The 132,582-nt window shown below is 41.9% G+C and overlaps 2 protein-coding genes across 11 annotated transcripts; both read right to left on the bottom strand.

Moving 5' to 3' along the window:
- Window positions 1-36,120: 36,120 nt before the first annotated feature.
- si:ch211-272n13.3 (ankyrin repeat domain-containing protein 26) lies at window positions 36,121-119,836 on the bottom strand. 10 transcript variants are annotated; one of them, XM_065022757.1, is made up of 46 exons: window positions 119,763-119,836; window positions 118,144-118,457; window positions 115,722-115,836; window positions 112,655-112,828; window positions 111,967-112,073; window positions 109,675-109,812; window positions 106,388-106,539; window positions 106,147-106,173; window positions 105,673-105,709; window positions 105,429-105,501; window positions 105,280-105,340; window positions 104,998-105,197; window positions 101,628-101,820; window positions 99,846-99,907; window positions 99,662-99,749; window positions 91,940-91,983; window positions 91,772-91,850; window positions 91,607-91,651; window positions 91,485-91,505; window positions 85,834-86,136; window positions 85,572-85,676; window positions 85,387-85,463; window positions 83,764-83,790; window positions 80,487-80,731; window positions 79,667-79,867; window positions 79,323-79,353; window positions 78,333-78,474; window positions 77,744-77,957; window positions 77,332-77,515; window positions 74,055-74,201; window positions 71,832-72,615; window positions 69,663-69,847; window positions 68,720-68,872; window positions 67,919-68,094; window positions 65,989-66,082; window positions 65,548-65,574; window positions 64,945-65,022; window positions 64,549-64,683; window positions 63,807-63,919; window positions 61,491-61,635; window positions 60,769-60,924; window positions 60,450-60,584; window positions 59,733-59,968; window positions 51,332-51,575; window positions 48,300-48,345; window positions 36,121-40,609 (listed from the first exon to the last, which is right to left on the bottom strand). In XM_065022757.1, the coding sequence occupies exons 2-46, from the start codon at window positions 118,344-118,346 to the stop codon at window positions 40,452-40,454; spliced, it is 6,360 nt and encodes a 2,119-aa protein (XP_064878829.1). In that variant the 5' UTR covers window positions 118,347-118,457; window positions 119,763-119,836; the 3' UTR covers window positions 36,121-40,451. The 10 variants fall into 10 exon arrangements, 9 of the variants coding, with proteins under 9 accessions (XP_064878829.1, XP_064878830.1, XP_064878834.1 ...); XM_065022758.1 differs by lacking the exon at window positions 119,763-119,836 and adding an exon at window positions 118,904-119,748; XM_065022762.1 differs by lacking the exon at window positions 65,548-65,574.
- Window positions 82,609-83,757, bottom strand: LOC135573437 (uncharacterized; the record flags this gene model as incomplete). Its single annotated transcript, XM_065022765.1, has 1 exon — window positions 82,609-83,757. A coding segment is annotated over one exon (1,149 nt), but the record flags the coding sequence as incomplete, so codon positions are not given.
- Window positions 119,837-132,582: the final 12,746 nt, after the last annotated feature.

Genomic DNA, 132,582 nt, shown 5'->3' with positions numbered 1-132,582 from the left:
CAACTTGGCTGGGCTCCCTGCCTGTGCCATTAAACCCCTACAACTCATCCAGAACGCCGCAGCCCGTCTGGTGTTCAACCTTCCCAAGTTCTCTCACGTCACCCCGCTCCTCCGCTCCCTCCACTGGCTTCCAGTTGAAGCTCGCATCCGCTACAAGACCATGGTGCTTGCCTACGGAGCTGTGAGGGAACGGCACCTCAGTACCTCCAGGCTCTGATCAGGCCCTACACCCAAACAAGGGCACTTTCATCCACCTCTGGCCTGCTCGCCTCCCTACCACTGAGGAAGTACAGTTCCCGCTCAGCCCAGTCAAAACTGTTCGCTGCTCTGGCCCCCAATGGTGGAACAAACTCCCTCACGACGCCAGGACAGCGGAGTCAATCACCACCTTCCGGAGACACCTGAAACCCCACCTCTTTAAGGAATACCTAGGATAGTAAAGTAATCCCTCTCACCCCCTCCCCTGAAAAGATTTAGATGCACTACTGTTCCACTGGAGGTCATAAGGTGAATGCACCAATTTGTAAGTATGTCTGCTAAATGACTTAAATGTAATGTAAATGTTACGATCAGAGGAGTTGCTGTAAGGCTTTTTACGCGCAGCTGTATTTCAGAAAGTTGTAGTTTCAACGATTTCATTGAAGATATCATGGCGAATAAATCATGTAAAGCGGAGTCAAAGTCTAAAGTGAAAATGAGACAGATTTTTTGTTTGAGGAATCTTGGAGTGTTATGATTCAAACGAGCTGTTTCTGCAAGGACAGGACGTACTTCTGGACGGGTAAGTGCTAATGCCGTTTTATGAAATATAAATATATATATATATATATATATAAAAAATATAAATATTGAAATGTGTAGTTTGTGTGTGTGTTGGTTTGTTTGGGTATGTATGTATGTGTATATATATATGTGTATGTATACATACATACATACAACAATGGCCGGAGTTGAATGGAACACCTTAGTGACTGTTCCCTCTGCTCTATACAATCAATACATATCTGTTTATTTTATGTGATGATAAAAGGCTCATGCAATAAAAAAATGTTTAAATGTTTTCTTTCACAGTGATAGCGACTCCGACTGGGAGCCCCCGGTGCCCGCTCTACCTGTGCCCCCAGTGGTGTTATATGCCACAGTTCATTACTGCAGGCATGACTGTGCCTCAGGGCCAAAAGGGCACAGCATGGAGGCGTCGTTGTGTTCTGTGTCGCATGAAATGCACCACTTGTTCAGTTTGCCTCTGCTTTACATCAGAAAGAGACTGCTATGGGACATGGCAGCAAAATATTATGACGGGGACTTCCAAAGTGTGTACAGTTTTTTTTTTATATAAAAAAAAAGTGTGTGTGTGTGTGTTAATTGCTTTTTGATATGTTGTATATAGTTATTTGCACTGCTGTATATAGTTATAGGTCATTTCACCAATTCGGCCACTTGGGTACATTTGGGCAACTTGTGTGGGGCACCTGGGTGACTTCATGCTAAATGTCATGTAGCTCACCCAAGTTATCAGTCTGAAACTTTGCACACCTACAGTTGCCCATCAAAATTATCTCCAGCATCCTATCTGACTGTGTGGCTATTCTAGTACATGTGAAAGATGATACTACAACAATAAAAAACAGAAAACGTATGCTCTTTCTTTCTCTTTTCTTCCACCAGATCTACTGTGTTATATTCTCCTACATTCAATTAACATTTCCAGAAACTTCAGAATGTTTCCATTCAAATTATACCAAGAATATGCATATCCTTGCCTCTGGGGCTGAGCTACAGGCAGTTAGATGTTTTCAGGCGGAAATTGAGAACAAAGGGATGCAGCCATAACAGGTTGATTCTGATGTCTGAATTGGGAGAGACCTTGCCCTCAGCATAAAAAAATTTAAAGACTTACTTTTGATCATCTTTTGTTATTATTTAATCATAGTACTATCAATGTGTTTGAGGGGGGTGTATTCTTCAAACCTGTCAGGGAACTCCTGTTTTAAATGGGACACCATACAGGAAGGTATAATATTTGCACATTGTTGTATTAACAGAACACTGCTTCTACAATATTATGTGGCGTATGGTTTACATGAAACTGTTACACTTGAAAGTTATCAAAACACTTTTAAAAATATCTACATAACTTTAGCAATTGCACTCATGTTACTAGGTAGGCTACTGAATGATGCAAAGTTTCCTCTTGCTATCTTGCCATAACTGATTTGACAGAGAAATATCAGTTAGATAGGAAATAGCTGCAGCTGGCTATGTTTGCTAGCTGCTGCTAAACGCAAGGTCAGTCCAGGCTTTAGCCTACACATAGAACTGAATTAGCTGACCATCTTGATATGGTGAGTCAGGAGGGGAGAAGTCCAACTTCAAAACTGTGTTCTCTCCATAGCAAAGCTATCTTTGCTTACCTTGCTGTACTCACTACTGCTTGTTTGTTGTGATTTGAAAGGCAAACACACACCCAAGAAACACCCACTGTGCTGCCAACTCTCACCCAGTGGGTGTGAGACACGCATTTGACCCTATTCACATACAGAAACAAATTTAAACGTGATTGGTTTAGTAAGGGTCCGAGACCCAAGGCCCGTTTGTAAAGAAATGCCCCTCACAATTAGAGTGGAGCAGGCTGCCATGCAGACTGGACAGGCATGTTCATTTTCCGCTGAACGTTTATGAACTCAAAATGTTGTCAAAAGAGCAGCATGGCAACTTTTAGCGTTGTTTTGTACACATACTTGTCAACAAATTAATTTGCTGTCACTCCTGTTTCTGTCGCAGAATACTTCCTTATGTCAGCAGGTGATGATAGGCTATAGCCTAATACTAGTGATTTAATCCACCACTTGCATGAGCCCAGATACATAGGCTACATTATTTACCTTGTTTGGTCAATGTAAATTTAGCAATAGGTTCATTAGGCTGTAACATAAAAGGCAGCATTCAGCAGGAATTTTGGTAGGATGACCAGATTTGTAAAACTGTTATGAACGTTATTTTGCGCAAACAGATTGTGAACCCAAATGTGTTACTGTTTCTAGCGGGAGGACAATACATTAATTTGTGTTGGGTTTAGGGGCAGATTTGTCATCTTCAGGAGATTTTATGTATTTATTTTATTTGTTCTTTCACAATAGCTGATATAAGTCATTAGAACAATTCTCATCCCCTACTATGGGCAATAAGACTAATTTGTGTGCTTTTCTCAACAAGAACACTACTGTTATTCCACAGATGTATTATTTCACTTCTTACTAATATTGCTGGTGTAATTTGAAATCTGATATGCTAACTCGTGTCCATGCATTTTGTAAGAATTTATGAACAGTGTTGAGTACAGGCTAAGTCATAAAATGAGAATAGGTTATATTGAAATGCCCCTTGCTCCAATATACTGTTTGTCATGTTAGTGTTGTGCACAAGCCTGCTAGACAAAAATGGGAGTCAGAAATGCAGAAGATGTTGCCCATGTATGCAGTGTTTCCCAGCTCCACCCCTTGAGTACCCCCAAAAGCACATTTGTTTTATGTTGCCCCGGACAAGCACACCTGATTCAACTAATCATCAAGCCCTCAATCAGTTGAATCAGGTGAGTTTGTCTGGAGCTACAATGAAACTGTGTGCTGTTGGGGGTACTCAAGGATTGGAGTTGGGAAACATTGAGTAGAGTAAGATTAAAAGCTTTGCAAATCAGACTCAACCACCTGAAGATTTACATTATTTAGATTTTTCTTAAAATGTGGAGTAATTTGTAGAAATCAAATGTCACATGAACATAGATCAGAGGTAGCCAACCCTCTTGGAGAGCTACCACTAGGCAGGGATAGCCAATTTCACCCAAATGAATGACATATTTACATGTTTGTTTCTTATGGACAAGGAGAGACTGCATGTTTAGCCACTGCCACCAACCATTAATATTAGCATTTTCTAACCAAAAACCAATGTAATTATTATATATATTTTTTAACTAATCAAGTCAGTTAAGAACAAATTCTTATTTACAATGACATCCAAACCCTAACGACGCTGGGTCAAAACACTTCCGGCGCCGACAGAGATGGCCGCCTCGCTTCGCGTTCCTAGGAAACTATGCAGTTTTTTGTTTTTTTACGTGTTATTTCTTACATTAGTACCCCAGGTCATCTTAGGTTTCATTACATACAGTCGAGAAGAACTACTGAATATAAGATCAGCGTCAACTCACCATCAGTACGACCAAGAATATGTTTTCCGCGACGCGGATCCTGTGTTCTGCCTTACAAACAGGACAACGGAATGGATCGCATGCAGCGACCCAAGAAAACGACTCCGAAAAAGAGGGAAACGTAGCGGTCTTCTGGTCAGACTCCGGACAAGGGCACATCGCGCACCACTCCCCAGCATTCTTCTTGCCAATGTCCAGTCTCTTGACAACAAGGTTGATGAAATCCGAGCAAGGGTAGCATTCCAGAGGGACATCAGAGACTGCAATGTTCTCTGCTTCACGGAAACATGGCTTACTGGGAAGACGCTATCCGATGCGGTGCAGCCAACGGGCTTCTCCACGCATCGCGCCGACAGAAACAAACATCTTTCTGGTAAGAAGAGCGGCGGGGGCGTATGCCTCATGACTAACGAGACATGGTGTGATGAAGGAAACATACAGGAACTCAAATCCTTCTGTTCACCTGATTTAGAATTCCTCACAATCAAATGTAGACCGCATTATCTTCCAAGAGAATTCTCTTCGATTATAATCACAGCCGTATATATCCCCCCCCCCAAGCAGACACATCGATGGCTCTGAACGAACTTTATTTAACTCTTTGCAAACTGGAAACCATTTATCCGGAGGCTGCATTCATTGTAGCTGGGGATTTTAACAAAGCTAATCTGAAAACAAGACTCCCTAAATTTTATCAGCATATCGATTGCGCAACCAGGGGTGGTAAAACCTTGGATCATTGTTACTGTAACTTCCGCGATGCATATAAGGCCCTGCCCCGCCCCCCTTTCGGAAAAGCTGATCACGACTCCATTTTGTTGATCCCTGCCTACAGGCAGAAACTTAAACAAGAGGCTCCCACGCTGAGGTCTGTCCAACGCTGGTCAGACCAAGCTGACTCCACACTCCAAGACTGCTTCCATCACGTGGACTGGGACATGTTTCGTATTGCGTCAGATGAAAATATTGACGAATACGCTGATTCGGTGTGCGAGTTCATTAGAACGTGCGTCGAAGATGTCGTTCCCATAGCAACGATAAAAACATTCCCAAACCAGAAACCGTGGATTGATGGCAGCATTCGCGTGAAACTGAAAGCGCGAACCACTGCTTTTAATCAGGGCAAGGTGTCTGGTAACATGTCCGAATATAAACAATGCAGCTATTCCCTCCGCAAGGCTATTAAACAAGCTAAGCGTCAGTACAGAGACAAAGTGGAATCTCAATTCAATGGCTCAGACACAAGAGGCATGTGGCAGGGTCTACAGTCAATCACGGACTACAAGAAGAAACCCAGCCCAGTCACGGACCAGGATGTCTTGCTCCCAGGCAGACTAAATAACTTTTTGCCTGCTTTGAGGACAATACAGTGCCACTGACACGGCCTGCAACGAAAACATGCGGTCTCTCCTTCACTGCAGCCGAGGTGAGTAAGACATTTAAACGTGTTAACCCTCGCAAGGCTGCAGGCCCAGACGGCATCCCCAGCCGCGCCCTCAGAGCATGCGCAGACCAGCTGGCCGGTGTGTTTACGGACATATTCAATCAATCCCTATACCAGTCTGCTGTTCCCACATGCTTCAAGAGGGCCACCATTGTTCCTGTTCCCAAGAAAGCTAAGGTAACTGAGCTAAACAACTACCGCCCCGTAGCACTCACTTCCGTCATCATGAAGTGCTTTGAGAGACTAGTCAAGGACCATATCACCTCCACCCTACCTGACACCCTAGACCCACTCCAATTTGCTTACCGCCCAAATAGGTCCACAGACGATGCAATCTCAACCACACTGCACACTGCCCTAACCCACCTGGACAAGAGGAATACCTATGTGAGAATGCTGTTCATCGACTACAGCTCGGCATTCAACACCATAGTACCCTCCAAGCTCGTCATCAAGCTCGAGACCCTGGGTCTCGACCCCGCCCTGTGCAACTGGGTACTGGACTTCCTGACGGGCCGCCCCCAGGTGGTGAGGGTAGGCAACAACATCTCCTCCCGCTGATCCTCAACACGGGGCCCCACAAGGGTGCGTTCTGAGCCCTCTCCTGTACTCCCTGTTCACCCACGACTGCGTGGCCACGCACGCTCCAACTCAATCATCAAGTTTGCGGACGACACAACAGTGGTAGGCTTGATTACCAACAACGACGAGACGGCCTACAGGGAGGAGGTGAGGGCCCTCGGAGTGTGGTGTCAGGAAAATAACCTCACACTCAACGTCAACAAAACTAAGGAGATGATTGTGGACTTCAGGAAACAGCAGAGGGAACACCCCCTATCCACATCGATGGAACAGTAGTGGAGAGGGTAGCAAGTTTTAAGTTCCTCGGCATACACATCACAGACAAACTGAATTGGTCCACTCACACTGACAGCGTCGTGAAGAAGGCGCAGCAGCGCCTCTTCAACCTCAGGAGGCTGAAGAAATTCGGCTTGTCACCAAAAGCACTCACAAACTTCTACAGATGCACAATCGAGAGCATCCTGGCGGGCTGTATCACCGCCTGGTACGGCAACTGCTCCGCCCTCAACCGTAAGGCTCTCCAGAGGGTAGTGAGGTCTGCACAACGCATCACCGGGGCAAACTACCTGCCCTCCAGGACACCTACACCACCCGATGTTACAGGAAGGCCATAAAGATCATCAAGGACATCAACCACCCGAACCACTGCCTGTTCACCCCGCTATCATCCAGAAGGCGAGGTCAGTACAGGTGCATCAAAGCTGGGACTGAGAGACTGAAAAACAGCTTCTATCTCAAGGCTATCAGACTGTTAAACAGCCACCATTGAGTGGCTGCTGCCAACACACTGTCATTGACACTGACCCAACTCCAGCCACTTTAATAATGGGAATTGATGGGAAATGATGTAAATATATCACTAGCCACTTTAAACAATGCTACCTTATATAATGTTACTTACCCTACATTATTCATCTCATATGCATACGTATATACTGTACTCTACATCATCGACTGCATCCTTATGTAATACATGTATCACTAGCCACTTTAACTATGCCACTTTGTTTACTTTGTCTACATACTCATCTCATATGTATATACTGTACTCGATACCATCTACTGTATGCTGCTCTGTACCATCACTCACTCATATATCCTTATGTACATATTCTTTATCCCCTTACACTGTGTATAAGACAGTAGTTTTAGAATTGTTAGTTAGATTACTTGTTGGTTATCACTGCATTGTCGGAACTAGAAGCACAAGCATTTCGCTACACTCGCATTAACATCTGCTAACCATGTGTATGTGACAAATAAAATTTGATTTGATTTGATTTGATTGTGCGCCACCCTATTTAATGTCCCCCAGTTAGCATACTCTAAATGGCCAAATAATGGCCAAATAATCTCAAAGTAACTTCAAACAAAGTGGTCAAATTTTTAGTGTGTATTCAACTTTAAAAGAATGATTTGTAACATGTTTATTCCACCCTGGTCAAGGGCCTAAGCAATGTGAAAATATGTAGAATTGGAGGAAATTATAGTGACCGCACTATAACTTTCCCAGTTGGGACAATACATATATTGATTGATACACATCGTTTGGTTGGTTGGTTGATTGAGAAGAACTAAGTCATCATGATAATGTATGTTTGTTTTTTTTTATCGCAGGCCCCTCGTTGTCAAGGAAGAGGAGACACCACCAGTGATTAAGAATTTGGGGATAAAGAATGTCTGATGTAATTGCTGACAACAGCAAATCCCAGTCCAGAGATGCAGCATGACATGGAGCAAAGGAAGGGACATCAATCAGATCTGGAATAACAATGGGAACCTCAATGATTGAACATAGCTACAACTCAACATCCTGACTCTGACACCAACGCCTTCTAAATCTGAAGTTGTCCTAATATGGACACCGTAATCTGGAATGGACTCCACCCTACGGTCAGAAACCTTACTGACTGGCCTTTGTTACCCAACTCTATTTTATTGACATACATTCCATGACAGTGAGAACTCTCAACTTCCAGTGTGTTCAGTTTGCATTTGTTTCTCTAACTGGAAAAAAATATCCTTTATAATCACTTAATGGCTCACAGATTATGTTCATTTGTTTACAATATTATGAGACGTGCAAACTATTACATTGTAGTGATTTTTTTATTCATGATTGTCTTCTCCGTCAGTGTTTTTTGCAGAACTGTAAACATATTATTGTAACATGCACTCAAGAAGTACATCAAAACAATATATTGAATATGATTGCTTCTCTTGAAATCTTTAGCCCACAACACAAAAAACATGCAAACCAAACATAATAAAATCTGAATGAGCCGCAGTGGTTTGACCAGGACCGTGTTCTTTAGGCATACAACAGAAAACGTTTTAAAGCGTATTGCAATGGAAAGTGTAAATGAGACTTTCTTATTGGACATGTCCAGGTATTCTATCCCTGTTTCAGTCCATTTTCTTCCATTTGGTGCCTAATGAGCACAACCCAGATGCAACTATGTGATTCGCAGAGATACTTTAAGCTTGTTTAATGTTTAATCGTTGTTTTGTCTTTGACTTGCCTCTAAAAGTAAGAGATGTAAATGTGACAAGTATGTCCTATATCTACTTCTGTTTGGCTCATGCAATATAGTAGTTACACAAATGCAAAAACACAGTTTTTACGACACAATAAATTCATGTGAATTACAGTGTGTGAACAGTGGGGAACCATAATGGCCTATTTTTTTATTTTACCTATTTAAATAGGCAAGTCAGTTAGGAAAAATTCTTATTTTCAATGACTGCCTAGGATCAGAACGACAGCTCGGGTATTTGAACTTGCAACCTTTCGGTAACTAGTCCAACGCTCTAACCACTAGGCTACCATGCTGCCCCATCCCCCGAAAATGGTTGTTTTTATTTCATATTATATTATGATTTCTTCACTTCAGTTTGTGTTGGAAAAACACTGAAGAGAAAAAAAATATCCCATCAGGATTTTTCTTTGGTGCCCTTTGGGGAGAAAAATCAAGCTAGCTATGTCAGCCACTGGCTAGGTCCTCAGAAGGTAGACCAGGGATGAGCAACTGATGGTGGTGGGGCCCACAAAAAAATCTAAACTCATCATGAGGGGCCGTAGTTGCTCACGGTTTTGTGTACCCATATCCCCAAAATGTTACGATTTAGAGTTAAATTCGTGCAATCTAAACATTTTGCCAAGGGGTGTAAAGAAAAACTTGCCGTTTTAAAGCAATTTTGCTACTATTCTGACCTGTTTCGGGAAACTAGGCGTATGTCACTTCTTCACAGGAGAGCCATTTGAACTTTTTTTGGCAGAAATGCCTTCTCGAACATGAACTTTCATGTGCCTTAATAACAAACGTGTATGCCATCTGTAAATACAAATAAAATTGTTAAATTATGAGCCTAGTTGGTTTTGCCGCAGAAAAAGTCAGCAACCTTCCCGCTAGCCGTGATTGGCTGAGATAATGAGTGGGCTGGACATGCTGAGAGATGAGTTTGGACTGATCTGCCATATAGCACGCTTCTGTCTATTTCAGCTGCTTAGTATGTGTAGGTAATCCGGTCTAACGTGGCTTTTACATTTTTTGATCACGTAGTAAAACTGCATGAGTGTTGCTCTCCACTTTCTGGAGGCCCGAGTTTTGAAATCAGTGGAATTTGAGTATGATGGCTATAGAGATGGAGAAAACACCTGTCTCCAGATTACATCTTCAAACTAAGGCATCTGTGACAGGAGACGCTAACCCCATAGGATAACCCAGGCAGAACCGTTTTGGGTTCCATGTAAATCCCTTCCCACAGAGGGTTCTACATGGAACCCAGAAGGGTTTTTACCTGGAACCAAAAAGGGTTCTCCTATGGGGACAGCCAAATAACCCTTTTGGAGTGTATACACAACTGTAATCCCATCCCCTGACAGGAAAAGTGGACAAGTTGCACAATTATTGCATCGACACAATTACACTTAGCTCCTTGTTTGGTGGAATCCTAAAATCTACCTGAGAATAGATCTTTAGGAATCTCCAGGTGGTGACCACGGCCCCTACACAAATGTGTATTCAAATAGTCATCCAGTCAAACACAGATAGACATAGCCCCTACCAATTTACAATTCCTACTAATTCCTCATAGGGCATGGTTTAACCACTACACTCTGAAAATAATTATAGGACAGGAAAATGTTCTGCCAGGACTTGGTGTGGGTGAGTGGTCAGCAGGTGGTGGTTAAAAGTGTTGGGCCAATAACTTAAAGGTCACTGGTTTGAATCCCTGAGCCGACCTTGGTGAAAAAAAATCTGTTGATGTGCCCTTGAGCAAGGCACTTAACCATAGCCGCAGGATGATGTATGGAGGTGGGTGTGGAAGAATTTATTTTTCTGCATGTGCTACAGATCGCTATATCAGTCCGCTCCTGTAAATTGCTCTGGATAAGAGCATCGGCTAAATGACTAAAATGTCAAATGTACATGTAGAAGTCTGGCTGTAGAGTTTTGAACCATTTGGAGTTTATGGAGGGAGCTTGTGTTGATTTCAAAGAGTAGTGAGTTACAGAAGTCTAGTTGTGCAGAGATTAATATATGAATGAGGGTTTTAGCGCCAGGACAGGAGAAGGAGGACCTGACTCCAGAGATGTAGCAGTGGTGGAAGAATGAGGTTGACAGTCTGTCAGATGCTAGGGGGTGGGGCTGCTGCAATGCATTTTGCCCAAGCTACAGACGGACATATTAGACGGCTAATACAGGACTAGTAATACCTTTGTGAGAAATAAATAAATAAAAATGCAATTAAATATACATATATATTTGACCGACCAGTTCGATTCGGTCTTATATTGAAAAATGTGAAATTGTATTTTTTACATTGGATAAAAGTAGAGACTGAGCTACAAAATGGTATATCATCCACTACAGTTGAGGAACAATGGGAAAGTTATTCTGCTGTGAATGTTGATAAACTTGTAACCCCACTTTTGAGAAAATGGCACTTCAGTGTTTTGGTACACCTATAGTCACTTCGCCCTCACCTACATGTACAGATTACCTCAACTAGCCTGTACCCCTGCACACTGACTTGGTACCGATGCCCCCTGTACATAGCCTTGTTATTGTTGTTCTTATTGTGTTACTTTTTATTTTAGCCTACTTGGTAAATATTTCTTCTTCTTATATCTTCTTGAACTGCACTGTTGGTTAAGGGCTTGTAAGTAAACATTTCACAGTAAAGTCTACACTTGTATTTGGCGCAGGTGGCAAATAAAGTTTGATTTGATTTGTATAGCACACTATTACTTATACAGCTGATATAAGGACAGGACATGAGACAGGAGTAGAAACGAATGTGGGCATGTTTAATGCTTTCCACAGGACAAAAAAATCCAAGCATTGCAATGTACGTAAAAAAGGGGGGTGTTAGAGATCCATAAAGGGACCAACTAGAATATCAATACACAACATATTCCTCCCCCTTTACTTTTGATACCTTGTAAGGAAAACGTAAATATTCACTGTTTTTCATATTATTTTCTTTTCAACATAACTGTTCTCTTTATGTACATAAAGGAACTTTTCAGACTAACCTTTTCTGACCTAGGGAAAGAGGGAAGACTGCCTCAATTTCCCAGACTTAACCCTGGGGTCAACAGGAAGGTGTTTAGGCACCCATTGAGGGACCTGTTGCCTTGTGATGATTTTAAAGCTTGCTTCATCGTCTGACTAAATCTTTCAGCTAGGCCGTTCGTTGCAGGGTGATACGGCGATGAATTAATGACCACAACTCTTCAGACACCAGTTGGGGGCCGTTATCGCTAACGAGTTGCGTTGGCAATCCGAAGCGACTGAAGATTGACCGTAGTGCTTCGATGGTTTTCTCTGATGAGGAGCTCTTCATCATTGTGACCTCAGGCCATTTGCTGTGAGAGTCAACTATGACAAAGAACATACCAGTGGGCCTGCATAGTCTGTGGCCTCGCTGCCAAGGCTCCTCTGGGAAGTATCATGGGTGTAGTGGTGCTAGCTGAGGCATGTTAGCTAATAGCTAATAGGTCCATCGGCCAATTTCTCGTGCCACTATTTCTATTTTGCCAATCGGCCTGGGCCCCTTTTACCACACAAAGCCCTGCTTATCCATCACGACTGGACTACTGACGTAATCTAACTGAGGTTTTTCTTTCCCAACAGGCCCCTTCTTTGCGACGTCCCTTGAATGCCCATCTGCTAGCCGCTAGCTGTCTAGAGCATATTGGACTGTTAGCTGAATAGATCCATTTGCCAATTGGACTGGACCCCTCTGCTACACGGAACTCTACTAATCCATCACGACTGGTCTATTGACGGAACCGCACGAGGAGGCTAAAACAACAACGACGAGACGGCCTACAGGGAGGAGGTGAGGGCCCTCGGAGTGTGGTGTCAGGAAAATAACCTCACACTCAACGTCAACAAAACTAAGGAGATGATTGTGGACTTCAGGAAACAGCAGAGGGAACACCCCCTATCCACATCGATGGAACAGTAGTGGAGAGGGTAGCAAGTTTTAAGTTCCTCGGCATACACATCACAGACAAACTGAATTGGTCCACCCACACAGACAGCATCGTGAAGAAGGCGCAGCAGCGCCTCTTCAACTTCAGGAGGCTGAAGAAATTTGGCTTGTCACCAAAAGCACTCACAAACTTCTACAGATGCACAATCGAGAGCATCCTGTCGGGCTGTATCACCGCCTGGTACGGCAACTGCTCCACCCACAACCGTAAGGCTCTCCAGAGGGTAGTGAGGTCTGCACAACGCATCACCGGGGGCAAACTACCTGCCCTCCAGGACACCTACACCACCCGATGTCACAGGAAGGCCATAAAGATCATCAAGGACAACAACCACCCGAGCCACTGCCTGTTCACCCCGCTATCATCCAGAAGGCGAGGTCAGTACAGGTGCATCAAAGCTGGGACCGAGAGACTGAAAAACAGCTTCTATCTCAAGGCCATCAGACACCACTAACATTGAGTGGCTGCTGCCAACACACTGACACTGTCTCAACTCCAGCCACTTTAATAATGGGAATTGATGGGAAATTATGTAAATATATCACTAGCCACTTTAAACAATGCTACCTAATATAATGTTTACATACCCTACATTATTAATCTCATATGTATACGTATATACTGTACTCTATATCATCTACTGCATCCTTATGTAATACATGTATCACTAGCCACTTTAACTATGCCACTTTGTTTACATACTCATCTCATATGTATATACTGCACTCAATACCATCTACTGTATCTTGCCTATGCCGCTCTGTACCATCACTCATTCATATATCTTATGTACATATTCTTTATCCCCTTACACTTGTGTCTATAAGGTAGTAGTTTTGGAATTGTTAGCTAGATTACTTGTTGGTTATTACTGCATTGTCGGAACTAGAAGCACAAGCATTTCGCTACACTCGCATTAACATCTGCTAACCGTGTGTATTTGACAAATAAAATTGGATTTGATTTGATTTTAAAACAGACTTCTCTCCGTTGCGACGTCCCTGTAAGGCCCTTTCTGCTAGCTTGCTAGCCCTGGCCTGCTAGCTGTCTGAATCGCTGTGTCTCCAGCCAGCCCAACCATTCACTGGACCCTTATGATCACTCGGCTATGCATGCCTCTCCCTAATGTCAATATGCCTTGTCCATTACTGTTCTGGTTAGTGATTATTGTTTTATTTCACTGTAGTGCCTCTAGCCCTGCTCAATATGCCTTAACCAACCATTTTAGTTCCACCTCCCACATATGCAATGACATCACCTGGTTTAAATGTTTCTAGAGACAATATCTCTCTCATCATCACTCAATGCCTAGGTCTACCTCTAATGTACTCACATCTGACCATACCTTTGTCTGTACATTCATTATGCCTTGAATCTATTCTATCGCGCCCAGAAACCTGCTTCTTTTACTCTCTGTTCCAAACGTTCTAGATGACCAGTTCTTATAGCCTTTAGCCGTACCCTTATCCTAGTCCTCCTCTGGTGATGTAGAGTTTAATCCAGGACCTGCAGTGCCTATCTCCACTCCTATTCCCCAGGTTCTCTCATTTGTTGACTTTTGTAACCGTAAACACCCTCTGCCCCCAGCTGTGTCCTGGACACCATATGTGAATTGATTGCCCCCCATCTATCTTCAGAGCTCATGCTGCTAGTTGATCTAAACTGGGACATGCTTAACACCCCGGCCATCCTACAATCTAAGCTTGATGTCCTCATTCTCACACAAATGATCAATGAACCTACCAGGTACAACCCCGAATCTGTAAGCATGGGCACCCTCATAGATATCATCCTAACCAATCTGCCCTCCAAATACACCTCTGCTGTTTTAAACCAAGATCTCAGTGATCACTGCCTCCTTGCCTGCATCCGTAATGGGTCTGCGGTCAAACGACCACCCCTCATCACTCTCAAACGCTCCCTAAAACACTTCGGGGAGCAGGCCTTTCTAAATCGACCTGGCCAGGGTATCCTGGAATGATATTGACCTCATCACGTCAGTAGAGGATGCCTGGTTATTCTTCAAAAGTGCTTTCCTCACCATCTTAAATAAGCATGCTCCATTCAAAAAATTTAGAACCAGGAACAGATATAGCCCTTGGTTCACTCCAGACCTGACTGCCCTTGACAAGCACAAAAACATCCTGTGGGGTGCATTAGCATTAGCATCAAATAGCCCACTGTGATATGCAACTTTTCAGAGAAGTTAGGAACCAATATACACGGGCAGTTAGGAAAGCTAAGGCTAGCTTTTTCAAGCAGAAATGTGCATCCTGTAGCACAAACTCAAAAAAGTTCTTGGACACTGTAAAGTCCATGGAGAATAAGAGCACCTCCTCCCAGCTGCCCACTGCATTGAGGGTAAGAAACACAGTCACCACCGATAAATCCACTACTATTGAGAATTTCAATAAGCATTTTTCCACGGCTGGCCATGCCTTCCACCTGGCTACCGGTCAACTGCCCGGCACCCCCCACAGCAACTCGCCCAAGCCTCCCCCATTTCTCCTTCACCCAAATCCAGATAGCTGATGTTCTGAAATAACTGCAAAATCTGGACCCCTACAAATCAACCAGGCTAGACAATCTGGACCCTCTCTTTCTAAAATTATCTGCCTAAATTGTTGCAACCCCTATTACTAGCCTGTTCAACCTCTCCTCCGTATTGTCTGAGATCACCAAAGATTGGAAAGCTGCTGTGATCATCCCCCTCTTCAAAGGGGGAGACACACTAGACCCAAACTGCTAAAGACCAAAATATAACCTACCCTGCCTTTCTAAGGTTTTCGAAAAGCCAAGTTAAACAGATGACCGACCATTTAGAATCCCACCATACCCTCTCCACTATGCAATCTGGTTTCAGAGCTGGTCATGGGTGCAAGCTCGTAAACGATATCATAACCGCCATCGTGAAGAGACATTACTGTGACGCTGTATTCATTGACCTGGCCAAGGCTTTCGACTCTGTCAATCACCACATTCTTATCGGCAGACTAAACAGCCATGGTTTCTCAAATGACCGCCTCACCTGGTTCACCAACTACTTCTCTGATGGGGTTCAGTGTGTCAAATCGGAAGTCCTGTTGTCTGGACCTTTGGCAGTCTCTATGAGGGTGCCACAGGGTTCAATTCTCGGCCCGACTCTCTTCTCTGTTTACATCAATGATGTCGCTCTTGCTGCTGGTGATTCTCTGATCCACCTCTACACAGACGACACCATTCTGTAAACTTCTGGCCCTTCTTTGGACACTGTGGACATTTAGAAATCAACCTCCAGATGAGCTTCAATGCCATACAACCTCCAACTGCTCTTAAATGCAAGTAAAACTGCTGCCTGAACCTGCCCGCCCGTCCAGCATCACTACTCTGGACGGTTCTGACTTAGAATATGTGGACAAATTCAAATACCTAGGTGTCTGGTTAGGATGTAAACTCTCCTTCCAGACTCACATCAAGCATCTCCAATCCTAAATTAAATCTAGAACCAGCTTCCTATTTCACAACAAAGCATCCTTCCTTCATGCTGCCAAACGTAAAACTGACCATCCTATCAATCCTCGATGATGTCATTTACAAAATAGCCTTCAACACTCTACTCAACAAATTGAATGCATTCTATCACAGTGCCATCCGTTTTGTCACCAAAGCCCCATATACTACCCACCGCTGCGACCTGTACGCTCTCGTTGGCTGGCCCTCTCTTCATACTCATCGCCAAACCCACTGGCTCCAGGTCATCTACAAATCTCTGCTAGTTAAAGTCCCACCTTATCTCAGCTCACTGATCACCATTGCAGCACCCACCCGTAGCACGCACTCCAGCAGTTATGTCTCACTAGTCACCCCCAAAGCCAATTCCTCCTTTCCTTCCAGTTCTCTGCTGCCAATGACTGGAACAAACTGCAAAAATCACTGAAGCTGAAGACTCATATCTCCCTCACTAGCTTTAAGCACCAGCTATCAGAGCAGCTCACAGATCACTGCACCCGTACATAGCCCATCTGTAATATAGACCATCCAACTACCTCATCCCCATACTGTATTTATTTATTTATTTATCTTGCTCCTTTGCACCCCAGTATCTCTACTTGCACATTTATCTTATGCACATCAATCACTCCAGTGTTTAATTGGTATATTGTAATTACTTCGACACCCTGGCCTATTTATTGCCTTACCTTGCACACACGGTATATACATTTTTTTCTACTGTATGTTTGTTTATTCCATGTGTAACTGTGTTGGTGTATGTGTCGAACTGCTTTGCTTTTTTCTTGGCCAGATCGCAGTTGTAAATGAGAACTTGTTCTCAACTAGCCTACCTGGTTAAATAAAGGTGAAATAAATAAAAAATTTAAAAATGTTTTTCTTTTGACATGCGAAACTTGACTTGGCCTTGTCTTCGATAGCTGCGTCCAAACCTGGACACCAAAAGTAGCTGCGTGTAATCTCCTTCATTCGCACCATGCCACAGTGCCCTGAATGGAGTTCTTCAAGCTCCTGCCTTCTCAGTGGCGGCGGTATGATGACTCGAAAGCCCCATAGCAAGCATCCAGACTGAACTGTGAGCTAATTTCTCCTCACTTGGTAAGGTTTTAGACTAGTCAGAATTGGGGTAAAGATGAACGGAGCAAAACACAAAGGTCCTTAATGAAAACCTGCTCCAGAGCGCTCAGGACCTCAGACTGGGGCGAAGGTTCACCTTCCAACAGGACAATGACCCTAAGCACATAGCCAAGACAACGCAGGAGTGGCTTTGGGAAAAGTCTCTGAATGTCCTTGAGTGGCCCGGCTGGAGCCGAAACTTGAACCCGATCTAACATCTCTGGAGAGACCTGAAAATATCTGTGCTCCAAAGCTCCCCATCCAACTTGACAGAGTATGAGAGGATCTGCAGAGAAGAATGGGAGAAACTCCTCAAATACAAGTGTGCCAAGCTTGGGGAAAAAGTCTGAAAAAAACAACAAAAAACAATAGATCATATTCATAGAAATAATAACAGCACAATATTATAAACTCATGCTCATATTTAGAAAGTCCAAGCAAGCCTTTAGGCATGTCAGCCCAGCCTGCTCATTTCAGTGGATCCAATGAAGATAAAACAACCTATATACTGTATATCGCAAGACCAGTTCTTTATGTTGATTACATGCAAGACATATGTCATGTAGTCCTCATTATATCCTGTTTTATTCCGACAAAAAAAGGAAGGAGGGAAAAGGAACATGGATTCTAACGGCCACTAATGACTGACAGTAGAATGTGTCTTAGGCATCACACTACTTATAAAGGAATTACGTAAGTTTAACTTACAATCAACCCAGACACAGCCATGGCACAATAGCCAAGAATAGATGGAGTTATGACAATCCAAAGCGAATAAACATGTAAAAAAACAATCCTCTCTCCACCCACACACATTTTGTTTTTATTCCAGGGTTGTTGCTTTATCACCTCGGCTGTTTTACATCTAGGCCTATGTCATTAGGATCAAGAAAATAAAAAGTAGTTTAAACAGCTTATATAGAATAATAACCTGGGTGGTTCGAGCACTGAATGCTGATTGTCGGAGAGGTGTGGCACATCAGACCTTTTACCAGGGGTATGACAAAGCATCATATTTGTACTGCTCTAATTACATTGGTGACCAGTTTATAATAGCAATAAGGCACCTTAGGGGTTTTGGGTATTTTTCCAACACATCACGGCCCGTAACCAGGCACTTCGCGTTGTGTCACGTTTAAGAACAGCCCCTCGGGCCTCACTGTTTAAATATACCCGTCAAAAGTTTGGACACTCCTACTCATTCAAAGGTTTTTCTTTATTTTTACTATTTTCTACATTGTAGAATAATAGTGAAGACATCAAAACTATGAAATAACACATGGAATCGTGTAGGAAGCAAAAAAAGTGTTAAACAAATCAAACTATATTTTATATTTGAGATTCTTCAAAGTAGCCTTTGACTTGATGACAGCTTTGCACACCCTTGGAATTCTCTCAACCAGCTTCACAAGGAATGCTTTTCCAACCAGTCTTGAAGGAGCTCCCACATATGCTGAGCACTTGTTGGCTGCTTTTCCTTCACTCTGTGGTCCCACTCATCCCAAACCATCTCAATTGGGTTGAGGTCGGGTGATTGTGGAGGCCAGGTCATCTGATGCAGCACTCCATTACTCTCCTTCTTGGTCAAATAGACCTTACACAGCCTGGAGGTGTGTTGGGTCATTGTCCTGCTGAAAAACAAATGATAGTCCCACTAAGCGCAAACCAGATGGGATGGAGTATTGCTGCAGAATGCTGTGGGAGCCATGCTGGTTAAGTGTGCCTCGAATTCTAAATAAATCACTGACAATGTCACCAGCAAAGCAACCCCCACACCTCATCCTCCATGCTTCATGGTGGGAACCACACAGATCATCAGGTCACCTACTCTGCGTCTCGCAAAGACACGGTGGTTGGAACCAAAACTCTCAAATTTGGACTCACCAGACCAAAGGACAGATTTCCACTGGTCTACAATCCATTGCTCATGTTTCTTGGTCAAAACAAGTCTCTTCTTCATATTGGTGTCCTTTAGCAGTGGTTTCTTTGCTGCAATTTGAAGCAGGCCATGAAGGCCTGAATCACGCAGTCTCCTCTGAACAGTTGATCTTGAGATGTGTATGTTACTTGAACTCTGTGAAGCATTTATTTGGGCTGCAATTTAAAAATATATATTTGGGCTGGTAACTAATGAACTTATCCCCTGCTGCAGGGTTAACTCTGGGTCTTCCTTTCCTCTGGCCGTCCTCATGAGAGCCAGTTTCATTATAGCGCTTGATGTCTTGAAATTTTCCGGATTGACTGACCTTCATGTCTAAAGTAATGATGGACTGTAATTTCTCTTTGCTGAGTTGAGCTGTTCTTGCCATAATATGGGCATGGTCTTTTACCAAATAGTGCTATCTTCTGCATAATCACCCCTACCTTGTCACAACACAACTAATTGGCTGAAATGCATTAAGGAGGAAAGAAATTCCACATATGAACTTTTAACAAGGCACACTTGTCAATTGAAATGCAATATTTGGGCACCAGTAGAGTAGCGATCCAGCTATATAAACCATGATTTGTTTAACACTTTTTTGGCTACTACATGATTCCATATGTGTTATTTCATAGTTTTGATATATTCACTAAGCACACAGCCAATACAACGCAGGAGTGGCTTCGGGACAAGTTTCAATGTTGTTGAGTGTCCCAGCCAAAGGCCGGACTTGAACCCAATTGAACATCTCTGGAGAGACCTAAAATTAGCTGTCCAGTGATGCTGATACTTATGTCCAGTGATGAATACTTATGTAAATAAGATATTTCAGTTTTGTATTTTTTTTATAAAATTTGCAAACATTTCTAAAAACCTGTTTTTACTTAGTCATTCTGGGGTGTAAATTGATGAGGGGAAAAAACTATTTAATCATGTAACGTAACAAAATGTGGAAAAAGTCAAGGGTTCTGAATACTTCCCGAAGGCACTGTATTTTTGGTTATGTGTTGTATCTCTGCAAAACACCCTTTTATAATTGCCATGTATGTTTCAACTGTGCTGTGATGTTTCACATAAATTCTGAACCTTTCTAATCGCATTATATCTACAGATTGTAAGTTAAAGATAAATATTTGTACTAAAAGTGTTATTATTTTGTTGACTGAGTCTTTCCAAACCTCCCAACCTTGCTATTTGTAGGGTCATTTTAGATAAATGTTAATTTTTCAACCATTCCTGAACCTGTGACCAGAAAAAACTACATAGTGGCAATACCAAAATAAGTGATATAAGGATTCTGTCTCTTCGTAGAAAAATCTGCAGAGATGAAATGGTTCTTTGCTCCATACACATAATGATCTATGTGGCAGGAATTTTGTATAATAATTTAATTGTTTTTTGTGTCGGTTTATAAACCATGTGCTACAGAATTGGTACATCGAAAATCTCTTCCCAACTATTTTGCAACCTGTATGGCACCGCTGTCAACATTTTGGTCCAAGTAAAATTGGTATATTTTTTGTATTTATTGCATTTTTTTATGCCAATTTGTCTTCAATAAAGGGCAGACATACAAGTTCTCCACCTCCTCCCCGTTCCACTTGCCTGCTCCATTTTTGTTGTAATTTTGTATAGAGCTAATATTTCCATATATTTGTGTTAACTGCACGTGACATAACACCACTTTTCCTATTCATAATATCATTAACAAAGATAATTCCTTTTTTAATGTTTCCATAAAGAATGTTTTTTTTAATCAATTAGTCAATTCAATCAATCAATTCTCAAAATGTTGTGCACAAAATTGTTTACATCCCTGTTAGTGAGCATTTCTTCTTTGACAAGATAATCCATCCACCTGACAGGTGTGGCCAATCAAGTAGCTGATTAAACAGCATGATCATTACACAGGAGCACCTTGTGCTGGGGACAATAACAGGCCACTCTAAAATGTGCAGTTTTGTCGCACAACACAATGCCACAGATTTTGAGAGAGTGTGCAATTTGCATGCTGACTGCAGGAATGCCTCCAATGTCATTTTGAAGAATTTAGTAGTTCATCCAACCAGTCTCACAACTGCAGCCCATGTGTATAGAGTTGTGTTGGTGAGGGGTTTGCTGATGTCAACGTTGTGAACAGAGTACCCCATGGTGGCGGTGGGGTTATGGTATAGGCAGGCATAAGCTACGGATAACGAACACGTTTGCATTTTATCGATGGCAATTTGAATGTACAGCGATACAGTGACGAGATCCTGACGCCCATTGTCATGCCATTCATCTGCCACCATCACCTCATGTTTCAGCATGATAATGCACGGCCTCAAGTTGCAAGGATCTGTACAAAACTCCTGGAAGCTGAAAAAGTCCCAGTTCTTCCATGGCGTACATACTCACCAGACATGTCATTGAGCATGTTTGGGATGCTCTGGATCAATGTGAGGGGGACAACATTCCACAGGTTACAATCAACAGTCTGATCAACTTTATACGAAGATGTGCCGTGCTGCATTAGGCAAATGCATTTTTTTTTGTGTGACCAACGGATGCATATCTGTATTCCCAGTCATGTGAAATTCATAGATTAGGGCCTAATTTATTTATTTCAATTGACTGATTTCCTTCTATGAACTGTAACTCAGTAAAATCTTAGAAATGGTTGTATGTTGCTTTATATGTTTTTGTTCAGTATTTCGATTGGACTGAGGCATCCGACCACAGTGCCAGTAGGTACTTTGTTTCTAATGAAGACATTATCTTAATTCTGGAAAATTGAAGGTGTCATTGTCCATAATTACTCCAATAAAATGTTATTTGTCACATACACGTTTAGCAGATGTTATTGTGGGTGATGCGAAATGCTATATGCGTCTTCAACTACATCCAGAGGTGGTCAGGAAGCTCTATCACATCTTTTGATTGTCTATACCTGTCGAAAAATGTGGGCACAATCAGAATGTGGACAAGATCAGGACAGTAGACGTTTGTTAGAACCAGGTATAAATGGGGCTTTAATGACCAAAAGGGTTGTGTGCAAGTTGGGCATATGAGACCTATGCATTAGGCCAAATTGGACACAGGGCCATAAATCAAAATGTTGACCCGTGCCGTCTACTTTATTCTCTCTCATAAACCATTGGACCATGGGTGAGACAAATTGAAGGGGACAAGTGAAACAAACATGAGTGTTTATTTTCTTGTATATGGTCACCAAGCTCTAAATTAAATGGCATCACTGTTATTTGTCATTGGCAGAAAGCAGAATTAAGATGTGTTGTGTGTAAAAGGGATGCTTTGATTCAATATTTTTGCTCTAACGTGCCTTTAAATGAGCCTCTTTCAGCTAGCCTGGGACAGCTTGACAGTGTTGTCTTTTGGTTGGGCTTTGTTGTATTTTTGGCTATTTACACCTGCCTCTTGGCTGTCATCATTTGCAGAGCTTAAAGGAGCCGACATCGATCTTCAAGCTTTCGCATTTTCAAAAGACCCCTTGATGTTTAGGAATTTATCTCCCCAAAATCACACACAGGATAAATATTACATGTATTGCTGCTTCTTGTCAGCCTTTTGCGTTGACGCAAGGCGTCCTTTCATGTTTTAAGTGCTTTATCTGACACATGAAAAGGAATTAAAAACTGAGCTGACACGTTCGACATTGCTCCATCCCATAGCTGTTAAGGATTGTGAAGGTAGGAGTTAAAGCAGGTATCGTATATGGACAGAACCCAGACTGAACCACAGTGAAGGGAGCCCTTTCTTTCTACTGGGGTACATTGGGGTCAGAATCATTACAATATTTTAATTGCTAATTTGCCCCAACATTATTTAATCAGCATTACAAGATGCATATTTCTTGACGTTCAGTTGATCCCACAACAGTTAGAACATTCCAGTGGCTGATGTTCGTGGGAGGTAAATAACATTATTCACAATAACTTTCCACAAAGTCACACAGTATGTTTGATTGATAGTATTTATACTCCATTTTACCCATAGTGAATACAGATATTGACATATACACTACATGACCAAAAGTATGTGGACGCCTGCTCGTCGAATATCTCATTCACAAATCATGGGCATTAAAATGGAATTGGTCCCCCCTTTGCTGCTATAACAGCCTCCACTCTTCTGGGAAGGCTTTCCACTAGATGTTGGAACATCGCTCCGGGGACTTCCTTCCATTCAGACACGAGAATTAGTGAGGTCACTGATTGTTGGGCGATTAGGCCTGGCTCGCAGTTGGCATTCCAATTCATCCCAAAGGTGTTCGATGGGGTTGAGTTCAGGGCTCTGTGCAGGCCAAGTTTTTCCATACCGATATCGACAAACCATTTCTGTATGGACCTCACTTTGTGCACGGGGGCATTGTCAATTCGGGCAGGTCTCCTGGAAACCACCAAATCCAGATTTGTCCGTCGAACTGCCAGATGGTGAAGCGTGATTCATCACTCCAGAGAATGCGTTTCCACTGCTTGGCCATGAATAGCCATTTCATGAAGCTCCCGATGAACAGTTATTGTGCTGACGTTGCTTCCAGAGGCAGTTTGGAACTTGGTAGTGAGGGTTGCAACGGAGGACAGACGATTTTTACACGCTACTTACTCAGCGGTCCCGTTCTGTGAGCTTGTGTGGCCTACCACATTGCGGCTGAGCCATTGCCACTCCTAGACATTTCCACTTCACAATAACAGCACTTACAGATGACCGGGGCAGCTCTAGCAGGGCAGAAATGTGATAAACTGACTTGTTGCCACCTTGAAGGTCACTGAGCTCTGTAAGGCCATTGTACTGCCAATGTTTGTCTATGGCGATTGTATGGCTGTGTGCATGATTTTATACACCTGTCAGCAATGGGTATGGCTGAAATAGCCAAATCCACTAATTTGAAGGGGTGTTCACAAACTGTTGGTGATGTAGTGTATATCAAGTGACCTTAACAAATGACAGAGAACATTAATGAGAGGGAATTACCTTGTTGACATACATAAACTGACTCAAAAGTTGTAGATGTTGGGAAGCCCTGTCATGTACCCCACCAGTAGGTCTGTGTCACTGTAATAACCAATGTCTCTGTGATGTGGACATATAGACCATTTTCTAAGTAAATTTGTCCACTGACTCAATTACCTATAGCATTTACTCATAGTTCAATATATTGGCTGTACGTTCACTTTAGCTGTAGAGTTAAATCTCAGACCACTACCCACACGTTGACCAGTGCCACTAATAATAGATTCTGACCATTTAAGTTTTTGTTGATCTGACCTCTTGAAATTAAGTGAAGTCATAGTGAATTGGTTGAACTGGGTGTATGATTGTACGTAGCTAGCTAATAACTAGTTCCAAGTCTACATTATGTCACGTGAGAAAGCCGGAAATTAAGACTAACTAACTCTTGTGGCAGAGCTCACAACATTCCAGAAAGAACTCCAGACACCCGGTGGGCTCGCAGCAGGACTCGAACAGGATCTGGTGGCAGTGGGTGTGGCAGTGTAAGTCCTTACATGGGTGCTTCCTGGAGGGCAGCACAGCAGGAGGAACAGCAGCGGAAGCAGGAGGAGCAGAAGGTGTGGAGGCAGGAGGAGCAGGCCTCCAACAGGCCCAGGATCAGTGTGGAGCACTGGCAGGACAGACAGGCCAGTACCAGGGGCAGGCAGCAGCCTACAGGCAGGCAGCGAGGGAGAGAGAGAATGGGAGGGAGAAAGAAAAGGCTTTGATTTAGTGACATACAGTACATCCAGTGGGAGAGCCAAAGTAGATCAGGTCAGATTGTGTGCATGCATACAAATCTACAATATAATCTAAAGTAGAATCCAATGTAGAACAGGTCATATTCTGTGTTCATACAAAATTGCAATATAATCATACAAAACTACAATAGAATCATTTGAAATCCACCTGCATAAATGTCAGTACTGGGGTTAACAACTGCATAATTCCCAATTAATATGATATTGTATTAACAATATATATGCCATCCAGAACTTAAAAGAGATTTTACCGGAGTGTGATTGTGTTTACGTAAACTCAGTGCTTGATTACAGTCCACAGGGAGAATAAAAAAATAAAAGTGCACTGGTAATGAGCCACTGGTGCTGTCATGGAATAATTGCTACAAAATTTAAACTAAGTACATATGAAACCGCATATATTAACCTCTGTACTTATCATAATAGTGCGTCCGTTTTTGGCAAATCCACTGTATTGTTGGTGTATTGCTGTTTTATCCCTACAAGGAGCGGGGTTATGCAAATTAAGGCATTTTATACTGTTTACTCAAGTGAATAAATGAAATGATAATAGATCACCCCTGGGAGAGAGAGTTCAGCTCGTCACTGCTTTACACACACACACACACAGTTATGGTAATGATGCTTATGAACATGAAAAGGGCTCATGTATGAGGCTACAGTTTTGATTTAGTACAAAAGACTTGTTAGTACATAACTCTATAAAAACAACAACATGAACACCGTGGTAAAAAATACCTTGACTACAACAGACTTTTTCATAGTTATGTAAGAATTATTGTTTCAAATGATTAGTGTGTATCTGGCATCTTCATTGTGGCACAGGGGATGTGTGTGATAAGCAGGCAAGTCTGGCAGCAGGTGCAGAAGGTTTTAATAAAAAAATTAACCTGAAGTTGTTACAAAATAGGAGAAGCATACTGAATGAAATTAAAACCAATACTGCCTGATGATTGAGGAAACTGGGGGCTATATGAAGGGCGAGTAGGTTTTTTCTCCCTCCTTAAGATCAACATTTAAAATGTTTGCCAGAGCCAGATTAGTTCAAATCGAACGAGGAGTAGATAAACCCTCTAACTTTTTCAGTTTGTAGTTGGCCGTCAGATTTGCACTGATAAATGATGGGGATGAGTAGCATGACTGACTTGTGACCATTGCCCTTGCTAGTTTGATCGTAGTGACATTCCCAGCATTAGTTACATGTGTCTGCACGAATGGGTGGAGGCAGCAAACTATGTACCAAGCAAGCTGTGATTTATGACCTGATAGCAATATTTTTGTGACTACCAAGAAATGTATTGGTATTACTCATGCATTTTTATTTATTATTTATTTTACCTTTATTTAACTAGGCAAGTCAGTTAAGAACAAATTCTTATTTTCAATGACGGCCTAGAAACAGTGGGTTAACTGCCTATTCAGTGGCAGAACGACCTTGTCAGCTAGGGGGTTTGAACTTGCAACCTTCCGGTTACTAGACCAACGCTCTAACCACTAGGCTACCCTGCCGCCCCATTGAACTGCATCAATCTATTATGCCAACAATGCCTTACTTTATGTCATGAAAAGGAATCAAATATAACCTATTTTTAAAACCTCTTTTAAAGTTGGTTTTGTAGCATAAACTAGGAATTTTAGATTTTTGACATATATTATGATGGTCTGTTTGTTTCATATCTGCAAAGTAGTTAAAACGCTGTCAGTTACACAGCAAATAAGGGTGTTAATTGTCACCATGAAAGGTGAATGATGGGCATCTTTCAGGCAGAGTTATAATGCTTGTTCACCCATGCACTCTGCTCATGGCCAGGGAGAGGAGGGACATCCTGTGGTCCGTACCTCTCCGGGTCTCTGCCTCCGGGAGCTCCAGAGCGGAGGGTGCAGGCCCAGTGTGGAAGTCTGTATGGAGATCACTGTGGCTCCTGGTGGTAGCCCATCTCTCCTCCAGAGGACCCCAGAGTGGAGGTTACAGCCAGTAGAGCCAAGGCCTGAGGCTGGGCTGGAGAGATCTGTCACATTACAATAAGAAACATGCCTTTTTCATTTGTTTTTATGGCAGATTTAGTGGAGTAAGACAGGAAGGAGACATATGGTTCCCCAAGCTGCAGAGTTAAGTTAACCATCCATATGGTCAAAACAGCCTTTTCCTATGGGTCTTCCATTAGATCTGAATGGTATGAGTTGAGTCACTACTCAGTCTTGTTAATGACTAAATCTCTGAGCAGTTTTAGAATATGAATGAATTGGAAGCCTCCCTCACATTTTTCTCACTGATTGACTGAGCTGACACACTGATGATAATTACTTCCCTTTCAATCAACATCAGCCCAGGGTGAAAGGCCACTTTTAATATTAACCAGTCTAACATCGATATGATTTCTGAAACATCATTATTTTAACAGTTGATTAAGGCTAGTGCTAGACCTAGTCTAAAAGCATACAATGGAGATTTATTCATTGAAAGTGCAGTTGGTTTGTCTACATGCCTACTGCCAATATGTCCACTTACTTGTGATGAGGTTATTGTTGGTGGTGTTTTCCCTGGTCATGCGACCTTGTGCTGGAATTTTCCTCTGCAGTGGGATTGGAAGTGTGTTAACTTGAAGGAGAGCCAACAAAAAAAATGTTTAAAAATGTATGGACAGTACAATGAGTACACAATTATGGATATTTGATAAGTTCACTATCCATTGTCCGTGAACACATTTGTTTCCATTTTGCAAAATATCAACCTGGGTGCTGGACTGTTTCTGTATTACAACGCTATATTGCCATCTCACCAAGACAGCGACAAATCATTTTACTAAAGCAGAAATAAACTGTCACTTTGGCTAGTAAATGACTTCATAATACCATTCTAATTCATAGAGCTATGTTTTCCGTAAAAATATAATTACCATGTTACCATAACATCGTCGTATTGAATTTGACACTATTTGTTCATTTGTAAATGTACACATTTATAATATATTCTTACCGTGTTCCTGGTGTTCCTCCATTGAAGGTATTTCAACTGTCACGTCCACAGGACAATGGTCTTCTATCTATGGACATGTCTTCTCATGACTGGTAGCTCACAAACACACTTTCCAACAGGTTTAAAGGAGACAATATTCAAGATATTCAATGTCCCTGCAATGCTTCCCATTAAGTTCTCTATCAGTCACAGACAAGAAGTCAGCGCACCTCTTCACAACTCAATGCTTCCAGCCAACTAGTGTGAGTCATAACTGAACTGCCCCGCGTGCGTGTGTATGACTTCTGTACGTGTCTGTCACTTGCCTTTGGCTACTATTTAGTAAATGATCAGTATAACTGAAGACTGTATATTCTTTAGGTTAGGTTTTACTGTATGTGTTCGCTCCTGTGTGCTGGTAAGGGCACAGATGACTGACAGGTAGGATTCCTGTTGAGGTGGTTTAATAACGCTGACTATGCACAGAACAGCACCGCACAATGTAGTATGGATGGGCTAAGGCACTTAGTGGTCTGGCAAATATCAACAAGGACGCACACTGGCCTTGTCTAACACAATGAAAGTTACCTGGTGAGAAAACACTTTCTCTCACTTGACTTCTCTCGAGCTGATCTTCTCTGAGCTGGAGACCGCTCAGCATGCTGTGCTACACTTCACCAGTGGGCGGAGCTACAGCTCTGAAATTATTAATTAACATTACTGATATGATTACAAAAGGCTGTGAAGTATTTGTAGTTACAATCAGTGAACTTTTCATTAAAAAATTATGATATACTTATTTCTGTAATGTCAGTCTTCCTGTTGATAAACCACTGTCATTATCATAAGAAAGACTAGAGCTTTTCATGGGTTAGAAACAAAATGTGGATGATTTCATTATTAGAACCACGACAGGTCACAGCTTCACAAACAGTACTGCACAGGTTAAGTGGACTAAATGATGAATCTTTTAAGTTAGCTTATGATATTTATAGCTCACCGGACATCTTCAAACAGAAAAGGGCTGGCTGTTGGTGGGAAAACAAAACATTGAGGCCAGTCCTTTTTACCGCTACTAACAATGCTTGTCACAGCTACGGATGTTACACGGCCAGCAGAAGACAAAAGTAGGGCAAGGTGAGAATTTAGGAAAAAATCTTCCAAGACCCATGTTCAAAAGAGGATATCTACATAGCCTATATTTTGCACACTTCATAGCCGGTTGTATATTGGTTTGCTGCTTCAAATAACATGTACGCCCTGGTGGGCACAATTCTTGAAATGATTAATTTGTTTCCTCCTACAACCTGGAGTACATTTTAAGACACCGTCAGCCTCAACACCTACCCCTTCTTTGAGTCAATCATACTGTATTGATGATCTTTTTTGTATTCCTCAAAACAATAGAAAATGTGCCGTTTGAATAAATAACATAGTACAATAATTATATAAAATCCATGATTTGTCTAATCATAAATAATATTTGAGTACTCATAAACCACATACATGAATGTAAGAAGAAAGAAAAGTGCATTTTGAACATTTATTTTATCTAACCTTCATTTAAGAAGAGTCATGCTGAGACTAGTCTCTTCCGCAGATGAGCCCTGATGAATACATCAATAAATAACAATTACACTACAGTGCATTCGAAAGTATTCAGACCCTTTGACATTTTCCACATTTTGTTACGTTACAGCGGTATTGAAAAATAGATTAACCCCCCCCCCCCCTCAATCTACACACAATACCCCATAATGACAAAGCAAAAACGGTTTGCAAATGTATACAAAAAACTAATGAAATATTACATTTACATAAGTATTCAGAGCCTTTAATCAATACTTTCTTAAGCACCTTTGGCAGCGATTACAGTCTCATGTCTTAAGTATGACGCTACAAGCCTGTCACACCTGTATTTGGGGAGTATCTCCCATTCTTCTCTGCAGATCCTCTCAAGCTCTGTCAGGTTACATGGGGAGCGTCGCTGCACAGCTATTTTCAGGTCTCTCCAGAGATGTTTGATCGAGTTCAAGTCTGGGCTCTGGTTGGGCCACTCCTGTGTTGTCTTGGCTGTGTGCATAGGGTCCTTGTCCTGTTGGAAGGTGACCCTTCGTCCCAGTCTGAGGTCCTGAGCAGGATTTCATCAAGGATCTCACTGTACTTGCTCCTTTCAGCTTTACCTCGATCCTGACTAGTCTACCAGTCCCTGCCGCTGAAAAACATCCCCACAGCATGATGCTGCCACCACCATGCTTTACCGTAGGGATGGTGCCAGGTTTCCTACAGCTGTGACGCTTGGCATTCAGGACAAGGAGTTCAATCTTAGTTTCATCAGACCAGAGAATCGTGTATCTCATGGTCTGGGAGTCCTTTAGGTGCCTTTTGGCAAACTCCAAGCGGGCTGTCATGTGCCTTTTTACTGAGGAGTGGATTCCGTCTGGCCACTCTACCATAAAGGCCTGATTTGTGGAGTGCTGCAGAGATGGTTGTCCTTCCGGAAGGTCCTCCCATCTCCACAGAGGAACTCTTGAGCTCTGTCAGAGTGACCATCGGGTTCTTGGTCACCTCCATGACCAAGGCCCTTCTCCCCCGATTGCTTAGTTTGGCCAAGCAGCCAACTCTAGAAAGAGGCTTCATATTTCCAAACTTATTCCATTTAAGAATGATGGAGGCCACTGTCTTCTTGGGGACCTACAATGCTGCAGAAATGTTTTGGTACACTCCCCCAGATCTGTGCCTTGACTCAATCCTGCCTCGGAGCTCTACGGACAATTCTTTTGACCTCATGGCTTGGTTGTTGCTCTGACATGCACCATCAACTGTGGGACATTATATAGACAGGTGTGTGCCTTTCCAAATCATGACCAATCAACTGAATTTACCACAGGTGGACTCCAATCAAGTTGTAGAAACATTGATCACAAGGGTGATCAATGGAAACAGGATGAACCTGAGCTCAATTTCGAGTCTCATAGCAAAGGGTCTGAATACTTATGTAAATGATTTATTTCAATTTCTAATAACCTGTTTTTCACTTGGTCATTTTGGGGTAGGATGTAGATTAATAAGGAATATAAATGTGTTTTCAAATAAGGCTGTAATGTCACAAAATGTGGAAAAAGTCACTACATATGTGGCCAGACAGTTGAAGTCTGAAGTTAACATACCATTAGGTTGGAGTCATTAAAACTCATTTTTCAAAAACTCCACAAACTTCTTGTTAACAAACTAGTTTTGGCAAGTTGGTTAGGACATCTACCTTGTACAAGTCATTTTTCCAACAATTGTTTACAGTCAGAATATTTCCCTTATAATTCACTGTATCACAATTCCAGTTGGATCAGAAATGTACATACACTACGTTGACTGTGCCTTTTAAACAGCTGGGAAAATTCCAGAAGATGTCATGGCTTTAGAAGCTTCTGAGCTAATTGACATCATTTGAGTCAATTGGAGGTGTACCTGTGGATGTATTCAAAGTCAGTGCCTCTTTGCTTGACATCATGAGAAAATCAAAAGAAATCAGCCAAGACCTCAGAAAAAATTTGTATACCTCCACCAGTCTGGTTCATCCTTGGGAGCAATTTCCAAACGCCTGAAGGTACCACGTTCATCTGTACAAACAATAGTACGCAAGTATAAACACCATGGGACCACGCAGCCGTCATTCCGCTCAGGAAGGTGACACGTTCTGTCTCCTAGAGATGAACGTACTTTGGTGCGAAAAGTGCAAATCAATCCCAGAACAACAGCAAAGGACCATGCGAAGATGCTGCTCCATAAAAAAGCCAGACTACAGTTTGCAACTGCACATGGGGACAAAGATCGTACTTTTTGGAGAAATGTCCTCTGGTCTGATGAAACTGTTTGGCCATAATGACCATCTTTATGTTTGGGGGAAAAAAACAAAGAACACCATCGCAACCATGAAGAACTGGGGTGGCAGCATCATGTTGTGGGGGTGCTTCACTGCAGGAGGGACTGGTGCACTTCACAAAATAGATGACTTCATGAGAAAGGAAAACTACGTGGATATATTGAAGCAACATGTCAAGACATCAGTTAATGCTTGGCCGCAAATGGGTCTTCCAAATGGACAATGACCCCAACATACTTCCAATGTTGCGGCAAAATGGCTTAAGGGCAACAAAGTCAAGGTATTGGAGTGGCCATCACAAAGCCCTGACCGCAGTCCTATAGAAATTTTGTGGGCAGAACTGAAAAAGCATGTACGAGCAAGGAGGCCTACTAACCTGACACAGTTACACTAGCTCTGTCAGGAGGAATGGGCCAAAATTCACCCAACTTATTGTGGGAAGCTTGTGGAAGGCTACCTGAAATGTTTGACCCAAGTTAAACTATTTAAAGGCGATGCTACCAAATATTAATTGAGTAAATTCTGACCCACTGGAATGTGATGAAAGAAATAAAAGCTGAAATAAATCATTCTCTCTACTATTATTCTGACATTTCCCATTCTTAAAATAAAGTGGTGATCCTAACTGACCTAAGACAGGGAATTTTTACTAGGATTAAAAGTCAGGAATTTATTTTGCGACACTTGCGCACACGACGTGTCCGGTCTGGGCAGCATGTAAATGAGGCCTGACAGAAGAGCATAAGTGAGGCCGGGCACTAATTTTGGATGATTAGGCCTGGCTCGCAGTTGGCGTTCCAATTCATCCCAAACGTGTTCGATGGAGTTGAGGTCAGAGCTCTGTGCAGGCCAGTCAAGTTCTTTCACACCGATCTCAACAAACCATTTCTGTATGGACCTCGCTTTGTGCACGGGGGCACTGTCATGCTAAACAGGAAAGGCCCTTCCCCAAACTGTCCCCAAATGCACAGAACCGTCTAAAATGGAATTGTATGCTGTAGAGTTAAGATCTCCCTTCACTGAAACTAACGGGCCAACCATGAAAAACAGCCCCAGGATATTATACCTCCTCCACCAAACTTTACAGTTGGCACTTTGCTTTGGAGCAAAGTAGTGTTCTCCTGGGATCTGCCAAAACCAGATTCATCCCTCGGATTGCCAGATGGTGAAGCGTGATTCATCACTCCAGAGAAGGTGACATTACATTTCATAACACTTTTCACAACAGAGTAAAGACCCCCTTGTCTGGTTTTGAAGAGAAGGCTGTAGGGTATAGACTAAGTTTACACCCTACAGTGTTAAAGTACCATATTCTTCCGTTTTCTTTCTTTTGACATGGAAAACAAAATTCAAAAGGCACTTGCACATCTGAGCAATTTTTTTGCAGGTGCATGGCAACAGTTCAACAAGATGAAGGAAAAAGGAAACCGCACACTGCTCTTTATAGTATCACTGATAATAAAATTTGTGATTTTTTAAAATTAGCACCCTTATGTAGACCTCGCCCCACCCACATCCGTTCCACACATCGAAAGGGGTTGGAGGCAAAGGAAAAACAAATAAGTGTCCACAATGAGGACATAGCAAGTTTTAATTCATCATTGGGAACATCGTACGAAAAACAGAGTAATCTTAAACAGGGACATAATTCATGTTCAAATTCACAACATAACATACATAGGCATTTCGTCATTAAGTCCTTTAGGAAATAATGTCTGGATGGTGAAAATCCCAAAACATTAACTTTTACTAGGAGTATTATTAATATCACCTCCCCTGTCTGATATCTTAACTTTCTCTATGCCACAAAATCTAAAAAGTTAGAAATGTAATGCTTTAGGATATTAAAATGTACGGTGACTGGTTAATCCCTGTCGTTTCTCCTGATTGAACTTTTATGTTCACTTATTCTCTGTTTGAGAGAGCGGGAGGTTTTACCGACAAAGCAGAGCCCACATGGACATTTAATAATGTAAATAACATGGGTGGTGGGACACGTAATAATGTTATTTATTTGGAACCTTTTTCCTGTATGTGGGTGGCAGAATTCATCGTGTTGTTGCACTGCGCGCATCCTCTGCATTCATAGCTACCGTTTGGTAGGCGGCGTAAAATACCTGGTTGATTTTCTTTTGTGGATGGCAGTTGGCATGAACCAATTTATCGCATAAATTGCGACCTCTCATTTACACAATAAGTGGTGGATTTTTAAATTCAGCTGGCAAAACTGGGTCCGATGATAAAATATGCCAATGTTTCTTAACCACACCTTCCACTTTTCGCGAGTTCAAAGTATATCTAGTTGTGAACATCACGGAGTGTTATTTAGCTTTAGCGGGTGTTTTTGTAACAGTTCATCTCGTGTTTTCCCCAATGCCAAATTAAGAGCTTCATCCACACATTGTGACGAATAGTATCTTCTTAGAAACCTAATGCGCATCTCCGCTGCTTTTTTCTAGATAATCCTCTGTGGAGTGGCATATACGGCGCAGTCTGAAAAACTGGCTTCTTGGAAATCCTCTTTTTAATGGCTCAGGATGGAAGCTGTCCCCCTGTATAATAGAGTATTTCTGTCCGTTTCTTTTCTATACAGAGTTGTAACAGGGTTCCATTTGATTTCTCAATCCATATATCGAGATAATGAACACGTTGAGAGTCACGTTCAATAGTGAATTTGAGATTAGGGTCAATGTCATTGAGTAGTGCCATACAATCAATCTGACAGCTCTTTTTCAGTTCCTTCCCATATGCAAAAAAAATGCCGTCAATATATTCTCATTATTAACAAAACCTTCTTCAAAAAGATCCACATAAAGGTTAGCATAACTCGGAGCGAATGTAGAGCCCATCGATGTGCCATTCGTTTGGAGGTAGTATTAATCATCAAACCTAAAATAGCTGTACGTCAAAACATATTCAGCCAGCTCTAGAATTACGTTTTTTGGTTGATATTCATTAGTATCTCTGTCTCCCAAATAGTGTGCTAGTGCTGCCAGCCCCCCCACATGGGGAATGCTGGTATATAGACTCGACATCTAATGTGACCAAAATACAGTCTTCTTTTAAACCCGTTCCCGCTCTCTCAGAGAATTAGTGAAAATAAAAATTCAATCAGGAGAAACGACGGGGATTATCCAGTCGCAGTACATTTTAATGACCTAAAGCATGACATTTCTAACTTTAGATTTTGTGGCATAATACTAGTAAAATAGAATGTTTTGGGGATTTTCACCCTCCAGACATTATTTACTAAAGGACTTAATGATGAAATGCCTATGTATGTTATGTTGTGAATTTGAACATGAATTATGTGCCTATTTAAGATTACTCAGATTTTTTTCATACGATGTACCCAATGATTAATGAATTGTGGTTTTACAGACGTGTTTAATAAGTCTTATTGATACACTTTTGTAATATTTATGAAATGCATATTGTTATATTTGGCAGCACTTATTTGTTTGTCCTTTGCCTCCAACCCCTTTCGATGTGTGGAACGGATGTGGGTGGGGCTAGGTCTACATAAGGGTGCAATTTTATTTTTTTTAATCACAAAAGCTCTGAAGAAGGCCGTGAGGCCGATACGTAAGCTTATTAAAATATCAGTGATACTATCATGAGCTGTGTGCGGTTTCCTTTTTCTTTTGACATGGAAAATTGAGTATGGTACATTATTGTGACAGCACTACTATCAAACCCCCTGGAGCTGACTGCAATGCATTGCTTGTCTGTCATACAATATACAGGAAGAACCACTGATGTGGAGAAAAAAAAACAGATTACTGAGGAAGTAAATTATTTTCTGTCATGTTCAGTCCCAGTAAGCATTACATATTCTTGAACTGTGTAGGCAGTGCCGGCCATGTCTGAAGCTGTCTATAGCAGACACTATGAATTATGTACAGTAGCACTGCCACATTTTTTTATTTGTAAAATAGTGTTTAATTAGTCCAGGTTTGACTAATTTGAGGCCACATTATTAATTTACCAACAAGATAGGATAATGTCTATCAATGTTAAAAAATATATATATATTTGCACAGTATTGAGGTAGACCAGTTGAAGATAATCAAAACAAAAAAAACAAGTGTGACTTTTGCCTATCGACTTGCTAGCTCGTTATGGGGCCATTGGGTGGGAAATAGATATCTTTTAGTTTTCCCGAAGTCTATTATTGGTTTGACTGGCAAGCGGAGAGAACAGAGTGGCAATCAACAGAACGGCATTATAGAAACAGAATGACCCACTGTGGAAATGATTTGTTTTATGCATGCGTTTATTTTCAAACCAATCTCTCCAACATGTCTTAATCACATTCCGTCTCTATTTGTATGGCTCCCTGTTCTACAACTTGATAATAATGTTTGAAGTTGTGTCTATAAAAGAATGAAAAAAATCATTATAAAGCAGTCAGTCTGTCAGATGTCCCCATCGAACTGTAAAGGAAACAAGTAAATGTAACCAAATTTGAATATAGCAACATCAGAAGATGACAGAGGACTGATCAAAGGAGAGAGACACAAAGGATGGGGGCATCATAAACACACTACAGACCCTAATTTTAAGAAGTAGAGGGGAATGCGGTTTTAAAAGTGTATAACATCAAGTTTCAGACATTAATGATTTGTGGTGTGTGTGTTAGGAGTGGGGAGGGTGTAAAATATGTCAAATGAGCGAATGAAAGTTGGGATCACAAATGTGTGTACAATCTATACATGAAAAATTAACAAATGTTTGTAGACTTTTATTAATACATTTACAGATCTTCTGTAATGTACTGTACACGGGTTCAGATGGCTATTCTCTTTTTCCTTAAATCTTTTTTTTTATAGCAACTGTTGACCTTAAAAAAAATACTGAAATGTTAACGTTAACTAAGATCAAACAAAAACTAATGTAACGAGGTACTACAAAATATGGGTACCCTGTTTAACTACAGAATATCCTCGTTTGTCTCATTCAAGTATATGTTGTGCATTACAACAACAACAACAAAAAAACAGGACAAAACAGGAAAAAAACATATTGAACCATTACACGGAACATACCAAAAAAAGTGATATCTTGGTAATGTTACTCATGGTACATACTATAAATACTATAAAATATCCAATAAATCAATACCATAAAGTAAATGGCAAACAATTTAAGACAATCTGTACGCAGGAACCTATAGTGTATACACACTGTACTGAAAAGGACTGAACCATAGAAAAAAACAGATCATACAAGAGTAACAATACTTACGAACTTATATGTATGTATATATGTGCATGTATACATGTCTATATATACACACACGTCTGCTACTAGCCCATTGAAACGCATAGAATAACAGATTTGTATATGGAAAAAGGTTAAAAAAAAAATTGAAAGGAAGCTTGTTTTGAAGTGTCTGTCCTATATATGAGATAAGATTATTATATTTTTCAGCAAATATTTAACCCCTTTTTTTACGCACTAAACTACTTCCATATACTCACCGGACAGTTTATTAGGTACACCCATCTAGTACCGGGTCGGACCGCCCTTTGCCTCCAGAACAGACAGAATTCTTTAGGGTATTCTTCAAATGGATGTTGGTCCATGCTGACGCAACGGAATCACGTAGTAGCTGCAGATCGGACGGCGATACATTTAAACTGCCAACAGCCTGTTCCATCTCATCCGAAAGATGCTCTATTGGGTTGAGGTCTGGGGACTGAGCCAGGCCACTCAAGTAAACTCTACTCACTGTCATGTTCCATGCAATGTTTTTCCACTCCTCAATTGTCAAGTGGTGTAGAAGGCGTGTCCCCTGGTACTGCTTCTTCTTATTTTTAGCTGATAAGAGTGGAACTCAGTGTGGTCGAATGCTGCAATAGCCCATCCGTGACAAGAATCGACAAGTTGTGTGTTCTGAGATGCCATTCTGCACACCACTGTTGTACTGCAACGTTATTTGTCTGTTTGTGGCCCGCCTGTTAGCTTGCACGATTCTTGCCACTCTCCTTCGACCTCTTTCAATTAGCTGTTTCCGCCCACAGAGCCCTAGACATTGTAGTGCGTGAAAAGCCCAGGAGGGCAGCCGCTTCTGAGATATTGGATCCGGTGCGCATCGCACCGACGATCATACCACGCTCAAAGTCACTTAGGTCACTCATTATGCCAATTTTAGCATTCAATCGAGCAGTAACGGAATACCTCAATGCCTGTCTGCCTGCTTAAAATACCAAGCCCTGGCCACGTGACTCACTGTCTGTAGAAGTGATCCATTTTAGTGAACGGGGTAGTGTACCTAATAAACTGTCTGGTGAGTGTACACTTCGATTCATTTTTTAAACTGCTACCGGGTGAGTCTTCAGACGAGTCTTGTGAGGTATGTGGGCATCTCAGAACAAATCATGTATGTTTTCGTTAGAGTCTCATCTTTCCATAGAGGGGTCATAATAGGGATGTCTCATGGTTTGACAAACACAGCTGTAGCGCTGCCATCTTTCACCGTAGATGATGAAGGCTGACATCGGTGAATGTGTTGGATTGAGACGTAGCCCATGCAAAAAAACAGATATCTCTTGCTTAGAGATTTTTATGAAGATGTTTAGATTATATGTCCAAGGGGGCGCGGACATTGTCTCCAGGAGGTTAATAACAAATATGTAAAAAATAATATGGCTTTGAAAAAATAAATATGATAAAAAAAATATCATGCCATCTTTCTTGTGTATACAGTACATTCCGAATGTATTCAGACCACGTGACTAACATTTTGTTAGGTTATAGCCTTCTAAAATGGATTAAATAAAACATCTCAATCTACACACAATACCCCATAATGACAAAGCGAAAACAAGTCGAGAAATGTTTGCAAATGTATGAAAAATAAACTGAAATACCTTATTTACGTAAGTATTCAGACCCTTTGCTATGAGACTCGAAATTGAGCTCAGGTGCATCCTGTTTCCATTGACCATCCTTGAGATGATTCTACAACTTGGAGTCCACCTGTGGTAAATTAAATTGATTGGACATGATTTGTAAAGGCACACACCTGTCTATATAAGTCCCACAGTTGACAGTGCATGTCAGAGCAAAAAACAAGTCATGAGGTCGAATTGTCAGTTGAGCTCCGAGGCAGGATTGTGTCAAGGCACAGATCTGGGGAAGGTTACCAAAAAATGTCTGCAGCATTGACCAAGCCCAAGAACACAGTGACCCCCATCATTCTTAGATGGAAGAAGTTTGAAACCACCAAGGCTCTTCCTGGAGCTGGTCGTCCAGCCAAATTGAGGAATCAGGCGAGAAGGGCCTTGGTCAGGGAGGTGACCAAGAACCTGATGGTCACTCTGACAGTGTTCCTCTGTGGAGATAGGAAAATCTTCCAGAAGGACAACCATCTTTGCAGCGCTCCACCAATCCGTTTTTAATGGTAGAGTGGCCAAACGGAAGCCACTCCTCAGAAAAAGGCACATGACAGCCCGCTTGGAGTTTGCCGAAAGGCACTGAAAGGAAACAAGAATATCTAGTTTGATGAAACCAAGATTGAAATCTTTGGCCTGAATACCAAGTGTCATGTCTGGAAGAAACCTGGCAACATCCCTATGGTGAAGCATGGTGGTGGCAGCATCATGCAGTGGGGATGTTTTTCAGCTGCAGGGACTGGTAGACTAGTCAGGATCGAGGGAAAGACGAATGGAGCAAAGTGCAGCGAGATCCTTGATGAAAACCTGGTCCAGAGCGCCCAGGACCTCAGACTGGGGCGAAGGTTCACCTTCCAACAGTACAACGAAAACGCAGGACTGGCTTCGGGACAATTCTCTAGATATATCCTTTAGTGGCCCAGCCAGAGCCCGGACTTGAACCCGATCTAACATCTCTGGAGAAACCTGAAAATAGCTGTGCAGCGACACTCCCCATCCAATCTGACAGAGCTTCAGAGGTTCTGCAGAGAAGAATGGAAGAAACTCCCCAAATACAGGTATGCCAAGCTTGTAGCGTTTGAGGCCATAATCGCTGCCAAAGGTGCTTCAACAAAGTACTGACTAAAGGGTCTGAATACTTATGTAAATGTGATATTTCAGTTTTACATTTTTAATACATATGCAAACATATCTAAAAAAAACTGTTGTTGGTTTGTCATGATGGGGCATTGTGTGAGGGGGGGGGAATCGATGTAATCCATTTTAGAATAAGCCTGTAATTTAACAAAATGTAGAAAAAGTCAAGGGGTACTTTTCGAATGCACTGTAAGTGCAATGTGCATCACGTCTGTTTCCTTTCTTAAAAGACGTAGAATAAAGAGTAAACATTTTTGGGGCTGGAATGTGTTATAGTGGAGTGGCTTTACCCTTTAGTGTTTTTCTCAATGTGCATGTTCTTTTTATATAAGCATGCATTGATGAGGCCCAGGGTTATGTTCATTAGAGCACCAAACGGGAGAAAACAGAATGAAACGGAAGGAATACCTGGACTTAAAAACGTCATTTTTGCCTTCCATTGCAAAACATTTCCCACCGCGTGCCCTAATAAACACCACCCAGGTCATGGTAAAGTGGACAGTTGTGGCTCCCTTTGGGTAGCCCAGTGCTGCCTGGCCCTGCTATGGGTTGGTCAAATCATATAGTTTTTCTTGAGCACTTCCAGGTACTGCTGTGTGGCCCTGCTGACCGGGTCCTCCACCACACTGAGACCCCAACCCAGGCTAGTAGGGGAGCCCGAGGCAGAGCCCACCGGAGACATCCGGGCAGAGCACTCAAGCTCTGCTGTTGCTGAAGAGAGAGAAGGCAGTGTGGGGGGAGAGAGAGAGACAAGGAGAGAAAGAAATTATTAAAAGGTAATGAAATGTCAAAATCATGTTTTTCATGGAATTGGATGATATTTGGATGAAACCAGATCAAAGTATGAAAAAGGACTTTCTACATGACTAAAGTTTGATCATAAAGTTACTGGTCCCCTCCCCCATGTCAAACACTTGGATTCAGGAGTCGGGATTATTAAGGGGATAGAGTGGCATCACCCTAATGCTTGTTTAAATACACCAACGGTAACATCATATTCTATTACCTAATTTAAATAAAGATGTAACCAACATCGAAGGTGTGTTTTCAGAGGGGCGTGGTTTATAAAGCTAGATACAGTTGAAGTCGGAAGTTGACATACACTTAGGTTGGAGTCATTAAAACTCGTTTTCAACCACTCCACAAATTTCTTGTTAAACTATATTTTTGGCACGTCGGTTAGGACGTTGTCCATGACAAGTAATTTTTCCAACAATCGCTAACAGATTATTTCACATAAAATTCACTGTATCACAATTGCAGTGGGTCAGAAGTTTACATACACTATGTTGACTGTGCCTTTAAACAGCTTGGAAAATTGGCTTTAGAAGCTTCTGATAAAGGATGTCAATTAGCCTGAGTCAATTGGAGGTGTACCTGTGGATGTGTTTCAAGGCCTACCTTCAAATCAGCGCCTCTTTGCTTGACATCATGGGAAAATCAAAAGAAATCAGCCAAGACCTCATAAAAAAATGTAGACCTCCACAAGTCTGGGTCATCCTTGGGTGCAATTTCCAAACGCCCAAAGGTACCATGTTCATCTGTACAAACAATAGTAAGTATAAACACCATGGAACCACGCAGCCGCCATACCGCTCAGGAAGGAGACTTCTGTTTCCTTGAGATGTACTTCGGTGTGAAAAGTGCAAATCAATCCCAGAACAAAAGAAAATGTCCTTGTGAAGATGCTGGAGGAAACAGGTACAAAAGTATCTATATCGACATAACCTGAAAGGCCACTCAGCATGGAAGAAGCCACTGCTCCAAAACCGATATAAAAAAGCCAGACTACGGTTTGCAACTGCACATGGGGACAAAGACTGTACTTTTTGGAGAAATGTCCTCTGGGCTGATGAAACAAAAATATAACTGTTTGGCCATAATGACCATCGTTATGTTTGGAAGAAAAAGGGAGGCTTGCAAACCGAAGAACACCATCCCAACCATGAAACACGGGGGTGGCAGCATCATGTTGGTACGCAAGTATAAACACCATGGGACCACACAGCTGTCATACCGCTCAGGAAGGAGACGCGTTCTGTCTCTTGGAGATGAACGTTCTCTGGTGCGAAAAGTGCAAATCAATCCAAGAACAGCAACAGCATCATGTGGGGGTGCTTTGCTGCAGGAGGGACTGGTGCACTTCACAAAATAGATGACAACATGAGGGAGGAAAATTATGTGGATATATTGAAGCAACATCTCAAGACATAAGTCATGAAGTTAAAGCTTGGTCGCAAATGGGTCTTCCAAATGGACAATGACCCCAAGCATACTTCCAAAGTTGTGGCAAAATGGCTTAAGAACAACAAAGTCATGCCCTGACCTCAGTCCTATAGAACATTTGTGGGCAGAACTGAAAAGGCGTGCACGAGCAAGGCGGCCTACAAACCTGACTCAGGTACACCATCTCTGTCAGGAGGAATGGGACAAAATTCACCCAACTTATTGTGGGAAGCTTGTGGAAGGCTACCCGAAACATTTGATACAAGTTAAACAATTAAGGCAATGCTACCAAATACTAATTGAGTGTACGTAAACTTCTGACCCACTGTGAATGTGAAGAAAGAACAAAGCTGAAATAAATAATTCTCCACTATTCTTCTGACATTTCACATTCTTAAAATAAAGTGGTGATCCTAACTGACCTAAAACAGGGAATTTTACAAGGATTAAATGTCAGGAATTGTGAAAAACTGAGTTTAAATGTATTTGTGTATGTATGTATGTAAACTTCCGACTTTAGCTGTAGCTACTCTACTGGTGCCAAAATTTTACTGTAGGGAGTCAGCAAATATAATTAAACAGTACCAGTCAAAGGTTTGGACACACCTTCTCATTCAAGGGTTTTTCTTTATTTTACATTGTAGAATAATAATGAAGACATCAAAAAAATGAAATAACACACATGGAGTCATGTAGAAACCAAAAAAGTTTTAAACAAATCCAAATATATTTTATATTTGAGATTCTTTGAAGTTGCCACCCTTTGCCTTGATGACATGTTTGCACACTTGGCATTCTCTCAACCAGCTTCATAAGATAGTCATCTTGTGTTCCAAGATGGCATAGCAGTCGGACTGTTATTGTCGTCCCGTCCCGTGTATATATCGTTTTCTTCCAAAATATTTTGCATATATTTTTGATCTCAATTTCCATCTACGGACTGAACATACTCTCCGGCAACCCGCCTCACCCAATTTGGTATGGATCTACTAGCTAGTAGTCAGTTAGCCACTGCTAGCGGTCATCACCGTTAACTCGGACATCAGCCAGCCTCAGCCCGTCAATTCCTGCCAGTCTGCAAAGCGTGATATCAACCTAGAGCATATCGGACTGATTTTCTCTACCACATCTCCAGATTCATACTGCAAGCTCTGAACCTTAACACCGGGTCATCGCAGCTAGCAAGCTACTCCTGGCTAACGCCTCTGTCCTGAAGCATACACCAGTTAGCCTGGAGCTAGCCTCAAGCTAGACCCATCTCCCAGATAGCCGAAGAGATTCCATCAGACAATTCCTGGGCTACAATGCCTCTCTTGCCAATTGGCCTGGAACCTTTACTGCCGTCACGATCCATCATGACTCGTCTGCCGACGTAACCGTCCGAGAGGGTTTCTACAGGCTCTTCCGTTGCGACGTCCCCCGCAGGCCCATCTGCTAGCCCCAGCCTGTTAGCGGTCTGAATCGCTGTGTCTCCAGCTCGCCTAGCTACTCACTGGACCCTATGATCACTCTGCTACACACGCCTCTCCCTAATGTCAATATGCCTAGTCTACCTGGCATTCCTGACATTTCCATCCCTAACTATAACATTTTCCGTCAAGATAGAGCTGCCAATGGGAGCGGAATTGCAATCTACTGCAGAGATAGCCTGCAGAGTTCTGTCATATTATCCAGGTCTGTGCCCAAACAATTCAAGCTTCTACTTTTAAAAATATACCTTTCCAGAAACAAGTCGCTCACCGTTGCCGCTGGTTAAAACCTTTTCAGGGATGCAATCCCGTTAACGGGATGATATGACAACAGCCAGTGAAAGTCCAGGGCGCAAATTCAAAACAACAGAAATCTCATAATAAAAATTCCTCAAAAAGTCATGTATCTTATACCGATTTAAAAGGTAGTCTTGTTGTTAATCCCACCACAGTGTCCGATTTCAAATAGGCTTTACGGCGAAAGCAGCACAAACGATTATGTTCGGTCACCACCAAGCCACAGAAAAACACAGCCATTTTCCCAGCCAAAGAGAGGAGTCACAAAATGCACAAATAGAGATCAAATGAATCACTAACCTTTGATGATCTTCATCAGATGACACTCATAGGACTTCATGTTACACAATACATGTATGTTTTGTTTGATAAAGTTCATATTTATATAAAAAAATCTGAATTTACATTGGCGCGTTACATTCACTAGTTCCAAAAACATCCAGTGATTTTGCATAGCCACATTCAACAGAAATACTCATCATAAATGTAGATGATAATACAAGTTATACACATGGAATTCTAGATATATCTGACCTTAATGCAACCGGTCAGATTTTTAAAAAAAAACTTTACGGAAAAAGCAAACCATGCAATAATCTGAGACGGCGCTCAGAACAATCAAGTGAAAATAGTGCCATGTTGTAGTCAACATAAACCATGAATTACATGCTAAAATTCCCTTATCTTTGATGATCATCAGAATGCACTCCCAGGAATCCCAGGTCCACAATAAATGCTTGTTTTGTTCGATAATGTCCGTTATTTATGTCCAATTAGCTACTTTTGTTAGCGCATTTGGTATACATATCCAAACGCTTGTTCTGGTCAGCGTTACTTCGGACAAAAACTTCAAAAAGTTATATTACAGGTCGAAGAAACAATCATTAGAATGTTTTATCATTAATCTTCAATAAAGTTCCAACCAGAGTATTCATTTGTGTCTTGAGGAGCCATGGAACGCAGGTAGCTAATCATGTGAAATACACATGACCAGGAAATGGCTGACTGACAGACACCTGATTCATTCTGCTGTCATTCAGTCCCATAACACAATAGAAGCTTCATTCAAATTTCTATAGATGGTTGACATCTAGTGGAAGCCCTAGGAAGTGCAACTTCATTAATATCCCAAGGGGATTTCAATGGGAACTGTGTTGAATACATACCAACCTCAGATTTCTCACTTCCTGTTTTGATTTCTCAGGTTTTTGCCTGCCATATGATTTCGCTTATACTCACAGACATCATTCAAACAGTTTTAGAAACTTCAGAGTGTTTTCTATCCAATACTAATTATAATATGCATATATTAGCAACTGAGACTGAGGAGCAGGCCGTTTACTTTGGGCACCTTATTCATCCAAGCTACTCAATGCTGCCCCCCAGCCATAAGAAGTTTTAAAGACCCCTTCAACCCCCAGCTGTGCCCTGGACACCATATGTGAATTGATCACCCCCCATCTATTGTCAGAGTTCGTACTGTTAGGTGACCTAAACTGGGACATGCTTAACACCCCGGCCGTCCTACAATCTAAGCTAGATGCCCTTAATCTCACACAAACTATCAAGGAATCTACTAGGTACAACCCAGAATCCGTAACCATGGGCACACTCTTAGATATCATCCTGACCAACTTGCCCTCTAAATATTCCTCTGTCTTCAACCAGGATCTCAGCGATCACTGCCTTATTGCCTGCGTGCGTAATGAGTCCATGGTCAAACGACCACCCCTCATCACTGTCTAACGCTCCCTAAAACACTTCAGTGAGCAGGCCTTTCCAATCGACTTGGTCCGGGTATTCTGGGAGGATATTGACCTTCGTCAGTAGAAGATGCCTGGTTGCTCTTCCAAAGGGTTTTCCTCACCATCTTAAATAAGCATGCCCCATTCAAAAAATGTAGAACTAAGAACAGATAAAGCGCTTGGTTCACCCCAGACATGACTGCCCTTGACCAGCACAAAAACATCTTGTGGCGTTCTGCATTAGCATCGAATTGCCCCCGCGATATGCAACTTTTCAGGGAAGTCAGGAACCAATATACTTAGTCAGTTAGGAAAGCTAAGGCTAGCATTTTCAGACAGAAATTTGCATCCTGTAGCACTAATTCCAAAAAGTTTCCGAACACTAAAGTCCATGGAGAATAAAAGCATCTCCTCCCAGCTGCCCACTGCTCTGAGGACTTATAGATCCAGCAAACTGGATGTAGTCTATCACAGTGCCATCCGTTTTGTCACCAAAGCCTCATATACTACCCACCACTGTGACCTGTATGCTCTCGTTGGCTGGCCCTCACTACATAGTAGTCGCCAAACCCACCTGCTCCAGGTCATCTATAAGTCTTTGCTAGGTAAAGCCCCACCTTCTCAGCTCACAATAGCAACACCCACCCGTTGCACACGCTCCAGCAGGTATATTTCACTGATCATGCCCAAAGCCAACACTCACTTTGGCCGCCTTTCCTTCCAGTTCTCTGCTGCCAATGACTGGAATAAATTGCAAAAATCACTGAAGCTGGAGTCTTATATCTCCCTCTCTAACTTTAAGCATCAGCTGTCAAAGCAGCTTACTGATCACTGTACCTGGACACAGCCAATCTGAAAATAGCACACCCAACTAACTCATCCCCAAATGATTACTTACCCTCTTGCACCCCAGTATCTCTACTTGCACATCATCTGCACATCGATCACTCCAGTGTTAATGCTAAATTGTAATTAACTCTATGGCCTATTTATTGCCTTTACCTCCCTACTTTTCCACATTTGCACACACCGTACATAGATTTATTTATTGTGTTATTGACTGTACGTTTGTTTATGTGTAACTCTGTGTTGTTGTTTTTGTTGCACTGCCTTGCTTCATCTTGGCCAGGTTGCAGTTGTAAATGAGAACTTGTTCTCTACTGGCCTACCTGGTTAAATAAAAAAATAAAATAAAAATGTGGAATGCATTTCAATTGCTAAGTTATTTTTGTGGACTTGATCTCCTTCTTAATGAGCCAATCAGATGTGTTGTGACAAGGTAGGGGTGGTATACAGAAGATGGTATTTTACCAAATTGGGCTAAATCCATATTATGGCAAGAACAGCTCAACTAAGCAAAGAGAAACGACAGTCCATTACTTTAAGACATGAAGGTCAGTCAATCCTGAAGGACACCAATAAGAAGAAGAGACTTGTTTGGGCCAAGAAACACGAGCAATGGGACTGGTGGAAATCTGTCCTTCGGTCTGATGAGTCCAAATTTGAGATTATTATTTTTTGAACGGATGTTCTCTGCATGTGTGGTTCCCACCGTGAAGCATGGAGGAGGAGTTGTGATTGTGTGGGTGTGCTTTGCTGGGGACACGGTCAGTGATTGATTAAGACTTCAAGGCACACTTAACTAGCATGGCTACCACAGCATTCTGCAGCGATACGCCATCCCATCTGGTTTGCGCTTAGTGGGACAATCATTTGTTTTTCAACAGGACAATTACAACACACCTACAGGCTGTGTAAGGGCTATTTGACCAAGAAGGAGAGTGATGAGTGCTTCATCAGATGACCTGGCCTCCACAATCACCAGACCTCAACCCTATTGCGATTGTTTGGGATGAGTTGGACCATAGAGAGAAGGAAAAGTATTGTGTCGGTAAAACGTATAATGCAAGAAATGGAGGTGGAAATGCCGAATATGTGCAGACATTGATATAATAACCATCATATCGAAGTCAACTTAGAGTCACGCAATGACATGCTGTCTGTGATCCTTCCACTACGACTCGGGAATCCATGTCGTTTAAATTAGGCTACAGATCAAATAAAATATCATGAACTTCACAGGGTGGTGAAAGTGGCACCAAACGGAGCTTGTTTTAGGGTCTTATTCTGGTGACATGATCAATGCTTTACTGCCATTTTGACAAATAAAAACATTATTGCTCATTACCACAATCCACCCGCAGATCCTACACACACCGTATCTGCGAGCTGTTGTCCAGCGTAGGCACATTTTCTTTTAATGTGGATTTTTGCATGAAACTCTGTTGCCAATTGGATTGAAACCTAGCTATTGATGCAATATCAATGCTGTTTGAGTTGCTTAGTGTATCACCAAATTGGCTCCCCGCCCACTAAGCCAGTCTTTGCAAACTTCCTGGCATTTAGCCATGAGAGAATGTACTTGATATTTATAGGTGATGTTTTAGTCACTCAAAAGGCTATTTTACATGGGAATCAGAATGACTGTTCGGGAACTTTAAATTCTAAGCTAGTGTGTAAAATATATATTTTTTGCAATAATCTGGACTTGTTCTTCTAGTATTAGAATTTAAAAACAAATACATAATTTCCAGATCTGAAAATACAACCCTGTTATTTTGTGTTATGATATGAACTTAATTAAGTCCCTGCATAAACACTTACCATGGTCCAACTCCTTTGATATGTTTCTCTCCAATTCATTCTGCATCTAGAAAAGAAGAGGAAGCATATTCTGAGATATTGTGGTATAACCAAAATCTTTATCACTGCTGTGGGCTTATAAACAAGAAACAAGTTCACCATTTTTAAAATGTTTAAATAATGGATATCCTTATAAAATAAAAATAACTTGTACCATCTGAAAAGTAGAAGACCACTTTCCATAAAAAGAGGGAAATTGCCCGCTTTACTTGTTGGTATTAAATCCACTTAACATAAGCTAATGTTGGTAAATTGTGCTTGATGAAAAAAGGCATACAGAACTGCATGAGAAAAAGCACTGCAATTTAGCAACACAACAGAGCATGCAAGCAAAGCTCTGCTTCAGCCTAAATGGAAACCGAATGGTGTTTCTATAGTGATTGAATTACGCCAAATGAACAGTGTTCACTGTTAGATTCTATTACTGGGATGTCAGTGGCAGTCGGTGACTTTTAAGATGAGGGAAGATGATAATTGTTTTTATGAGCATGGCCTTATTTCTATTGCAACATATTGAATGTCTGTCACTCATATTCCATTCACCAAGCTCGATGTAACATCGATAGGTTTAGGCTATGAACATGATACTGATATTTTCAGTTTAAGAAAGGCTTTTCAACAGAATCGGAGGAATGAATACACCCCTGATTACACACAAACAGTTTTCATAGCAGCCACATACAAAGAGCATGATCATTTTGCCGTTGTGTAATTCCTTCTCGCATCTAAGCGCTCTCCTCCTTTTACCTTTTCCATTCGCTTTTGGACTTCAGTACACAACCCATCAGCTGTGACCAGGAAAAAAATACTTTCCAAGCCAAAACATATAGTCAACATAGCTACTAGAACTAACACGTTAGTAAACCCGCTACAATCACACAGCAGTGTACTGCAGTTTTGCAGTTGCAACAGCGGGCCCCGGTGGCAAGAAATTAATACAACCAAAACCTTAACTTGTAAGAGTTCCAGTGTTGGATAGCCATAGCCACCTAGCTAAGATAGCATCCCTCTCCATTTGATACAGGTGTTTGAATAAGCTAAACTAGCTAGCTGCATTTGCTAGCTAAGCGAGATGTTTTTTTATAACTAAATATAGCTAGCTCTCTCACGCTCTTGCTTCTACAATTTTAAAGAAATGTATTGCTGTGCTAACTAGCTGTAGCTTATGCTTTCAATACTAGATTTATTCTCCGATCCTTTGATTGGGTCGACAACATGTCAGTTCATGCTGCAAGAGCTCTGATTGGTTGGCAGACATCCTCCGGAAGTTGTCATAATTACTGTGTAAGTCTATGGAAGGGAGTTAGAACCATGAGCCTCATGGGTTTTGTAAAGAAGTCAATGTATCCAGATGACGGAGGCTTGGTGTCCTTCAGCTACACCATGGTGCTACCCTACAGAGTGCTGTTGAGGCTACTGTAGTCTTTAATTGTGCAACGGTGTGTTTTAATAAATTATTTGGTGACATGAATATATTTAGTATAGTTTTATATAAAAATGATAACTAATATTTCACTATTTTATAAAAAGTCTCTGAGGAGCCTCTCGTTAGATAATTTCAACAAGCACAACACCTCACTCAGCAAGACAATACAGTAGCTGCATTTGCTGCAGTTTTATTTAACAGATACAGAACACATTGTATTTCATTTAAATCTGGTAAAATGTTTCTGAAACATTTGTGTGCAAATGAATGATATCCCAAACCATCAAATCGTTACTAAAGAATAGTAGTTTTGACATCTGTGACAACTGGCCTGTGTTGAGTGGGACAACGCTGCGGGAGGTTCAGATTTAAAATATAGGCCTATAATGTAGAGCAGAGTCTCCAACCCTGTTCCCTGAGAGCTACCATCCTGTAGGTTTTAGCTCCTGATTCTAATAAATAAACTGAATCAGATTAGTTGCAACTGGGGTTGGAGCAAAACCTACAGGAGCATAGCTCTCCAGGAACAGGGTTGAGAGCCCTGATGTAAAGCAACCATGCCTCTCTGACATGTAGAATAAGGAATTACACCTGGTCTATACATGCCATTTCTGTGTAACGTTTGCCAAACTGAACGTGACCCTGTATTACTTGATTGGACCCTGGTGCAGCTGCAATGGGTAGCCCTAAAGCTAACTGATCTAGCACTGGGTGCATACACTGTCACCCACCCGGTGCCCCAGATTTTTGACCATTCTATTTCTCATAGAGAAATCTCCACCCACCTGGGACACTGGCCAAGCTAAAACAAATTCACCCGCTCTCACATGCTGTGAAACCACGGTTGTGTGTGGAGTGTTGCAAGCGTGGGCCAATGGGAAGGTGAGGGGAGAGGCCCAATGTGAGGGGGAGAGGGGAGGGTCAGAGGAAAGTGAAGCAGCAGCATGAGCTAACACACACCTACACACCTGGTTATGAGTCTGGCTGAAGAGAGGAGAGATGAGAGACAGACTTTTGAGCTAGAAGCTGAAGGATTGAGAAATAGAGAGGTTAGGCACAAAGTCCCACTATAAGAAAACTCTAAAAGAATAGGAAGGAAGGAAGGAAAGATGGCAAGAGAAGAATAGAGGTGATACAGGATGGACATTTAGTCATATATAGGTCTAGTGAGAAAAGGAAGAAAGACAGCATTTGGAGAGAAAAAAATGTAAGCAAAGCATTAGAACAGTTTTGTCATTCAGCTTCATTTAACGACAGACACTTATACCTTTTTTAAATTACAATGTAACTACACTGCATGTTACATAAAAACAACATAAAAAGTACACTGCTAACTCACAATTATGACAACATGGAGATGGGATATGTTACAAAAATTGTCAAAAGTAAACCAAGGCAACCTGAATGCATGGAAACCCAATGCAACATCCCCGCAAGTCAAAAAGGTTAGTTAAGTCAAGTCAAAAATATACTAAATCTCAAAAATCGTGAACTATCCCTTTAAGCAATGTGGAGCACAGTCCCTGTATATTTGCTATTGCCATTCAACATTCAGTCAGCCTGTTACCTTAGCCAGGTAAGCCTCCACCCTGCTGCTCTGACCCCCATCCCCCAGGGGGCTAAGGAGAGGCCCTCCCAGGCTCCTGTTGAGGGGCCCCAGCGTTGCCCCGTAGGCCCCCACCGACCCCAGGGAGCCCATGTCCAGAGGCCCGCCCAGGCTGCCGTTGACAATGCTGCTGGCTATCAGGGACTTGCTGCGGTGGCGCTCGCTCATCAGCTTGGTGTTGGCCTCCGCCAGCCGCTCATTGGACCTGGGAGGGATGACGCAGAGAAGCACCATGACTGGGGGTTCAGCTTTCAGATTTGGGGTTGCAAAATTCCGGAAATGTTCCCAAAATTCCCAGGTTTTTCAGAAATCCTGGTTGGAGGATTCCTGCGAATCAGGAGGGAAACCTTCAACCGGGATTTCCCCAAAAAACTGTAATTTGGGGAAAGTTTGTGGAATACAGTACAACCTCAGAGACAAAACTGTGGTTTCGCAGCGTGTCAGAGGGTGAGTGGGTGAGTAACGAACTGACAGGTCAACCAAATAGGCAGTTCAACCCGGGACATTAAGCCTATTCTGTGCAACAACAACAAAAAACTTCGGAAACACTTTACTGTAGGTGTCCTTATGCACGCATTTATAAAGCCTTTATAACATCTATATAACACATAAGAGGGGTGAGCAAACGTTTTGGCTTGAGGGCCACATTGGGATTTAGAAAATCAACGGAGGGCCGTACAGATACTTTTTTTTTACTGATCTCTTTGTCAAAAAAAGGGCATCTAGTTTTAGACGTTCATGAGTTTTAACCCATAATGATAATTTCAGTCTTTCGGACAAGTAGGAGAGATTTTTTACTTTTCCAAAATCTCACCTCACTTGTCCAAAAATACAAAATGTTTTGTAACAGCATTTTTACATCAATGTAGGATGCAAGGAACCACTTTACAAAATGAAATGCATTACTATCTTTTTTTTTTACCATAATCAGACAAAAATGTAGGCTACACCATGGCTATTAGATTAAGGCTCCCCTGGAGAACAATTGGCTACAATTGGTAGCCTACAAAAAATAGCAACATTTAAATTACAACCTCGAAATTAAGGGCGTCCCGCCATCGATCGGGCGATACAAAGTATGTCTACGGTTCAAAACAGACTCTGGGACAGTTCTGGAAGAACAGATCCAAAATTCATACAACCACTGCAAATTAAATTTTTTAAGAAAAGCAATAAGCTGATGAAACAGATCAGACCCTTTATCTTAAAATATTGAAGTTTTATTTATTCATATTATCAGCTCAATAAAGCACACATGGGTGTAGGCTAGGATTAAAGCCTTTGGCAGCAGTACAAAAAAAGAACGTTGATTTTGAAAACCAATAGATGAGAAAAATGCTTGTTTCAAAGGCATATTAAGTATTTCTAAAATAATTCCCTCAACATGCGGTGCATTCGGAAAGTATTCAGACCCCTTGACTTTTTACACATTTTGTTATGATACAGCCTTATTCTAAAATGGAATGGATATGAAGCAGACCAAACCATTATCAATTTCTAATGGTCCAATGAAGATTGATGCAGGGGTGTGGATAGGCTCACTTGAACAACCGGCCCTGCAGTTATTATGCAACTTGACTCTACACTGAACATCTCTAAAGGAAAGGTGACGTGGCAAATTGGACAACTGCAAGGATCTACACTTCAGAACCATCCTATTGGGACTACGAAGAACAATGAGTGTGGGACTTTGGATATGGAACCAGTGTGCTTGACAGGTGTTGCCCCACCTTGCACAAGACAATATCCTATTAGCAAGGAAACTATGGCCGCTACTAAGTTAGTGATTAAAGATCTATGGGACATGGGTATAGTTGAAAAGACACATTCTGCCGACATGCTGTTCATACTCTTGACAATGATTCGAGCTGCACAGGTCACAGCTGCTCATTGGAACAAATGGTCAACTGTGCTGGAGGCTCCTAACATCATCATACAACGTGGCACATCATGTAATCCAGCTACTCTGATGCTTCCTCCAGATACCACATTACTTGAACACTTGACTGTTGTGAGTCGGTTTTGGATCAGCTTTCTGATGGGTTTACTAAAAGTCATCCATTGGAAAACCCTGGTATTTGTCTTTTTTCTATAAAACATCAACTGAAAAGATATGAATTCAGACCCTTTGCTATGAGACTTGAAATTGAGATCAGGTGCATCCTGTTTCCATTACTCATCCTTGAGATGTGCCCTGCTTAAGCCAGTACATGTCCAGGCCCGTCTGAAGTTTGCTAGAGAGCATGATCCAGAAGAAGATTGGGAGAATGTCATATGGTCAGATGAAACCAAAATAGAACTTTTTGGTAAAAACTCAACTCGTCGTGTTTGGAGGACAAAGAATGCTGAGTTGCATCCAAAGAACACCATACCTACTGTGAATCATGGGGGTGGAAACATCATGCTTTGGGGCTGTTTTTCTGCATAGGGACCAGGACGACTGATCCGTGTAAAGGAAAGAATGAATGGGGCCATGTATTGTGAGATTTTGAGTGAAAACCTCCTTCCATCAGCAAGGTAAAATGCTGGGATCTCAAGCATTGAAGGAATCAAGGATCTCAAGCATTGAAGATGAAATGTGGCTGGGTCTTTCAGCATGACAATGATCTCAAACACACCGCCCGGGCAACGAAGGAGTGGCTTCGTAAGCATTTCAAGGTCCTGGAGTGGCCTAGCCAGTCTCCAGATCTCAACCCCATAGAAAATCTTCGGAGGGAGTTGAAAGTCCACGTTGCCCAGCAACAGCCCCAAAACGTCACTGCTCTAGAGGAGATCTGCCTGGAGGAATGGGCCAAAATACCAGCAACAGTGTGTGGAAACCTTGTGAAGACTTACAGAAAACGTTTGACCTCTGTCATTGCCAACAAAGGGTATATAACAAAGTATTGAGATAAGTATTTGGTCAAAAACAAAAATGTGCAAATAAATAATTTGCAAATAAATTCATTAAAAATCCTACAATGTAATTTTCTGGATTTTTTTTCTCATTTTGTCTGTCATAGTTGAAGTGTACGTATGTTGAAAATTACAGGCCTCTCATCTTTTTAAGTGGGAGAACTTGCACAATTGGTGGCTGACAATACTTTTTGCCCCACTGTACTTGCATACTATTGTTTGAACAGATGAATGTGGTACCTTCAGGCATTTGGAACTTGCTCCCAAGGATGAACCAGACTTGTGGAGGTCTACCATTTATTTTCTGAGGTCTTGGCTGATTTCTTTTGATTTTCCCATGATGTCAAGCAAAGAGGCACTGAGTTTGAAGGTAGGCCTTGAAATACATCCACAGGTGCACCTCAAATTACCTCAAATAATGTCAATTCGCCTACCAGAAGCTTCGAAAGCCATGACATCATTTTCTGGAATTTTCCTAGCTGTTTACCTTAGTGTATGTAAACTTCTGACCCACAGGAATTGTGATTAAGTGAAATAATCTGTCTGTAAACAATTCTTGGGAAAATTACTTGTGTCATGCACAAAGTAGATGTCCTAACCAACTTGCCAAAACTATAGTTGGTTAACAAGAAGTTTGTGAATTTGTAAAAGATAATAATACATATTAACAACCACAACAGTGATGAATGTCGTTGGGGTGGAGGGTGGTAATTCAGCAGCCTGACGGTAGAAAATATTGGGCAGTCTTAGTTTTTTTCCATGATACTCCTGTACTGCCTGCATCTGAGTCACTGAAGCAGGGAGAACAGGGCATGGGCTTGGGTGGCTGGTGTCCCTGATGACCTTCTTGGTCTTCCTGCGACACCTGGTGTTGTAGTTGTCCTGCAGAGCAGGCAGTGTGCACCCAACGGTGCACCCTCTAAAGAACCTTGCAGTCTGTGGCGGTGTCCGTTGCCATACCAGGCCGTGATGCAGCCCGACAGTATGCTCTCGATGGTGCTCCTGTAAAACACTGCGAGGGCCCTCTGGGACAGGCCAAATCTCTTCATTATCCTGAGGTTGAAGAGTCACTGTCGTGCCTTCTTCACGAGTGTCCGATTGGTTAGACCATTTCAGCTTCGCTGAGATGTGTATGCAGAGGAATTTTAAGTTATTGACCATCTCCATGGCAACGCCGTTGATGAGCATGGGGGAGTTTGCTTTGCTAACATTAAGGGACAGGTTGTTTACCGGGCACCAAGCCGTCAGAGTGGCTACCTCCTCCATGAAGGCTGTCTTATCGTTGTTGGTGATCAGGCCTACTACTGTCGTGTCGTCAGCGAATTTGATAGAGTTGGAACTGTGTGAGACCACGCTGTCATTGGTATACAGAGAAAACAGGAGGGGACTGAGGACACATCCTTGTGGGGTCCCCGTGTTGAGGATCAGTGTCGAGGAGGTAATGTTGCCTACCTTCACCACCTGGGGGCAACCTGTCAGGAAGTAAAGGACCCAGTTGCATAGGGAGGAGTTCAGACCCAGGGCTGTGCGCTTTGTAATGAGCTTATATGGTATTGAAGGACGAACTGTAGTAGATGAACAGAATCCTCAAACATTTATTTTGTCCAGGTGGGTAGAGGTAGTGTGCAGTGCAATGGCGATTGTGTCATCCATGGATCTGTAAGGTGGTAGGCAAATTGGAGGGGGTTGAGTGTGTCAAGGCGGGAGGTGATATGGTCTTTGACTAGCCTCTTGAAGCACTTCATGATGACGGAAATAAGTGCTACTGGTTGGTAGTCATTCAGTTACTTTCCCTTGGGCACAGGGATGATAGTGGACATCTTGAAGCAGGTGGAAATAGAGGCCTGAGCTAAGGAGAGATTTAAAATGTCTTGCGAGGGTTAACACGTTTGAATGACTTACACACATCCTCAGTGGAGACTGAGTGTGTAGCCATCGGGGGCTCTCCTCGGCAGCTTAGGGTCATTGTACTCAAATCTTGAGTAAAAAGGTGTTTAACTTCTTGGTGACAGGGGGCAGTATTTTCACGTCGGGATGAAATGCATGCCCAAATTCAACTGCCTTCAACTGACGGTGAGTACCCAGCAATTCGTATTCCAAAAGTTCTACCCGGGTGTGTGTAATAATGCACAAAACAAATCAGATTAAGAAAATTTGAGAAAAACACCAGAAAAAAATACAAAAAAGTAGAAACCTGCAATGTTATATCGGAGCTCGAGGCGAGGGGCCCTCTGTCGGTGTCAACTTAGCCAAATGATATGGTTATGATGCTCATCATTCCATTCAATGTAATAATGTGACACAGGAGGTTAGTAAATTACACCTTGTTATAGCATTGTAATGTAGTAGTGTTGTGCAGTTCATGAACGATTCACTCAACTCTGTTTACTGACTTGAGTGTCACGGTTCGTTTTTCTGAGTGACTTGTTCATTTCAGTCGTTCGTTTGACCTGCGGACCACAATGAATACTTCAGCAGGATTAATACATGCTCCACCGGCTCAGCAGCTCCGGGCACGTGCTCAGTCCAGCAACTGTCTTATTTAGTCTATCATGTGCACCAAAGGGGAATAGATCATGCTGTTGTCATGACGTGCCCTGGGGGGTATCATAGGTCTCTCTCGTTTTATGACTTAACGACAGGTGGTAAATTCCTGGAAAGGACCCTCTCACTATTTGGACATGCAGCATTGAGAGAGAGAGAGCAAAGGACTTCACTTGGCTAAATCCCCAAAATGGGAGAATTAAATAATATTTAGCACTTCTGGGACCTGTTGGATCGGACGGTGAGGGCTAGGGCCATTCCTCACAGAAATGTCTGGGAACTTGCAGGTGCCTTGGTGGAAGAGTGGGGTAACATCTCACAGCAATAACTGGCAAATGTGGTGCAGCCCATGAGGAGGAGATGCACTGCAGTACTTAATGCAGCTGGTGGCCACAACAGATACTGACTGTTACTTTTGATTTTGATCCACCCCCTTTGTTCTTTGTTCAGGCACAAATTATTCCATAATAATTAGTTAGTCACATGTCTGTGGAACTTGTTCAGTTTGTCTCAGTTGTTGAATCTTATGTTCATACAAACATGTTAAGTTTGCTGAAAATAAATGCAGTTGACAGTGAGGACATTTATTTTTTTGCTGAGTTTATATTGCAATTATTCTTGAATGAGTGGCAATTCATGTGCAAAGGATTAGCATTTCAATGAATATAATTCTAGACTATGTAGTGAATCCATTTGTCTATACCGCTCTCTGTCCCCACCACTCTCCTTTTGTCTACCAAGCTGTCATATAGGCATAGCCCACTAGCGACTTTTCTATCTCTGTTAGTAACCAATATCTACTGTTTGTGATGTATTTCTGTGATTATTTAGTTAGTTAGTAAATAAATAATTAAGCCAATGTTTATATTGCTGATTCATTATGGAAACTAGGGTTCGTGCAGATAACCAAGAATTTTACAACGTTCAGATGAGACTGATAGAGGGAAAGAAAAATTAATGACTGATTGATGACTGAAATGTAAGAGATTTTTAGATCTCTAAGAGTTCATTCGGAAGATGGAACTCCTTAAATAAACTTGTCTGTGGTGCCCCAGGTTATTAATGAGTTAATTGTTGCATGATTGAATTCAATCACGTAAATAATTAAACATTAGATAATCGATTTGATAAAATAGCATGCCATCACATTGATGATAGTCAGACTGTAAGCAGCAGAGAGGAGGAAAATACATGTTTAGAATTGATAGTTGATCGCATAGTAAAAGAATGAACGCAATTAATTGATTATTGAATATTACTCGATGGACACAGCTTTTATTAGAACCAAAACATACACAGCCTGCCTCTGCTCAACACTCGAACTAGAGAACGAATCGTTCCGGGGCAGCTGCAGTTCGCGACTGAAATTGTGCTGATCTGCCTCGCTGCAGTCAAGCAGTGTCATAGAGCCGTTCACAATCTAGTCCGGTTGCGGCCACAACTAGACCTCGTTTCAAAGGTATCAATACATAATCTTATTTGTATGCCTACCAATCACAAATGTACAATGCTTGAAGAACACTTTTATTAGTCTCAGTCACAAAGAACAGCTCCAATAACAAGCATTCTATGGCGATTGAGAGACTTGTAGAATCTAAGTTTTTAGTTCATTGTTCGCCGATAGGGGACCCTGCTTGCTCTGGGCGTTACCGAATCAAATGAACAAAATGAGTCGAAAGATTCATTGTTTTGACTGAACAAGTTGAAAAGATCTGAGAGAGTAAAAGGAGGCGAACTTGCCATCACTAGTACGCAGATTCTTAATTAGCATGTAGTTACATAAGTTGTCATGAAGACTTCATAACAGCAGTTGTTAGTAACAGTTGACAGAGCATATGAAAATAGGATGAACAGTAATTTTAACACCCATTACAACCGATTTTATAACGTCATGCCGTGACTCATAACTATTTAAAACTACTAATGACAGCTTTTGACAAAATGTTATGTTATATAGCTGTTATAAAGGCTTTATGAATGCCTGTATAAGGACACATACAGTACATTTTAGTCATATCCAGAGCGACTGGATCAAGCAAATAAGGTTAAGTTCCTTGCTCAAGGGCACATAGACATATTTGTCACCTAGCTCGGGGATTCAAAACAGCAGCCTTTCGGTTACTGGCCCAATGCTCTTCACCGCGAGAATACCTGCTACCCCAGTAAAGTGTTACCAAAACTTTTGTAGGCTGCAGACAGATAACAGTTGCGTTCATGTGCTTCAAATCATGTCAGACATTAACATTATCTGCAATTAAAATACAGACCATTTCAAAGTCACAATGACCTCCATTTGGTATCTCTGAGGTCCAACTGCACAGGTGACTCCATACATACTAACAGCACACAGCCATGATCTATCACATCTCTACGGTTACCAAAGAGATGACACACCCAAACTAAGCACACTGGAGTTAAAGGGAGAGTTCACCTAAATAACAAATGCACATATCCTTACCTTGAAAGTAGTCTACGGGGCAGGAGAGGAAGGGAAACGTAAGTAATTTTTTCATTCAGGCAATCTATCCTTTTAAGCTTGAAATGATAACATGTCCTATTTGTCTGGTTGCCACAGAGCTACACTATGGTTGTGTTCATTAGGTAAACAGTGAAAAAGTCCAGGTTGTCCCTCCCCTGTTCTGGTATAAATAAACACGACCTACATCACCTTGCTTTCCCTCTTAACCTAACATCTAGGCCGAATCCCAAATAAACCCCTAGTTACTACACACTTGTGGAAATCTGGGAGGATTTGACAGGTGTAAGCAATATGGTAATAGCGCCACTTGCTCACTGATGGGCTAGGAAATAGTCTCTCCATGATACTTACACCTGTCAGATTGCCACAAGTACATAGGGTGTAGCATCTAGGGGTCATTTTGGGATTAGGACCTAGATATATGCAGCCAGTACTTGGTCTCACCTCTCTAGTTTGACAGCCAGGGCCTTGCGGAGATGCAGCTCCTCAGTGTAGAGCTCCCGGTAGCGATCCAGCTCTGTGCGGGTGGAGTCTCGCAGGCTCATGCTGTCGTGCTGTGTGGAGTGCGCTCTGCCCAGCTCGCCCTCCAGCTCCCGGATGCGCTGTTCCAGCGTGGAGCGCAAGCTGGCCTCGTTTGCTGCCTTGATCTGCTCCAATGCCTCCTGGGACGCCGCCTGGGTCTGAAGGAGGGATGTGTTCAACAGTCAGCAACAGGAATGGGTAAAAACATGTGTATACACACTCTCACCAAGTGAGTGCCATTCATCTGTTAATTAACTGCCAGGCAGAAATGGAAAACCAGCAGGACTAGCAGCCCTCAAGGACAACTTCCTTCCTTGAGGAAATCACTGATCTAACACGGTAAGGCTGATGATAGTCACAGGCTAGAAACCATGTTGTTACCTATCCACGTCATTATTTCAAGGGAGGGAGGGAGGAAGGATACATTTTTTTATTTTTATTTTACTAGGCAAGTCAGTTAAGAACAAATTCTTATTTTCAATGACGGCCTAGGAACAGTGGGTTAACTGCCTGTTCAGGGGCAGAACGACAGATTTGTACTTTGTCAGCTCGGGGATTCGAACTTGCAACCTTTCGGTTACTAGTCCAACGCTCTAACCACTAGGCCAAGTTCTAGAATGTATCTTGTTTCCCCCCCACCTGTAGGAAGAGGTTGACCTCCTCCAGTTTCTGTCTGATCTCCTGGCGGGCCCTCTCCTCTGCGTCTCGTCGGTACTGATCCACCAGGGTCTGGTCCATCAACCCCGCCTCCACCTGCCGCCGCAGGCCCAACAACTACAATACAGAATAGTACTTTTACTAATAGATCTTGTAAATGCTTTACTTACTGAATATTTTACATATTAAAATGAAATACTTCCATTGCACAGCCCTTTTAGTTCTTTTTGTTGACCCCCCTGGGATATGAACTGCCGACCTTCCGGCTACTGGATCGTCTCTAACCTCTGGGGCTACCCACCTCCTCCTCCAGGTGCCTCTTGCTACGCTCGAGCCGCTCGTTGCTGCGGCCCAGGCTCTTCAAGGAGGTCAGTTTCTCCTTGAGCTCCCCGTTGACCCTCTCCAGCTGGCTGCAGCGAGACACCTCCTTCTCCAGCTGCACCGACAGGTCATCCACCTGGGGACAGAGGGTCATTGAGATGAGAGGATGTGTATGAAGTGGTGTAGGGTGAAGTTGTCCCTAAATGCTGATCTTGGACCAGTTTTGCATTTTTCAGATTGGGGGAGCAGAAGGTGATCCTAGATCTATACCTTGGGGAAACTTGAACCCAGAGCTGTATGAAGTACAGGGTTGTGTTCATTCGGAACCAAACAGAAGAAAATAACCTGAAACAGGGAGGACTACCTGGACTTCTCTAATAAGACACATTTCTGTTTTAAGTTGCAAAACATTTAAAAAGGTTTTCCGTAGCGTGCCCTAATAAACACGACCCAGGAAATGGTAGAACATGAGATAAGATAGATAAGATGTCAAATAAGAGGAAGATAAGGATCTGTGTGGGTCTAAACTTAACTTGATGAGTCGTCAATGCGTCCAAAATGGCACCCTAATCTCTATATAGTGCACTAGTACTTTACTTATTATGTCCAGCACCCTTGGAAGTGAAGTAGTAGCACACTTTATAAGGAATAGGGTGCCATTCGGTACACATCCTTGGTTTCAGGATCAATTGGGCTTAGTACCTTGTCCTTCATCCTGCTGATGTCAGCCTCAGTCTGTCTGTGGCCCATCTCCCCTCTCATGCTGCTCATGGGCGATCCAAACTCAGCCCCGGCACCGTCCTGCTCCCGCAGCTTCTTCTTAGCCGTCTTCACCAGTGTCCGCAGCCTGTACAACATTCCACACAGAGACAGATACACACATATAATCTTAATGACACATGGGTCGTTCCACCAATTTGGTTCCTTGAGTACTGTAACTTGGAGAAAAATATTTTTTCTTTGTTTCACTTTATTTTAACATTGTCATTAAGAACACAACGTAATAAAAAAATATATGTCATCCCATCTCAAGAGGTTAAATAAAAAAATGACTATACTATTAAGTGCCAAGTAAAGAAACAGGATTGACGATTTAATCTTAAAATCAGCCATAAATCCTCTTGTGATAGGGGAATAGAAGCTTGTTGTCTGCAACAGCATGGAGGGGCAATTGAATGAAAGCTTCACAATTGTTAAAAAAAAATGTATTGTTAAAACATTTATTGCCTGCAACAGTATTATGCTCGACCATGTTCCACCACAAAACACCAGAAAATGGTGAAAGAGTGTAGAACCAGCTCACCTGCTTTTACACTAGGGTTTGACTATTCTTTTGAAAAAGAATTAAGGAATAGTTTCATCGTATTAAAACAAGAGTTCAGTAAGAGGGTTAAACTTAAAATGAGGGACAGGTGTTTTTTGTTACCACTTATTACATTAAATAAATAATAGTCAGAAATGACTGTCAATGCTTTCCAATGAAAGTGAAAACCTAGAAGTCACACAGAGGGACATGTCAAAATGCTACATTTTTGCACTTTAGCAATTCTTTATTCATATAAAAAATCTGATTGAATTTTCCATGCGGTCTATATTAAAAAGGGCACTACATTTAATATAACAAGCATTTAAAATGTCTACCATAATTTCCGGACTATAAGCCGCTACTTTATTCCCACACTTTGAACCTCGCGGTTTATACAATGATGCGGCTAATTTATGGATTTTTCCCGCATTCGCAAGATTCATGCCACCGCCAAAAAACTGAGCACCGTCACATAATGTGACGTAAATCGAGCGCGCTCAAACTTCCCATCATTCTGATTACGGTAGTAATTTTGTCACCCTCATCATGGCAAAGACACGGAGAAATGCATATGATGCAGCTTTCAAGTTGAAGGCGATCGATCTGGCTGTTGGAAAAGGAAATAGAGCTGCTGCATGGGAGCTTGGCCTTAATGAGTCGATTATAAGACTTTGTAAACAGCAGCGTGAGGAACTGACTCAGTGCAAAAAGACAACAAACCTTTCAGAGGGAAGAAAAGCAGATGGCCCAAAGTATTTGCAGCCATTCGACATCAGTGTAAATCGTGCATTTAAGGTGGCGCTCCGTGTTCAGTGGGAGGCTTGGATGACAAGTGGGGAGAAATCCTTCACTAAAGCGGGCCGCAGGCGAAGAGCATCTAATGGTCAAGTCTGCCAGTGGGTCCTGACAGTGTGGAGCATTGTCAAAAAATCCACTATCATCAACGGGTTTCGAAAGGCTGGACTGCTGCGTGTTGAAGGGGCAGCATGAGCTCAGCGGGGTATTTGCCTCCGGATGAAAGTGACGAGAGCGACAATGAAAACGATCCAACATCGTTTGAAGCAATTCTGAGGCTATTCAATGACTTCAGTGGTTTCAGTGCACAGGAGGAGGCTTGTTAGGCTACTGTTTTAATTTTTGCTACAAGCCGTGTTTCGTTAAAGCCTATTTTTTTATATATTTTTTTATTTTTGTTAAAGGCTGTGTAAAGTTCATTTGTTTCAAGGTACCGGTAGGCACCTGCGGCTTATAGACATGTGCGGCTTATTTATGTACAAAATACATATTTTTTAATAATTCAGTGGGTGCGGTTTATATTCAGGTGCGCTTAATAGTCCAGCAATTACGGTACTTAAAAGATCAAAAGGCACTAATTTCATAGAACGACCTAGATGCACTAGATCAGTCTGACTGATCGGACACCGAAAAATCACACCACTGATGGGAAAAACCCCCACATCTAACTCACAAACCCAGACGCACAAATCATATCACAAACCTATAGACAGCAAAACACATCTAACCCATAAACACAAGGCATCGGCTAACTCACAACACACCCACAGAGAGGTGCACCAGACAAAAGCCAGGGATGAATGCGCTGGGTCTACTATAATTGGGCTCCATAGTAGTACTGTGGTGGTAATAGACATGGAGAGGTTGCTCTACCGTCCTGAGGAGGGTGCTGTGAAGAAGGGAGGTTGTACTGTCACCTGTACATTTCTTTCTGTAGTTCTGTGTTTCTCTTCATCTCCTGGTCCAATCTGGTGTCCACTGACTTTTTCTGCTCCCCTATCTTCTTGGCCTTCTTCTTCTCTAACTCCATCTGGAACACACAGGACAAACAGCGATGAAATACTGAAGTCTTATTTTTCATCTTCATCCAGATAAGTCAATTAAGAACAGATTCGACCTGTCAACAATGAAGTCTTCACACACCCCTACAGTGTAATAAGGTAGATTAAGGATGTGCATCTTTCCTTTTCAAGATGATTCGATACGTATCTAGATACATGGGCTCCAATACGATAAGTTTTGAAACGATTCGGTGTGATTCAGTTTGGTCAACTGGCAGCCCGCGGGCCGGCCCCCTTTTGTAGGCCAGCGGATCAATCCAGTTTTTTGGAACTCAGTCGGATTCTCAACTTACTGTTGAGCGTTAAAATAGTAGAATAGTAGAAAATCACTTATATCTTAAACATTTGAACCGGGGAGCAATGCATATTGGTGAATCCCTATGGTAGATCCCTTTATCTGTGGCTTTTTTTCTATATGGCCTGTTGAATTAGACGGTAGTATTGTGACGTTCGACATAAAATATTCAATAGAAGCGATGCTGGGGATTGTTTCTGAACAGGGCCTTGGTTTAAGGCCGTGCTTTTTATGTTCACAGGTGAGGTGTTAATGGCCAGTTGTGCGTTTATGTGTATGCCAGTGGTCGTCTTGATTGGTCACCTGGCTGCTGAGCTCTCCTTTCTCCTTCTCCAGCTCAGCCAGACGCAGACCCAGCTTGGAGCGGCTCTTCAGCTCCTCCTCCCACAGCGCATGGGAGTCCTGGGCGTTATGGGACAGCATGCTTTGCTTCTGCACCTGAGGGTAGAGGGGTAGGGTTACGCTACTAATGTAGAGCCGAATGTTAGTGGTCCATATCAAGACTAAAAACGAAAACCCTTTGCCCGTCTCTGAATTCGTGAGGCTAAACATGTAAAGATATATTGCGGGGCATCTGGCATATTGAGTTAATATTTTTGCAGCGTTGACATATTAGCGCAAATGACGGAGAGATGTGGTATGTGGAAGCATCTTTAGACGATAAAGACACAATACAAATTTCAACCGTAATCAACCAACCTCCTGACTGAGCTGGTCCTCCAGGGTCATCTTGCTGCACTGCAGGCCAGTCACCAAGTCCTCCAGACGGTTCCTGACCTGAGGGTTGAAGAGTAGAAGAGTGATGCAACATGTGGACAAGAGATGTGGCTCCTCATCCAAATAAGATAGGATCAACTTAATTGTCCCAGAGGAAGAAGCAATCCCGAAAAGACACAAGAGGGAGAAAATAAATAAATACATCCAAAGCATGTAACACCATGCAGCTGTAGAGAGAAACAAAAAAATAGGTCTCAGACCACACCAAGATGATATACCGGTATAGGGAGAAAAAAAGAGATCAAAAGACCTCCGACTTGCAAAGAGACCACCACCAATCAAAAACAACCCAACACAACCAGAAGAAAACTCAAAGACATTTATAAAAAAACAACTCATTCAAGCAATGTTTTTGAATTTCTGGTGTAGAAATAGTGCCCAAACGGCCGATCAAATCTAAAAGCAGTGGCTAAAGTGTAGGGAGTCTTGATCATTAATTTATTTTTCCTTTTGAGGGGATCTTTCTTCAGAGAATAAAATCAAACGCAAAGAAATGTATACAGCTACTATGTCTGAAATACCAACCCCTCCTCCTGCTGCAGAGTCAGATGGCTGTGAAGAGATTGAATACCTTTAAAGTCAATATTAATTTAATTACAACTAATTTACCCTTATATCTCCTGTAAAACAGTAACTTGTCTACTGTAAATTATAATTTCATGTCATAGCATTAGTAAGACCACAAAAAGACAGCCAGGGCTTATAAAGATTAAAATCAGCACTAAAGTATAGTTCTGCAAAGTTACTCAATGTTTATTTACCTTGAAAGTCTCCCCTTGTCCATAGACTACTTTCAAGATAAGTAAACAATATGAATACATACATTTTCTGAAATAGCCCTTTAACATGGCACATTATATCTAAACATGGTGCTTTTTTCCCAGCCCTATGCATGGGAACCAAATACAATATGGAAAACTGACTGGGGGGGATGAAAATGTTTGGATGCAGATTGACTAGACTCACCATGGCAGAGTCTTGGACTCCTTTCTGCAGTGCCTCGATCTTGTTGGTCTGCTGCTTTGCTGCTGCCTCCAGCCTGGCATTCTCAATCTCCAATCTGCAGTCACACAACATTAATACGACAGTCACAAAGTTCACATTCCTATAGTATGTAGTCATATTCAGAAACAGTTTTAGAACAGTTTGTTTCCCCCCAAAAATGACAGATTAAATTTCATACAACCCTAAATTGGTGACTGAGTTTGTGTGCGTGCGCTCACGCTTTTATATGTGTGTGAGAGTACAGTCGTGGCCAAATAGTTTTGAGAATGACACAAATATTAATTTCCACAAAGTTAGCTGCATCAGTGACTTCAGATATTTCTTGTCAGATGTTACTATGGAATTCCTTAAGTATAATTACAAGCATTTCATAAGTGTCAAATGATTTTATTGACCATTACATGAAGTTGATGCAAAGAGTAAATATTTGCAGTGTTGACCCTTCTTCTTCCAAGACCTCTGCAATCCGCCCTGGCATGCTGTCAATTAAGATCTGGGCCACATCCTGATTGATGGCAGCCCATTCTTGCATAATCGATGCTTGGAGTTTGTCAGAATTTGTGGGGTTTTGTTTGTCCACAACCTTTTGAGGATTGACCACAAGTTCTCAATGGGATTAAGGTCTGGGGGGTTTCTTGGCCATGGAACCAAAATATCGATGTTTTGTTCCCCGAGCCACTTAGTTATCACTTTTGCCTTATGGCAAGGTGCTCCATCATGCTGGAAAAAGCATTGTTCATTACCAAACTGTTCCTGGATGGTTGGGAGAAGTTGCTCTCAGAGGATGTGTTGGTACCATTTTTTATTCATGGCTGTGTTCTTAAGCAAAATTGTGAGTGAGCCCACTCCCTTGGATGAGAAGCAACCCCACACATGAATGGTCTCGGGATTCTTTACTGTTGGCATGACACAGGACTGATGGTAACGCTCACCTTGTCTTCTCCGGACAAGCTTTTTCTGGATGCCCCAAACAATCGGAAAGGGAATTCAGAGAAAATGACTTCACCCCAGTCCTCAGCAGTCCAATCCCTGTACCTTTTGCAGAATATCAGTCTGTCCCTGATGTTTTTCCTGGAGAGAAGTGGCTTCTTTGCTGCCCTTCTTGACAACAGGCCATCCTCTAAAAGTCTTCGCCTCACTGTGCGTGCTGATGCACTCACACCTGCCTGCTGCCATTCCTGAGCAAGCTCTGTACTGGTGGTGCCCCGATCCCGCAGCTGAATCAACTTTAGGAGACAGTCCTGGCGCTTGCTGGACTTTCTTGGGCGCCCTGAATCCTTCTTCACAACAATTGAACCGCTCTCCTTGAAGTTGTTGATGATCCGATAAATGTTAGATTTAGGTGCAATCTTACTGGCAGGCCTGTGAAGCCCTTTTTGTGCAAAGCAATGATGACGGCATGTGTTTCCTTGCAGGTAACCATGGTTGACAGAGGAAGAACAATGATTCCAAGCACCACCCTCCTTTTGAAGCTTCCAGTCTGTTATTCGAACTCAATCAGCATGACAGAGTGATCTCCAGCCTTGTCCTCGTCAACACTCACACCTATGTTAACGAGAGAATCACTGACATGATGTCAGCTGGTCCTTTTGTGGCAGGACTGAAATGCAGTGGAAATGTTTTTTGGGGGATTCAGTTCATTTGCATGGCAAAGAGAGACTTTGCAATGAATTGTAATTAATCTAATCACTCTTCATAACATTCTGGAGTATATGCAAATGGCCATCATACAAACTAAGGCAGCAGATTTTGTGAAAATGTATATTTGTGTTATTCTCAACTTTTGGCCACGACTGTACTTTTGTGTTTGCTTGTGTGTGTGTAAGTACAAGTGCACCTGTGTTCCTGCATGCTGTTGTGTGTGTGTGTGTGTGTGCATGCACGTGTATACCTCTGCACTGCCTCCTCCAGCTGTTTAATGGTGGTGTCTGAGCCTGCAAAGGCAGACAGCACCTCCTGCAGTTTCTGAGAGGCGGTGACCACCTCTCGCTCCTTCTCATCTAGACTGCTCTTCAGAGCTTTGATGCGCCGCTCTGCCTGAACGTACTGGTCCTCGCTCTCCTCCAGCTGTGAGGTAGCAAGTTCACAGAGTTAACGTGATTCCCTATTCTACTTGACATTTGTTCTGCACAATATATTTATATCTGAACATTCTGATAGAATAGGGAATCATGCTATTATATCTGTCATATCTATTCTATACAATACTTTTCTATCGGAACATCCTGTAATGTCGCCTCAGCCCGAGGTCAAGCGGTCATACGGCCATCTTTCAGAAGGTCAATCTCAGGTCACTAGCATCACTGTGAACATCTGTTAACCTATACATTGAACCATAGTTCTTACCGTAACCCTAACCCGGTCAGTAGCCAGCTGTACACAAAAAAATCCAACTTCATCAGTGAGCTGTCTAATCTAAGACAGGTTGATTGATGCCACAGCATCCACCACCAGCCAGTCTACATGGGAGAGACTGTAGATACCATAAACTGCCACAGGGAGGCACTGTCTTACTCCTACCAATATGGCTCCTTTAGAAATATAATTACTAGACTTGAACTTGAATGGGGATGTAGGTTCTAGTAAGTCTGGTTCTACAATGCTTCCAACCTTCTCCGGGGTGACGTTTCCCCATATCTAGGATCATATTCCCGTCACCTGATCATAACCTGAACCATTTGCATTCGCCCACCTTCCCCTTAAGGCGGTCCATGTCCTTGAGCAGTCGCGCCTTCTCCTCCTCCAGGTCATTGCGGTAGCGTGTGTTCACCTCCAGGGAAGCCTCGCTCATCGACAGCTTCTTCAGTGAGTCGGCGAGTTCTTGCTGAAGCTGCCTCAAACTGGTCTGTGGGCCATTAAAAAGTAAGAGCAAAATAACGTTTTCTTTGTTAAACAGAGAGACTGAACTTTTCCGGGCTGGTAGAGAGAGAGAGAGCGCAGGGGGGTGATTAAGACAAGCTAATCCTCTTATGTAGTAGAAAACGGGAGGATGGGAAGCGCCACAAAACTACACTAGTAGATCATGAGAAGCGTAGGTTGAAGGTGCTCTTTGACTTGCAGCTATTAGTGGCTAAAGTTAGCTTCAGTTTGTAGTGGATGTTATAGAGGTGACGTGTTTACTTATTCTACATGTCTGAGGCATGTTTGTTCTACATTAAATAGTTATATCTGTACATTCCACAGCGTAGTGCCCTGCTGAATGCTGTCCTATTCTCTATCCTGGGCCCTGTTAAAATTCTATCAAGCTGCATCCTTCCTCCCTTTTTGAAGTAGTCACTGATTAGAAATGACTGAACAGATGAAAACCATGCGTTTGGAGGCCTTGCATTCAACAATCTAATATCTAATCAGTGATTATTTCAATGAAGGAAGGATGCATTTTTTAGGGCTCTACATCAAAGTGTTTTTCTGTGATTCCTTGAATCCTATCTCCTTGCCTCCTTCTCAACCGTATTGTAGGAGGAATGTCTGAGGTCCCTCCCCTTATTCTTCTCCAATACCTTTTTGATGTGAGGAGAGAGAATGTGAGGAACCCAGGAAAGATGAAGTGAGAAAGAGCCTTTATTCTACATTATAGATTTAAACCGTTCCACAACGTTGTGCCTTGCTGAATGCACCCCACCCCCATATCACACCTCTCTGTCGTTCTTCTCCTCCTCCAGCTTGTAGACCTGGTCGCGGAGGTCGGCAGCCTTGGTGGCCAGCTCCTTGCTCCTCTCCTCTACCAGCTGCACACGCTCCTCCCCATCCGAGCGCAGCTTAGCCAGCAGGTCGCCAAAGCGCTCCTGGGCGTCCGTCACCGCCTTCTCCTTCGCCATCCCTTTGAATTTAATAAACTGTATTACTCCCATGGCACTCATCGTAAGAGTAGGGGGTGTTTACACTGGTGCCCTGGCTAAATGTCCAACCCAACCTGGCTTCATTTTTATCATGGCCACCTAATCATCCCCCTCATTCCTAATTGGCATATATCTCTCCACCATGCTAGCTGTGTGGTGAGTGTTCTGGCACAAATGGTTGCCATGCATCACCCAAGTGGGTGCCACATATTGGTAGTGGATGAGTCGAGTTAATCTCAATAATTTTGAGCACCTAGGTGGAAAAGCACTTATTCCATTTCATTATCATTATTGTAAATCCCCAAATGGGAACATGGATGTGTCACCAGCATGACAAAGTGAAGACATATTTTTAGAAATCTTTGCAAATTTATTGAAAATGAAATTCAGAAATCTCTCATTTACAAAAGTATTCTCACCCGAGTCAACACTTTGTAGAAGCACCTTTGGCAGAGATTACATCTGAGTCTTTCTGGGTAAGTCTCTAAGAGTTTTCCAAACCTGGATTGTGTAAAATTTGCCCATATTCTTTTCAGAATGTATCATTGCTAGACAACCATTTCCAGGTCTTGCCATAGATTTTTCAAGTAGATTTAAGTCAAAACTGTAACTCGGCCACAAAAGTGAATGGCTTTGCCACATTTGTTTTGCAGTATTACTTTAGTGCATTGTTGCAAACAGGAAGCATGTTTTGGAATATTCGTATTCTGTACAGACTTCCTTCTTTTCGCTCTGTCAATTAGGTTGGTAATTGTGGCGTAACTATAATGTTGTTGATCCATCCTCAGTTCCCTCCTATCACATCCATTAAACTCTAACTGTTTTAAACTCAATCCATGAGCGGTTTCCTTCCTCTCTGGCAACTGAGTTAGGAAGGACGCCTGTATCTTTGTAATGACTGGGTATATTGATACACCATCCAAAGTGTAATTAACTTCACCATGCTCAACGGGATAGTCAATGTCTGCTTTTTAATATTTACCCATCTAACACTAGGTGCCCTTTGTGAGGCATTACAAAACCTCCCTGGTTTTTGTGGTTGAATCTATGCTTGAAATTAACTGCTCGACTGAGGGACCTTGTAGATAATTGTATGTGTGGGGTACAGAGATGAGGTAGTCGTTAAAAAATTATGCTAAAATCCATGCATCTTATTATGTGACTTGTGAAGGACATTTTTACTCCTGAACTTATTTAGGCTTGCCATAACAAAGAGGTTGAATACTTATTGACTCACAGCATTTCAGTTTTTCATTTGTAAACATTTTGAAGAACATAATTCCACTTTGACATTACAGGTTTTGTGTGTAGGCCAGTGACACAAAATCTAAATTTAATTCATTTTAAATTCAGCCTGCAACAACAAAATGTGGTAAAAGTCAAGGGGTGTGAATAGTTTCTCAAGGCACTTAGTGTCAGAAGACTTAGCACTGACGGCTGATGAAACAAGAACAATACATGATGTTGCCAATAGATTCAATAGGATAAACTTCAAGCAAATTAATTAAATAGAATAAGTTAGATCAATGCATTAGAAAATCATCAGGGACCTCAGCTCATATAAAGTAACCAGTACCGATGCAAAGTGCAGGTACATAATTATAGCACCACCTGGATAATATGCATTAAAAAGCAAGGGAACTGTACAATACAATATCAACACATTAAATATCAACACATTCTTCCCAGTCAGTGGTGTCATGTCAGCTGAAGCTAGGGGTTGGCAGAATGATGTCTGGACCTCTGTCTCCTCCCATCACAAATCAAGACACAGGCTGAGGCAGGCAAGAGAGATCAGGGAGTTTTTCAATAATGGACTACTGGAATAACTATTGAAGTCTATTCAAAATTGTTGGTCTTAAGCTAAGGGATGGTGAATTCAATTGCTTGCCACTCCTAAAAGACATGGCCCACCTTAGGATACACCTAAAATACATTGGTTAAAAACTCTGCAATTGCATGCACCTTTGTTCTGGGCCTCCTCCAGCTGTTGCCTCAGCAGCATAGCCTCGCTCTGTGCCGCCGCCAGCCTCTCCTGCAGCGTCTCCTGCCGGGCGCACACTCTCCCAGCCTGCTCCCTCTCCGTCTGTAGAGTTGCCTCAAGCTCCTTCACTCGCCCCCCTATTTGCTCCTTGTCCCTCTGCAGCGTGGCGACCACATGCTCCATCTCGGCAAGTGACATTGTGACGCGGTGCACCTCATTTTCGAGGCCATTTGCACGTGATTCTGCCTTAGCGAGTTTCTGCGACAGCCCACCCACCGCCTCGCGTTTGTTCGCTGCCTCACCCGTAAGCTTGTCCTGGGCACGCTGGTGCCCCTCACGCTCGCGATGAAGAGCTCTTTCGGCGTCAGCGCGTGCCACCTGGCATCTCTCTGCCTCCTGAAGAGCCCCAGTCAGCCGCGTCCTCGCTGACTCACCTTCGGCTTCCAGCTGCTCCCTCACCTGGCGCTCGTGCTCCAGCCGTGTGGAAGCCACAGCCAGTTCGGCCTTGACGGCGGTCACCTGGCTGGTGTACTGGTAGACTGTCTGGGCCAGCGCCTCCTCGTTGAGTTTGAGGTCGCGCCGGGCGTCCTCTAGGCGCTCCCTCAAAGCCTCGCTCTCCTCGGAGTGGCGGGACTCCTCCTGGCGACTGTGGGAGCAGGAGCGCTCCAGCTCAGCTCTCAGGGAGCTCAGCTCGTCCTGGAGCACAGAGCTCTGCTGCAGCAGCTCCCTCTCTCGGTCAGTGGCCTCCGTCAACTGGGACAGGGCCTGACAAGTGAGAACAGCAGCAGAGGTGACACAGCACACTAAACATCACTTTCAATGGCGAACATGAAAAAAGACGGCAGAATTCAGTTATGGCATCATTGTTCTAGCATTATGGCATCATTGTTCTAGCATTATCCACTGAGTTTTTAAAACTAAAGCACATGATATGGTTCAATGTGCCAATAAAATGATCTCTATCTACTTTAGTTTAATTTAATTGCCGTCATCTTGAAGCTAAAATTGGGATCATGTAAACTCTGCTAATGACCATACAAAAAAAAAAAGAAAGTGTAACGGAGAGCAATGTACAATACTGAGAACTTTGCAAAATTGCATGGGGCCGCCATCTTTATGCACCTCTGCTATTAGAGCCGGACCGGAATCTCTGCTTCAAGATTGTATTGATCACCCAGACTGGGATATGTTCTGGGTTACCACCGAGAATAACATTGACGTACATTACCGTTCAAAAGTTTGGGGTGACTTAGAAATGTCCTTGTTTTTGAAAGAAAAGCACATTTTTTTGTCCATTAAATTGATTAGAAATAAAGTCGACATTGTTAATGTTGTAAATGACTATTGCATGTTACTGCAATACAGATAGATTGTGAACAATGCAGTTTCAGATTTACTTCAAGACTAAGTTTAATTCATTCAGCCAGCAGACTCCCCATTCTTGTTAATTAGTGTGCTTGTGTTTGATCAAACGTTTCCACATAAATCTAATCCACTGCCATAGATGAAAACATTTTTAGTTTAGATTACCTTAGGTAGAACTTAGTGTTTTGTATTAACTTGTATTAACATCATGTAAATGTTCTTAAATTATGTTAATTTGAATATGTAGTTAAGGGCCCAGTGCAGTCAGAATAAATGTTTTGCTGTGTATTGTGTCATATTTTTATTTCCTGATAGTTGCTGGTTGAAAATACAATCTACACAGGACCTTCTAATCAGCAGGTCTGCATGGGCGGCAGTTTCAGCTTTCAATGGTGACATCACCATGCAGTCAATTGTGCTCCTGGGTGACGCAGCAGTCTAAGGCACTGCATCCCAGTGCTAGAGGCGTCACTACAGACCCTGGTTCGATTCCAGGCTGTATCACAACCGGCTGTGATTGGGAGTCCCATAGGGCGGCGCACAATTGGCCCAGCGTAAACCGGGTTAGGGTTTGGCCGGGGTAAATAAGAATTTGTTCTTAAGTGACTTGCCTAGTTAAATAAAAAATATAAAAAATGGTTAATAGACTAACACCAAAGAGAGATCCAAATAACAGCTCGTTATCCCCCCCCCCAGTCCGACCCTGGGTTTATAAGCGCGGATATTGACTCTGCCGCTCGAGCATGCTTTTGGGGCACAGTCGATAGCGCGCTGGACTTCGGGCTAGAAGGTCAAGGGGTCGAGGCCTGCTCCCTGCCCGTTTCATTACAGTATGTTACCTCGTTGCTCTTACTGATGGTCCTCCTGTTCTCCTCCTCGATCTGCTGCTGCTTGCGGAGATGATTGTTGAGGAGGGTCTCCGACAAAGCTCGGGCACCTCGCTCCTGGGTCAACAGCCTCTGGGTCTCGCTGCGGTCCTCCTCCGACTAGGGGATGACACAAACACACAGGCTACATTCATACTCATTCATGTCATAAATGCTGTGTGCTCAATAACAGACTATTAAAGAGAAGATATGGAGAAAGGTGTATTGACGTGGTTCTGAGTGATTGTTTATAACACTCTTATGACACCTGTGGTATGTGTGTGGCAATGACGGAATAACATTAAAAACTCGCTAAATATGATTGATGGTGATAGTCATTTTTGCTCGCTGTAACCAACAAAATAATACATGGTAACAGGAGTGGAAATCGTGTTTTTTCTGTGAATGTTGGAGTTTAATTTAATTTTGTAGACCTAACCTCATCTATATGTCGAGAACAGATTGCGTTTGATATAAATTACTCCAGAGTTAGAGAAAGATTTCTGCGGGAAAGTAAGTTACATTTGGACAGTGCAGTAAAAATGTCAGGCAAATGAGCTGGCACAAATACATATTAACACCTTTTGCTCCACACCAGCAAACACTGCTATGGAGGTAGAAAGCGGAGCAGTGGATTTTGTAGACAAGGAAACGAGGGGGCACAATGAGCAAAGGAGCCACAAGCAATATGACTTTGACCAAAGAAGTCACAAGCAATATGATTGTAATAGGTGTTACAAGTATGGGACTTTGTGGGCACTGTGGATTGCATGGAGGATGTGCAAGAACCATCACAGGTCCATACTGTAGCTAGTGACCACTTGGTTGTACCACTCGTGGTCAATGGTACAATTTTGACCTTAAAGCTGGATGCAGGGGCTAAAGCCAACCTGATCAATGAGGGATTTTCATGAGCTAAAGCACAAACCAGCAATCATGCAAAAGGATGTCTCTCTGGCCAAGCAATTGAGACTAAACGTTTGTGTCGGCTAACTGTAAAGAGGGAAAACAAGAAGCCACACACTTATGTTTGATTGTACCAGAGGGGCATGATTCTCTTTTGGGGGATAAAGCATGTGGGTCGTTGGGAGTGGGTAAGCGAGTGTACACCATTAATTTCTGACTGGCTGCACAGTGTTCAACAAGTAATCAAAATGGTGAGGAGATTGCATAAATATATTCTGATGTGTTCACAGGATTTGGAGCAATGCCTCTCATTTACTCTATTACTCTCACAGAGAATGCCAAGCCAGTGATTCATGCACCACGCAGAGTTCCAGTGCCAATACGGAAGGATTTAAAGATGGAGATCGGGAAGAATAATGAAACTCGTGAAAACAGAGGAGCCAATAGACGGGGTCAATTCCATGCTGTGTGTTCCGAAAAGGAACGGAGATCTGAGAGTCTGTATGGACCCCAAGGACCTTAATAAATGTATCAAAAAGGAACATGTTCAGATACCTAAGAGGGAGGACAGTGTGTGAAATGGTGGGTACACACTATTTCTGAAAATTGGATGCTTCAAATTAGAGGTTGAGCGATTAATTCGGAATGGCCGATTTCAAGTTTTCATAATCTGTATTTTTGGACACCGATTATGGCCGATTACAATGCACTCCACGAGGAGACTGCGTGGCAGGCTGACTACCTGTTACACGAGTGCAGCAAGGAGCTAAGGTAAGGTGCTAGCTAGCATTAAACGTATCTTAAAAAACAATCAAACATAATCACTAGTTAACCACACATGGTTGATGATATTACTAGTTTATCTAGCTTGTCCTGCGTTGCATATAATCGATGCGGTGCCTGTTAATTTATCATCGAATCGCCAAATGGGTGGTGATGATGATTTAACAAGCGCATTCACGACAAAAAGCACCGTCGTTGCACCAATGTATACCTAACCATAAACATCAATGCCTTTCTTAAAATCAACACGCAATTATATATTTTTAAACCTGCATACTTAGTTAATATTGCCTGCTAACATGAATTTAGTTTAACTAGGAAAAATTGTGTCACTTCTGTTGCGTTCTGTGCAGCAGTTTGGGCTGCCTGGCTCATTGTGAACTGTGTGAAGACCATTTCTTCCTAACAAAGACATAATTATGACATAACATTGAAGGTTGTATAATGTAACAGCAATATTTAGACTTAGGAATGTCACCCATTAGATAAAATATGGAACGGCTCTTTATTTCACCGAAAGAATAAATGTTTTTGAAATGATGGTTTCTGGTTTTGACCATATTAATGACCTACGGCTTGTATTTCTGTGTTATTATATTATAATTAAGTCTATGATTTGATATTTGATAGAGCAGTCTGACTGAGCGGTGGTAGCGAGCAGCAGGCTCGTAAGAATTCATTCAAACAGCACGTTCCTGCATTTGCCAGCAGCTCTTCGCTGTGCTTTAAGCATTGCACTGTTTATGACTTCAAGCCTATCAACTCCCGAAATTAGGCTGGCAATACTAAAGTACCTATAAGAACATCCAATAGTCAAAGGAATATGAAATACAAATGGTATAGAGAGAAAAAGTCCTATAATTCTTAAAATACCTACAACCTAAAACTTCTTACCTGGGAATATTGAAGACTCATGTTAAAAGGAACCACCAGCTTTCATATGTCCTCATGTTCCGAGCAAGGAACTTAAAATGTTAGCTTTTTTACATGGCACATATTGCACTTCTACTTTCTTCTCCAACACTTTGTTTTTGCATTATTTAAACCAAATTGAACATGTTTCATTATTTATTTGAGACTAAATAGATTTTTGTTAATGTATTATATTAAGTTAAAATAAGTGTTCATTCAGTATTGTTGTAATTGTCATTATTACAAATAAAAAATTAAAATTAAAATTGGCCGATTAATAGGTATCGGCTTCTTTTGGTCCTCCAATAATCGGTATTGGCGTTGAAAAATCATAGTCGGCCGACCTCTAACCTGTGGTATGTGTGGCAATAGCAGAATAACATTAAAAACTTAACTATGATTGATGGTGATGGTCGTCTTTGCTCGTGGTAACCAACAAAGTAATACAGAAGGTTGTACACTACTAGATGTTGTAGACCAGTCCTTATTGACGTTTTACCACTGACCAATATAAAGCGCTAGGTCAGGGGTTATCTACAAAGTACAACATAGTGTAATCAAGGTATAAAACAATTATGTTATTATCATAATTTAAATAGGAAGAGGAGGGCTTAGAGAAAGAGAGAAAAAGAGTCAGAGTGCATTCTACCTGTTTCATGTTGTTAAGGATGGCCCTCATCTCCAGCTCCAGGTTCCTCATGGCCAGTTCCACTTTGTGCTTCTCCTCTGCCTCGGCCCGTAGCTCCTCCTCCTTCCTCCGCAGCATCTCCCGGTTCTTGTCATACAGCATGGAGGCGTTCCGGTGCTTCTCCTGCTCCTGCTTCAGCTGGAACCTACAGCACATAGGGCAGAGAGATGGAACACAGAGAAAGCAGTGGGTCACATCTACACTTAGTGTGTTAGCAGAGACAGAGTGACAGGAGAGATGATAAAAATCAAAGGTGAGAGAGAAATATTTGAAAGCGCATAAAAATATGAAAAAGGTTCATTGAGAGGGAGAGAAAAAAAACATATTGTCTCACAGAACGACAAAAAAGACCTCAACTCTTTGGCTAACTTACTTAAAGTTGTTGAGGTCCGTGTCCAGCTCAAGCTGCCGGTGATCCAGGGCCTGCTTGCTGTCCCGGCTTTCCTCCAGTGAGGCCATCAGCTCGCGCTTCTCGACCTCCAGCTGGCTCACCTTGTCAGAGAGGTGCCCATGGCGGCCCCGCTCCCTCTGGATCGTGCGCTCATACTCGTGGAACATGTTCTGGAGCTTCACGATGCTCACAGAGTCTGAGGGGACAGAGGGGACTAGGGTTAGAGCCTTGGGGTCTTCCTCAATTCATCTTTCCTGGATTTCTCGCCTCCTTCTCAAAATGCATTGGAGATAAATGTCAAAGGGGAGGGACCTTGGATCTTCTCCTCAAATATGAAGGAGGCAAGGAGATAGAATGCGAGGAATCATGGAAAGACAGTTTGAGATAGAGCCTAGGATACAAAGTCTACATTGTGCATATAACATATCAGCTGATATTATCTACAGAGATGGATTTAGTCATACATGTGTTACAGCAATTTAGGCACTGCACTACCCCCAAACATAAACTTTAGTCCCCAATCATCACAAAAAAGACTTGGTTAAAGTGGTAGATTTTGGGCCATGTGTACCTAAAGTGGCAGAATCGAGCTGTTTGATGAGAAAAGAGGCGTGACGGTAGCCAGAGGTGGGGTCTTCGAGGTCAGATGTGGCCGTGTCCGATGACTGTGTGAGCTCATCAAAGTCCTCCGCCATCTCAATCTCGCCAGCAGTCTGAGGTTGGGGACGCAACATAAAACAGATCAAAGATTTACACTACATACTAACTTTTACACATGGATATAGTGTATGTTTGAATGTAATTTGTTAATTTTTTACTAAACTCATGATATTTTCTTTAAGGGACACTGCACTCCAAAATCAACATTTGTCAGATTTTTTCAGACCTCAAAAGTCCACATCCCAAGTCATCAGTTTAGAACTGAGGGGTTTGACATTAAACTCTCAAGTACAGTGCCTTGCGAAAGTATTCGGCCCCCTTGAACTTTGCGACCTTTTGCCACATTTCAGGCTTCAAACATAAAGATATAAAACTGTATTTTTTTGTGAAGAATCAACAACAAGTGGGACACAATCATGAAGTGGAACGACATTTACTGGATATTTCAAACTTTTTTAACAAATCAAAAACTGAAAAATTGGGCGTGCAAAATTAGAGGGAGTGAGAGTGCCTCGAACACACAGCAGTCAAAAGGGAAACGGGGACAGGCTGATACTTTTATAGTAGGAATCAACATCATGCATAGGCTATTACTGTTGACCAAATAATGGTTTTAAACAGTCTACAGGAACGTTCTGTAGAAAAATCACTGAACATTACCGACGTAAGCAAAATGATTTGGTAAGAGGAAGGCAGTGTCGGTGTCAGTAATTTTTGGTTAATCGTCCCAGCTCTAGTGAACTAAGTGTTTATCATTTCCATTAATTTTGTACTGTGGTAGATCTACAAAACAGATAGGTTGTGAATTCATGTCTAGGCTTTGATTTTGGAGTGTAATGTACCTTAAAAAAAGTGGAGGGGAAAAAAGACCAAAAGAAAAATGACGATGCCAGAAGTTTACCTTGTCTTTCTGATGCCATGCAGATAGAGCCCTGACAACGACCACCAAACACAAACAGAACAAGAGTTGGAAAGATTATTTTGGAAAATGTCACGAATGCTCACTCCTCAAGCTCTCCGACGAGCAGCACGACATATTTTGTAGAAGAGCGATGGTATAACACAGTAAACCTTTCAAAATGATCAGTTTAAGAGTTTGACATGCAACATATTTGAAAGCAGAAGATAGAGAGATATAACAGATTAAGTCAAAAGAAAAGTCCAGATCATATCCCACCACCAATCATTAAACTGTCAGAGTTAGTGACATCGTCAGTTATGTAAAATGGCATACTGCATATATACCTTCCATCATCGTCCGACACTTCACTTAAAGTACTATCGTCAAACACTGAGAGGGGGTCTCCTGCGTTAACATGGTTAGCTGCCTGGGGGGCTCGGCCATGCCTGGCTCCCCCCAGAAAGGGACACTGTAAGGTGGCCTCGTTAGATACAGCTCTCCCCTCCTCCTTCTTCTGCTGCTGATGTATTTGGTCCTCCAGGGCCCTGTCAGCGCATTAGGGAGAGCATAGACCTAGCGGTGAACGTCATGCCCCATGACATGTAGCCGTAGCCAATAGCTTGGAATACGGTTGATTGCTCTGGAGTGGGAGGTGTCATTTAAGCAGTGGCAGCAAGGTAAAGGACAGGGGATGGAATCAAAACTAAACCAAAGTACAGCTGTAACAAGGGATTGTCTTAGAGTGGACCAGGGTATGATAATGGAAGATGCCAGTCTGCCAGCTGGTATAAATTCGACCCTTGGATGAGTATAAGCAAGGAAGTGGCAGTGTTTCCACTATAATTGCTTTCACCTTACAGAGCTGCATTTATCGAAATGGGTTGGGCCAAGGGTGAACGGTAGGGAGATAATTGTAACCGAATGTCTTTGGTTGCCTTTGGACTGCTGGTCTTTAGGTGATAATTACAACTAATATCTGAGCTCATTTGATCCCACTCTTGCAAATAACTGCTCCAAGCCTTATAGGCCTCTTGATTCTGTCAGTCATGTTTTGATTGTCCTCTGTCCTTCAGGAACCTTATTGCCTGGCTCCTAAATCTATGCACAATAACAAAGCAAAAGGTATTAATTGGGGTGGGGCTAAATCTAAACAAAGACGCATACCTCTTTGGACTTTTGAACCAGTGTCTTTGGGTAATACGGTCTGTTGCTCTGAGCTGATGTTCACTGTCTGTTGCTCCATTTCCACTGCGTGACACTTTAGGGTGTCCTAAACTGGTCTCAGGTTTCTCCTCTTCTTCTTTGTCTAGTTCACGTTCACATCGCCTGCTCATTGATCCTCCAGCAACCCGTGAGGCACTTGATTTTTGCAGCACCTCCATGTTGGCCTTTGTCTTGTCTTCGCCCACCTGAAAAGACAGGGTAAATGTTTAATGATCAAAGCTGCAGAATTAACATAACACATACTATTTGAGAATGGTAAGTTTAAGCAGGCCTTTAAAATGTGTTTTGGAGCAGGTATACTACCATACATAATTGGGTCTGTCACCCCTCTTCTGAGAGACCTAACACCTTCATGTAATATGCTCCAAATAGCACCATATACCCTAGATAGTACACTAATTTAGACCAAAAGTAGTGCACCGTAGGGAATAGGGTTCCATTTGGATGCAACTATTAGTTAGGCTTAATTACAGGGATGCCACGGCTTTACAGGCAGCTCCATTCCTATGCAATACTATACAGCTACGTTAACCTTTCACAGAGCAGACATTATCCAAAATGCCTGGAAAAACACATTCAAAAGGCTGGCCAAAATGTTATAGTTAAGGGTGTTTTCAAATTAATTTAGTTGGATTTGAAATTCTAACTTGAAATACCTTACACTATTAGAACTGAGTGGATGGAACTGCTTGCTGTTTGAGGTTTAAGGCTGGATTTCTGTACAGCACTTTGTGACATCGGCTGATGTATTTATAAAGCCTTATTTACATTTGATTAATTTATTTATTGCATCTACTGAGTGAGAAAGGGGAGTGCAGAACGGTCTGGTTTCAGTCACAGATAAGGTAGAACAGCAATGAGTTAGGGGGGAGAGAGGAATTCGGTCCGAGGTCAGATGAAGTGAGAAAGAACAATCACCACTAAAGTCCTGCCTAGCAACGGATGTATTGGCTGTCCAGATGTGCAAGGAGGACACTCAGCCTCGAAGGAGGGTATAAATATATGTACTTGTGTAAACTTCCTTACCTAGAAATCATCAGCATTTTCACACAAAAACAAACGGATAAGGACAGAAAGCAATCCATGCTTTGGTTTTGTTAAACTAGCCACTGCCCCAAACGCTAATATTAGCATTTGACCAATGTAAGTCAATGTCCTTCAGTTAGCATGCCCAAATCATCAAACATTATTTTAGATTTTTTTTATGATTTATTAACTCAACAACTTGGTTTGAAGATACTTTGAGATGATTGGAGCATGCCATCTAGGGGGACATTGTCTTACATTGGGCTTTGTTCGAAAATGCTAACATTAGCTAGTATTTGTAGATTTGGCTGAACTAACGCTTTAATGTCATCACAAAAACATGCACAAAACACTGCACAAATGAAACAACCGCTACACCAACACATCAGTCCAACTTGGCTTCTTTTCATAGAAAAGAAAGGTGTTTCTATAGGTAAACTTTTACCACTTCAAATCACACCAGCTAGGGAAAATGAGCAAATGAGAAATGACCAGAGTAGCAAACAACTGTTTTCTCAACATGTGGCTGCATGCAAAGCACACCGATGGAGAAAAAGACCCAACAATAAACAAAACAAATCACTACAAGAGAAGATGGATGGACGATGCCCCATCGAGTGTGGATGATGGGAGTACACGCTACTACAGCTGAGAGAAAAAGAACGAAAGAAAAAGCAAGAAAGAGAAAAAAGAAAAAAAGAAAAAGCTTCCTGAGGCCTGTGTGTGACTGACATTTATAGTGCTGATCTTTAATGTCAATCAGCTTAAAGTAGGAAAGGAGAGAGGAGATTTAAACGAGGCCAATGAGGTGTTAAATGTCACTCTGCACCTCATTAGGTGAGGGAGTGGTTGATGAAGTGAAGAACTGGCGCGGACAATGAGAAAAATAACGCTCACTTTGCTTCATGAAAAAAATGATTAAATGTCGACAATTTCCAATAAAATAAAAGAGGAATGGCAGGAAGTAGAAAAAAAGAAAAAAAGAGAAACGGGTTGTCTACAAGAGGTATTTCCCTGGCATTGTTTTTTTTTTTTTTTACACAGACTCAGCTGAGGTGATGGAATGGAAAAAGCGGAGAAAGAAAAAGAGACAGAACAAGAAAGAGTTGGGGGGACTATAACGGGAGCGAGGGCAGTCATAATCCTCTACCTCTTTCCAGAGCAGGGCCTTCTCTTTCTCCAAATCCAGGAACACAACCTTCAGCATCCCTACCTCGTGCTTGAACCTCTGTAGGTCCTTTTCCAGCTCTTCGTCTGAGGGAAGTAAAGGAGCTGGGGGACACACATTGCTCAATGAGGAGGGCTGAGACTGGGAGGGACACACTTCGGGTTCTTCTTCGTACATGGAGGGGCTCGTCTCATCGCCCTGTTGGACTTGCCCTGGCCAACGTTCCTCTGCGGCAGGCTTTGGTTTGGTAGTGGCATCTTTGTCTGGGCTAGGGTTGGACTCTCCTTTGTTCAAGGACGAATCCATATGAACATTGTCTAATTTGAGTTCCACTGAGGCTGCATTGCAATCTGTGAAAGTCTTGGTGACATCATCGACATTGTAGTCTACTTCTCGCTCTCTGTCGATTTCCCCAAACAGTTGAGGCAAAGCAGAACTGTTCTCTGGCTCAATGCCACAGAGGAGCTCCAGGTCCCCCATCTCACTGTCCTCGGCACTGGGGGAGAGGTCGGGACTCCCGGGGGTGTCACCATGCTGAGTCCTGTCTTCGCATAGGGAGTTGTCAGCCGACTCGTTCAGAGAGTCCTCCAGCCCGGACCCCCTCTGCTCAAGAATGGTCAGCAGGACTGCATTGCTGCTACTCCTCCTTGCCCTGCTCAACAGACAGACATTAGGCTCCCCCACCTCTTCGTTGCTCGACTCTTCCTCAGTGGTTCTGGCGGGAGATTCAACTATCTCTACGTTCTCCTCCTGTTTTTCTTCTTCTGTAGTTTCGTCAGAGGCGGATTCAGCTGGAAGTTTACCAAATTTCTGCTTCAGTTCGGCCGCCACGTTCCTGTAGGAGGACTTAACCTCCCTCTTCTCTAACTCCACCCAGATCTTCCCATAACGTTTCTCCCAGCCTGGCTCTTCCTCTTTACCGTCTCTTTCTCTAACTACATATCTCCCTTCTTTCTCTTTGTCCTCCTCCTGCTCCTCCCCAGTTTGGGACCCGACAGGGACAAGGTGGTACGGGTTACTTACGTCTAACTCTGATGCAACGTCTTTCTCCTTTGATGGCATGAGTAGACAAAGGAAATGGTGTTAACACAGACGCCTACAATGGGATCTACAATTAGGGTATACAAAGCACGAATGTTCACAAAAACACTGAAAACTGTGTGTAGGGGCATGCAGGTAACATTCAAACTTGTACCACTTTGCCACAATAACAAGACTAATATTTCATAAAATAGTCAGTGGCCGGCAGTCAAAATTTGGAACATTATGTACTAATGATATACATTTTCTGATTTTAAACGGGTTCTGGTTGAAAAGATGGGAAGTCATATAGCCGTTGTTACAACCAGAGAGAACATAGATATTTTGGTTATTATCTGTTCAGATAATCAGTTTACACCAGATAAATATGTATTTTTTGGATGCTAAATGTCCTTATACAAGCAATGAACTCAATGTCATTGCAATTAGTTTTGCCTACTGGTTGAGAGAGGGACTACATTGGTGGTTCATAAGCCAGTCTGTTGTGAAGGGGATGATGGCAGATGAGATGGGTGATGTGGATGAAATGTAGCTATGCCAGGTGAATGATGGGCTTTATTGTAAGGTAGGGGAATGCTGTACACTACAGTAATATGATGTACAAAATGTGACGAGGGGGTGTGGAGGTAGTCATGGCCAAACGGTCATGATTTTAATATCTAGATTTTAATTAGTGTGAGTTTCGGCTATTCCTTCCAAAATGTTTATATTATTTTTGGGTTGCACCTCGTCGCATATTGGTTGAGCCCATTTATACTCCTCTCCAGGGTTGAGGTGGTAAAATAAGAAAGACTAGATCAATTTAAAGTAGGGGAATGTAGTGATTTGTGGGGGTAGGAGATTAGGTAAACTGGAGATGGTATTCTCTGACTAATGCCTCCACCTCTTGTGGCTGCTCCTCAGGCTCTGGACTGCTCTCACTCTCTTGCTTCACCGGTGAGGGCATACGCATATAGTCACAATGGACCTCAGGATCTCGTCACAGTATCTCTGTGCATTCAAATTGCCATCGATAAAATGTAATTGTGTTCGTTGTCCGTAGCTTATGCCTGCACATACCAAAACCTCACCTCCAACATGGGACACTGTTCACAATGTTAACATCAGCAAACCACTCGCCCACATGACACCATACACGCTGTCTACCATCTGCCCGTTACAGTTGAAACCGAGCTTCATCTTCATCATACTTCTCCAGCTTGCCAGTGGCCATCGAATGTCAAAATCTTCCCACTGAATACCGTTACGACGCCGAACTGCAGTCAGGTCACGTTGCGTTTATATTTGTGTTCAGTATAGTTTTGCCTACTGTGTCAGTTAGGGGCTACATAGGGTGTTCATAAGGCAGTTTGTGGTGTAGTGGGTCATGAGAGACGAGATGCTGTGGAGGTGATGTAGATTATTTGTAACCATGCCGTGGGTATGATAGGCTATATTGTAAGATGGGGATTATACACTACTGTGAAGTAGAAAATGTGACGAGGTAGGTTAGAGGTGGTAAAGTAAAAACGTTAGATATATTTTAAAGCAGGGAATATGTAGTGATTTGGCGGAAGGATGAGATGAGGTAAGCTGGAGAAGGTTTTCCCTGACTAAGGCCCCCACCTCCTGTGCCTGCTCCTCGGGCTCTGGACTGCTTTCGCTCTCTTGCTTCACTGGCGAGGGCTCATGCAGAGGGTTATCTGCAGGGAGATAGAACCTATTTTAACAAGAGCAGCAGTGGATGTACGTCTGCAAATAGTCAGTCTTAAATCAAAGCTAATTAATTAGGTAAACTTTAGGTTACTCACTAGGTTTCAACACTTCGACGGTCTCTGTTACGTTTGGTAGTTGCTTCCCAGTCCTGACTGGGCTGGGGGTGGAGGTATTCACGTGGTTGGAATCCCAATTAAAGTCTAAGAACAAGGAAGAAAAAGTACATTTATGCACTGCTTACATCCTTGGCACCAATGGACAAAAAGCCCATCTAAAGTTACAGAACTTCTGTTTTGAAGTTAGCCAGAAAGCCACTCAAAAGTACATGCAGTATCTATAATCTCCTTACTCCCTTACCTTCCTCACTCTCTGTTCTCTGGAGCAGCATCTTCCGAGCACAGGGCTGGGGTTGGGTTTGAGGGGTAAGGGAGCGCGGGCTGGCCAATGGGAGGGGTCTCTCCGAAAGAAAGTGTCTCTTCTCCTCAGGACCACTCCTCTCCGCTATTAATGCATCTGGCTCCTGCTCCTGGACAGCCGGCAGAGGGACGGGGGATCGGGAAGAGGCCTCCTCCCTCAGCTCCTCGCCACCGGGGGAAGGCACTCCGTGGCCGGGGAGGGTTCTCCTGCTGGCGGTGCTGGCCGTGTCCCAATCAGAGGCATCTGCACCAGCAACACGGAGACAACAGTCAGACAATCAGCATGTCTGAGGGGATCAATTTTAGCAAAGTAAGTAGCCTTCCACGAGCCTTGGCTTGTTTGAGCCAGAACAGCTCATAGCAAGAGCCTGTTTCTGTAGCGTGAGGCAGCTTTATGTACACCCCCTGGACAGGACGCTAGTCTAACACAGGGCCTTACCCAAAATCTAAAGTGGGGTCTGAAATTATTGACACCCTTGATAAAGATAAGCAATAATGACTGTATAAAATAAATAATTCATATACTTAGCTATATTGTACACCAATTATTTTAATTCTAATACAAATGCTCAGAGAAAGATATTTTGTTTAACTTCTTATGGATGGCAATATTGCAATATTGCGTAGCTTGGATGAATAAGGTGCCCAGAGTTAGCTTCTGGGCCTGAGTAGCAGGCAGTTAAGATATGCATATTATTAGTAGATTTTGATAGAAAACACTCTGAAGATTCTAAAACTGTTTGAATGATGTCTGTGAGTATAACAGAACTCATATGGCAGGCAAAAACCTGAGAAAAGGTTTTCAAGTCTTTGCCTATCCAATATTCAGTGGAAATTTGGTCAGATTGCACTTCCTACGGCTTCCACTAACTGTCAACAGTCTTTAGAACCTTGTTTCAGGATCCTACTGTGAAGGGGGAGCGAATAAGAGCTGTTTGAGTCAGGGGTCTAGCAGAATGCCATGAGCTAAGTCATGCGCGCTGCCGTGAGAGCTAGCTGCGTTCCTTTTCATTTCTAAAGACAAAGGAATTGTCTAGTTGAAATATTATTGAAGATTTATGTTAAAAACATCCTAAAGATTGATTCTATACATCAACTGACATGTTTCTACGAACTGCAAAATAACTTTTTTGACTTTTGGTCTGGACTAAGTGTGCCTGCGCCTCATGAATTTGGATGTGTGAACTAAACATGCGAACAAAAAGGAGGTAGTTGGACATAAATGATGGACTTTATCGAGCAAAACAAACATTTATTGTGGAACTGGGATTCATGGGTGTGCATTCTGATGAAGATCAAGGGTAAGTGAATATTTATAATGCTATTTCTGACTTCTGTTGACTCCACAACATGGAGGGTATCTGTATGGCTTGTTTTGGTGTCTGAGCGCTGTAATCAGATTATTGCATGGTTTTTTACGGAAAAACGTAAAGCTTTTTTAAAATCTGACACAGAGGTTGCATTGAGAAGTATATCTTTAATTCCATGTATAACAGATGTATTTTCATCAACATTTATGATGAGTATTTCTGTAAATTGATGTGGCTCTCTGCAAAATCACTGCATGTTCTGAACATAACGCGCCAATGTAAACTGAGATTTTTGGATATAAATATGAACTTTATCGAACAAAACATACATGTATTGTGTAACATGAAGTCCTATGAGTGCCATATGATGAAGATCCTCAAAGGTTAGTGATTCATTTTATCTCCATTTTTGCTTTTTGTGACTCCTCTCTTTGGCTGGGAAAATGGCTGTGTTTTTCTGTGATGAGGTGCTAACCTAACATAATCGCATGGTATGCTTTCGTCGTAAAGCCTTTTTGAAATGGGACACTGTGGCTGGATTAACTTCTTGGTGACGGGGCAGTATTTTCATGTCCGGATGAAATGCATGCCCAAATTCAACTGCCTGCTACTCATCACCAGAAGATAAGATATGCATAGTATTAGTAGATTTGGATAGAAAACACTCAAGTTTCTAAAACTGTTTGAATCGTGTCTGTGAGTATAACATAACTTTTTTAGCAGGCGAAACCATTCAGATGTTTTTTGAGGTCACTCTTTTCAATGGGTTTTCATTGGGAATCCAGATTTCTAAGGGACCTTCTTGCAGTTCCTATCGCTTCCACTGGATGTCAACAGTTTAGAAATTGGTTGAGGTTTATCCTTTGTGTAATGAAGAAGTACGGCCATCTTGAACGAGGGTCACTTGAAGTGTACTGTTAGATAGAGGCGCATGACCAGAAAGCCAGCTACAGTTTGTTTTCCTCCTGTATTGAACACAGATCCTCCCATCTTCATTTTTAGAAATTATTTACGTAAAAAAATACCTAAAGTTGTATTACAAAATTTGAAATGTTTTGGCAAAGTTTACAGGTAACTTTTGAGATATTTTGTAGTCACGTTGCGCAAGTTGAAACCGGTGTTTTTCTGGATCAAACGCGCCAAATAAATGGACATTTTGGATATATATTGACGGAATTAATCGAACAAAAGGACCATTTGTGATGTTTATGGGACATATTGGAGTGCCAACAAAAGAAGCTCGTCAAAGGTAAAGCATGAATTATATTTTTATTTCTGCGTTTTGTGTCGCGCCTGCAGGGTTGAAATATGGTTTCTCTCTTTGTTAACGGAGGTGCTATCCTCAGATAATAGCATCATTTGCTTTCACAGAGAAGCCTTTTTGAACATGTTGGCTGGATTCACAACAAGTGTAGCTTTAATTTGCTATCTTGTATGAGTGATTTAATGAATGTTAGATTTTTATAGTAATTTATTTGAATTTGGCGCTCTGCATTTTCCCTTGCTTGTTGTTAACCCAGAGAGGTTAACAACACTTTTCTTTAAAATGGTGCATAATACTTGTATGTTTGAGGAATTTTAATTCTGTTTTGAATTTGGCGCCCTGCACTTTCACTGACTGTTGTCAAATCGATCCCATTAACGGGATTTAATCCGTAAGTTAACAAGTAGTACCTTTTTTCAGTCAAAAAGGCAAAAGTCAAATTTATTGACTTTCTTCTTATAAAGCAGTCAAAGGTTTAGTATTTGGATCCATATTTCTTGCACGCAATGACTCTAGAATAAGCTTGTGGCTCTTAAAATCTCTACAGGATCAGTGTCCCCCCCACGGGACGGTTGAGCTAACGTAGGCTAATGTGATTAGCATGAGGTTGTAAGCAACAAGAACATTTCCCAGGACATAGACATATCTGATATGGGCAGAAAGCTTAAATTCTTCTTAATCAAACTGCACTGTTCAATTTACAGTAGCTACTAAAATGAAAGAATACCATGCTATTGTTTGAGGAGAGTGCACAGTTATGAACTTGAAAATGTATCAATAAACCAAATTAGGCACATTTGGGTAGACTTGATAAAACATTTTGAACAGAAATGCAGTGGTTCATTGGATCAGACTAAAACTGTGCAGAACTTCGCTGCCAAAATTTTAGTGACCAAAATCGAAAACGCGCCTAACCTGGAACAGTACATTGCAACCTTTCTCTTGCATTTCAAAGATGGGCGCGACACGTTTTTTTTATTTGTTTTATCTTTTACCAGACCTAATGTCTTAAATTCTCCTACATTAATTTCACATTTCCACAAACTTCAAGGTGTTTCCTTTGGTATCAACAATATGAATATCCTTGCTTCAGGTCCTGAGCTACAGGCAAATACAGTCGGAAGCTAACATACACTTTAGGTTTGAGTCATTAAAACTCATTTTTCAACCATTCCACAAATTTCTTGTTAACACACTATAGTTTTGGCAAGTCGGTTAGGACATCTACCTTGTGCAAGTAATTTTTCCAACAATTGTTTACAGGCAGATTATTTCACTTATAATTGACTGTATCACAATTTCAATGGGCCAGAAGTTTACATACACTAAGTTGACTGTGCTTTTAAACAGCTTGGACAATTTCAGACAATTATGTCATGGCTTTAGAAGCTTCTGATAGGCTAATTGACATCATTTGAGTCAATTGGAGGTGTAACTGTGGATGTATTTCAAGGCCTACCTTCAAACTCAGTGCCTCTTTGCTTGACATCATGGCAAAATCAAAATAAATCAGCCAAGTCTGGTTCATCCTTGGGAGCAATTTCTAAACGCCTGAAGGTACCACGTTCATCTGGACAAACAATAGTACACAAGTATAAACACCATGGGACCACACAGCCGTCATACCGCGCAGGAAGGAGATGCGTTCTGTCTCCTAGAGATGAACATACTTTTGTGCGAAAAGTGAAAATCAATCACAGAACAACAGCAAAGGACCTTGTGAAGATGCTGGAGGGAAAAGGTACAGGCATCTATATTCACAGTAAAACGAGTCCTATATCAACATAACCTGAAAGGGCGCTCAGCAAGGAAGAAGCCACTGCTCCAAAACCGCCATAAAAAAGCCAGACTAAAGTTTGCAACTGCACATGGGGACAAAGATGGTACTTTTTGAGGAATGTCCTCTGGTCTGATGAAACAAAAATAGAACTGTTTGGCCATAATGACCATCGTTATGTTTGGAGGAAAAAGGGAGGCTTGCAAGCCAAAGAACACCATCCCAACCGTGAAACACGGGGATGGCAGCATCATGTTGTGGGGGTGCGTTACTGCAAGAGGGACTGGTGCACTTGACAAAATAGATAGCTTCATGAGGAAAGGAAAATGATGTGGATATACTGAAGCAATATCTCAAGACATCAGTTAAAGCTTGGTCGCAAATGGGTCTTCCAAATGGACAATGACCCCAAGCATACTTCCAAAGTAGTGGCAAAATGGCTGAAGGGCTACAAAGTCAAGGTATTGGAGTGGGCATCACAAAGCCCTGACCTCAAACCAATAGAAAATGTGTGAGCAGAAATGAAAAAGTGTGTGCGAGCAAGGAGGCCTATAAACCTGACTCAGTTACACCAGCTCTGTCAGGAGGAATGGGCTGAAACTCACCACAATTATTGTTGGGAGCTTGTGGAAGGCTACCAAAAACATTTGACCCAAGTTAAACAATTTAAAGACAATCCTAATTGAGTGTATGTAAACTTCTGACCCACTAGGAATGTGATATAGTGAATGATAAGTTAAATTATCTGTCTGTAAACAGTTGTTGAAATAAACTGAAATAAATGATACTCTACTATTATTCTGACATTTCACATTCTTAAAATAAAGTGGTGATCCTAACTGACCTAAAATGGAATTCTTACGAGGATTAAAATGTCAGGAATTGTGAAAGATTGAGTTTAAATGTATTTGGCTAAGGTGCATGTAAACTTCCGACTTGAACCGTAGATTTGGGTATGTCATTTTAAGCAAACATTTTAAAAAGGGTCCGATCCTAAAGAGGTTGTTAACTTGTTGGATGCATTTGCAGTTCGTTTTATCATAATCATAGTAGCATCCACATTAATATAATTGCACCTTTTTTTTGCACACCACATAGCTCAGTATTTGAATAATTTATTTGATACAGTCATTATTGCTCATCTTCATCAAGTGTCAATCATTTCAGACGATGAAGTAGCACTACAAACTATATAGAATCACAAAACATTGAATCTATTCCTACTGGAGGTATGCACTGACCTGCAAGATTTTTTTTAGCTTCTTAAAAGTGTTAAATGAAAGAAAGAAATAGTTAACATTAATTATATGGTAGATTCAAGGTATTGAACGTGGTAAATTAACTAATTTAGTTGTGAAATTACCTTCAAGATCATCAACATCACCCAACCCAAGCTCCTCCATTATGTCTGTGGAAGAGAATATGGGAAAACGTTGCACAAATAGAAGGGCTTATTTTTAAAGTATATAATACATAAAATTGACAAATATATAAATACTAAAGCACACAATAAAAAATGTTTCCTTACCAGTCTTTTTGTCAGCATCTTTTTTGGACAGTTCAAGCTTGGTCAAGATGGACAGAGTTTCCCTTTTGATTTTCTCTGGCTGTTGAAACCGAGAGGAAAACATTGTTACATTTATCAAAAAGAATAGTGGCCCTTAACTTTGAGTGTTTTCCCGACATCTGTACTCACCTTTTCTGGGACATTGTCGGCATCATTATCATAATTTCTTAAAACTGCAAGAGAACAAATGGGAATGTGGTGAAACATTGTGATTGGCTCCTGTGCTCTCTCAGCCTCAACAGTCAGGAGGACAGCACAAGGCCAGTTGGATGAGCTGGCTTGGCCATGCTAAATGAATCCAGAACAGTTTTGTCTCTCATGCAGATGAGATCATGGTTAATACACTGAGAGACAGTAGGTGGTTAGGGGAATGGACGATCATAACAAAACAGATCTGGGTCCGTATCCACAGTCTCACAAAAGGTCCTAGGATTCCTGTTGTTTTAAGACTTTTATGACAATGTGGTGAGTGATGAACATGAATTTATCATGTCCTTCAATGTTGCAATCATGACAAGTGGAGCTAGGTTGTCAAATCCTCCCAGGTGTTTCTAGTACGACCAGCTGTTTTCAGCCACTGTTTTCAGCCACTTTCAGTCATATTGGCAGATTTCCTACAAACTATTTAGCTGCTAGTTGAGGACTTTGTTTCTTAAACTAGACACTAATTGACTTGTCCTCTTGCTCAGTTGTGCACCGAAGCCTCACTCCTTTCTCTATTCTGGTTAGTGCCAGTTTACCCTGTTCTGTGAAGGGAGTAGTACACAGCGTTGTACGAGATCTTCAGTTTCTTGGCAATTTCTCGCATAGAATAGCCTTCATTTCTCAGAAAAAGAATAGACTGACGAGTTTCAGAATAAAGTGCTTACTTTCTGGCCATTTTGAGCCTGTAATCGAACCCACAAATGCTGATGCTCCAGAAACTCAACTAAGTCTAAAGAAGGCCAGTTTTATTGCTGCTTTAAATCAGCACAACAGTTTTCAGCTGTGCTAACATAATTGCAAAAGGGTTTTCTAACAATCAATTAGCTGATAACGGGCCTCTGTGAGCCTATGTAAATACTCCAGCTACAATAGTCATTTACAACATTAACAATGTCTACACTGTATTTCTGAACAATTTGATGCTATTTTAAAATGGACAAAAATGTGCTTTTCTTTCAAAAACAATGACATTTCTAAGTGACCCCAAACTTTTGGACGGTAGTGTATACCAATAAATGTCACCTAGAAAACAGCATAAACAAACGCAAATGCAGCTATTTTGCCGTCATTATGCCTGCACTGTTTGACCTGATCGTTAGCAAGCAAGGGATAAGAACTTTTCCAGCCTGTAATGGCAACGGAACAAAAAGAACGAAAGACTGGGTCGTGTCCATAGAGAGAGAATAAAAAGTATAACCAACTGCTTCTCTGGCAACCAAACCAATAGAACTAACAAGGAGTATGAAAAATTAAGAATTTACTTTAAAATGAAAATATAATGTATAACCTAATTTCTAACGATAAAGGTGTGCTTTCGTATTGTTTTCCTTGGCAACTGTGGTATAAGCGTGATAAACGTCTCTGTTGTGTACATTACCTTGGATCTAATGAACTCCATTATTGTCCATTATTTCCACTGTAAGGTACAGAACTTTGGCGTTTATCCCTTACATGTAGGTCTAGAATATTTATGGGTTGAACATATATAAATATACTCCAAAGCAACTGCATATGGTGCAGGAACCACTGACTCGTTGCATTTTTCTATTATCAAGACATCTGCTGGTAACTCTTAACTGGTTAGAACAGCTCATGAAAATGATTATTGTCTATCAACAATGACAAGCCACCTGGGACTGACAACTTGGATGGAAAACTACTGAGGATAATAGTAGACGATATTGCCACATCTTCAATTTCAGCCTAGTAGAAAGGGAAGCAAAAGTCATTTTGCTACCTAAGAATAGTAAAGCCCCCTTAACTGGCTCAAATAGCCGACCAATCAGCCTGTTACCAACCCGTAGGAAACTTTTGGGAAAAAAATTGTTTGACCAGATACAATGTTATTTTACAGCAAACAAATTGACAAGAACTTCAGCACGCTTATAGGGCAGGCCATTCAACAAGCACAGCACTTATACAAATGACTGATGATTGGCTGAGATAAATTGATGATAAAAAGATTGTGGGGGCTGTTTTGTTAGACTTTAGTGCGGCTTTTGACATTATCGATCATAGTCTGCTGCTGGAAAAACGTATGTGTTATGGCTTTACATCTCCTGCTATATTGAGAATAAAGAGTTACCTGTCTAACAGGTCACAAAGGGTGTTCTTTAACACAACATAATCCAGGTAGAATCAGGAATTCCCCAGGGCAGCTGTCTAGGCTTTGAGTAAAGACGATGTGTCTATGTATACGGATTACTCAACACGTCAGCTACTACACCAACTGAAATTACGTCAATATTTAACAAAGAGCTACAGTTAGTTTCAGAATGGATGGCAAGGAATAAGTTAGTCCTAAATATTTCAAAAACTAAAAGCATTGAATTTGGGACAAAACACTCACTAAACCCTAAACCTCAACTAAATCTTGTAACAAATCATGTGGAAAATGAGCAAGTTGAGGTGACTAAACTGCTTGGACTAACCCTGGATTGTAAACTGTCATGGTCAAAAACATTGACAACAGTAGCTAAGATGGGGAGAAGTCTGTACATGATAAAGTGCTTCTCTACCTTAACAGCACTATCAACAATGCAGGTCCTACAGGCCCTAATTTTGTAACACCTGGACTACTGTTCAGTCATGGTCAGGTGCCACAAAGCAATTGGCTCAGAACAGGGCAGCACAACTGGCCCTTTGATGTACGTAGAGAGCTAACATGAATAAAATGCATGTCAATCTCTCCTAGCTCAAAGTGGAGAGATTGACTCAAAAATCATCACTTCCTGTTGAACACGGAATGAGGAAGAGCTCGGTTTTGAAAAGTTTGTTGTTACAAAGTGTATTGAAAGTTCTTGGTAGGGTACAACTTCTTAGTTTGGATCCCATGACGCAGTTGGGATTTGTTGCTGGGACTGCTAGTCTCTGTCCAGTGATCCTGCCGACCAAGGACGGGTCTGAGGAGCTATTTGGTGTCACAGCAAGCCTAGCTGCATATCAGGCTAGCGGGTTTATCTTGAACGCAGCCCGCGACGCAGTTAGCCATTGTGGCTGGGTCTGCGGATTGTACCAGGTTTGTGGCTGTCTAGATCTCTGCTGTTTGTTGTTTTCAATCTTCTCTGTGACCTGCCTTGTCTGGAACTGCGAGGAGTAACAGCGTAACCTACGTTACTAGCTACCATGACAAAGACCAAAGTCAGAGGGAGTACCATTGAGGACAGTGGTGTCTCTGTATCACACGTGAAGGATATTTTTAAACGAACAAAAAGAGACCTGAAAGCAGTTGTTAGAACAAGAAAATAGCTTAAAGGGTTTTGTCCAAATACTTCTGGATTCCACTAACAAAAGAATAGACGACCTGACCAGAGAGGTCCACGACCTGAATAACAGTTCGCAGTTATGTCGGAGAGGCTTCCATTAAAGAATAACCTCTATGTTATGTTAAGACAGGTAACTCTTTATCCACAATATAGCAGGGGATGTAAAGCCATTACACATACGTTTTTACAGCAGCAGACTATGATCAATAACGTCAATAGTCGCACTGAGGTCAAAAAAAACAACACCCACAATATTTTTTTTCATCAATTTCTCTCAGCCAGTCATCAATCATTTGTGTAAGTACTGTGCTTGTTGAATGTCCTTCCCTATAAGCATGCTGAAAGTCTGTTGTCAATTTGTTTCCTGTGAAATAGCATTGTATCTGATCAAACAACCATTTTTTCAAAAAGTTTCCTAAGGTTTGGTAACAGTCTGATTGGTCGGCTATTTGAGCCAGTAAAGGGGGCTTTACTATTCTTAGGCAGCAGAATGACTTTTGCCTCCCTCCAGGCCTGAGGGCACACACTTTTTAGTAGGTGATCCTGGTTGGTTGTCACTGTTGATAGACAACAATCATTTCTTAACCTCCACCACACATACTTTACAGAATTCTAAATTACAATGCTTGTCTTTCATAATTTGGTCAGATATACTTGGATGTGTAGTGTCAGCTTTTGTTTGCTGGCATGTTCTGCCTAAATTTGCTAATCTTGTCAACTAAAAGATCTAAACAAATAGTTGGCAATATCAGTGGGTTTTGTGATCTGATTCAATGAATGATGGAACCGAGTTTGTCTTTTTACCCAAATTTTCATTTAAGGTGCTCCAAAACGTTTTAATGTCATTCTCTATGACTTATCTTTGTTTCATAGTGTAGTTTCTTCTTTTTATTCCGTTTAGTCACATGATTTCTACATTTTCAGTGCATTTGCCAATAGGTTCCTCATCAATCCAAGGGGATTGAACAGCTTTTAGTCATTTTCTTAATGACGGCATGCTTATTTAGTAACTGGAATAAGCAATTTCATAAATGTGTCAAATGCAGTGTCTGGCTGCTCCTCATTACACACCACAGACCAGAAAATATTATTTAATCATCAACATAAAAAAATCACAAAAAAACAATCATATTAGGCCCAGCATTTTCCTAGATATGGCTACTATATTGTGATCACTACATCAGATGGATTTGGATACTGCTTTAAAGCACATTTCTGCTGCATTAGTAAATATGTTATCAATACATGTTGATTTCATTCCTGTGCTGTTTGGAACAACCCAGGTAGGTTGACTGATAACCTGAACCAGGCTGCAGGCACTGGTTACAGATTGAGGCTCTCTCTTGAGTGGGCAGCCTGATGAAACCAATCAATATTGGAAATCACCTAGAAAATATAACTCTTGATATCACATGAATTATCAAGAAATTCACACATATTATCCAGATAATGACCGTTAAGCACTTGGTGGTCTATAGCAGCGTCCCACAAGAATGGGCTTTATGTGAAGCAGATGGGGTGGCAGGTAGCCTAGTGGTTTGAGCATTGGGCCAGTAACCGCAATTACAACAATACTAAATGAACACGTATTTTAACTTAATACAATGCATCAATAAAATCAAATTAGCCTCAAATATATAATGAAACATGTTCAATTTGGTTTAAATAATGCAAAAACAAAGTGTTGGAGAAGAATGTAAAAGTGCAATATGTGCTAGGTAAGAAAGCTAACGTTTCAGTTCCTTACTCAGAACATGAGAACATATGAAAGCTGGTGGTTCCTTTTAACATGAGTCTTCAATATTCCCAGGTAAGAAGTTTTAGGTTGTAGTTATTATAGGAATTATAGGACTAATTTCCCTCTATACATTTGTATTTCATTAACCTTTGACTATTGGATGTTCTTATAGGCACTTTAGTATTGCCAGTGTAACAGTATAGCTTCCGTCCCTCTCCTCGCTCTTCCCTGGGCTCGAACCAGCAACACAACGACAACAGCCACCATCGAAGCATCGTTAACCATGCAAAGCAAGGGAAACAACCACCCCAAGGCTCAGAGCAAGTGAAGTTTGAAACGCTATTAGCGCGTGCTAACTAGCTAGCCATTTCACTTCGGTTACACCAGCCTCATCTCGGGAGTTGATAGGCTTGAAGTCATAAACAGCGCAATGCTTGACGCACACCGAAGTGCTGCTGGCAAAACGCACGAAAGTGCTGTTTGAATTAATGTTTACGCGCCTACTTCTGCCTACCACCGCTCAGTCAGATACTTAGATACTTGTATGCTCAGTCAGATTATATGCAACGCAGGACACGCTAGATAATATCTAGAAATATCATCAACCATGTGTAGTTTACTCGTGATTATGATTGATTGTTTTTTTATAAGATACATTTAATGCTAGCTTGGCTTACTGCATTCGCGTAACAGGCAGTCTCCTTGTGGAGTGCAACGAGAGAGAGGCAGGTCGTTATTGCGTTGGACTAGTTGGCGATGACGAAGCCTCTGCTGGAGTCAGTGTACTTGGAGTCAGCACCGTCGTTGCAGACACAGGCAATCCCAGCAATGAAGGTGCAGGTAGATCAGGCACCAGTGCAGCGACACAACTTCTTATGTCAATCTGCTCCGAACCTATTGCAGTCAATCTCGTCCACTTAGCAGCATGCCGCTGCGTTTGGTTTCCACAACTTGGGACATTGGACCAGCGCTGATTGGAACAGTCTTCATTACAAGATTGAGGAGGAGAAGCAAATGGAGACGACTTCTTTGGCACACAAATTCCAGGCAGCACAGACCATTTGCATAGGGACAGATGACAAGTTAGGCCCGAGTGGCGTTAAGCCATAGGAGTTGAGAACGAAAACTTTCTAATTTGCGTTTTCCTCATAAATTCATGCAAAATTGAGATTTGCTTGCTAAGCATAGCCACCTCATTCCTGTAATCCTCCACGAGCAAACAATTGCCACATTGGCACTCTGTGTTGTCATTACTGTCCCGGAGCAGCGCATAATAAACACAGCTTCTACAGCGCTGAAAATGTTTGTTAGATATTCCAGGTGAAGCGGGCTCCATTGCAACCTAGCTAGCTAGCTGGCTAGTTGGTAGCAGGTGTTGACACAAACACTTATAAAAATTAAAATAAAACCAAGTTAAAAAAAACTTTGGAAGTAACAGGTAGAGGAGCAGGAGGTATCAGAGTTTGTGACAGGAAATGACGGCAATATATTTACCTGTATTTACCCCTCAAAAATGAAACGCTAATTAGCTGCTAATGTGGATATCATAAAAAACTACAAACGCCATGATGCTCTGGATGAGACTGACAAATTGTGCCAAAGGTAAGAATCTCTGGATTAACTATCTAATGTTAGCTACATTTTGTTGAATTGAAAATTCCATATAACAGTCTTGAGCAACTAAATTGACACAATACCTGTTAGCAAAGATGTTAGATAGAGATGACGTGCAGGAGCTTGCAGGGATTTGTAGTCTTGCATGTCTACTTTGATGCTATTGAGCATTTTCGAATCTGAAGAGTATATAGGGCCAAATACATTGATAAAAGTCAACTTGTCGGAGATTGACATGGTTATTAAAACGTCACCCGAGGGTAAGCCTACACGAAACACAGCCCTTATTCTAAAATTCCCTACAGAAAAAAATGAATGGTGGAAAAACGATATTAAACATGGAAATGGCTCCTATGGGTAATATGACACCTCCACTGTGGGGCTCTATGGGCACAGGCATAAACATTGGACTAACTACTAAAGTGAGACTTTATCCTCGTGTTTCTTGGCTATTTACATTATTTGTTCACAAGTTAGGTTGTTTTTCATTGTTGAGTCTGCTACCACTGCTAGCGAAGAAAAGAGACATCGTAGGCCTCTACTAGTCAGATTCGCACAGGCACAACTCAAGACTCGAGTGGCCCTGTTACCACAGTAACCATAAAGGGGCAGCTGAAATGTTTGGTCTCATCTGTGATATTTTGGTTAAAAGACTCAGGTCACAAAATATTAAAATAAATGCAACAATATACCACATCAGTTCTTAATAGAAAGACATTCCTTGTTTTAGAAACATTACTAAACATGATAATCCGTTTTGTTGTGTGTTTTTTTGGTGTAATTAATGCAACAAAAAATATTTCGTCTGGTAAAAAAAATGAGTGACTGGTAATTTTTTTAATGTACCTGCCACGGTGGCTGGTCGACAAAAAAGTGTATATTGTTTGCAGGATAGTCATAATTGGAGCGTCAAATTATAGCTAGAATGATTGCAAAGCTATAACGGCAGTCATCCATCCATTTGCTGAGAGATCATCAAGTGCTGATGGGGTTAAACATTTTACAGATAAATGTGGGAATGAGAATTACCTTCTTTGTTCTCCCCTGAAATAATGGAAACATGTGGCACCTTTGCAGAATCTCGGCCATGATGTTTTCTGGGACTGACAGAGCCAGACTGGAAGAGGAGTTTGTCTGTTAGTAAATCTGACAGTATGGCCATTGGCCAATGCTACCAGGGAGTCCAAAAAAACTCCTTGTTTTGTTACAGTACCTCAGTGTCCCATGAGTCTTCCTCATCATCTCCCTTCTCCAAACCCAACTCAGAAAGGAAATCTAAGAAGGAATTATTTTCAAATGTTGCATTTAAAAACATATATACAGTGGGGAGAATAAGTATTTGATACACTGCCGATTTTGCAGGTTTTCCTACTTACAAAGCATGTAGAGGTCTGTAATTTTTTTATCATAGGTACACTTCAACTGTGAGAGACGGAATCTAAAACAAAAATCCAGAAAATCACATTGTATGATTTTTAAGTAATTTAATCAGCATTTTAATTAGCATGACATAAGTATTTGATAACCTACCAACCAGTAAGAATTCCGGCTCTTACAGACATGTTAGTTTCTCTTTAAGAAGCCCTCCTGTTCTCCACTCATTACCTGTATTAACTGCACCTGTTTGATCTAGTTACCTGTATAAAAGACACCTGTCCACAAGCTCAATCAAACAGACTCCATCCTCTCCACAATGGCCAAGACCAGAGAGCTGTGTAAGGACATCATGGATAAAATTGTAGACCTGCACAAGGCTGGGATGGAATACAGGACCATTAGGCAAGCAGCTTGGTGATAAGGCAACAACTGTTGGCGCAATTATTAGAAAATGGAAGAAGTTCAAGATGATGGTCAATCACCCTGGGTCTGGGGCTCCATGCAAGATCTCACCTCAGGGGGCATCAATGATCATGAGGAAGGTGAAAGATCAGCCCAGAACCACACGTCAGGACCTGGTCAATGACCTGAAGAGAGCTGGGACCACAGTCTCAAAGAAAACCATTAGTAACACACTACGCCGCCATGGATTAAAATCCTGCAGCGCACGCAAGGTCCCCCTGCTCAAGCCAGCGCATGTCCAGGCCCGTCTGAAGTTTGCCAATGACCATCTGGATGATCCAGAGGAGGAATGGGAGAAGGTCATGTGGTCTGATGAGACAAAAATAGAGCTTTTTGGTCTAAACTCCACTCGCCGTGTTTGGAGGAAGAAGAAGGATGAGTACAACCCCAAGAACACCATCCCAACCGTGAAGCCTGGAGGTGGAAACATCATTCTTTGGGGATGTTTTTCTTCAAAGTGGACAGGACGACTGCACCGTATTGAGGGGAGGATGGACGGGGCCATGTATCGCGATATCTTGGCCAACAACCTCCTTCCCCCAGTAAGAGCATTGAAGATGGGTCGTGGCTGGGTCTTCCAGCATGACAACGACCCGAAACACACAGCCAGGGCAACTAAGAAGTGGCTCCGTAAGAAGCATCTCAAGGTCCTGGAGTGGCCTAGCCAGTCTCCAGACCTGAACCCAATAGAAAATCTTTGGAGGGAGCTGAAAGTCCGTATTGCCCAGCGACAACCCCGAAACCTGAAGAATCTGGAGAAGGTCTGTATGGAGGAGTGGGCCAAAATCCCTGCTGCAGTGTGTGGAAACCTGGTCAAGAACTACAGGAAACGTATGATCTCTGTAATTGCAAACAAAGGTTTCTGTACCAAATAGTAAGTTCTGCTTTTCTGATGTATCAAATACTTATATCTTGCAATAAAATGCTAATTAATTACTTAAAAATCATACAATGTGATTTTCTGGATTTTTGTTTTAGATTCCGTCTCTCACAGTTGAAGTGTACCTGTGATAAAAATTACAGGCCTTTACATGCTTTGTAAGTAGGAATACCTGCAAAATCAGCAGTGTATCAAATACTTGTTCTCCCCACTGTATATTTCAAGTAAAGTACTCTCTGGACAGAGAGATTTTTATCTCTAGATTTAGCAAGTTACCTCTTTGTTTTTCTTTGGAGGTGTCTTGACTTCCAGGGACTGGTGAATCATCAACAAGGGAATCATCTTTCTCGTCTTCTGTCTGATATTTTGTCTTTCCCATCTCCTCCTTGAAGCTTTTCTCTTCCTCATCTTCTTCATCACCACCTCTGTCTTCATCATAATCTTCTTCATCCTCTGTGGAATCTTTTTCCTGAGTGGAGAAAATAATTTGTTCAGGCTCTGTTAACTGCAACAAGCACCTTTTCGATGATGATTAAGTTTATAATATTGGTTTGTGTTTGAAGGAATCAAAAGAAAACATTGAACTACATGCCTAAAGCCTAGTTGTTGTTCTATAACTCACCACCTATAACTCTTACCCATTTGATAGACAGATTGATGCCTTTGACTGGGTCTTCATTGTCTCTAACCTCTAACGTTGCCCTTTCAATGTACTCTGGCTCGTCCTCGAAGGGCGAATCAACATCAACATCATCAATGTCTGTTTGAGGCAATTCTTCCTCTTGATCTGAAAATCCATCGCTCATGTCAGACTCATGCTGCTGAACAGCAGCGACATAAGTACGGTCTTTGCTGTGGGTACTCTGTAGCTCCACATCATCCTTCTCAGGTTTGTCCTCATGAGTTTCACCAGGGTCATTCTGGTCAATAGTCTCCTGGTCAAGTCCACCTTGTCCGTCAGAGATTTCATCTATATCCTCTATTGGAGTGTGAGCAGCATTCATGGCATCAGGCGTTGGGTCATCCTCGGAATCAAGGTCTGAGGCAGCCTCGTCTTCACTTGAAGTATTTCCAAACATTTTACGAGTCTCAAGACTATGTTTTATTGGTGTCACTGGAAGTCTACCCGATTTCACATCGTAGTTCTCACCAATGCTCTCAATGTCCTCTTCTCCTAGAATTTCTTCAGAATCGTTTCCCTCATCAGGAACTTTGATAGTACCACTGGCAAAAGCATATTGCAGTTTTTGGTATTGGCTGTCAGGGTCTTCGCTTCTCTCTTTGTCTTTGTCACTCATGGCACACGACAAGGGACAGGATAATGCCATCTCTTTTTCATCCTGCCAATCATCGATCATTGACACAGGAACTGAATCTGACTCAACATCCTTTTGGGGTTGAGAGAGATCCAGTTCATCAGCCCCTTTACTTAACATCTCGTTTGCAGTTGTAGGTCTGGATAATGCACTTGTAGACCTGGATATTGGTGATCGCGAGTCTCTTGGCTTCAACTTCTGCTCATCTGCACTCTCAGGCCTGGATATAGGTGATCGTGAATCTCTTGATGTCAACTTCCGCTCATTTGTAATGGCAGGCCTAGATACTTTACTCGTAGGCCTTGATATTGGTGATAGCAAGTCTCTTGATGTCAACCTCTGCTCATTTGCACTCGGAGGCCTGGATATTAGTGATAGCAAATCTCTTGGAGTTGAAGGCCCTCTCTCCAAATTGTCCATGTCCTTTATCTCTCTTCTGGGGGACCATGGAGGGCTTGTCCATTTACGAGGAGAGTTCTCATCTGTCTTGTGTTGATTGGGAGCAATGGCTTCTTCGGGTTCAGGAGACCCTGTAGCTGCTACATCCCTATTCACATAGTAATCATCATCCGAACCATCATCATCATACATATTTTTATCCTCAACTTGTTCACCAGTTCCTGGTAAATCATCATCAAATGATTCTTTAATGTCAGCCTTTTTCTCTCCTGGTTCTGGAGACTCTGCTGGAGAGGTATCGTCATTTGGCATCTCCTCAACTTCATCTACCACATCTTCGTCTTCCCATGAATCATCAGAACACTGTTGGTCCTCGGCCCGGATTCTTGGTGATGCGACACTCAGGCTTGGTGACAACTTACCTGCCTCTACTGAAACATGAACCTCTAAACATCCATCTCTAATGTGTGAGGCACCTTTTTTGACATTGTCATCTGATGAAGAATTCCAGAAGGACTTGGGTTCATCTACCTTTGGTTTTAGTGAGATGCACTTTGGTGATATGCTTTGCACGGGGGAGGTCGATGGTTCTAGTTGGAAATCTGATATTAGATCTTCTCTTCAAGATGGGGAATCTCATCAATTATCTCATCTTCTCTAGTTGTTGAGGCACCATCGACTTTATCATTTTCATCTGATGTGGAATCCCATGAGGATTTGCATTTATCTACCTTTGATTGAACACAATCCTCATTTAGCTCATCATAATCATCTTTAGTGGATGAGGGGCCATTGTCTTCATCATTTTCATCTGAATGGGAATACCATGAGGATTTGCATTTATCTACCTTTGGTTTAGCAATGTCATCATCATCTTTGGAATCAAAGGAATTGTCTGAAGAACTTGGCCTATGCGTTTCACCATGAGAAACTGTGCTCGTGTTTTTTGGCTCCCCAAGAGTTGAGGTATGATCTAAAGCTTCTCTGATATCTTCATCATCAGCAATAAGCTTTGCTTCATCACTCCAGTAGTCTGCAGGTGCATCTTCATCACCAATCCCTTCTTCATCCTCATCATCAGAATCATCTAAGTTTCTCTGTGATGGAAGAACTCCTGTGCTGTGTGGGGGAGTCTTGGGCACTGCCGGAAAACCTGGCTCTGGAACAAACTTATGATCTGATGTCCCATTTAGCTCATAACCTAAACTGTCCTCTTCATCTGAAAACCTGGACTCTACCCTGATGGCTGACACCACACAGTCCTCCTCTACATCTAGAGTTGCTGGGATACCATAGTTTGATGTTCCAAATAGAATCTCAGGAACCATTCTCTCATTAGCTTGGTGCTCCGCATTGAAAACATTCTTAGGAGCCCCCATCTCTCCAGCTGTATCGACATGTTCTGAATCAGCTACTACAGTATCAGAGACCTTAATACCGGGAATAGTTTGATCATCCTCATCAACAATATCAACAGCTTCAGCACTGGACGTTTTGGGCACTTCCTCTGCTCCAATTCCTTCTGCCTTGACCGAAGTTGCAGCAACGTCACACTCTTCCTCCTCTTCGCCTTCCTGCTCTTCTTCATAGTCATCTTCATCATCCTCATCTTCCTCCTCATCGTCATTGTCATCATCATCTTCCTCCTCGTAATCTTCATCGTCTTCGTCATCATCTTCGTCCTCCTCTTCATCATCATCATCCTCATTATCTCCCTCAGGGCTTTCCTCAGGTGAGTCTCTACCTCTCGCCTGACTACCAGACGGCTGCTCAGAGAGCAGCTCACTCCCCTGAGTCTCCTCCAGCTCCGTTCCGTCGCCTTCTGCTTGTAAATGTGTTAATGGATGAGTAAAAGGAGAAAAGGGAGAGAATAGAGAGAAGGGTGTCACACAGAAGCTCAAGTTAACACAGTGTTAGCTACACTACATTACCTTTCTGGAACTCTGGAGACAGGTAGAGATCATCTGGGCAGGTTTGGAGGTAAAGGAGGCAGAGGGTGGGGGGGAGACTAGGTGCTGGGGGGCACTGCTGGGTGGGAAAGCCTTGGGTAGGGATGGGTTTCTCTGGACTTGGTTCTCGCTCTCACGCTTGGCCTCAGGGCCGCTCCATGGCTTTTCGAGATCGGTTACAGCTACAGGGCAGGGGTGATAAGTTACTACACAGCCACAGACTAACAGAGGGTTACTAATAAGTGAACAAACTTAAATTATTACCGTCATTCTTTCCCTTTTTGGAGGCATTCATCAGATTCTTTAGGTTTAGCTTTGGATGTTTCTGTAAGATACAAGGAAAATCATACAGCTAGTCAAACTCAAAATGAATCAACAGATGGTTGTGCAAATAATGGATTCATCATAAAGACCTTTTGGGTTATATCCAATTCGTCCTCTTCATCTGAGGATGGCCAGGAATCGTCTGCCGCACTTTTTGACACCCTAAAATGTAAGTCAATTTGATGAGAGAAGTAATGAGGTTCATGGTTGTGCAAATGTACTTACTATATCAAAGATGTAGCCTGTTCCCCCATCCTGACCACTGCGCTTGATACAGAATGTAAGCTCACGAGATAAGGATGGTCGAACGAGGCTAAGATGATCATTGCTTACCGGCTTATTGACTCCGTTTGCGAATTGTCTTCAACATCTGCAACACGGTAAGCCAAATTAGTATTGTCAAGGATCACTTTCAACAGTTCTAGGTGTGATAACATTTCAAATCAGATGATGATCACAAATAACAAAAGACATACATCTACAGCTTCACCACGAAATGATTAATCTTACACTGCAGATTTTCACACCCTAACTATCTTAAATGAAAAAAGCCACCGGGAGAAAAGCTCACTACAAAACACTGCAATCAAGTGTATAGAACAACAAGCTCAGATGTCTATCCTCGTTGGGATCAAGAAGGCCAACACTAGCTGAACACAAATTAGTCAGTTAAGTACCAAAGTTAGACCTTAGATAGAAGATACTTAGCCTAAATGCCTCACAAACACGTTCCTATCATCTCTGAAATTACACAATGCTTTACAAGTTTGTCTGATCTTGTTGTGCTATTTTCACTGCTGGCAATACCTCTCCCTCCTTCACTCGCTCCTTGCTCTAGATCCAGCCAAGTGGTATTGCATGAGGGGTAAATGAAACAATCGAGGTGAATGAATAATATTAACATGGAAATGAACATGAAAATTTGCACATTGCCTTAACCTGTTACAGAAGACAATACATACAGTAACTTACATTTGCATTATAGTCATTAGTAAACAACACACAAATCAATGTAACATTATGAGATTAAATGGAATCCTTTATGTACCATCTTTGTCAGTTGCTGGTCCCCCCAGAGAGAAGCCTGCTTCTTCGGAAGGGCTGCACAACATGGAAGCTCGCTTCTTTTTGGCAGGGGCGTGGGCGGGAGACGGCATGGACTTCCTCTTGGTGCCATGCTCAATAATGAGATGGGAACAACTGAAACAAGGATGACACAGGATTGGAAATGCATCTACTGTTAAATAAACTTTATTGATCCCCAAAGAGGAAATTGGATTCGTCACCAGCATAAGTCACAAAAAGAACAAGACATAATCACAGGCATACATCAGAACAAGGAGAAAATATGGCTGGTGGAACAAGAATAGAAAATCTGTTAACTGTGCTAAACAACTAAGAAAAGACAACGGACAACAAATAAAATGTTATTTGCCACATGCAATGAATACTTACAAGGCTTTAACCAACAATGCAGTTCAAGAAACAGTTTCATTAACTAAATAAACTAAAGTAGAAAATAAATAATCTAAAAGTAATAAACTTACATATCAATAATGAGCCTCTATAAAAAGTTAATGTGCGGGCCAAGTGGTATTTATTATCTATGCATAGTCACTTTACAAATGACCACGACTAACCAGTCGTGGTCATTTGTAAAGTGACTATGCATAGATAATAAACAGCGAGTAGGTGCAGTGTAAAAACTAAGGGGGGGGTGTCAATGTAAATAGTCCGGGCGGCCATTTGATTAATTGTTTAGCTGTCTTATGGCTTGGGGGTAGAAGCTGTTGAGGAGCCTTTTGGTCCTAGACGTAGCGCTCTGGTACCGCTTGCCGAGCGGTAGTAGAGAGAACTGTTCGCTGCTCTGGCCCCCCAATGGTGGAACAAACTCCCTCACGACGCCAGGACAGCGGAGTCAATCACCACCTTCCGGAGACACCTGAAACCCCACCTCTTTCAGGAATACCTAGGATAGGATAAAGTAATCCTTCTCACCCCCCCCCCCCCCCCCCTTAAAAGATTTAGATGCACTATTGTAAAGTGGCTGTTCCACTGGATGTCTTAAGGTGAACGCACCAATTTGTAAGTCGCTCTGGATAAGAGCGTCTGCTAAATGACTTAAATGTCAAATGTATGTAAATGTAGAACAGTCTATGACTAGGGTGGCTGGAGTCTTTGGCAAATTTTAGGGCCTTCCTCCGACACCACCTAATATATAGGTCCTGGATGTCAGAAAGCTTGGTCCAAGTGATGTACTGGGCCGTACGCACTACCCTCTGTAGCGCCTTATGGTCAGATGCCGAGAACTTGCCATACCAGGCGGTGATGCTCTTGATGGTGCAGCTGTCAAACTTTTTGAGGATCTGGGGACCCATGCCAAATCATGTCAGTCTCCTGATGGGGAAAAGGTGTTGTCGTGCCATCTTCACAACTGTCTTTGTGTGTTTGGACCATGACAGTTTGTTGGTGATGTGGACACCAAGGAACTTGAAACTATCGACCTGCTCCAATTCAGCCCTGTCGATGAGAATGGGGGCCTGTTCCGCCCTCCTTTTCCTATAGTCCACCTTCAGCTCCTTTGTGTTGCTCACATTGAGGGATAGGTTGTTGTCCTGGCATCACCCGGCCAGGTCTCTGACCTTCTCCCTATAGGCCATCTCATCGTTGTCGGTGATCAGGCCTACCACTGTTGTGTTGTCAGCAAACTTAATGATGGTCTTGGAGTCGTGCTTGGCCACGCAATAATGGGTGAACAGGGAGTATATTCAGACATAAAACTCAGACATAATTTTAGTGTTTTCTATCCAAATCTACCAATTATATGCATATCCTAGCTTCTGGGCCTGAGTAACAGGCAGTTTACTTTGGGCACACTTGTCATCCGGATGAGAAAATAGTGCCCCCTAACCTTAGGACGTTTTAAAGCAGCAAAGGGGGGGACCAACTCCATATAAATGCCCATGATTTTGGAACAAGATGTTTGACAAGCAGGGATCCACATACTGCTGACCATGTAGAGTACATAGTGCATTTGGAAAGTATTCAGACCCCTTGACTTTTTACACAATATTCCTTGACTTATTCCAAAAATTATCAAATTATTCCCCCCCCTCAATTTACACACAATCTCCCACAATGACAAAGCAAAAACAGGTTAAGCCATTTTAGAAAATGTATTAAATATCACTTTGACATAAGTATTCAGACCCTTTACTCTGTACTTTGTTGAAGCACCTTTGGCAGCGAAGAGTCTTGAGTCATCTTGGGTATGACGCAACAAGCTTGGCACACCTGTATTCGGGGAGTTTCTCCTATTCTTCTCTGCAGATCCAATCAAGCTCTATCAGGTTGGATGGGGAGTGTCGCTGCACAGCTATATTCAGGTGTCTACAGAGATGTTCGATATGGTTCAAGTCCGGGCTCTGGCTGGGCCACTCAAGGACATTCAGAGACTTATTCCGAAGCCACTCTGCAGTGTCTTGGCTGTGTGCTTAGGGTCGTTGTTCCTGTTGGTAGGTGAACCTCCGCCCCAGTCTGAGCGCTCTGGAGCAGGTTTTCATCAAGGATCCCTCTGTACATTGTTCCGTTCATCTTTGCCTCGATTCTAACTAGTCTCCTAGTCCCTGCCTCTGAAAAACATCCCCACAGCATTATGCTGCCACCACCATGCTTCACCGTAGGGATGGTGTCAGGTTTCCTCCAGACGTGACGCTTGGCATATTAGTCCGGTGGAAATCTGTCCTTTGGTCTGACGAATCCTAATCTTAGATTTTTGCTTCCAACCGCTGTCTTTGTGAGACGCAGGGTATGTGAATGTATGATTTCTGCATGTGTGGTTCCCACCGTGAAGCATGGAGGAAGTGGTGTGATGGTGCTTTGTTGGTAACACGGTCTGTGATTTTTTTTTATTCAAGGCACACTTAACCAGCACGGCTAACACAGAATTCTGCAGCGATACACCATCCCATCTGGTTTGCGCTTAGTGGGACTATCTTTTGTTTTTCAACAGGACAATGACCCAACACACCTCCAGGCTGTGTAAGGGTTATTTGACCAAGGAGAGTGATGGATCAGATGACCTGGCCTCTACAATCACCCAACCTCAACCCAATTGAGATGGTTTGGGATAAGTGGGACCACGGAGTGAAGGAAAAGCAGCCAACAAGTGCTCAGCATGTGGGAACTTCAAGACTGTTGTGTGCAAAGCTGTCATCAAGGCAAAGGGTGGCTACTTTTTAGAATCTCAAATATAAAATATATTTTGATTTGTTTAAGACTTTTTTGGTTACTACATGATTCCATGTCTAAGGAATTGACAGTTTGAGTACTTACGCGTGGTGTCCATTCATCACAGCATAGTCATCGGACGACCATCCATTATTGTCCTTTAAGGTGATGTCTGCGTCGTACTGCAGGAGTAGCCGCACCATACTGATTTGTCCATTGCAAGCAGCGATCATCAATGGGGACCTAAAGGTAGCATAAGATGAAGGTTAAATAAACGTGCACATATCGGTTTGTGCATTCTCCAATATCAGAATCAAGCATTCCAAAATTCCATTCCCTTTCTTGAAGTAACCTAATCACAGATATGATAAAAGCTAAGTAATGGAACCCTTGCCATCACCTAATAATGTGTGTCAGACCACAGATTACATCAAGGCAGGGAAGAAAGAAGGAAGAGTTGCCATGGTGCCCTAGGGGGCAGCCTAGCTGGGCTGTTAAGAGCTAGCAAATGTTATTATATTTAGTTTTTATGTTCTATTATTTTTCTGCAAGCTATTGGTAGACAGATAGAGATCAAGTAAATCTGGGATCTGTTATTTTCAATAGCAGCAGGAAATGTATTAGAGCTATTGGACTGCTAAGATAGCTGCTAGCTTTGCCAATGCGGTTTTCATTTGAACATACTGTCTTTGGGAAGCTCATGCCGGGGATTTCTTCCGAGGTGTCGGGAGGCTTGGACAGACTGGACTCGTGCTGAATCGTGGCGCTGTAATGGAAGCATGCTACACCGGGACTGGGAGACCATTCAGCCACTGGAGATCACTTGGGAAGGTTTAGAGTAATGACTGATCCGACTCGACTCAACGAGGATGGCGAGACAATGACAAAATGTAGCCTGGCTCCGCCTTGCCTTGCACGTTGCAACCAAAACGGATTGGACAGTGAATGATGCTGGCTGGCTAGTTCTGCCATCTATTCCCAAGGACAGCAACCATTGTCATCTGGAGGACTAAACAAATGTGTTGTGTTTTGCAGTTAAATTATTTTGGCTGTGACTTTTACTGCAATTTAGCTTTTAGCTGTGAATGTGTAACATGTTTGAAGTTTGGCCAAATGTATTTAGGTTGCTGACAAGTCTTTAAAATCGAGCACACAGCCATGCAATCTCCATAGAGAAACATTGGCAGTAGAATGGCCTTACTGAAGAGCTCTGACTTTCAACGTGGCACCGTCATTGTACAGCACCTTTCCAACAAGTCAGTTTGTCAAATTTCTGCCTTGTTAGTGCTGCCCCGGTCAGCTGTAAGTGTTATTGTGAAGTGGAAAGGTCTAGGAGCAACAACAGCTAAGCCACGAAGTGGTAGGCCACACAAGCTCACAGAACAGGACTGCCGAATGCAGAAGCGCGTAGCTTTTAGAAATTGACTGTCCTCGGGCTGCAACACTCACTACCGAGTTCCAAACTGCCTCTGGAAGCTATGTAAGCACAATAACTGTTTGTCGAAAACTTTATAAAATTGGTTTCCATGCATAAGATCACCATGGGCAATGCTAAGCCTCGGCTGGAGGAGTGTAAAGCTCACCACGCAGTGGAAACGCGTTTTCTGGAGTGATGAATCACGCATCACCATCTGGCAGTCCGACAGACAAATCTTGGTTTGGCGGATGTTAGGAGAAAGCTACCTGCCCAAATGCATAATGCCAACAGTAAAGTTTGGTGGAGGAGGAATAATTGTCTGGGGCTGTTTTTCATAGTGCCAGTGAAGGCGAATCTTAACGCTACAGCATACAATGACATTCTAGACAAATCTGTGCTTCCAACTCTTTGGCAACAGTTTGGGGAAGGCCCTTTCCTGCTTCAGGATGCCCCTGTTCGTTCACAAGAGAGGTCCATACAGAAATGGTTTGTTGAGATCAGTGTGGAAGAACTTGACTGGCCTGCACAGAGCCCTAACGTCAACCCCATCGAACACCTTTGGGATTAATTGGAACAGCGACTGCGAGCCAGGCCTAATGGCCCAACATCAGTGCCAGACCTCACTAATGCTTGTGGCTGAATGGAAGCAAGGCACCACAGCAATGTTCCAACATCTAGTGGAAAGCCTTCCCAGAAGAGGAGGCTGTTATAGCAGCAAAAGGGGGGACCAACTCCATATTAATGACATTGATTTTTGGAATGAGATGTTCGACGAGCAGGTGTCCACCTACTTTTACATTTAACTTCTTTGGGTCATCCTCGACAAATGCTTAAATGCATTGTATCCACATTGTGGTTGTGTTTTTAAAAATTGGTCAAATAATGAATTTATTTTATATAATTTATTTGTTTACTATTCAACCAGATCTCTCCATCTCAGGAAAATGGATTTGTTCTTTAAAAGCATCACACAAACCCACCTGTGTCCCTGGTCCTTAGTGTTGACGTCAGCCCCCTCCTTGAGGAGGAACTCTGCCATCTCGGCATGATTCTCCTTCACTGCCATAGTCAGAGGGGAGTATCCCTCCTGCAAGATCATCCAAACATGCATTGTCAAATATCTTGTATATCCACATAGCTTAGTCATTTTTGTACCACAGTAACAGCTCTCCTACCCTCAGCTTCATCCTCTTTCTCTATCAACCTATGAGTCAGGATTACTCTTCAGCAATCTGGGGCCTTGTTAAGATCTCTCTCTCGGACCAGTGCCTGAGCAGTGACAGTCCTGAGTGGTGCTAGAGGATCTGTGAGCAACAAATTGACTCATCTGTAGGATTGGGTTGGTGTAAGCCAGGGGTGTCAAACTCAAATCCTGCAGGGCCGTTCCTGTGTGTCTTCTGGTTTTTATTATTTCCTTTAAAATGTGTCCAAAATTAAGATCTAGACAACCAGATGAGGGGAATTCCTAACTAGTAGATTAAGTACAAGGGAGGCACGAAAACCTGCAGATGCTCAGCCCTAAAATAATTGAGTTTGGCACTTCTGGTGTAACCAATAGGGAGACAATTCAACCTGGCCTACCATAGTGCAAGATGGAGCTACCACCATATTGCTCCTACTACAAGTTGGAGCTACCACCATATTGTCACTTATGGACCCACGGCTCACCTTGTTCTGGGCGTTGACATTGGCCTCGTGCTCCAGCAGCAGCATAGCGGTGGAGAAGGCAGGTATGCAGGAGGCCAGGTGCAGGGCCGTGTTGCCGTTGATGTCCACCAGATTAGGTTCGGCATCATGCTCCAGCAGCGTGGCCACGCAGCGTTCCTGCTGGCACTGCACTGCCTGCCAGGGGTACGGAGGAGAGGAACATTAAGATGTTATGCACAAAAAACATCACTCTGACATATAGAATTAGGAATCACATCAGTTCCATTCATGACATTTCTATCTGCAACAATACACAACGTTTGCCATTGCAAGAGTTTTGCAAAATGTAAAGGTAGATGGACAAGTTGAAGATTATAGTGATACAATTTATCAAATTGCAGCTGCCATTACCACTCTTCGAGGGAAGCAGAAATTAAAGAGAAAACTTTACAGATGTTAACTATATTGTTGATGATGCATTCGCTCTATGGATATATGACATTCTGGTGAGCAAGGCTTTATCAGTATTGTAGAGCATCAAGTAAGGACAGAAGAGAAGCTGCATGTATCTAATTATAAATAAATTGACAATCAAATTACCTAACAAATAGTGCTGCTCAGTATACCGAAACGTTGGTACTTTTTCGATACCAGGATATTAAAAACTGTTCGGTACTAGAATTTGTTACTTCAGTCAAATGTGTCTCACAGATCACGCCTGTCTATCAGCTCAGCAGACCCTTTATTATAGTAAGCACCGTGCCTGCTCCACTTAATCATTGCTAGCTTGCAATGGGAGTCTGGGCTGCATCATGTTAACTTCTTTGTAGCATGAGTGGGAGGCTAATACACTTGTGGCACAGCATGTAAAAATGTTGAAACTGTTACTGTTCAAAAAACAACGTCCATACAGGATAGAACACTTTACAATTTAGGAAGATACATAGATATACGCATAGGTAATAACAGAGAGTAGCGGCAGCGTAAAGGGGGGGGGGGGTAGTCTAGGTAGCCATTTGCTTAGCTGTTCAGGAGTCTTATGGCTTGGGGGTAGAAGCCTTTTAGAAACCTCTCGGACCTAGACTTGGCGCTCCGGTGCCGCTTGCCGTGCAGTAGCAGAGACTAGGGTGGCTGGAGTCTTTGGCAAATTTTAGGGCCTTCCTCCGACACCGCCTGGTATAGAGGTCCTGGATGGCAGGAAGCTTGGCCCCAGTGATGTACTGGGCAGTACGCACTACCCTCTGTAGTGCCTTGAGGTCAGAGGCCAAGCAGGTGCCATAGCAGGCAGTGATGCAACCAGCCAGGATGCTCTCAATGTTGCAGCTGTAGAACCATTTGAGGATCTGAGAACCCATGCCAAATCTTTTCAGTCTCCTGAGGGTGAATAGGTTTTGTGCCCTCTTCACGACTGTCTTGGTGTGCTTGGACCATGATAGTTTGCTGGTGATGTGGACCCTAAGGAACTTGAAGCTCTCAATCTGCTCTACTACAGCCCTGTCAATGAGAATGGGGGCGTGCACGGGCCTCCTTTTCCTGTAGTCCACAATCATCTCCTTTATCTTGATCACGTTGAGGCCTACAACCTGACTCAGTTACACCAGCTATATCAGGAGGAATGGGCCAAAATTCACTAAAGTTATTGTGGGAAGCGTGTGGAAGATTACCCGAAACTTTTGACCCAAGTTAAACAATTTAAAGGCAACGCTAATAAATACTGAGTAAACTTCTGACCCACTGGGAATGTGATGAAAGAAATAAAAGCTCAAATAAAACTCTACTATTATTCTGACATTTCATATTCTTAAAATAAAGTGGTGATCCTAACTGACCTAAGAAAGGGAATTTTTACTAGGATTAAAAGTCAGGAATTGTGAAAAACTGAGTTTAAATGCATTTTGCTAAGGTGTATGCAAACTTCCGACTTCAACTGTATATACCGTATTCTTTTCTACAGTATTTAGTCAATGCCACTCCGACATTGATCACCCTAATATTTATATATTTCTAAATTCCATTATTTTACATCTAAATTTCGGTATTGTTGTGTGTTGTTAGATACTACTGCACTTTTGGAGCTTGGAACACAAGCATTTCACTACACCTGCAATTACATCTGCTAAATATGTGTATGTGACAAATAAAATTTGATGTAAGTCATAACTGTAACTCGGCCACTCAGGAACATTCACTGTCTTCTTGGTAAGCAGCTCCAGTGTAGACTTGGCTTTTTAGGTTATTGTCCTGCTGAAAGGTGAACTCATCTCCCAATGTCTGTTGGAAAGCAGACATTCAGGTTTTCCTCTAGGATTTGTCTGTGCTTAGTTCCATTCCGTTTCTTTTTTTATCCTGAAAAACTCTATAGTCCTGAACAATTACAAGAACACGCACAAAATGATGCTGCCACCACTTTGAAAATATGGAGAGCGGTACTCATTAATGTGCTGTATTGGATTTGCCCCAAACATTACACTATGTATTTAGGACAAAAAGTGAATTGCTTTGCCACATTTATTTTGCCTTGCTGCAAACAGGATGCATGTTTTGGGATATTTGTATTCTGTACAGGCTTCCTTCTTTTCACTCTGTCAATTAGTTAGCATTGTGGAGTAACTATAATGTTGTTGATCCATCCTCAGTTCTCTCCCACCACAGCCATTAAACTCTGTAACTGTTTTAAAAAGTCACCATTGGCCTCATGGTGAAATTCATGGGAGGTTTCCTTCCTCTCCGGCAACTGAGTTAGGAAGGACACCTGTATCTTTGTAGTGACTCAATTTTAAATTAAACAAAATGTGGAACAAGTCAACAGGTGTGAATACTTTCTGAGCGCACTGTAACTAAATGCATATCAAATTGTGCTTGAAAGGAAGGATTCACTTCCCAGTCTGACCTAATGAATACCACCCAGGTGTAAATGTATATGGAAGACTCACAGGTAATACAAAAGAATTAGGCTACACATAAGCCTATCATCTCAGCAACATGTCTAAACTGAGATGGCCAATCAACTATCATATTCCATCCTCAAATCTTTTTGAAAATGATGGATAATTCCACCCACTGACAAAGCAAAAATAGGACACAGTACCTTCATCAACGGGGATCTGTTTTGATTGTCGCATAGGTTGAGCTTGGCTTTGCTCTCAACCAGGAACTGGACCACGTCTGTATGTCCATTGGCACAGGCAATGTGAAGTGCTGTTCTGAAATGTGAACAAGGGTGACATAAGTGGCAAACAGTCCTTTGGCCCTCCATTTCAAGTCATTACATCACAATTTCCGGTTGCACTGGTGCGAGCTGCACATTCTACCTGGTCCCCATCAAATCAAAACAACTTATTATTAAGAGGATAAAACCTTGAATTTGTTCAACAGTAAAGTGCATTATGATTCCTGTAATAAAAGTTTCTGTCCTGCCACTGTGCATGCCTGTTTCGTTGTCCCTCACACTCTCTCTCCCCCTCGTGATTGCATAACATTTCAAAATGTAATTCCAAGGGGAAAAACTACTAAAAGTCCATATTAAAAAGGAGGGTCTCAGCTTTGTGTAGGTATAAATATATTGAGCTCAAACCACACTGATTTACAATCGAGATATTTGATATGGCTTTCAAATACGAAATTGCACATCGGCAATCGCGAGTGTACTAGGTCTTATTGCAAAGTTTTTTTTAGGATATTACATGGCTACTAGCAGTTTATAACTTTCTAATTTAACTAGGCAAGTAAGAACAAATTATTATTTACAATGACAGCCTACCAGAAGGCAAAAGGTCTCCTGCGTGGACGGGGACTGGGATTAAAAATAAAAATGTCATAAAAATATAGGACAAAACACACATCTCGACAAGAGACACCACAAAACTACATAAAGAGAGTAGTAAGAGTAAGTATTATATTTAGAGTAAACAACCTAGCTAATGTGTTGTTTCCACTTCCTAAAGTGGTGAATTAGCACCAATTGAATTAGGCCTATAAATATTATTAGTGATCATAAAGATGAAGGAAAATAAATATATTTAACCAAAAAAATCTGAAAATTCTGGAGCCCAATTTTGACCATGAAATAAAAACAGCCTAATTGTCAACCCAAAATTCAAGACAATCACTGGATTAGGTCGCATATTAAACTATTTTGAATCATGCACTTCTGCTTGGACATGATATTCAATACATAAATAAATATCAAAAGTCTATTACACTTCTAAATAAAGCATTATGAATGACTATAATGACTTTATAAGATGACTAAAATGTATTATATTGTGCGACGCTGCAGATTTTTTACTTTTTGGTGTGCCACCAGAATTTGGGCTGGTGCCACCTACTGAAAAAGTAGGGGAAAATATTAGTTTGGAGCCCTGCAAAAGCCACGAAATGTTATCACTCCAGCTTGATTTGTAGCTACACTTAGGCTACACCACACATACACACACAACTGTTCAAAAGTTTGGGGTCACTTAGAAATGTCCTTGTTTTTGAAAGAAACACACAAAAAAGTCAATTAAAATGACAAAAAACGTCACTCTATTCTTACTCTGAGAAATTAAAGCTATTCCATGCAAGAAATTGCAAAGAAACTGAAGATCTCGTACAGCGTTGTGTACTCCTCCCTTCACAGAACAGCGCAAGCTCTAATCAGAATAGAAAGAGGAGTGGGAGGCCCCGGTGCACAACTGAGCAAGAGGACAAGTACGTTAGTGTTTAGTTTGAGAAACAGACGCCTCAAGTCCTCAACTGGCAGCGCCATTAAATAGTACCCGCAAAACACCAGTCTCAACGTCAACAGTGAAGAGGCGACTCCGGGATGCTGGCCTTCTAGGCAGAGTTCCTCTTTCCAGTGTGTGTTCTTTTGCCCGTTTGTCAACGTTATTTTTATTGGCCAGTCTGAGATACAGCTTTATCTTTGCAACTCTGCCTAGAATGCCAGCATCCCGGAGTCGCCTCTTCACTTTTGATGTTTTTATATTTGAGATTCTTTAAAGTAGTCACCCTTTGCCTTGATGACAGCTTTGCACACTCAATGTAGAAGCAACAGTACATTTTCATATTTTGGCCATCATACTTTGATTTGGTTTTATTCAAATATCATCCAATTTCATCAAAAACATGATTTTGACTGTTCATGAACTTTAAAAGGTCAAAAATAGCATATAAAGGATATAAAGGATAAACTGTGCTGCAAGCACAGGGACATGGATAGAAGTAAGTTTAAGGACAGTGACAGAAAGGGTTTTCTAAAGCTAGCCAACTAAAATAGGGTGGCAGTATGAGTAAGTAGTCTAAGTAGCCTCATCCGGTATCTGTGGCGCAAAGTACCTTGATCCACAAGTGCACCCCCTGCCCTGGAAAGAACGGTAGTCTATCACAGGTTGGTAGAGACTGGAGAAGTCATACTCCAACACTTGTCACACATACAGTACATTACACAAGGACTGTCTAAGTGCAGACCTCAGAAAGTAACAGTGGCAATACCAGCTACTAACTGGTAATAGTCTCATCTTTCATACCTGTTCTCCTTATCAAGCTGATTGATGTCATTCTTCTTGGCCAGATGCTTCAGTTTGGCCAAGTCACCCCCATAAGCAGCCTTGTGTACCTTTCCAAGGTCCTTCTCCTTCAAGTCATATCCCACAGACAGCACACTCCCAGTGTCTGAGGTGTTAGGTGAGAATCCTTTCTTTTTCTTGGTGAAGTTGAATATCTTCTTCATTGTATATGGTGGATGCCCAGATGACAGATAGCAGACTGCATTGCCTTTGGCCTTCACTACCTGACACTGAGGTGCGCCTGAGGATCACCACAGCATGTGTCTTTCCCATCCCTAAAAATAAAGCACAGCAAATCGGATTAAGTCATGTCAAAGTCGAGAGAAGGTTGCTGCTGCACCATCGCCGTTACAAAGACTGAGACGAGGAACTCGCATCAAACGTACTGTGTATATAGCTACAGTACATTTCGGATCAATTAGCAGCTAAAAAGCCATGGCGATTTTTGGTGCATGGGTAATCATTAATAGGTCACCATATTGGTCTTCAGATTATGCTTATTCGTATGCTGCATACGATTGACAGGAGATCGTAGTACACATTGGCCATGACAAATAATGTACTGCTAAAATAATACGATAATGGCATCATGCACAACAACACAGTTGATATATTCTATAACCAAGGCTAGCTAGCTAACGTTAGCTAACAGCTGGCTATAAGATTGTGGTTACACACGCTCACACACGTTGACAGATCAAGCATATAGATCCGTCCTTACCTTGACTAGTAACTTTAGTAGAATGTCAAAACACCAATATTAATATAACATGTTTCAACCGGCATTAAGCCATATTAACAGAGCATGGCTTGCAGGAAGATAATTCACTAGAACCGATGTTATTTTGGTTGGCTCACTCGCTCACTGTCAGTACAGTCAGGAAGAAACGTTGATCCAGTCTGTTACCAAGGCGGATACCCACAAATATCAGTAACAAGTATCAGAAAAACAAATAACGTTACGTTCAAATTCTAATATTATTGTTCATTTCATATGAGCAAATATTACATATCTAGCCATTTCAAGTCGATTCATACAGTTAACCCATAATAACATATTCAATCAAGTAAAAACCGATTCACATTTTTTTTCCTGGAGTCTAAAGAAGCAATTCAGCTGGCTAGTTACACTAGTTAACTATGCAAACTATCATTAACGTGTTAGTAAACCGTAATCGCAGCCAACTTCGTCACCTCCCAAACGTGAAGCAACCGCGACTTTTAAATTTGTAACAGTCAGCACAGGCAAAGCAAAACATGTTAGATTAATCCGGTAGTTGGTCCCAAACTAAATCACTAAATTACATTATTGTTTTGCGCTAATAAGGTAGCTAAACAACCTACAATTAACAAGCTAACGTTAGCTAGTTCCTACAGAGAAGCGATTGTAAAAATGTAACGTTATGTCTACCGTAGCTAGCTAGGCAGTTTCTGGTTAGCTAATGTGTATTTAGTTAGCAGACTGCCCTGCGCGCTATCTTGGCTGTCGCATGGTAGCTATAATTAATTTTACTACAAAATGTACATGCAGAAAATAGGTCTAATTTAGATAGTTAGCTAGCTGATAGAAACAAAATGACCTGTTGATCGCTCCTGCTGCCAGCTGCTTCTTCTTCGGGATCAGGTTGGCGGACCGCAGCCAACTGAAAGTTGCATACAACGCCACCTACTGTACAAAATCATGAATACCCATGTTTCTTGACATAGTTTCTCGTCGGGTGATTGGTTGAGCATTCGTGATTGTGTGATGTCAGATAGATGCTCTACCAAGGCGCCTGTTTATCGAGATCGTGCCGCCTAAATGAGCAGAAGCACCAAAGATTATGGATAAACTGACAACATTTTACGTGTCTCTCCGCCCTAAACAATGAGAGTCCTCGTCCACAAAGCGGCACGGAAGGCTTTCTAGATCCCGCCTTTCTTTCTGTTTGGTTGATAATGCCCGTGTTCTTACCGTGCCAATATATCCTCCAAACACCGGCTTCGAGGGCATTATCACTTTTATACAACGGGTTACCAACATATTGAAATAATGATTCACATATTTTAATTTAAAAAATTATTTTGATTACTTTCATACTATTTAATCCTTCCACAAGATATTGTATCGACCCTGGGTTTATAAACGCGGATATCGACTCTGCCGCTCGAGCATTCTATTGCAGCACAGTCGATAGCGCGCTGGATTTAGGTCTAGAAGGTACACCCTAGACCTACACCCTGCCTGTTTCCTTACAGTATATTCCCGATGAAAATCTGGGGTTTTACTACCCAACTCGGCTGGTCAATCGTTTTATCGGTTCAGTTGCCAGAGTGGAGTCCCAGTCGTTCTGAGAATATGGATGCGACTCAGTCGTTCAATTCAAAACGTTCCATTGGCATAACGAGCCAACTATGACTAATTTACAGTCACGTCAAACAGTGCAGCCAGAATAACAACAAAATAGCTGCATTTGTTTAAACTGTTTTCTAGGGACATTTATTTGGATACATCTATAATAATTAGCTAATTGAGGCGCAATTTCGCTAGGCATAGAAAATGTGCTCTCTTGTCAGAACAACTTTGTTCAGATGAGCTATATGAGGATTCTGAGTTATGCACTGTAGCCCGTTACCATATATGTGATTGAATATTATCTGCTGTTGGCTTGTGTGGATGTATGTATGTGTTTTGCAACATAGCTGACTTGAAACATTGTTAACAGTTTCAGGGCCATGGGCCTTTCTCATGATGGAAAAATACAGAATAACATGAAGACAGGAACTGTGCAATGAGTTGGGGGGGCACATTCAGAACGTAGTGTTGCGAGAACAAACTGTATTTTGTTAGTTAACAGGAGCCAGGTGCGAGATAACGGTATCGAGCATGAGCACATAGATATTCTTCACAGCAACACTTACATCTATCAACTGAAGCGCTTAGGGGGCTGGGACCAGCCTCTGCGCCAACAATCAACGATACGCTGGGTGAGTTTATACCACGCCCAGTCTCTACTCTGACAGGCCGGCTCAGAAGCAGTAACTATTTCTGTCAGGGTATATTTATAATATATTTGTCAAGAACAAGTCAGTTCTCTGTTTGCCCTGCGAGGTGGGACAGAGTGCCCGTATATACGAAAATTGCATTTACCACTTATTGCTTAGCTAATAAAAAATACATAGTATACAATCGGTGACTCATTGTCATATTTATCCTGATACCAGATTCGAATTGACGCAAATCTAACAGCTAGCCAACAACAACATCTACTGTAACACAATAATTTCATACTGAAGCTGGAAAGACTGCAAACTAGCTGCATTTCGTTTATTTTTTTATCTTTTTTCAATTGACATTTCTTTGTATATATCCATCAAAACTATGCCAGCTGATTCGTGATTTCAATTGGATGAGAAAGCTGCCTGCCTGTCTCTTCCAACAAGTTCATTACTATGGGACAGCTGGAGATCGAATTTGAATATTGAAACAATGTTGCAAATGTCGGAGAGCTGAACAGCAAGTTTAATACAAAACGTCCTGGTTATACACCACATGACCACACCATCGGAGCGGGATAAATATTTATGTGTCTTTTTGACTCCCTCTACTATTATTTTTACTTTTTTATGTAATACCTGTGCTTCGGGATGGTTTACCTTTCTTTAGCTTAACGGAATAGGTGATATTAAGTTTAGTTGGCAAGGACAATCTAAAAAAAGTAGAATGTGAGAAGTGATGCTTTACACCAGATATGTCCTTAACATATATATAGCCCACCAAATCATGATTTATATCATATATGCATGTTTATAAACTGGGTGGTTCAAGCCCTGAATGCTGATTGACTGACATAGCACGGGTATGACAAAACATTCATTTTTACTGCTCTAATTGCATTGGTAACCAGTTTATAATCGCAATTATGCACCTCGGGGGTTTGTGGTATATGGCCAATATACCACGGCTAAGGACTGTATCCATAAGAACATACCTAAGACTTTGGCCATACACCACACCCCCTCATGCCTTATTGCTTAAGTATATACTGCACATGTCCTTATCGCATTGCACATTGTCTCTCCCTACTTATTGCTGTTTAGGAGTATTACTAACTATCTGTCCAGCTTACATTGAGAAACTGTTGCATCTGCCTGAGAAAAGAAGTTGAAACTTTGGGTGGAGTACATAGGAAGGGTCTGAGATTATTTTATTTGGCTGTCCCATGATTGTTCGCACCCATCATATTCATTGATGTCTGGACAGTAATTTTAAACTAACTGATAATTTCACAAACCAGGCTAAAATGCCATATAATAGAAAGCTCTCTATAACAGTCCGGTAGAATAGGAGCATGACCTTGGGTTTGACTCCAAAAACCCTGAATCTACCATGAGTAAAGTCCCCATTATGTAGCACCACACCATAGGTCACCAATGGATTTTAAATTAAAAAACATTTTCTTGACATGTATGAGGTGGTGGTGATCACAACACGCTCACACATTGTGCTCGTTCCATGGGTAAGCGAATGCTCCTACCACTGTCTCTCTCAAGCATCTTTGACTGGTGTTTTGACTTACTGCCCCCGCATATTGCTTGTATACACAGCACTAACTTGGGAGTTGGTAATCTCCCACTAGTTTAGTAATGTGCCGCCAGGATCCCCATACAGTGAGCAAGTTCTCCACTTTCTCTCTGTTTATCGTACTGGTGCATGTGTCATCAAGTGTGTGTTGTTTGTGTATGTTTGCCGCTGGCGGAGCTTGTGTTCTGGAGGTGGGTGTGAACTAATTTTAGCTCACAATAAGCATGTAGAATGGCTACTAGACAACAACAAAAACTGCAAAGCTCAATGCGGACGAAGAATACTTATCAAGCACTACACTCCATGAACTACTCAACAAATAGTTACATAAAGATTTATTAGATCTGCAGGAAAATTACTTTAAGTCCTGAAACTCTTTATAGATTCTACCAACAGAATGGTTGATGATCTGTTTAAGGCTGTAATGGAATTTGAGCAGTCTGAGGAGGAGGAGCAAAAATGCCCGAAAGTCACCAGCCAGACCGCATTCAAAACCATGTCTGAGGATTTCGCATGGAATTGGGGAGATGGAATTGGGAATTAAAGACTGAAACTTGTCACAGAAGCCAAGGCCAAGAAACTCCTGGCAGATCAATTCAAACTGGACCCTAAACTCATCGAGATGGAGAAGGCTCATAGGAAAGGCTTATGGAAATGGCACATTCTTCCTCGATGGACAGCCCAGATCTATAGCGGTAAAACTGCATCTTTCTGATGGACGGCCCAGATCTATAGCGGTAAAACTGCATCTTTCTGATGGACGACCCAGATCTAGAGCGGTAAAACTGCATCTTTCTGATGGACGGCCTAGATCTATAGCAGTAAAACTGCATCTTTCTTTTTCCCAACGCAGTTACGCCAAAACTACACCCCGTTATTCAGAGGGGCGTTCTACTACTCTCCCATTGGCCTTCTAGTGTTGTCTCACTCACAGGCGATCAGCGCAAAGACAGTGACCTTCCAAGGTAAGGATGTAAATGTTTTGTCATAACTGCGTTGGTAAAAAAGAAAGATGCAAGGATGGAAAGGATGTAATTTAACAACTAGCTGCCTATCTTAATGCCGGCTTATTATTATCATGTTTGGTAACATTTGCCGATGTATTTATTTTCAGAGTTGCAATGGGTTGTAAAAATGCCTCAGAAAACTCTGCTGAATTCCCTCAATTGAAGGTCAGGTAAGTTAACCTAGGCTACTTAACATCACTAGCGCCGTATTTGAAGTTGTTACATCATTAGTCTATTATCAGATAAAAGCATTTACTTATTATTCATAATTTGTCAAATATTTTTTATTTAATCATTCAGTCGAAAACTCTATAAATAAATACAAAACAAAGGAAATAAAGGTCAGAACGTGACAGGTATTACGTGGACTGTGTCAATGTGCATTCAATAGGAAGTGTACCCCTATTGATAAAACAAACACAAATATATGGTTGTATTGGACACGTGAGGCCTTCACTTCTATGTTTCCGTTCCACTGTGTATCTCTCTTAGTTGAGCAGGATCAACCCTGATAACATGGTCTTTAACCCATTAGATATTAATGAAGCGAATTATAAATATAATGATTGTGTTGATCCAAATTCAAATTTCCTGAGATTTACCAGAGATAACTATAATGTTAAGCAATTTAACGACCTGTATAGCAGCTTATCTAATTCCAAGACAAGCTTATTTTCTTCCTTTCATTTGAACATTCAGTCTTCCAAAAAATCATTACAACCTTGTTCATTATCTGTCTTCTCTCAATCATGAATTTTCCATTGTTGCTCTTTCAGAAACATGGTTGACTGAAGAGACAAACAAGAGTGACCAGTTCATCTGCCACCCTTACTGATAATATTTGTACAAATGATTTGAATAATGTGGCTAATACAGTTATACTTTATACTGACATTTGAGAGAGCCCCAGTAAGCCAGTGACTCAGCCCCTGTAATAGGGTTAGAGGCAGAGAATCCCAGTGGAAAGAGGGGAACCGGCCAGGCAGAGTCAGCAAGGGCGGTTCGTTGCTCCAGAGCCTTTCCGTTCACCTTCCCACTCCTGGGCCAGACTACACTCAATCATATGACCCACTGAAGAGATGAGTCTTCAGTAAAGACTTAAAGGTTGAGACCGAGTTTGCGTCTCTGACATGGGTAGGCAGACCGTTCCATAAAAATGGAGCTCTATAGGAGAAAGCCCTGCCTCCAGCTGTTTGCTTAGAAATTCTAGGGACAATTAGGAGGCCTGCATCTTGTGACCGTAGCGTACGTGTAGGTATGTACAGCAGGACCAAATCAGAGAGATAGGTAGGTCTAGACAGCCCCCCCCAAGGTTGAAAAACAATGTTTATTTCTAAACAACACCTTTACTATTGGTTCATTTTTGCATAGAGGATGTCGCCCGAAAAACACTAAACTTACCCATCGCTCTGTAAATTCATTCCATACTTTGTCTCAGTCAGGACACAGAGGCCCAGCTGAAAACTGTTTTCCTGCATTTTTGCAAGCCTATACACATGGCGAATTTCGAAGGTGATGATATTAATATTTTCGCTTTTGGGTGCGTTAGGTAGTTTCAGGGAATTGTTTGATCTTACCAAATGAATGTCCTGTTGGGAACTATCTCTCTCTCTCTCATATTAAACCGGTATTATATATGTTTTTACAGATATTCTAAAATGGGTGGACATCGATTTTTCAGTTATGTATTTATGACAATTGCACATATTTTTACAAGTTAAAATGTATATATTTCATATAAATATATGTTAATATTATCTAACATCTATAGGATACCCGTCATTTACCCAGTTGCTACCGGGAATAATTGATTTGGATCATCCAACATTAGATGAGAAATCCAAGGTTCAAACCGAGACCATGTCTTCTTTACGAAGCCCGTTCCCATCACGCTATTTTCGACGTAAGTCCAAAAATAAAATCCAGAATAATATTTATACATTATTAAAAACAAAAAAGTGTGTACCCTATTTTAAAAGACAATCTTGTGTTTACAGCGTACAGCCCCCCAGCAAGGATACTTGATGCATTATGGATGAAACAGACAGTATTCTGCCATTTTGTACAAACGTTTTTTCCAGAATTCCAAACACTCCAAGAACCACGGCTGTAACCGGTAGTTATACACCCCCGGGAACCTCAAGCCAATCGCTCCATAATCTAGCATTTACGACGCATCACAGTCCTTCACGACTCCGCACAACTGTGGTCCAAGTGCATTGCGCAGAATCACCCCGCCCGAGGGCTAATCACCCCCCAGTATACATTTGTTATTAGTTATACATTTTTTATTAGTTATACATTTTTTGATAGAATATGTTAAAACAATGTCAAATAATGTTTTTTTTCAGACTCCAACGATACATGCCCGGAAGAATCTGTAAAGCCATGTGAAAATATTCTAGAATCACACATTGCCCAATCTGTAAAGGGCCTTTGAAAAGCAGAGACGCTGAAGTGGTTCAAGAAGTGCCACACGAGTGTTATATTCAGCCCTTGGCTGAAGATGAACATTCAGAGAAATATGTGTTCTATGATTTTGAGACTAATCAGCAATCAGGTGTTCATTTGCCTATTTTCGTATCTACCATGACTTTCAAGGGTGAAAAGTGGTCGGCAGAGGGGCCCAATTGTGCACTACTATTTCTTAAACACTTCAGAAAACCCCAGTACAGAAACTTCACGTTTATAGCTCACAGTTCTACAGCCTATGACACCAATCTTCTTTTGAAACCCTCTGATAAAACAAGGCGTTGCACCCAGTGTCATAGATCAATGTAGTAAAATCTTGTGTTTTGTAGACCCCGCCTTCAACCAGAGATACATTGACAGTTTAAGTTTCTTACCCATGAGATTGGCTCAAATGCATGAGGCCTTGGGTTTTGAAAACTCTGTGAAAGGGTGGTTTCCTCATTTCTTCACATCTGAGGAAAATCTACATTATATTGGATCTTACCCTAGCCCCGAAATGTATGGGTGGAATCAAATGTCTCCCAAAGAGCGAGAGAGATTCATGACATGGTATGAGACAGTATGTCATTGCACCTTTGATTTCCACAAAGAGATGGAGTCATACTGTGACAACGATGTGGTTATACTTCGTGAAGGATGCTTCAGATTCAGAGAAGAGAAGAGGTAATCAAAGATGCCGGCATTGACCCCTGGAGTTGTCTACCCTCCTAGGGGTTTGTTTATACAAGTGTTGCCTTACAAGGGACCTCAAGGAAAACGTTTCTTTCCCCTTTGACGCACCTGCAGTGAAAACAACAACCAGGAAAAGCCTTGTGATCACTCAGATCAAGAAAGAGCTCTGACAGGTGTATGGGTCACAGTTGAATTCTCTAAGGCTCTAGAGATGGGGTATTGCGTGGCCAAAATCTTTGAAGTGTGGAACTTTTCCAGGAAATCAGACACTCTTTTTAAAGAGTACATCAAGACCTTCTTGAGATGCAAGCAAATGGCTTCAGGCTATCCTGCATCGGTCACAGATCAAGAGAGCAAAGACAAGTATATTCAAGACTATCACGACAGAGAAGGCATACTTCTTGACCCAGACAGATTAGAGGTCAACAAAACAAAAAGAAATGTGTCGAAATTGTACTTAAACTCTCTTTAGGGGAAGCTTTCCCAGAAAAGCAATATGCTAACAACGTAGATCATTAAAGACCCCAAAGACTTTTGGAATATGTTTTTTCGTACCAATACGAAATTTCAAAATGTTCATTCCTGAGTCAAGAGATTGCCCTGGTGCAATGGAGATGTAACAAGAAGTGGGTTCTACCCTCAGGTAATGTAAATGTGTTTCTTGCAGCATTTACCACGGCATATGGCCGACTTGAACTGTACGCCCTCATGGAGCAGCTTCAGAGGCGGGTTCTTTACCACGACACAGACTCTGTGGTCTATGTAAGCAAACAAGGTGATTGGAACCCCCCGCTTAGCAACTATCTGGGTGGTTTAACCTCTCTGGGATATGTGAGGTGCTAGCGTCCCACCTGGCCAAAAACCAATGAAAATGCAGAGCGCCAAATTCAAATAAATTACTATAAAAATCTAACTTTCATTAAATCACACATGTAAGATATCAAAGTAAAGCTACACTTGTTGTGAATCCAGCCAACATGTCAGATTTCAAAAAGGCTTTTCGGCGAAAGCAAACAATGCTATTATCTGAGGATAGCACCTCCGTTAACAAAGAGAGAAAAGCATATTTCAACCCTGCAGTTGTGACACAAAACACAGAAATAAAAATATAATTAATGCCTTACCTTTGACGAGCTTCTTTTGTTGGCACTCCAAAATGTCCCATAAACATCACAAATGGTCCTTTTGTTTGATTAATTCCGTCGATATATATCCAAAATGTTCATTTCTTTGGCACGTTTGATCCAGAAAAACACCAGTTCCAACTTGCACAACGTGACTACAAAATATCTCAAAAGTTAGCTGTAAACTTTGCCAAAACAAAACTACTTTTGTAATACAATAAGTATTTTTTAACGGAAATAATCGATAAAATTGAAGACAGGATGATCTGTGTTCAATACAGGAGGAAAACAAACTGTAGCATGCTTTCTGGGCATGCGCCTCTATCTAACAGTACACTTCAAGTTACCCTCGTTCAAGATTGCCGTACTTCTTCATTACACAAAGAAAAAACCTCAACCAATTTCTAAAGACTGTTGACATCCAGTGGAAGCGATAGGAACTGCAAGAAGGTCCCTTAGAAATCTGGATTTCTAATGAAACCTCATTGAAAAGAGAGTGACCTAAAAAAAAACTGAATGGTTTGTCCTCTGGGTTTAAGTTCTGTTATACTCACAGACATGATTCAAACAGTTTTAGAAACTTCAGAGTGTTGTCTATCCAAATCTACTAGTAGCAGGCAGGTGAATTTGGGCATGCATTTCACCCGGACGTGAAAATACTGCCCCTTGTTACCAAGAAGTTAATGAGACTCACTTTGGCATCGTTTGCAATATTAGTACCATCTCTTTTGGTCACTTTGAGACGTAAATGCAATAAGGTGTTGTTGAGGTCCAGAGAGTTGTCACCGTGGACTGGTATGAAAAATTCTATAGGACCATTGTCTGTAATGGCAGAGAGTGGGGCTATCTCCACATAACTGAACCTCTCTATTGAAAATTGGGTTAAGGGGGCCGTGAAAAGATCGAGCTGTCTTTATAGCTTCAGAGAACATGCGGTGTAAAAGAGCCATGTTGCTTGTTCTTTTAGAAAATACCTCCGAATATTCTTTTTGACGTTTTTTGGTCCAGACCTCCTCACTTTACCTCATATTTGACTTACCAATTTGTAAGTCGCTCTGGATAAGAGCGTCTGCTAAATGACTTAAATGTAAATGTAAATGTTACCGAGTTTCTTTTAACGGTTAAACTCCTGCTTTTTAGGGGCTGGCCTTCGTCTTATACCCTGAGGTCTCTTTTTTGGTCTTCGAGACAACAGCATATGATGCTCGGCATCTAATGACGCCCTTCTGGTCCTAGCATTGGCTACAACCTTTTTAGCCGCTGATTTTAAATGTGGTTTGGCTATGCTGAGGCCTCTCTTCATAAACGGTAAAACCATCCTAAAGAGGTAACAAAATATGCCTCCTATCCCCGAACCATACATGGTCGGGATCTGTGACAGCCGGGTAACCCATTACCCACTTAATCAACATAGTATGAGACATATCGGTTTGGGTCAAGATGGTGGTTGTGTTCCATAACCATTTTAATTTATTTGTGTTATGTTTATAAAAAAATATATATAATAGGTGGTACTAAATTCCGTCTTCCACTCGTCTCCCTCTCGGATACGCACCAGGTTGTACGCACTCCTGAAATCCAGTTTAGTGAAGAAGCGCGCCCCGTGCATTGACTTAATCGCCGTGGCAATAAGAGGTAGCGGGTAACTGTACCTCACCGTGATTTGTTTTAGACCTTGATAATCAATGCACGGGCGCAGACCTCCATCCTTCTTCTTCACAAAAAAGAAACTCGAGGAGACTGGTGAAGTGGAAGATTGAATGTACCCCTGACACAGGGATTCGAAGACATATGTCTCAATAGCCACCGTCTCCGCTTGCGACAGGGGATACATGTGACTCCTGGGAAGTGCAGTGTCTACCAGGAGATCTATCGCACAATGAAATTCCCAGCCGCGCCTGAATCTACTAGCGCCTTATGCTGGGAACGAGGGGGAAAATCAGGAAAAGTGACAGACACAAATATATGTGCGACAGAGGGCTCTGGTTGAGAATGGTGCCGACTCACCTGGGGTAACGCAAGAGCGCCCTGCCTGCTGCCTCGATTCCCAGAGGAACCAACTCGGCACCGACCAGCAGTGTGCCCTCTGCGGCCACAGATGGTGCACGAGCGGGAACCCCCTCCGGTCTCCCTGCGCACCATCCCTCCCAGCTCCATGGACATCGGAGAGGGGGTGCGGGAGGATGGAACCACTAGACGCCGATCTGGACATCCACGAATAGCCAGCATGTTGTCCAGCCGGATGGACAGATCCACCAGCTGGTCGAAGGTGAGGGTGGTGTCTCTGCAGGCCAGCTCCTGACTGACTTCCTTGCGTAGACAATCTTTTCATAATATTTGGAATTCTGGTAGGGGTAATATTGATGGATTTAATTTTTGATGTGATGTCTAGATGCTTTTATAGTGGAGATCAAGTTTACAAATTGCTTGGCTGGGCTGATAAGACAGTCAATTGCACAGTCAGATAGAACAGAGTAAATAGTAATTTTAACATCATAAATTAAGACAGTGGTCATTTGTGGAATAGGCTGTTTTAACCAATCAGCATTCAGGATTAGACCCACCCACTGTATAAAATGACATTACAATATAGAGCCCAGTAGTTCCCATTCTAAAATGGTTTGCTGCCAGATTCTACAAGAGTAGATTATTGAGCAAAAAACTATTTTATTGTCATCCTATGATGTTAGCCATGTTATAATAAGGAAATATAGATTTACTGGTAAATGAAAAACCTGTATAGTCTGTTTGGTGACAAAATAATAAGCCTATGAAGAACCCTTTTGGGTTCCAGATAGAACCCTTTGGAGTTCCATGTAGAACCCTTTACACAGACGGTTCTACATGGCACCCAAAAGAGTTCTACCTGTAAACAAAAAGGGTTATCCTTTGATGACAGCCGAATAACCCTTTTTTCTAAGAGTGGACTATAAAGCATACAGCCTATCCACTGTTAGGTCCCTGAGTTTTACTTTTACAATTTTTTAAAAAGTAAAATAAGACTGCTCACTGTTCGCTGTGGACATGTATTTCTCTGCGTTGCTTTCTGTATGCCTCTTCTTCCTTTTGTATTGTGCTACATTAGCCCGGTTGAAGCAGACTGAACACTGTGCTGACCATTGTTTCACTTGTGCGCAGAGTTCAGTCTAGTTTTTTTCCCTTCCCTTTATTGTTTTCCCCTTTTCTGTGCCAGACTGAGTGTGACCTGTTTAGTCTGATCCAGGCTATCTGTAAGTATTACTCATTCACACACATTCAGCCGCTGTTTATCACACACAGGTTATCAACATAAGGTACCACATTGCTCTCACTATATATTTTACTCTTCAATTTAATATATTCCAATTTCTAGGGAGTTTGAGATAAAGGTTCCCTTTAAAATAAGGAATAAGTGGCAAAGATCTGACTGGGGAAGAATCTGAAATCATATGCTGTAAAATTTGTACAACATAATACATAGAGAGAAAGCAGTACACAAAAACACTCACTCACATACTGACTCAAGTCAGGTTATTTCTGTCTGGAAACCGATAGCAAGGCCCTATGTTGTACCATTACAACTTCATTAGTGTCCCTGGTCCAGTTAGAGAGAGGGATAGATAAGGGAGATCCACGATGCTGATCATGGTCACACCCGACCTGTCAGGGTGTGGAAGCAAGGTTCAACACACTGAGATCTGGGCCTGAAAAACAAGTAGTACTCGAAAGTAGGGCCACGACTCCAACGTGGAAACACTTGTTTTTTTTGTGATAGGTTATAACTATCCCTATATCCATAAGACGCTATCCTATCCTCAGACTAATTTTTATTTTACCTGTACTGTATGTATGGACTACTGTATTTATGTACCAAGGTATTTGCACTTTTGGTACAGTACTATGAAATGTGAAGATACATAATAGTATTTTCCTCTTTCAGGTTCACAAAAGTCCCAGGCACACAGAGGGACTTTTATCATCAGATCAAATATACCTGAGCAGAGAAGATGGTCAATCTTTTCAGAAAGTGGTGGCAGGCAGGTCATAATGTTTATCAGATACTGCAACCAATCAGCTGTCCTGGCTTTGGTGCTCTACTGTTGCCGTGTAGAGGGAATTGTTGTCTTTCTGATGCTATCTAACTTTTAGGCATTGACATGTTATGAATAAATAAATGATATAAACAGAAAATGATAGCCATTATCAGTGTAACTATGGCAGTGGTGGTGACAACCATTAAGATTTTTGGATTATTCTTACATGTGGTGATAAAATTGAGTGTCACTGTGCTATCACAATCATTGTATGGTCTATCTACTGCATATGTATACAGTGCATTCGGAAAGTATTCAGACCCCTTGACCTTTTCCAAATGTTGTTATGTTACAGCCTTACTTTAAAATGTATTAAATAAATAAAAATCCTCATCCATCTTCCCGAATGCACTGTATACTGTGATTATTGTTAGAATCAGTTAGATAAAGTTAAAATGTATTAAGGAGAGTCCATCCTATTCATTGTAAATGCTAACATTAAATTCATGTGTCTCAAGTCTATTTGGCCTCCATCATTCTCTAATGAT

The sequence above is a fragment of the Oncorhynchus nerka genome, linkage group LG9a (genome assembly GCF_034236695.1).
Source record: "Oncorhynchus nerka isolate Pitt River linkage group LG9a, Oner_Uvic_2.0, whole genome shotgun sequence".
NCBI lineage: Eukaryota > Metazoa > Chordata > Actinopteri > Salmoniformes > Salmonidae > Oncorhynchus > Oncorhynchus nerka.
Note: the sequence above shows the minus strand (reverse complement) of the source record. Positions and strands in the feature narration are given on the sequence as shown.

Excerpts from the sequence above, each read along its gene's own strand:
- si:ch211-272n13.3 (XM_065022753.1), bottom strand. The coding sequence starts at position 103,378 with ATGCCAAATGACGATACCTCTCCAGCAGAGTCTCCAGAACCAGGAGAG. Across the intron at positions 91,506-91,606 it reads TGATGTTGATGATCTTGAAG|AAGCTAAAAAAAATCTTGCA; the intron begins GTAATTTCACAA and ends AACACTTTTAAG. Across the intron at positions 77,516-77,743 it reads ACGGACCTCAACAACTTTAA|GTTCCAGCTGAAGCAGGAGC; the intron begins GTAAGTTAGCCA and ends TATGTGCTGTAG.